The sequence below is a fragment of the Hemiscyllium ocellatum genome, chromosome 39 (assembly GCF_020745735.1).
Source record: "Hemiscyllium ocellatum isolate sHemOce1 chromosome 39, sHemOce1.pat.X.cur, whole genome shotgun sequence".
Lineage (NCBI taxonomy): Eukaryota > Metazoa > Chordata > Chondrichthyes > Orectolobiformes > Hemiscylliidae > Hemiscyllium > Hemiscyllium ocellatum.
Genome location: NC_083439.1, coordinates 21,979,993 through 22,085,986, shown reverse-complemented (window position 1 = coordinate 22,085,986; position 105,994 = coordinate 21,979,993). Strand labels below are relative to the sequence as shown.

The 105,994-nt window shown below is 41.9% G+C and overlaps 2 protein-coding genes across 2 annotated transcripts; both read left to right on the top strand.

Annotated features, from left to right (window-relative positions):
* Nucleotides 1-12,898: 12,898 nt before the first annotated feature.
* Nucleotides 12,899-82,239, top strand: myzap (myocardial zonula adherens protein). Its single transcript, XM_060852835.1, has 14 exons — nucleotides 12,899-13,233; nucleotides 13,387-13,479; nucleotides 35,744-35,827; nucleotides 36,701-36,847; nucleotides 37,816-37,908; nucleotides 41,664-41,777; nucleotides 49,100-49,252; nucleotides 60,640-60,765; nucleotides 63,749-63,877; nucleotides 71,475-71,569; nucleotides 74,540-74,645; nucleotides 75,642-75,725; nucleotides 76,733-76,833; nucleotides 77,249-82,239. The coding sequence occupies exons 1-14, from the start codon at nucleotides 13,171-13,173 to the stop codon at nucleotides 77,331-77,333; spliced, it is 1,473 nt and encodes a 490-aa protein (XP_060708818.1). The 5' UTR covers nucleotides 12,899-13,170; the 3' UTR covers nucleotides 77,334-82,239.
* Nucleotides 82,240-95,379: 13,140 nt separating this feature from the next.
* polr2m (RNA polymerase II subunit M) lies at nucleotides 95,380-103,963 on the top strand. Its single transcript, XM_060852836.1, has 4 exons — nucleotides 95,380-95,554; nucleotides 98,979-99,716; nucleotides 100,971-101,181; nucleotides 101,523-103,963. The coding sequence occupies exons 1-4, from the start codon at nucleotides 95,445-95,447 to the stop codon at nucleotides 101,667-101,669; spliced, it is 1,206 nt and encodes a 401-aa protein (XP_060708819.1). The 5' UTR covers nucleotides 95,380-95,444; the 3' UTR covers nucleotides 101,670-103,963.
* The last annotated feature ends 2,031 nt before the right edge of the window (nucleotides 103,964-105,994 follow it).

Sequence of the window (105,994 nt, the reverse complement as noted above, 5' to 3'; positions counted from 1 at the left end):
CACATGACAGTTCATCCTCCCAACCAACTTGGTATCAACTGCAAACCTTGAGATATTACATTTTGTTCCCTCATGTAAATCATTCATATATGTTGTGAATGGCTGGGTTCCTGGCACCAATTCCTGTGGTACTCTACTAGTCACTGCCGGCCAATTTGAAAAGGACCCATTAATTCCTACTCTTTGTTTCCTCTTTGCCAACCAGTTTTCTATCCACCTTAATGCACTTCCTCCAATCCCATACACTTTAATCTTGCACGATAATCTGAAAGTCCAAATATACCACATTGACTGGCTCCCCCTTGTCAACTCAACTAGTTACATCTTCATAGAATTCCAAGAAATTTGTCAAGCATGATTTTCCCCTCATAAATCCACGCTGACTCTGTCTGATTCTGCCACTGCTTTCTAAATGCTGTGCTATAAAAAGTCCTTGATGGATTTGAGAATTTTCCCCACTACTGATATTAGGCTTATTGGTCTATAATTCCCTGGTTTCTCTCAATCTTCCTTTATGAATATTGGAATGACATTAGTTACCCTCCACTCTACAGGGACTCTTCCAGAATCTACAGAATCCTGGAAGATGACCACCAATGCATCCACTGTTTCTAGAGCCACTGCCTTAAGTATAGTACTCTGAGATGTAGATTATCAGACCCTGGGGGTTTATCTGCCTTCAATCCCCTCAATTTTCCCAGAATCATTTCTCTATTAATATTGATCTCCCTCAGTTCTTCCCTCTCTCCAAATCTTCAATATTTCTGGTATCTGCCTTCACTAATCTCTTTCTCTTCACATACCTGTAAAAACTCTTAGTGTCAGTCTTTATATTCACTGCAAGCTTACTTTCGTACCTTTGTTTTCCCTTCTTAAGCAATTCCTTTGTCGTTCTTTGAATTCCCAAACTGCTCCCAATCCTCAGACCTGTTATTTTACTTGGCCAATTTGTATGCTTCTTCCTTGGATCAGATACTATCTCTAATTTTCTTTGCAATCCATGACTAGTCCTCTTACCCATTTTGCTTTTGTGCCAGACGGGAATAAAAAGTTGTTGCAGTTCCCCCAAGCGTTCCTTGAGTGTCTATCATTGCCATCCTTTAAGTAACTCTCCCCAATCTATTGAGGCCAACGCATGCCTCATATCTTCATGGTTTCCTTTATTATGATCCAGCTCGCTAGTCTCTGAATCAACTATCTCACTCTCCATCTTTACCTTTACCACGAACAATTTTGGAAACTAACTGATTCTACACTGCCTTTCCTGGAAAGTATCCGTCAATCAAGTTGGTTTCCACATAGAGGTTTTGTTTTTACAAAATGAAATGTCTGTCGTAGAATTAAAACACACTGTATGGGGAAAGCCGCCCTTGCAGGCTCCAGTCTATAACTGCATTCCAACCACCAAAACCCCCACCTCCCACAACACAGCCACCACCAGCTCCACTGAATAGTGGGACCCGTCTGCTCCAGCCTGTATGCGGATCACTTGGGCAATCCAGCAGCTGAAGGGAGGCCAAGCCTGCTAGATGGAATAGGTAAGTGCTTTTCCTGCATTGTTTGTGGGTTGCAATGCAGTTGCCCACTCATGGCTCACCAAGTTGACCTTCCATTCTTTGTTATTCTAAACAACCACCACCACACCCGACTTCGTTGTGTGATCCCTGACTGTGTCATGTCCATAAACATACCCTTCAGTCTACTTTCAATGTACCTTATTGTGAAAAACCCGAAACAAAGTCTGGTGGTTAAGTTCAGAAGATCTACAAGAAATCCATATTTCTGGATTTCTCAGCCATTAGATGTGCCCAGCCACCTGTCCTCCCCCTCTCCATTATAATTGGAGCCTTACCAAATGGATTCACACATGAAGAATGACCAGAAGGAGCCTGTATTATGGGACAGTGTGCCAGCACGTTCTTTGCTTTCAGGAGTTCTGTATCTTAAGGATTGTACACTTGCCATTCAAAAATTAGAAGGAAGTTACAGACATTTTTAACAGTGGTTGTACCAGCACAGGGTCTATGAATTATGTGTCTATTTTTACAACAGTAGATCTGCCATTGATATTTCTTACTTTTGATATAACCTAAATATATTGGAATATCTGAAGTGTCAATGTTTGAATATTTTTAAAATGTGACCTGGAGCTTATGCTCTGTTTTAAGTCTTGACTTCATTATGCATGTTACTCAAAAATAGTTGTATTCCTGTGTTTGTTTTCAGTATGTTTGTTATCTATGAATACGTTGATGTTTGCCATCTAACTCTGGATAACAGTGATTTTGTATCTAAAAACTGTATAAAAATATTTTGCTAATCTGATTTTTATTATTTCAGTATTGCACAATGGAATTTAAAATAAATGCACACTGTTGAGTGACAATCAATAAAGTGCAATACATCTGCAAACATTTAGTGTGATTTATTCTGCCCAGAAGATATGGAGGGGTGAATGGTCATATTTGGATGTCGTAAAGTACATCACTGCTGAACGTTTAACTCGACAAATGTATTTGTTAGTTTCTGTTCAGGATGTTAGAATTATACAATATTTAACTGTTTTTAAGTATTGAAGCTACCTCCATGCTTACAAAAGTGTAAGGCGCCAATTACTACAAATAAAAGTTTTTAAACCACATTTGTTCATTGTTATGATATTCATTGTGAAGATAAAGCTCAGATCTTGTATGATGAGCATTGAATATTATCTCACTTGAAAGCAGTTTACTGTCTAATGGGGCAACTTCTAAAACGTTTTGCTTAAGTTACATCTAAAATCAGTTTCCATCTTTTGTTGTATAATGTCGTATTTGGTTTCATATTAACATTCAGCAACATAATTTTGTCGTCCCGAAATGAAGTGTTGGTAGGTATGGATGGTGATTCTTTCAATGTACACCTTTGACTTTAAACCTTTTGCATAGTTGAAATTATTTTGTTCTGATGTCAGAGTTAAAAATTCTTCACAAAAGATATTTTTCTTTGAAGAAATATTTTAAGTAAATTGATCACCACCATTCGTCAACTTGAGGCCCTTCCAGGTTTGGATAAAATGAGGAACAAGCACTGAGAATGCTGGAAAAACTCAGCAGGTCTGGCAGCACCTGTGAAGAGAGAAAGAGTTAACATTTCAAGAAAAGTATAACTTCTTCAGAAAATGAGACCCATTCCAAATATTAAGATATTCCATAATCAGACATGATGAATGCTTATTATTTATCACAAATGCATAATTCAAATATACATTTATTGATGATCTCAGTTGCACTATCAAAATTTGACTGTATCTTGAGGGCTTTAGGAAATATGGATTTATAAGATAACTTCCAAGTTGGAATTCACAAGTACTATTAATTCTGTTGACTAATTACTGGTGTCGAACTTTAACAAGTTCTATTCTGTACCATTACTTTTATCCAGCACGAAGTATGCAGCTGTGATTGTATTCCTTTGCAATTTTGAAAAGATGTTTATATTCTGACACGAGACCATAACATCTTGTAACTGCTTCGCAATGTCCTATCTGCAGGAGGATTTGTCGTCACACTGGTTTGTTTCTATAAGTACATGTTTTCAAGAGAAAACTGATGAGAGCCATGGTTTGGCCTGATTAGAGAAATATTAAATGTTTTTCTTGTAAAGAGAATGATAGTGACTTTGACTTGTGCTAATAAAGGGCTTTAATGGTCCAGTGAAATAATCAGTGCACTGGTTGCTTTTTCCATCTTCATCATAAGCTTATAATTTGACTGTGCATGTTTGAAAAAGTGACTGTGTTTTCTGAACAAAATGTGCAATATTATCTTGGTTTTTGTCTTTTCTATGCAAACTAGCTTCTGCCACCTCCACTGCTGCTCCAGTAGAGGGCAGCAGAGTAAAGGTTTGGTGCATTAAAATAGCTTGTCTTAATGAATGGTCAGTTTTGAAAATCAAACATATTGTTGCATTCTGTATTCTTGCTTCTCCATGGTCCACCTCAGGACCGCTGTACTATTATTACGCCATCCATAACTGTATCAACATTTCATTACATCTCCAGTCATGGTATCCCAACTTTGCTGCTCCAAATTTACATGCTATCTCCTCTTGTCATCATTAATAAGCACTGGGTCAATTTTTGTAAGTACACAATTGTTCTCAACAGTCAGTCTGGTAGCATTTCTGACTCCTCAAATACATAGTGTTCTCTTCTGCCTTGTCAGCCCCATATCTTAATCCAACAAGAAAATCTACACCACTTGCTTAACAATCAATTTTTCAATGTATAATTTCAGTTACATAACACTGCGAATTTTTACTATAAATTCTGTGTTACGATCGACCCCTCCACAATCACTTGATGAAGGAGCATCGCTCCGAAAGCTAGTGTGCTTCCAATTAAACCTGTTGGACTATAACCTGGTGTTGTATGATTTTTAACTTTGTACACCCCAGTCCAACAATGGCATCTCCGAATCATTCATTCCTTCATAATGTTAGTGTATTCCGCTTGGTTGTTTGATTTTATCAGGGTCACTCCACGTCTTTGATCTGTTGACTCGAATCTTACGTGTATTATTCATAAACAGTCATTTGAGGGAAGAGAATTCCAGAGTTATTTTTCCATCTTCTTGCATGAAAAAGCGCTTCATAATTTACCTCCTGAATTGCATTGCTGTTATTTTTAAGTTGCTTCCCATTTGTGTCTGTAGTAATTATAATGAGGTCAGTCAGATAGATTTCATAGAATGTGAGCTCTAGTCCAATAGGGAGCCCTGGCTGACAGATAAGAACAGGAGTGTCAGACGTCCTGTTCACACTGAGAGCTGGCTCTGAGGGAGCTGGAGCAGTGACAAGGATACTCCGCCTGTAAATAAAGGGTGATTTGGTGACAGGATACTGGCCTTTGTGGAGTTATTTCAGTGGCAATGAGAGATAAGCATGCTCCTGAAGGAATTATCTTGGAACATTTGTCCTTGTGTTGGCATAAGCATTTCTGGCATTTTTTGGGAAGCAAGAGTTCAGTAAGTGAGACAGAAAGTTGACTTCAGGAGATGACGTTTGGTGTCGAGGGAATGGCACTGCATGGTCGAAGCGAGGTCAGGTCCAGTGATGTATCAAGTTCAGGTTGTTGAGATGGTCTGGAACAAGTACATGGACTATATGAAAACTGCAAAGTCTCAAACGGTGTGGGAGCAAAACGTGCTTGGCTCCTCGATAACCTTTCTGACTGTACCGGAACCCATGGGTTCTCCCTCTTGGTCAAGCGTTGAAGATATCTCCAAATCTGAGATGGACATGGTGGATGTCACTACCTCCACTCCTTAACCACCTGAAGTAGAGAATGAATTTCTCCCGAGACACTTTGGGCACAAGAGCTGAGCTGCTCTGTGTTACACACCGCATGTAGCACAGACAGAGTTAGAGGAACCTGAGCCAGTGCTAAAATGCTTCATGAGGAGCTACAAAATAAAGACCTAGCTTAGGTTCCTGGACTCTGAGGGGGTGGAATGTTGTGATTGCAACAAGGGCAGCCAGATGGATCTCTCAGAATGAGCTCTCTGATTGGATCAGGTTAACAGCTCCAATCAGAGAGTCCCAGCTGATAGATATAGACAGGAGTGTCTCCCCTTCACTGTTTGATCACACAGCATTGCCCTCTTGGATATGAGGGGCACTGCTTGTCACTGGCCACTCGGGTGTTTTCCTATTTTTCCTGGTGGTGGAAATTGAATAAAGATTTGTACACTTTGTGTCTCTCACTGTGTCTCACACCTGCACACACACACACTATGGGTGCTGGGGGGAAAAAAATAAGCACTACCGCAATTAGGTGGTAGTGTGGGGGAAGAAAAAAAAAGAAAAAAAAATATAGACAGGAGTGTCTCCCCTTCACTGTTTGATCACATAGCATTGCCCTTTGATGTGAAGGGCATGGCTTGTCACAGGCTACTCGGGTGTTTTCCTATCTTCCTGGTGGTGGAAATTGAATAAAGATTTGTGCGCTTTGTGTCTCTCACTGTGTCTCACACCTGCACACATATACCATGGTGGGTTCTGGGGAAAAATAAGCACTACCGCAGTTAGGCAGTAGTGTGGGGGTTAATAAAAAAAATTAAATAAACAGGAGTGTACAACATGGGTGCTGGGGAAAAAATAAGCACTACCAGAAAGAAAAAAAATAGACAGGAGTGTCACTGGCCACTCAGGTGTTTTCCTATCTTCCTGGTAGTGGAAATTGAATAAAGATTCGTACACCTTGTGTCTCTCACTGTGTCTCACACCTGCATACACACAACATGGGTGCTAGGGAAAAAACGAGGGAGAAAAATAAACAGAAGTGTCAGACATCCTGAAAAAAACATAGACAGGAGTGTAGCATTGCCCTTTGATGTGAAGGACACTGCTTGTCACTGGCCATTTGAATGTTTCCTTTCTTCCTGGTGGTGGAAACTGAATAAAGATTCATGCACTTTGTGTCTTTCACTGTGTCTCACACCTAAATAAAATAGACAGGAGTGTCAGGGGTTCTGTTCACTCTGAGAGCTGGCTCTGACGAAGTTGGACTAGTGTCAAGTACTCTCCCTGTGTTAATAAAGGGGGACTTGGTCACAGGATACTGACCTTTGTGGAATTATTTCAGTGCTCCTTCTCACCTTTTTTGATTCAATAGACAAAAGACAATAGGTGCAGGAGTAGGCCATTCAGCCCTTCGAGCCTGCACCACCATTCAATATGATATGGCTGATCATTCCTAATCAGTATTCTCTTCCTGCCTTATCTCCATAACCCTTGATTCCACTACCTTTGAGATTCGTTGGATAATTTTGTAGAAGGTACTGGTTTTGAAACTGTTCATTATGAAACTACATTAAGCTCCACCTAATCAGATGATGTCATCTACTCTTTTGGATTGAGCAGAAACAGTCTGGTACAAAGTCTTGATGGAATCAGATGTGTCATCTCTCCCTTTGATAATCTTCATAATTATTCTGAACTAGGCAATGCAACTTGGACCTATTACTATTGTTCAATAAATTGCATGTTGTTGTTAATCATAGAATTATGATGAACAAGTCATTCCACATCTACAGTGTGAAAATACGGCCTTTGGCCCAATAAATCTGCAACGACCCTCCAAAGAGTAACCCACCCAGACACACTCCTCCACCCCATTATCCTATATTTACCCCTGGTGAATGCACCTAACCTACACATCCCTGGATGCTATGGGCAATTTAGCATGGCCAATTCACCTTTGGATTGTGAGAGGAAACCAGAGCACCCAGAGGAAACCCACGCTGACACAGGAAGAACGTGTACACTTCACACAGACAGTTACCTGAGGCTGGAATCAAACCTGGGACCCTGGTGCTGTGAGGCTGCAGTGCTAAGCACTGAGCTGCTGTGCCATCCCTGTTAAGAGTCAACTGTGGTTCATCCTGAACCAGTGCTAATTAGATAAGCCTTAGACTTGTACAGCAAGGAAAATTGATGACAGTGAGCTACCATAACCACAAGCCACCAGTTCTTGGTACTGTAATAGACACTACAATATTTCAAAGAGGAGGAGGAAGTCCTTCCAATATAAAAACAATCAGTTGATTTCTCATCTCATTATTGTTATGAGATCTTGCTCGTTACTACATTTGTCCTGCCTAGCAACATGGATTACAATTTCCAAGTCATTCATACGAAGTACATTTCTGAGAGACCTAAGGGGTGTAAAAGTCTGTCTTCAAATTGTATGCAATCAGTCCAGATGCAGAGTTTGTAATAACAACAATTTGGAAAGGAGTGGGATAAAACAACTTTAAATAGACAACTCTAGATTAAAGTGCAAAGGTTATTGAGTGAAGATTTTAATAATCAAGCAGTTTACTTTTTACCAAGTTATTTTGGACTTGGAGGAAATTCAAGTCCAGATCCTCATTACTAACTTTTTACTAACTCATTACTAACTTATGGTTTGGAATGGATGGATGGTAGCCTGTTTTAATGATCATCTTTTAAGTTAAGTGAACCTAAGAAGAACCTGTTTCTTTCTTGTTTTCTGAATAATTTCTCATTTTGAATGAAAAGAACAACACAGCTGTACACACTCCCCCTCTGAGCGCCAGAACATAGGCTAGTCCTTTATTTTTGTAGTTCCACCTGGGATGTTTTAACATCCAGGCAAGTTCCTGCTGTGGAAGGCATGTAATACACAGTAGCTCACCTCCTCCACCCAGAGCATCTGGGAAGAAATTCATTCTCCTGTTAAAGCAGCAAGGGTGTCAAGGAGGTGACAATTCACAGAGTTATCACCCAGCACCGATGAATCCTTTCTTTGAACTTTGATCTTGACTAGGAGAGTGAATAAGTGTATCCTACAACCCAAATTTTCATTGGATAAAGTTCCACTGCTCCCCAATTACAAAATGGACTTCCCATTGAGAAAGGCGCAGCAGGTCAGGCAGCATCCAATGAGCAGGAGGATCGACGTTTCGGGCATGAGCCCTTCTTCAGGAATGATTCATCAAGAAGGGCTCATGCCCGAAACATCGATTCTCCTGTTCCTTGGATGCTGCCTGACCTGCTGCGCTTTTCCAGCAACACATTTTCAGCTCTGATCTCCAGCATCTGCAGTCCTCACTTCCCTCCCATTAAGAAACACAACCTTTCAGCTTCCACCCTGCCAAGAATTTTACATGTTTAATTGAGGTGGGTTTTTATACTTCTAAACTCAATAATTAACATAGGACCATTCTACTCAATTTCTCCTTATGGAGAAACCACTTCCTCCTAGGAATCAATCAAGTGAAGACCAGTTACATCTCCAAAGCAACTCTATCCTCATTTCGATAAGGGACCCTAAACTGCACACAGTCCTTCTGGTATGGTCAGGTCTGGTATGGAGAATTGCAGCAAAACTTCTTTACTTGGACATTCCAACTCTGCCAACCATACCCTTTGCGCTCCTCTTTATGTAGAAGGATACACAAATGTCTATTAGTTTTCTACCTCTCTGTTTCTTCTTTTCCTATCAAAGTGAATAACTCCACATTATATTTCCACTTGTCACCTTGTTCACTCACTTGACTTATCCAATATCTCTTGCAATCACTTTGGATCCACCTCACAGTTACGCTTGCATCATCAGCAAATTTGTAAATCTTAAATTGGTTACTTATCCAAGTCATTGGTGTTATGTCACAGGTAAACCCTCCTGCTTAATTTAAACCAGCAGCACAGAAAAGATTTAGTCTGTGCAGTAATCTTGAAACCTGGAGAGGCAAAGAACTATTTAAAATAAAAATTAACAACTTTAGTTCTTAAAGTTTAACAGAGAATAATTAACTAACAACTACTTACAACGCCTTTCTCTAACCTTTCTATACTACTAGTCCAATAAAACCCCTGATTAAGATTTACCAAAACTTCAAATTTTCAAAACCAGCCAGATATCGAATGTTCTCTTTTTTTCTTCTTCCTAGGGATTTCTGTTTCACAGGTTACTGATCGATAAAGCTACCTTTAAGAGAGCTATTTTTTTCCAGGCAGTCTGCAGATGCTGGTGGCTTGGCAGTTCTCCTCCCAACTGGTCAATTTTCCCTGGTCTTAACAACACCCCCCCTCCCAAAGCATCGGATTATGTCATTGGCTTTTAAGATTGTCAATATATTAAATTCAAACTTGATTGGAGTTTGGTATTTTTCGGGGTATAATTTAAACTGATTAGCCTAATTCGAATTTGTTTTGTCATCTCCAGGCAACCAGCTAATTGAGTTGTTCAACCAAATATTACATTATATCTTGTTCAGAATACTTGGTGCTGTGTCAGGTAGTTCTTCTAGCTTTTAACTCTCTTAAAAGTACAGTGCACCCACATCTTCATAACAGTTGTGTTAAGTTGTAATAGATGCCACAGCATTGATCCTTGCAGCACCTAATTAGCTATAACTTGCCAATCCAAAAATGACCATTTATTTTTACTGTTTCCTGTATATTAACCAATCCTCAACCAATGACCTCCAATCCCATGCGCCCTTATCTTGTGTACCAACATGCAGGTCTCAAGGGAACCCAGGGTTGGATAATAAATCTTGGCCCAGCCAGTAATGGCCACATAACACGAAGAAAAAAAACTGTGCACCACCTCATCAAATGAGGTTTGAAGTTCAAAATGTACTGCATCCTCTGCTTATCTGTCTGCATAGTTACACACTAAACATTAAGAAACTGGTCAAATGCAATTTCTCCTTCATAAAACCAAATTGATACTAAGTGCCCAGTTAGCTCAGCCTGCATAATTGTGATGATACAGTGGCTTTAAGAGATGTATTTTGTCCTGTTTATTTATGAAGAAAAGTTGAGACCGAGGTGCAGAGCAGTCTGCTCAAAGCCAAAAGAGGCCTTGAGTTGTTTTTTGGAACAATAGAAGCAGCTTGAAAGGATAGGGTCAAGCTCCCACAGAACCGGGATTTTTAGTTTAGTTTTCAGTAGCAGTTGCTGGGTTTGGAAGCTCTTTTTCCTCTCTCTTTTACAGATAAAAGCTAAGGTTCTCTTCCTGCTGCTAGAATTGCATGTGAGACAATCTGTTTGACTGCCTCTACCTTTGCCAAGGGTGTGCTTATGGGATGTTACTATATTGGAACAGTTAGTGAGTGGTCTATTGTTTTGATAAAGTTACAGTTAAGCCAATTCTTTTATTTTTATTTTGTCTGTATTTTAACCAAAATGTATGAATAAACGTGTTTTGCTCCAAGCCTTGTCATTTGACCAATCAAATTGCACCCAGCATGCAATGCAATGCCTGGCACGTGCCTTTAAAATAATAAAAAGTTAGGGTCTAGGCTATCTTCTTGGCTTGTTTTGCAGTAGGGTGGGGGGTTGGTCTGGTCCATGACATAATTGTTCTTTATGAAGGTTCATCACAACTCTTGGAGTTTTTTTTTCACAAAGGCTACCTGAACTGCTGAGTATTTGCAACATTTTCTGTCGCTATGTTCCCCTTTTGTCAGTAACTGTCTGCGGTGCAAACATTGAAGCAGCAGAGCATCATGTCAGACTTGAACAGGAGTTTTGGGTATCCTGCTTGTGGTTTGGTTTTGGTCACCTCACCTACCAAAAATCCTGCCAATTGGCCAAACCAGTGAAGTCACGTCTGCCTGATGGGTCGGGAGATTACTTGGGAGATTTGCCTTTTGGAGGAGAGCTCCACTCTTGATTATATCATTTCCTGAGAGGCCCAGGGATTGGTATAAACAGCAAAGATGAAGATAAGAGCCTAACTGAGTTATCTTTCTTGATAATGATCAGTCATTATGTTTTGCAGCTGTCCAGCAAGAGAACAGTGCTCTTGTGGCACAGTAGTTGTGTCCCTGCCTCTGAGCCAGAAGGCTTGAATTAGATTAGATTAGATTACGTACAGTGTGGAAACAGGCCCTTTGGCCCAACAAGTCCACACCGACCCGCCGAAGCGAAACCCACCCATACCCCTACATTTGCCCCTTACCTAACACTATGGACAAATTTAGCATGGCCAATTCACCTGACCCGCACATCTTTGGATTGTGGGAGGAAACCGGAGCACCCGGAGGAAACCCACGCAGACACGGGGAGAACATGCAAACTCCATACAGTCAGTCGCCTGAGGCTGGAGTTGAACCCGGGTCTCTGGCGCTGTGAAACAGCAGTGGTAACCACTGTGCCGCCCACAAATTATTACACACCTGCTCCAGAGGTGTATAATAACCTGCCTGAAAGTTTGGTTAAGAATATCTACAACAAGAGAACAGACATTCATCATGAACCAGCATCTTGTCCCAATGAGTCAGACTGATGATACTTCATGGGATGCTGTTTTCTCTATTGATGCATTGAGTTCTGCATCGTGAGACAAATCTTCTCCAAATACAATTAGGATTTATTTTAATGTTTCAATAATTATTGATTCATAAATTTCGACAGCACAAAACAAGGTCCTCCAGCTCGTTGAGTCTGTGCTGGTCAAAAACAAGCACCCAACTATTCTGTCCACATACAGAAATCAATAAATAATTGGGTTAGATAGATCTATTTACCTGATACCAGTCTTGCGTGTGATTTTAGGAGAGGTGACTAAACATTTATCTTAAGATAGACTTTGATGAGGTTTATGAAATGGGGAGATCTTTGGACTGGGATTATGCAGGTGAGGTGACTGAAGATTTATCCACTGTTTGATGAACTGTGAGTGCTAGACAAAAGGCCAGTGTTGGTGGACTGAGAGATATTCAGAGGGATATGTAGACGGAGGAACTTATAAGGGCTTTGCAGAATGTGACCTTAAATTTGACAAATTGGGAAACGGAGTCAGTGAGGGCCACCGTATTGGGTTTTGGATTGTGGCACTTGAATCAGAAAAAGAGAATATTACAAACCTGGATAGGAGATATCGAGGGGAGCGTGTGCTTTGTTCAGTCACAACATGTTCCAATTTTTAAAATCATCTCTCCAATCTTTTATGCAAAACCTGACTCCAGTTCACAAAGGGTTAGTGAATATCCAACCCTCACAGGTACTGTGACATATCACAGTTGACATCAGTTAACTAAACAAACAGTCGTGCCCTTGACTCTGGTCATGTTTAAGTAATCTATCCTGGGTGATTTTTCTGAGGTAAAAAATATGAAAAAAATAAGTAGGAAGTAGTCTCCGTTACAGAAGAAACAAAGGATTACTATGCCCCGGCTTGTAAAAAAAACACCTCGGTTATACTGAGTCAGTTTTGATAAAGTTGGAATGGGACAACACCCATTTAAACTATTCTAATGAGGAAGGGCAGCTATAGGTAAAATGCTGTTTGACAAGTTGGGTGAGGACGTCGTCCCAGATGTGTCATAATAGATGTGTTGCTAAGTAACAAAAGAATTCACCATCTTTCCTGAGCCGGCTGAAAGCAGGTGGATGTTTGAGAGCACACTTGTTTATGCTGCGGTGGCGGGGCTCGGTGACAGTGTCCCTGTGGAACTCGGTCAGTTTTATGACAAGCTTTCAGCATTGTCAAAACTCTTTTCAAAGGTCACGCAGGTAGAGCTGCAAAACTAAACCGAGACTGGGAGAGAAACTGAACTATAGATACATCTTCCAAGGAGAGTTTCTGATACTTTTATTTTGGGGAGTCGCTGGTAAAAGTCCAAGTCCTGGGCGTCACTCACAGGGACAATGTTACATTTCAGAACAGCCGCAACGTGCACCATCGCTGAATCACCGGAGCCTGTTCGAAGGGTAAGTCATTATCTTATTATTGCTCCGTGTTTGTGAGAGTGTCTAATATTCCAGTTTGAGCGGAGGGCCGTGTGTTTGCTGAGAAATGACCTTTCGTCTTGCTCGAGTTTCAATAATGCAAGAGGACTAACAGCTGGTTGTTCTGTTGTTTAGAGTAACATTCGAAGGGTCCGGCTGACTCTGCACAGTGATGGCAACTCGGCCTCCACAAGAGATGAAACCAAAAGGAGGGGGAAAGCAGAAACGGTCAGTACCGCCCGTAGAGTCATCGTCTCTGGAGCCTAGAAAGTCCAACCCCACCGGTTGTCCTGAGGCAATTATAGATTAATCTTTTGCTGCAAGAACCCCTAGGGAGAACACCCTGATAGTAAGGGTTATTCTGGCACACTGGTAATATCCCTGCCTCTGACCCAGAGGATCTGGGTACAAGTCCCACCTCCTCCAGAGGTTTTGATTAAAATATGTAAAATCACTGATGGGATCGTGTTCTATATTCAAATGAATACTTTGTTTTAGTTATGAAAATATCAGAGAAAGGTTTGATGAAAGAAAACTGATTAGATGCATCAGTCAACTGGGAAATAAAATGTGTGTCCCCTTACAGAGTGGCAATGGCTCAGTGAGGGTGGAGTCAGGATAAGCAGTTGCTCTTGGCCTGAAGTTTTTGGTATCTCGCAGCCCTAAATACTAATAATTATTGTATCGTCAATGCTCAGTTATAAACTGAAAAGTTTCCATTTCTAATTCTCATACAGCTAATGCATCAATATCAATGGTTTCACCAAATGTTATTTTTGTGTTTAATCGCCATTAACTCATAATATATTCCTAAGTCTTCTTTGTAAATGCGTAAGACATTCTGTTTAAAATGCAAAGCCGATTTTTAAGTATGGGATGTCTGGTCAGCATGGATGGATTGGTTCAAAGGGGCTGTTTCCTTGCTGTATGACTCGATCTGCAATTTGTTGCTCATTCATTATCTCAGAGTTAACAACAAATTTCCTTGAATAAGAATATACCTGCAACTAGCTGGATTTCTATTTCAAGGCACTGCTTTACCCATGATCTCCACCCCCACACACACCCCCATGATTATGTGGTAAAAAGCCTCACTTTGTCGGACCAGCATGCCTCATATTACCCATCAGAAGGATGCAATTTTACAGCAGTAGTTTTATGCAGTTTGTTTGCTGAGGGTTGCCCACCTTCAGTGTGTGCTGATGGACAGAAACTCTCTATGACAAAAAAACTGACACAAATACGCACTGCTATCTCCCCCGATGCAAACAATTAAATCATTTACAAGTGCATAACGTGTGGACCACCCATTAGCTTTTGGAGTAGGTTATTGGAAGCTCTGTGCATTTCTGGGGAAGCATACCTGGCATGACTGAGACAGTGTACCTGAAAGTCTGACATTGCCACATGTGTCAAACTGATCAGATACACACTTATTATGGTCATTATGTGAATGCAAAATAAAAAGTACCTTCACTGTTTGATAAAATACTGGCTGTAGCTCCCAACAAATCAGTGAACGCATTAATGCAAGTTTTAGAAGTGTTATTACACTGCTGCTTCATTGATTTGTATTGAAGCTTGGTGAGAAACCTTTCTGAGAGCAGAGTGTACAATAGGTCCCTCTCATCTCCAGTTTGGTTTGAGCTGTAAGTATATATTTTGATTAGGAATTCAGTGTTATGATGGTAAAATGTTTACTATAAATAGTTTCTCATTACAGGTTAGTGGCCTGCAGCAATGTTTACTTCATTACCCTAACCTAAGGCATGCTACCTCTGGGGGAGAGGTGGCTGAGCTGCACAATGTTGGAGTTGAGCTCCGTAATAGTTTTGCATTCACTCAGTCACTGATTATATCTGCCCAAGGAGTAACTAAGGAGAAAGAGTCTAGAGACTGTGGGAGTTCCTCAGGGATTTTGTTTGTAACCTTTGTTGGCTCAACAGTTCTGACAATAATAATTAAATTACTCAAACCTTGCTTTAGTGTTGGATAAATCCATGTTTAGAATATGACCTGAACTTTGGACACTTCATTCCTGACTAGGCATGAATGCACTAGCAAATGTTTAAAGAAAAGTTAAGTAAAGGTCCAGAATTTAGAAATTCAAGTTGTGAAATACCTCTGAGAACTGGATTTGTTTTCCTTTTTAAAAAACGGCTCAGAGGAGACGTGAACCGGATCATTTAAAATTCTAAATGTAATAGATCCAAGACAGACAGACACATTGCCCAGGAGCAGGTGTGGGTCATTCTGTGGCTTTTGATCCTGTGCTGCCATTGAACAAGATAATGGCTGATCTGATTTTAGCCTCAGTTCCACTTTCCCAATACTCCTAATCCTCTTTGACTCTCTCACTTAATGAGGAATCTTTCTCCCTTTGCCTTAAAATGATTCATGACATTGTCTCTCCTGCTGTCTGACGCAGAAACTTTCAAACGATTTTGGACCCTTTGAGAGAGGGAGAAAGATTCTCCCACTCTCTGTCTTAATTAGACAGCTCTTTATTTTCTAATATTGTTTAATCAGCCTGTTCAGAAATGTTATTTACACACCTCTGGAGCAGGCCTCTTGGTTCAGTGCTAGGGACATTATCACTGCATTCTAGCCCTCATATTAGACAGTGGATGATCAATGTGCAATGAAGTATCCCAGACTGTGGCTTCAGGTACTGGCATTTTTATTCATTCATGTCATAAGGGCATTGCTGGCTATGCCATCTTTAGACGGCCATCTGTAATTGTCTTTGAGATAGTGGTGAGCTGCTTCCTGCTAACTCAACCATGGAGCGATAAGGTTAACGACAGACCAGCTATTGTCGAATGAGCAGGGTTTTAAGGTGCTATCTAATATTTACATACAAATAGAGAATTCTTCTTGGACATGTTTGTAATTGAATAGAAACTCCATTGAATTACCAGAGGGATTTGTCAATAGTTTGCCTTTTGCATTTTTCTCTAGTCCTGTCTAGCAGGTGCAGTGAGATGGACTTTAATAAATTTGAATGTCATCCAGAAAACCTGCCGTTCTGAATACCATCTCATGTCCTTGCGTAATCAGTGGATTATATATCTTTTCCTTTTCTCTTGAATTTTTTGAAGACATCCTTGGATTATATACAGCTAATGTCCACCTGCTAGACCAGCTTCCTCCTTGGGCACAAAAAGCACATTAGGAATCAGATTTGAGTAGTGCTTTATTCTCTCAGATTTTGCTCACTCATTTACATATTGTCCAAGGCAGACTTGCCAGAAGCAAGCATAATCAAGCAATGTTTGAGAGTGTTGTTTTTAAAAACTGTTTGCTTTAAAGATATGTCTCATTTATGAGCAGCAAGTTGCTCCTGTTTGAGTAATATAATTGAGAATGTGTTTATCACAGAATATAAGCACTGTTAATTCATGACTATCACCGCTGACTGAACCAATTTAAATAAATTCAAATGACTTGAATAAAAATTGTTTGCTAGTTATATTAATGTACTGAGGTTAGTGTTAAAAAAATAAATTCAGAAGTTTGCATTCAGTCAAGTTTTAAATCTGATTTTGTACTTGAAGATTAATTTTTGTAGCTGCCTTAGAAGTCTAAGATTTGAGCAGAATCTTGTCACGGTGGGTAGGGCCTGTTGATAACGTAACCTTTAAAACAAAAAGCCAGGGTAAAAGATTGCAGAAACTTGGGTTGAGCTTAAAATTCTTTGATATTCTGAGCTTCTTTCACCAATTTCAAATGAAATTAACTGGGATGGTGGGGAACTGAAAACACATCAACAGAAACTCCAGACCATCACCTTCAGTAGAGGAAGTCCTCAAACATACTTGTGAAAATATTTCTGCCCTGTAGTAAATTTTGCTGATATTGACAGTATCACTCTCTCTGACTATTTAAGCATCTGTGAGGAGTGATTGCAAAATAGTTACATTCACTTTATGGACAAGCAACCATTCTGAGATCAGAAATATCTCATTGTTGAACTGATCAAGAGGGCGGGTGAATTCCTGATGAAGGGCTTATGCTCGAAACGTCGAATTCTCTATTCCTGAGATGCTGCCTGGCCTGCTGTGCTTTGACCAGCAACACATTTGCAGGGGTGAATAGTTTAGTTTATCTCCCTTAATGTGCCTATTAGTCTAAGACCTATCCAGTCCTGCTTTAGAGAATTCTGAGTGTGAATGATTTAAGAGTGTGTTCTGGAAATTCAACATCACTGTACAGGAAGCTGAATTAGGGAATCTTGCTGGCACCAATTTACTGAGATTGGATTATCAAAGATTTTGCTCAAAGATTTTTTTCACCTGAACTCCTATTGAGCGAGAAAAATAAATGAGAGACACGACCATGAAGAATTAATTGACAGGAGTTTTGTTTAACTTCTGTGCATTGGCTAATAAATCTGATAATCTACACAAGGTGCATGAACTACAGACAGTAGTCAATGCATTAGAATCAAATGCATCTCAAAGATCCTATGTATCCACATATCCCTCCTTTCTCCATATGCCTTTTCTGCGAACTCAAAGGAATTGCAGCTACTTTATAACATTGATACTGACTGGAGTAATACAATTTACTTTCCTTTCCTAAGAGCCTTGGTGATCGTAGATTTTATATCTGATGCTTCCTCCTCTGGCGTTCTCTCAGTTTACCTCTTAAATGGGAGAAGTAATTGAATGTCAGTCTGCTGCCCTTCACTCTGGCTGCTTGGGAATTGTTGTGAGCGCATTTCCTCTTTATTTTTGTAAGTCCGTGAGATGAGCCAGCCATTGGTGCCAGCAATCCTGACCCTTGGGCTGACTGGTCGAGGATTGCCAGCTGGCAGGCTGACTGAGGTGGGCATATCTCTCTCTGGGAGGGAGCAGACAGTGCAAGTTTAACTCTAAACCCTGCAGAGTGCCTGTGGTAAAGGAGGGTTGTTCTTGGTGACATGTTGCCTTCATGAGTTTGGATGTTCTCCTGCAAACTTCATCAAAGGGTCAGTTTATGCCCATTTTCACTTGCTGATATTTGGCTGATGAAATAATGCAGCATTAAATAAGAGCTGGAGTCATTTTAGACCTGCTGCTCTCTGCACTCTCCCACCCTCTGTCTCTCATTGTATTTCACCCACCCCAGAGAAGTGAGCAGAAAATGAGCTTCAGATTTGTTCTTGTTGAGGTCAGTTGCCCTTTTAAGAAATATTGAGCATTGAATGAGCTTATAAAATCATAAGACCATAAGACATAGGAGTGGAAGTAAGGCCATTCGGCCCATCGAGTCCACTCCACCATTCAATCATGGCTGATGGGCATTTCAACTCCACTTACCAGCGTTCTCCCCATAGCCCTTAATTCCTCGAGACAACAAGAATCTATCAATCTCTGCCTTGAAGACATTTAGCATCCCGGCCTCCACTGCACTCTGCGGCAATGAATTCCACAGGCCCACCACCCTCTGGCTGAAGAAATGTCTCCGCATTTCTGTTCTGAATTGACCCCCTCTAATTCTAAGGCTGCGTCCACAATTTTAGACACACAATTTTAGCCTGAACAGCACCATTGCACCTTGTTATAGAATCCCAGCTCCATTATAACAGAGAATCTCTCCCAACCTTCTTGTAAATGTTGAAAATAAATCCTCCAAGCCAGTTTGAAAGAGAACTCTCATGCTTATTGTTATCTGCTTACCAGCTGCTGTGACAGTTGGGGAAAACAATACCTTAGGACAATATCATCCAATAAGAATTGCTAACCAGCCACTGGCTGTGCAGTGGCAACACTGTTGTAAGCACAGGCTGGAGTACTGTGTGTGGATGTTTAATTAATAGACATGCATCACCACTCGCTGCAACACTGTCTTCCTCTTTACCTGAGTTTGGAAGCATGGCAAGAATTTCCCAGATGCAGCACCTCTTTGTGTTTGTTTCCACCTGTTTGTCCAGTGGTTGGGGACAGTACTTTGTCAGAGAGATTGCTGAGGAAGCTGACTTACTATGTAATATTTTATAAATTTCTAGTTTGAAAATAAAACTAGTCAGGCTCAAGGTTGGGATACAGATAGACTCTAGCCTCACACCTTTTTAATGCATTGTCTGAGCTGAAATGTCACCTTGTTTCATAAAACCTTAAGTTATCTCAAGAATGTGACTTGAGAGAAGTTTTGGGATTTACATGTTACTGAACCAAAACCTGCAACCCATTCTAAAGGATGAAAGACTTAACAGCAATCAATATATTGTTTCAGTGCATGACACTGTCTGATTTTTATGGTCCTGCTCCACAGCTATCTGATGAAGGAGCAGCGCTCCAAAAGCTAGTGCTTCCAAATATACCTGTTAGACTATAACCTGATGTTGTGTGATTTTTAACTTTGTCCACCCCAGTCCAATACCAGTTCCTTCACATCATGGTTAACCCTAGGCTATGGTGTCTGCCTGGGGTAGTTACTCCTCATTGGCTTTCCTCTGCTGGCCTGGAATGTCACCTCGATTGCCTGGCTGGATCAGAATGCCAGCTTCCTTCTCTGTGTTTCCATGATGCTGTATCTAGGCTGTTATCCACCTTTTTTCCAAATTCAAATCCCCTCTTCCCATCCCGTCCCATTGCCCACGTCCCCCTTTTTGCTTCCCCCTCACGTTTCTTCATGAATAGATCAATTCCGTTGTTAAGTTCACCATCACCTGTGATTGAGAAGCCCCTCTTACAATACTGACAGTCACTGATTCTGCAGTTGTTTAAGCACCAAACCTTTTTGTCTGGTAAACTAAATATGCCACTTGCACTGTGCATCCCAGATAGTTTCACTTTGTAGGAAATAGTCTCTTTTCTTCTGATAGGGTTAAAGTCAGTCACAAATTAACAGCAGTGGTGTAATTCCCCACTACTGTATCACTGAGGACACAGAGCAGGCTTGCAGATTTGTGTTCCAAAATGCAGGAAGACCTCGTAGATGCCAGCTCAAGTCACTTGGTTAATTCCGCCTCAGGCCTAACCTGCTGTGTTATGAGAGGCACTACCCTTCAGATGACACATTATTTCAATACAATGTCTGCCCAGCCGAATTGATGTTAAATATCCCACTGGATTATTTGAAAAGCAGTGGCTCTCTGAATATTGTGACCAATATTCCACATCACCAAGAACCAGTTACCTGGGCATTCACTTCATTGCTGTTTGCAAAATCCAGCATTCAGGTCACTGTATTTACCCTGCAACAGCTTTAAGAATGAATTTCTGAACTCCACACGTTTCATTACATTACCCTACATTCTGTATTTCTTCCAGGCTTTATTGTATATTTTATCAATTTTTTTTTCTATCCCAAGTGTGCTGTGCTTTCCCTGCCTCTCTTCCTTGATCTCTCCAACAATTTGGCCGGTATAGGCACCAGGAAACATCTCAGGGCACTGAAACTGACCAAGTGCGGCTGAGATTCGAGTTGGAGTCCCCCAGTGAATAGGCGAAAGTGAGGACTGCAGATGCTGGAGATTAGAGTCAAGAGTGGGGTGCTGGAAAAGCACAGCAGGTCAGGCAGCATCTGAGGAACAGGAAAATCGACATTTCGGACAAATGCTCTTCATCAAGAATCTGATGAAGGGCTTTTGCCCGAGACGTCGATTCTTCTGCTCCTCAGATGCTGCCTGACCTGCTGTGCTTTTCCAGCACCACACTCTTGACTCTCCGAGTGAATAGTTGACCTACTTGAATGAACATTTGGAGAGGCTGTTTAGGTTCCCACTTGGTTGATCTCCGTGACTTGCCCATTGCCTGTGACCTGATATCTTCATCAGGGTACTTCCTGAAACAGGAAAAAAAATAGGAAATAATTGGACATGACAATTGAAGAACAACAGTCATCATCCTTTCTGTGTGAACAGCTAGGCCCATGTACATAGTTGTGGCAATAAAGGGCAAAGGTACCAGAGTAATCCTTCATGTCTTATTCCTGGCATTTTATAACTGCAAGGCTATTGTCAGCATGGCACATAATATACATAACTATATAGAAACAATATATTTTTGTACTTGGTCTAAAGAAGTAACATTTTTCTTTAGTAAATTACTGGTTGAATACTCTCTTTTCTGTTCAATTAATGTTAAAAATGTAAAAACAAAAGAACTTTTGAACTGTCCCGTGAAAAGCACCTTCTCTGGAAACTGCAAAGCAAATTCTCAGCAATGTCTTGCAAAGGCAGGAGAATCCTAATAAAGAGCCAACAGACCCCAAACTGAATGAACAGAAAACTCTTTGCCTTGAATCCGAGCTTATGGATTTCCTCCGGGTGCTCTGGTTTCCTCTCACAGTGCAAAGGTGTGCAAGTGAGGTGACCTGGCCATGGGAAATTGCCCCATAGTTTCAAAGGATGTGCAGGCAAGGTGGATTAACTGTGGGAAATGCAGGGATAGGGTGGGTCTGGGTGGGATGCTGTCTGAAGGGTTGGTGTGGACTCAGTGGGCTGAATAGCCTGCTTCCACACTGTACAGATTCTATGAATGGCCCAAAATGCTATATTATTATGGTGGTCTCTTTAGTCTATTAAACTTTGTTCACACAAGCTTGGAACCTTGCCATAGTATCTTGTAAAACAGAGTAATGGCACCTATTTTGTGTGGGGGAGATAGATTTCCGCTACATGAGGGAGATTATTGGTGAGTGACATTGAGCTGGCTGAGAACTTAGACTCCCAGACGGTGGGTCAATATTCCCTTCTCCATTGAAGAGGTTGTGGTGTAGTGGTCTATAACAGCACATGCGAGACAAACAATAAATTATGTTGCATAATTAGAATATTTATCAGTTACCAGACTGAGAGGATCATCCAATGCATGGGTGCACTGTGCATGGTAGGTAAGTATGTTAAAGAGCTGAGAGACACTGGCAAAATCCAGTTCCATTCGATGTCAAATCTTCTTGCTGTCTTAGAGTCACAGAGATATACAGCATGGAAACAGACCTTCGGTCCAACCCGTCCATGCCGACCAGATATCCTAAACTAATCGAGTCCCATTTGCCAGCACCCGGCCTATATCCCTCTAAACCTTTCCTATTCATATACCCATCTAGATGCCTTTAAAATGCTGTAATTGTACCAGCGTCCACCACTTCCTCTGGCAGTTCATTCCATACATGCACCACCCTCTGTGTGAACAAAGTTCTATAGACTAAAGAGACCACCATAATAATATAGCATTTTGGGCCATTCATAGAATCTGTACAGTGTGGAAGCAGGCTATTCAGCCCACTGAGTCCACACCAAGCCTTCAGACAGCGTCCCACCCAGACCCACCCTATCCCTGCATTTCCCACAGTTAATCCACCTTGCCTGCACATCCTTTGAAACTATGGGGCAATTTCCCATGGCCAGGTCACCTCACTTGCACACCTTTGCACTGTGAGAGGAAACCAGAGCACCCGGAGGAAATCCACACAGACACAGGCCAAATGCACAAACTCCATGCAGACAGTTGCCCAAGGCTGGAAGCAAACCATGGTCCCAGTGCTGTGAGGCAGCAGTGCTAACTACTGAGCCACCGTGTTGTTATTTGGTCTGAACTGTTGATTTTAAATTAAGAGACAGAAAATAGTAAAATGCAACAATTAAACTGATAGACTGTGGATTGTAAATGGAATTCTTTTTGTTTGGTGTTAGGCAAGGGCATTAGGACCCTAGAACAGCCTTGCAACGGTGTGACGGAGCTGCACATCACTGGGTCCAAATGAGACAGAGAGAGTGGAGTTAGTGTTCTCTGGAAGTTCTCTCCCAGTTCTCTGCAATACACACTGAGAGCATATGGATAGGAACACACAGAGGATAGTCTTTACCTACTGTAACCACAAATCAGAGCCTGGTATATCAAAGATTTCCATGTACCACAGTCTCTACTATTAATTTGTAATAAATACTGCTACTTTAAAGTCAAAGTCTGAAGGCAGCCCTTGACCGGTCTGTAAAGAACCAAACTCAGTGTGCACTCAAAACTTATGATAAATGAGTTTTTAAAATATGTATATTTAGAGAATTGCAGTTTCATCAGAAATGAATGTTGATTTGTACAATGTGCCTGACGGAAACTGAAGCTTCACAAAATATTGATCTCTAAGTGAAAAATATGGGAATATTGATAAAACCACATTTTGCTTAAAAGGTTTAAAAACAGCACATGACTGAAGTACAAGATTTCAATATCATGAGGTTTCTTTATGACCAAATCAAACAAGCAGTGGAGTAGAGGAGTTGAAAAGTAAATATAATTTAAAAACGATGGCTGTTTCCACAGGATGAATGGAAAAGATTATTCTGTTTGGGTGAGGGTGGGGGGTGGTGGTCAATGATCAGGGATAATCAACTGAAAACCGTATCTAAATGGGGGAGGACAGAGGTTAGAGAAAGTTCCTTCTCACGCAGGCTGTTGGAACTGGCTGTTTACATGGGCAACACAGCCAGTCAGGCAGCAGGAGAGACGACGTTTCGAGCATAAGCTCTTCATCAGGAATGTGGGTGGGAGGGGGTGGCAACTATGCTGACAGATAAATGGGAAGGGGATGGGGCTGGGGGGGTGGGGGCAAGGTAAATGGGAATGCAATAGGTGGATGATGATGGGTGTGAAGATGATAGCTCACAGGGGAGGGTGGAGTAGATAGATGGGAAGGAAGATGGACAGGTGGGACAGTTCAAGAGGGCAGTGTCGAGTTGGAATGTTGGATCTGGGATAAGATGGGGAAGGGTAGATGAGGAAACTGGTAAAATCGACATTGATTCTTGAACTGTCCTACCTGTTCATCCTCCTTCCCACCTATCCACTCCACCCTCTATCTGACTTATCACTTTCACTCCCTACCTGCATCTACTTTTCGTATTCCTAGCTAATTTCCCCCATCCTCACCCCCTCCCATTTATCTCTCAGCCCCCTTGGGTGACCCCCACATTTCTGGTAAAGAGCTTCTGACTCTCCTGCTCCTTGGATGCTGCCTGACTGGCTGTGCTTTTCCAGCACCACACTTTTTAACTCTGATCTCCAGCATCTGCAGTCCTCACGTTCTCCTCCCTGTCACATGGTGTAGCCACAGTAGAGATTAATTATATATGAAGTGATTAATTATTTTTAAAGTAGAGGATGATCCACTCTAGTGGATGGAACAGGAGAGTGTGATTAATTTCAGGTTATTCCACCATTGAATGAACACCAATGTGATAGGCTGAATGGGGTTCAGGAAGTGACTGATAGTGAGATCAAAGTGCAAAATATAAGAAATATGGTTAATGAAAGATTGCACCTTCGAAGACTGTAGGTGTTTGAGTTTATAGTGCTATAGGCATCAGTTGTGATTCTGACCTGTGAAATAATTGTTAGCAAGTCATATACAGAAAGTGATTGTTCCATTTCTGCCAATGCTTTTTCCTCTTTGTGAGAGGGGAAAAATTTAAAAGGGACCTAAGGGGCAACTTGTTCACACAGAGGGTGGTGCGTGGAATGAGCTGCCAGAGGAAGTGGTGGAGGCTGGGACAGTTACAACATTTAAAAGGCATCTGTATGGATACATGAATAGGAAGGGTTTAGAGGGATATGGGCCAAGTGCTGGCAAATGGGACTAGATTAGTTTAGGATATCTGGTTGGCATGGGTGAGTTGGATCTAAGAGTCTGTTCCAGTCCTGTACATCTCTATGACTGAGAAATGCTCAGGTCTCTTTCTTTCCATCCATGAAAATGTGGTTTAAGTTACAGCATTGCAGCCGAACATCCTGAAGTGTTGGCACTGAGCCTGAACCTGGAGGAAAGGCAATGCTGGTGGAGGCCTGTTAGTGAAACCAGAGACTCCTTAATCCTCTTGGGTCCTTCCCACATGGGGTAAACAGTGGGAATGCCAGCAGAGGAGCACCTCAAGACAATCCTCTGAAGACCGAAGAGCCTGCAAGCTACCCAGAAGAAAGGCTGGACCACAGGACTCAGAATGTCTTTTAAAGAAATCCTTCAGAATTATCTTTAGGCTCCAAGTGATGCTTTCCGACTTTTATGCCAAGCCTGTTGTTTCTGTTCCCGATCCCAGCCCATAATTGAGCAAATACCTTCCATCACACCCTGAGGTGTTTCAGATGACTCAGAACCAGTCCAAAGTGCAATGACTGTCAAAATGTAGGCAAACATGACAAACTTACTTTCTTTCAGACTCGATCTCCGTTGTTAATTGATGATTTGTACCTTGTTCAGAACGTCAGCAGTTTTCTGTCTCATCAAACAACACCACAAGATCTAGTCACTGCATCTCAAAAGTAAATCCCTTTGGGTTGTGAATCAACTTGGAATGTGCAGGGGAATATTCAGGTGCTAAAACAGTTCAAGTTCTTCCTGTACCCTCTCATGATAGTCACGATTACAGTTCAAATCTCAGTCACACAGAGAAATGGCCTCTATGATGAATAAAATCATCATCAGAGAGTGCCCTATTGAATAAGTTCATCTCTTGTACATGCAGTTTTTCTAAAAGGAGCAAGCACATGAGTAAGTTTAAACAGAACAACAGTGATTCTTGTAATGTGCAGGAGTGAATTGAAACAGCAGACTGAAACTCTTCCAGAGCATAAAAGATGTAGATTAGATGCTGGAAGAAACCAGCTGAGCATGCCTCCTTCCATACAGGAAACCAAGATGGAAATTTAAGGGCATTTACATTGTCACCATTCGACTTTTTTATCAGAGCAGAACTAAAATGAGGCATAAGAGGGACAAAAAAATCTTGCAGGACCAGATAGTTTACCTTGTAAAACTGGATCCTACGTTTCTGGAATGCTTTTGTTACTTATTGACTGACTCCACCTAAATGTGGATTCTGCGACCTCAAACACATAAATGATTAAAAACCCAGTTGCCTTCACACAGATATGACATGAAACCTCTCCTTATGAGGAGCATGTACAGGGAAATCGAGTGAGAAGAATCTACAAACTTTGCATAACTTCAGTGTCAAGAGTAGAATTACTGCCAAACAGTTACATACAAACAAGGAACGAAAGTATGCCACGCAGCCCCATAAAGCCTGCTCCTCCATTCAGTAAAATCAAGGCTAATCTCAACTCCACATTCTTGCATATCCCCAATTATCTTTCACCCCTTGGCCATCAAGAAACCACCTTCCTCTGCCTTAAAATTACTTCAAGATTCAGCACCCACTGTCTTTTGAGGAAGAAAATTTCAAAGATTCCCAACCTTCCGAGAGAAAACTGTTTCCTTGTCTCAGTTTTAACAATCAGTCTGTCTGAGCTGTAAACTAGTAAAAGTCTTTGAAGAGAAATTGTGCATTTGGGAATGTGCCTGCAGTAAGTTTGCCCTGTCTGTGGAAATTCTGTTGTGAAGCAGGCAGCTGCTTCCTGAAGAAGGGCTTGTGCCTGAAACGTTGACTCTCCTGTTCCTTGGATGCTGCCTGACCTGCTGTGTTTTTCCAGCACTACACCTTTTTTCAGCTCGTCTCAGGTTACCTTGTTTCCTTGCAGGCTGTGCTACTACAGTATTATGGCATCCTAGCACATGAAGTTTCTTTCCATTTTTCAATTTAGCTTCCAATCTCACCCTCCATGTACTTGCTGTTGCTGCAGTTGGTTCATTTGCAAATATGAGTGGGACTCAGTTATAGTTTAACTTCATTGGCAACATTTTCTTTACAGTGTGGGTTGCAGTCATGAATTTCACTCACATTATGTCTTTGCATGTTAAATAATGGAGTTGCATTTGATCAGTAAAAAATGAGTTACTGAGCATAAAAATACCATGGAATCCTGATAGTAGGGACAGATCATTCAGCCCACTGACCTTAGGCCTGTAACCCCACATTTATCATGGATAACCAGCCAAGCCTGCACACTGCAGACAGTCTACCTGCACATCTTTGGACTGTGACAAACCCAAGCAGAATGTGAAAATTGCACTCAGACAGTCACCCGAGGGTAGATTCGAACCCAGGTGCCGTGAGGCAGCAGTGCGAACCACTGAGCCACCCAGCAACCTGGTTTTACAATTCTCAGACCGTTTTCACAAATCCCTCATGTTTGCTCTGGTTAACATGGAGAGAGGAAGGTAGAGGTCGGGTTTTTCAATTTTCCCCATTTGACCCCTCCAGACCTCCTCCCACCTGCCCTGACTGAGGGGAGGCCGGAGGAGTTTAAAATCCCTTCCTTTTCTATTGCTGAATTCTCTGACCCCAGGAAAATGCTCCATAATCTCAAGGAGATGCACGTATCCATTCCTGTACCTACATCATCACCAACACATTGAGGGAAATACACTTTGCCTTGACATTCACAAGATCGTCAGGTGTAGGAGCAGACGTTGGCCATTCACTCCATCAGGTCTGGTCTGTCATTCAAGGAGATTGTGGCTGATCTGATAATTCTCAGCTCCTTTTCTTTGTCTTTTCCCTGTCGACTTTGATTTCCTGACTAATCAAAAATATGTCTGTCTCAGCCATGAATCTATCTGCTGACCCAATCTCTATAGCTCTGTGCAATACAAACTTCCACAGATTTACTATCCTCTGAGGGAAGAAATTCTACCTCATTGCTGTCTTAAATGGGTGACTCCTTAAGTCTGAGATGATGCCTCTGGTCTTAGTTTCTCCCACAATGGGAAATTATTTTTTCACATCTATTCTGCGAGACATCCTAATAATCTGACATGTTTCAATAAGGTTGCCCCTTCTGCTAAACCCCAATGAATACAGGACAAGCTGCACCAGCTCTTATGAGGAAATCACTCCAGTGAACATTCTTTGGACTGCCTCCAATACCTGTATATCTTTTCTTAGATAAGGGCACAAAAACTATTCACAGCATTCAAGGTGTATGAGTCTTAAGTAGTGTTAGTAAGACTTCCCTTTCTTTAATACTCCATTCTCCTTGAAATAAACACCAAGGTTCCATTTGCTTTCCCGAATACCGTATGAACTTCAATATTAGCTTTTAATGATTCATGCACAAGAGCTCCCAAATCCCTGCCTGAAGTATTTCTCCATTTAAATAATTTTCAGCTGCTCTGTTCCTCCTGCCAAGTCACATTTTCCCACAGTGTCTCATCTGCTAGTTTTTTTGTTCACTCACCTAACCTGTCTTCATCTGTCTGCAGACTCTTTGTGTTATCCTCACCAATTGCCTTACCACCTAAGTTTGCATCCTCCACAAATTTGGCTCGACTACATTCACTTTTCTCACCCAAGTCATTAAAATATATTTTTCACTGAGAGATCCATTTGCATTGTGTGATGTTCATAAATTATTGTTATCCTTTTCATTCACCCTAGTATTAAGAATTAGCAGTGCCTTTGCCTAACAACTTTATCATTGCTGTGGCTAGACTCCCATCATCTCCTGTGACTTAACATTTTTGTTTCCTCTCTGTTCTGCCTGTGAACAAAACCTGAATTATTTGTGTCAAGTTCACCATCTTCACCGAGACCTTTAATACTGTGTTAAAGTAACAAGTGGAGAAAAGGATTAGCTGTGTTAAAGTAGCAGGTGGAGAAAGGCCCACATACGTTTGAAAGAGTTTCCACAGCCACACAGCAGCTTAGCTTTAAGGTCATTGTGTGTTTAGACTGGAAATATTTCCACTTGTGATGTGGGCAAGCTAAAACCCAGCACCACTTCCCCTGCTGTGGGATTACCTTTGCAGGGAGAGCAATTTATGGAAATAGGAAATAAATATTTTTCAATGTACACAGAAATATGATTGAGGTGGAGTTGAGGAAACTGTTGACATAAGGGTTTAGGTTAATTACAGTATGTGGTTTGACTCTTCAAAAACAAATTTGGTGACAATTATGTTAAAAAAAATCTTTATTGATTATGATAGTTAATTCATGGTTTCAATATTTACGTTCTGTTTGAACTGAATTGGCTGCACAGGGTGAGTGATGGATTCATTTATAGCAGTTGTGGCCAACCTTTCACCAGGGAGCTCTAGATAAGAATTGTACTGCACTCGAAACGCTAACTCTGTTTCTCTCTACATAGATGCTGCCACACCTACTGAGTTTCTGTGCTTGTTTCCAATTTCCAGCATCTGTAGTGTTTTGATTTTATTTAAGTGAAATGAGGAAATGCTGCTTAAAAGAAGAATTCAATGCAAGTTAGAACAGTTATTAAAAAAGAATTTTACTCTCCCATTCTCCTCGAGGTGTTGACTCGTATTGGGGTCAGACAAATAATTGCTTGCACCCAAACTTTTAAAGAAGTTATTAATCAGGGATGTAGCACAACTGGCTAGACCAACAATTATATCCCACCCCTCGATGTCCAGACGGCAGTTAATAGTCAACCACATTGGTGTGGGTCCGGAGGTGGTGAGAGTGTGTCAGGATGGCAGATTTATTCCTCGAAGCCATGATGTGGAGGAGCCAGTGTTGGACTGGGGTGGACACAGTTAAAAATCACACAACACCAGGTTTATTTTGAAGTACTAGCTTTCGGAGTGCTGCTCCTTCATCAGGTAACTAGTCCAAATAAGCCTGTTAGAATATACCCTGATGGTTTGTGATTTTTAACTTCCATGAAGGACATTAGTGAACTAGATGAGTTTTTTACAACAATCGCTATTAAGCTAGTTTTATTTTTTTTATTCCAGATTTTGTATTTTACCATCTGCCATAGTGGGATTTGAGCTCACATTCCCAGCACATTAGCCTGGTTTTCTGGATCACTATGGCATCACTATGGGGTGGCATGGTGGCTCATGTGGGTTAGTACTGCTGCCTCACAGCGCTAGGGACCTGGGCTCGATTCCTGCCTTAGGCGACTGTCAGTGTGGAGTTTGCACATTCTCCCTGTGTCTGCATGGGTTTCCTCTGGGTGCTTTGGTTTCCTCCCACAATCCAAAGATGTGCAGGTTAGGTGAATTCACTGTGCAAAATTGCCCATAGTGTTTGATGCATTAGTCAGGGGTAAATATGGGGGAGGGGAATGGGCCTGGGTAGGTTGCTCTTCAGAGGGTCGGTGTGGATTTGTTGGGCCGAAGGGTCTTTTTCCATAGTGTAGGGGATCTAATCCAATATGTCACCATTTCTTCAAATGGACATTCTCCTTCTAGGAGTTTATCTTGTGACCATTGACAAGATATTTCTTTACAGAACAATGAAAGCAGAATGCAGTTGCTTTCTTACTTACCACACACACCATCCCACCGAGTGTTACTGGATAGCTTTGAGGATTGCTGAGCCTGATGTTAAACAGTTTTGGTGCAGTGGCCAGCCCTACAATCTCTGAGTCCTCTCTGATTCAGTACCATGTCTCACTTTGGATCAAAGTTCCTGCAACATTAACAACTCACCAAGTGGCAGTACCTGACCTCAGTAGTTACGTGGGAAGACCACTACCTGCTGGATCCCCTCCAAGCCACACACCGCCTTGACTTGGAAATTCATCACCATTCCTTCACAGTCCCTGGGTCAAACCACACAATGGTGGACCCGTCCACACAGACTGCAGTAGTTCAAGGAAGTGACTCAGCTTCTTGAGGGTGGCTAGAGTGAATAAATAAATGTCAGCCCAACCAGTGGCATTCGGGTCCCATGAATGATTTTAAAAATAGTTGGAAAATCCAAAGTGGAAGCTTTCACTAGGGTGGGGAACCATTGGGGTAGGAGAATCAAGTGGTGAATATGAGGGACTCATCATTACCCCATAACTGAGCAGGGTGTACCCGGCCTGTTAGTATGTCCCTGAGTTACACTGGCACCCAGAGAAACAGAGGGAGAGACTAAGACTGTTTCCCTCCACTGTACCTTTTGTAATTTTTGTAATAACACATTGATATCCAGGGCAGCAATCAATGCAGCCACCTGAATTTTGAATTTGGTGGCTGGAAGAGTACAATACAAATCAGAGAAAACTGTGATCAAACTGTGTCCAGTGGTCTGGTCAGAATTCACCTCAGACAATTCTAATTCCTGGAAGTTCTAGTGCTGAGAAAACACACAAGTTCATCTCTAGTATTTGAGACCCCAAATGTGAATGGAGATGAGGAAAATGTTTTTTTGTTAAATTGAAAGGATAACTCTAAAAGAGTAAATATGGTTGTAAATGATATACAGAAGATAATTCTGTAAAACTACACTGAAGTTAGGACCAGGAGTCACAAGTACAGACCACTTAAAGACAGAATAATGGAAGCAAGATCTCTGGAATGGTGGAGGATCCGATTGCTGGTCATTCCAATTGGGTGATGAGCACAGAGAGAGAGAGAGGCTGATTGGCCTCCTGCATCTTGTGAAAATGAGTTTAAAAAAATCCAAATTACTTCTAGCCATAGAGTCATAGAGATGTACAGCACAGAAACAGACCCTTCGGTCCAATCTGCCCATGCAGACCAGATATCCCAACCTAATCTAGTCCCATTTGCCAGCACTTGGCCCATATCTCTCCAAATCCTTCCTATTCATGTATCCATCCAGATGCCTTTTAAATGATATAATTGTATCAGTCTCCACCACTTCCCCTGGCAGCTCAATCCATACACGTACCACCCTCTGCGTGAAAATGTTGCCCCTTAGGTCTTTTTATATCTTTCCCCTCTCACCCTAAACCTATGCCCTCTAGCTCTGGACTCCCCAACTCCAGGGAAAAGACTTTGTCTATTTACCTTATCCATGCCCCTCATAATTTTGTAAACCTCTATAAGGTCACCCCTCAGCCTCCGACCCTCCAGGTCAAGCAGCCCCAGCCTGTTCTGCCTCTCCCTATAGCTCAAACCCTCCAACCCTGGCAACGTCTTTGTAAATCTTTTCTGATACCTTTCAAGTTTTACAACATCCTCCTGATAGGAAGGAGACGAGAGTTGCACACAGTATTCCAAAAGTGGCCTAACCAATGTCATGTAACATGACCTCCAAACTCCTATACTCAATACTCTGATTAATAAAGGAAAGCACCTTCTTCACGATCCTATCTATCTGCGACTCTACTTTCAAGGAACTGTGAACCTGCACTCCAAGGTCTCTTTGTTCAGCAACATTCTCTAGGACCTTACCGTTAAGTGTCTAAGTTCTGTTCTGATTTGCCATTCCAAAATGAAACACCTTACATTTATTTAAATTAAACTCTATCTGTCACTTCTCAGCCCATTGGCCAATCTGATTAAGATACCATTGTAATCTGAGGTAACCTTCTTCACTTCCACTAAATCTCCAATTTTGGTGTCGCCTGCAAACGTACTAATAAATCTCTATGTTCACATCCAAATCATTTATATAAATGATGAAAAGTCCCAACGCTGAATTTCTCAAACGTGTGGGGATGAGATTTTGAATTAGTTTTGCTGCCTTTGTTTAGTTTTGTGGCTTGTATTTATTTTCTTTGGAATTATATTTTTGCATTTTGCTTTCTCCTCCCTTGTTGTAATCAATCACCATTCAAAGGAATTTCAGTGTCTTCACCTACAGAATGGACATTCCTCTGGGAATACCGTTTATCCTCTGGAAGGGAGTGTTCCACAGGAGTGAGCAGACACAGATTGGAGACTGTCTGAGCTGGCTTGTACCCACAGAAGGTACACCCACTCTCAATGCCAGGATAATGTGGGCACTTCCCAGGGCATTGTCCATCAGTGAAGTGATCATAGACTTTTCCACCTCATGTAGGGTGGTATGCAAACTTCCCCTATGACTGGATTAACATGGCAGTGAGAGTTAGTCCCACACCGATGCAGACTGGTCCATCCAATCTCCAGTGAACTCCTGTGTACGTGAGCTCACTACCTTTTCTACTGGGGGCATTGACTTCCATCTCCAAATGCAAGTCCATTGGCAGCAAGGAGGGCCGTGCTGCTTCTCTTCTCTCTCATGGTGGCTGAGTTTCTAGCTAGCTAAAGGGCTTTTTCTAAAGCGTTGCCTGTCAACTTCACAAATTCCCATTTACTTCATTTGCCACATTTTTGCCTGCTCACTTCCCCTATCAATGTCAGTCTGCAAACTCCTTATGTCGGCTTTACAATGTACTTCCTTGAATTAGCTTTACTGTGAAATGTACTCACATGAGGACAGTGAAAAGTTTATAAGTCACCACTTACAGCGTCATCTTGGTACAAAGGTATCTTGGTACAGCTTCTTTAGTTACAGCTACAGATTAATTACAGTGTTTATATGCTTCAAGATTTATGGCTGTTTTGTGCCAGACAATAGACTGGCCATCGAACAATGCCAAAAGGTGTTCACTAATATTGATGCTACATCAATGTGCAAAGTTGTCTTACTCACAGTATTGCACATTTTACGTTCCAATCAGACTTGGCCATGATTAGTTCAAGTAGCCATTTAATTAATCATAGCAATCTGTTGAAATATAAAACATAACATACAAACTTGCAAACATTCAAATTGTTATTTTTCTCCCCTGAAATTTACCATCAGGAACCTATAATTATTTTAAAATACACTAATCAAAAGTAACTTCCTAACAAGCCCATAAATCCCATCATAATCTTCAAATAGCTAACACACTATGTGTAGTATTCTGAGGGAGTCCAAAAAGGAATGCAGTTGGTTTACAATATGTTGAAAAGGTCCTGCCAATTTACCTTTTACCAAAGTTTGAGGACATTGTGAACTTGTAAAGCGAGAGGTGTCTTACGTGGAGTTGGTGTTTGGGGAGTGGTAGGGACAGGTGCGTTAGTGAAGATCAAACTAAGGGGTTTGTTAGTTTAATTATTGAGGTACAGCTCACTTTACTCCACCTTCAGGACAACCTGACAACCAACAGACTTCCTTAAAGCATGCACCACTCAAACATAAGCGTGTCTCAGGCTTTTAAGTTTTATAGTTGAAAGTGTATTGCTGGGAAAGCACAGCAGGTCAGTTTATCATAAATGAGCTGAGTGTTTGTAAGTTCATGATGTTAACGCTTTCAACAGGAATATTTTGTAGTCATTACCCACAATAAAGTAAACGCAAGGGTCGTAGACATTTGATCAAATGTTTAATTTTATTTAATAATGTTTAATATTATTAATTTAATTAAATAATTTAAATATTTGATTACATGATGGCATGGTATGTGAATATAGAGCATATTCTCTGTACACTGATAAGCAACAATAAATGTGCAGTTTGTTTCACTTTGGAAATAAAGGTCAGCATTATTTTCGGCATGTAGTTTATAATCATTTGGCAGGACAGAACTTGAGTATTTGCTGAGAAAGATATACTTTGTCAAAGCTGTTCATCTTGCACTCTACAGGACAATTCACAAGAATTACCAAAGTAAAGGCAAAACAAGGTCTATGCTGTGTGAGAGGAGAGCACTGATTGATTGGGAAGTGGGCTCTGGTCAAGATGTTGCACCAGATGATTGACAGTTAACTGACAAGTTTTTTAAACAATCGGTTCCCACTCTCCATCCACCAAATTTGGTACGGTTTTCCTGACACTTGTAGTTTGATGAAGGTATTCCCCTCCAAATCTTCTTGCTCCATAACACTCACAACCTATTTATCGGGAATGTGCTACAGGGCTCCATTAAACTCCAGCCAATGTTTAACAGAGAAGATAGCACAGCAAGAATGTCAATAGGCCCATTATCCAAAGGCCAAAGCTAATGGTCTGGGGACATAGGTTCAAATCTTACCACAGCAGTAACTGAAAAATTAATTAATCTTGAATTGATAACAAGACTATGAAGCTATAATCACTAGAATCCCTTAAGTGTGGAAGAAGGCCATTTGACCCATCCAGTCCACATTAAGCCTCCAAAAAGCATTCCACCTAAACCCACCCCTCAATCCTATCCCTGCATTTAGTTTGGCCAATCCACCTAACCTGCATATCTTTGGACTGTGGGAGAAGACCAGAGCACCCCACCCCAATAAACCCAGGGAGAATGTGCAACCTCTTTGCAGATAATCACCCAAGGATGGGATCAGACCAGGGTCACTGGCACTGTCGGGCAGCAGTACTAACCATAGAGCCATCTTAGAGATGATGATAAAGCTTTCTGACCCTGATGTGATTTGAATATGCAACCTTCTGCTTTATAGTCAGACACACTACCATTGCACTACTGACCCAGCTTGTTGTAATTAGCCTACCTGCATCACTAATGTCCTTGTGTAGACTCCAGGCCCAGAGCAATGTGGTTGATTCTTTCTTGCCCTCTGAAAGGGTCTAACCAACTACTCATTTAAAGACAATTGAGAATGGACTCCAAATTTAGCCCGAAAGTGTGGTGCTGGAAAAGCACAGCGGGTCAGGCAGCATCCGAGGAGCAGGAGAATTGCCGTTTCAGGCAAGAGCCCTTCTCCAAATTCTGGCCTTGACAGAGAATGTCTGTGTCTGATGAAAGATTAAATAACAGCTCTGCGCCTTTCTCTAGAACAGAAACTGCAGTATTCTGTGTATTTTATAACTCTCCTCCTCTGATCATTTTATACTGGGCATTTTTCTTCTGTCTTATCTCCATTTTGGAAAGGGGCAAGTGTTGGTGAAAGTTAACCTTTGTGTTTTCTGATTCTGTAATACCATGATTAAACTACTTTTTTGTTCTAGGAAGACAAAACGAGTACAGGAAACAGTCAGAAAAACAATGCATTACTCCAAACTGAAAATGACAGCTCACAATCATTAAAACTGGTTAGTAACCATTCACTTGGAATTGAAGGATGTGTATATTTTATTTAAAGTATTAGCATGTCTTCCAGTCTGCCTTGCCTCTAGTCTGCACTGTGGAAAGCTCTCTTATTTCTCACCTTTGCGTGATGGTTATTAGGATTCTCTTCTTGTCACTCATTGATCATTGCAGGTCCTCCACAAACTGGAATTTCCACTCATCACCAAGCATGGAATGGCTCTTTGTTGCATCTGCTCTATCCTGACACTCAACTTTACGACATTTGAGGCTACTAGAGTAATTTATTGTGAAAGCTGATTAGAGAGCGATAGCGATCATGTGGAATAAGCAAATCAACAGCTCATTTGATTTCAATGGAAATATGAACAAAGACTTATCAATTTTTAAAAATTCATTTAAGGCCCATCCCTAATTGCCCACAGAGTAGTAACAAGTCAACCACATTGCTATGGGTCTGGGGTCACATGTAGGCTAGACCAGGTAAGGATGGCAGTTTCCTTCCCTAAAGGGCATTAGTGAACTAGATGTTTTTTCCCTGACAATGAATTCATGGTCATTATTAGAATTCCACCATCTGCCAGGAGCGGGGTTTAAACCCAGGTCCCCAGAACATTATCTGGATCAACAGCCCAGCAACAATAGTACATTGAGTACCAACTGCTACTCCCTTATTCTCAGAATCCTCTCAATCTCATCTGCCCATTCAAGCCATCAATCAGTCACAACACATGGAGAGATTTTCTCTGGGTCGGGAAAATGTTTTGAAAGAACATGTTTAGAATGTTATTGCACACAGAATAAATCTCTCCCGCCATGAAGTCACACGTGAAAATGGGATTTTGTTTTGTGTCTTTTCCCTCTGTTCCCTTTTGCAGCATCTTTCCAATGGCTTGGGTTCAGAGCCATCTCCTCACAGGCGGATGTACGGAGTGGTGAAGAGAGCAGATGCAAATAAGGCCGAGGTGGTTGTGTATGAATGGTCAGTTAACCAGCTTAAAGAGGAAATGAGCTACATTAAGGAGGTGAGATGGGAAGTGTTTGCCGTTCCTGTTCAGTTTGCTTGATCGGGCACATTTTCGCTCAGTTTGTTCAACCTGAGAAAGTCTCAAGTGGGACCTGAGTGAGATCACACTTTGCAGCCTCACCCCGAGTTGGGGATTTTGTTAATTCTGTTTAGCTGCTCCAACCATGAGGTCAGTTCCACTGGCTTATCACCGACCACAGCACTGACCACAATTACTGACCACAATTACTGACTACACAATTACTGACCACAATTACTGACTACTCAATTACTGACTACTCAATTACTGATTACACTTCAAAAACACTTCATCGCTCGTAAAGCCCTTTAGAAAGGCCTGTATTCCGGTGAAGAGCTAAATAAATGCAAGATCTTTTCTTCAATGACATTCTAGTTTATAGGGAAGAAATGAGTTAAACTCTGATGTTATACACAATAATCTTTGCAAAAGAAAGAGCTTGCATTTATGTAACATCTGATCAGTTCTCTCCAAAACTTTCACATTTAATGAATGACTTTAAATTGCAGTCATTTTGTTGATGAGCAACGACCACACAGCAGTGAGGAAAATGGTCAGTTTGTTTGTTCTCGGTGATGCTGATGTGGGATATTGAGGAGGTTACTGACCCCTTCCGATTGCGTTTCCTGAACTGGACTCAGTCAGCCTCTCAGAAGGAACCTGTCTGTGTACTTGGAAATGTGGAGTGTAGGACCAGTGCAACCTATCAACGAATTGGTGGGAAAACAACTGAATTTTGGGAAGATATAGGGCTGGTGCCACTCTCCGTGAGGGAGGTATACCGATTCTCTGACCCAGGTACTGCCTGAGCACAGAGCTATTCCTTGGATTTATTAGAGAAAATTAGAGAGATGATCATAGCTATAAAGCTGATGACTGGGAGAACTGGATGATTGGCTCTGAGCTTAAGTGGTACCCTTCTATATTTTGATTGTTTGTTTGTGCAGGTGAGGCATTCACTGGAGAAAGTCAGACAACAAATGTTTGGTGAGTTTAATGGAATGAAGAAGAAATTACAAGAACTCTCAAACGAAGTAAAGGTAGGTCAGATCGCCCATCAGCTGCTCAACTTTTTCACCATCTACATATATACGTTTGTATGTTGTATGGAGTATTATACGGTATAATCGCCTAAGGAAAGACACCAGATTGATTACTGACTGTGCGATCATGTGGAATGAACAAATCAACAGGTCATTTGATTTCAATGGAAATATGAACAAAGACATATCAATTTTTTTTTATTCATTTAAGGCCCATCCCTAATCGCCCACAGAGTAGTAACAAGTCAACCACATTGCTATGGGTCTGGGGTCACATGTAGGCTGGATCAACTAAGGATGGCAGTTTCCTTCCCTAAAGGACATTAGTGAACTAGATGTTTTTTCCCTGACAATGAATTCATGGTCATTATTAGAATTCCACCATCTGCCAGGAGCGGGGTTTAAACCCAGGTCCCCAGAACATTATCTGGATCAACAGCCCAGCAACAATAGCACTAGGCCATCACCTCCCGAGTTACACAACATCAGAATTTATAAATTCAGTTCCAAATCCAGAAAAATCCAATGTGAGTTTTTATGGTGATTTTATTATTTTTTCCATATACTTAAATACATTTCCTAGTTAAGGAGAAGTGGATTTATTTTAAAAAGATGTCAGGTAATTACATCAACAATTTTGCAATAATGAAATGATCTTCATTTAAAGCCTTGCAATTGTGCACTCTGGTCTGTTCAATGTTATAATGGCCTTTGATAAGATTCTGTTAATATTTTGAATATAAAATTGTCCACTCATCCAGATATTGTCCAGAAGAGACTGTAGTTTTATTTGATGAATACAAAAAAGGAATATTGAAACACCTTTGTCAAACTGAGGCCAGTGTAAAAGGTTTGCAGTTTATCTTCATCCACTTGGAATTTGTTGCTTCCAAGTTTGACTCTTCCACTGTTGCAAAGTTAAATTTGCAGCTGAGTTTGGGTAAATATGGGAGAGCTTTTAATTTTATAGTATTTATCTTCTTTATGTTTTTAAATCATTGTATTTGAAGCTGACTCCTGTACACGAAGTTCCTCAGCTGGTTTCCAATTACAATGTAAATAAATTGTACATTATCTAGGTGTGTCCTGGGTTAGTAGAGAGGAACCAGTCTGATGAGTGTAGTAACTGATGAGCCAGCCTCAAAGTTCTGGAGACAGATTGGTTATAATGTTAATGTTCATTTGGATTTTCGCCAGTAGCCAAAATTAAAGTGTATAAGGGAACTGATGTAGGGACCTCGCCAATACAACTGCTAATAATTGTGGTGAACCATGTGAGTGCTCCTCAATGCAATGGTATTCAGCTTTGTGGGATCTGAGCGCCACCTACTGACTTTGACTGCTGCTTCTGTTCCTAAAGCTTTTCAGACACTTATTAGAATGCTAGCATGGAAGCAGGCCATTCAGCCCATCAAGTCCACATTGATCCTTGAAGAACATCCAAACCAGACCCACCACCCCACACCTGTATTTCCCATGGTTAATCCATCTACCCTGCACATCTCTGGACACTATTGGCAATTTAGTATAGTCAAACCACCTAACCTGCACATCTTTGGACAGTGGGAGGAAACCCAGAGCATCTGGAGGAAACCCGCACAGGCACAGGGAGAATGTGCAAACTCCACACAGGCAGTCACCCGATGGTGGAATTGAACCCATGTCCCTGGCGCTATGAGGCAGCAGTGCTAACCACTGAGTCACCGTGCTGCCCTGTTTTGGAAATGAATGATGACTGGTTTTCTCCTGATGTTTTAGTGTAGGTTTACATACAGGGTGATTTTTAATTCCCACCCCAGAGACCCCTTTGCTGAAGTGATTAATCAACAGTAATATGAAGGAGAATCTCAGTCCACACTCCTGAAAGAGTTTCATAGTCTTAAAATCAACCTCTTCAGGCCGGGACAGGTAGGATTTGAACACAGACTTTCTCGGTCTGATGGGTAAGGACACTACATTGCAATGTTGTGTCATCTGTTATATGTATGATATGACACAGCTCTGAAGGTAGGTGGGGTTTGAACTGGATTTCCTTGTCCAGTGATAGGGACATTGCCACAGTGCCACTAAAGCTTTAATAGAAGTCCATAGGACTTAAGACAATAACCTCATCATCCTGAAACTCTGGGACTAATTGAGCAGCAAATTGAAATGAAAGGCAACCCACTGCAATCGTGCTGAATCAGAAGTGATTCATTGAGGAAATTTAATCTTAGCATTAGATTTAGATCATTTGAGGGAAATCAGCCAGCGTTTTGTCTGATGATCCTATATCTGTACAATCCCAAACTTGCAGTTTCTGTCATTTCTGTGGACAGAGACGACAGAGACACGGGAACATCATTGATTCTGTCTTGGAACTATATTACCGTGTCATTGCTGGGTCAAAATCCTGAATCTCTGCACTTAACAGCATCAACTACATCACATGGATATGTCACTTCACCCCTGCTTTCTCAAGAGCAATTAAAGTTGGGCAATAAATGTTGGTCCAGAATCCCCAGAATTGTTACGGTACTGAAAGAGATCATTCCGTCCACTGTGTCTGCATTAGCTCTCTGAGCTGTTTAACCTAATGTCAATCTCCTGCATTTTCCCCATAAACCGGCATGTTGTTTCTATTTAAATAATCATCCAATGTCCTTTTGTGTGTCTCAGTTGAAGCTGCCTCCACCACAAGGTAGTGTATTCTTAATGCAAAAGTTTTTTTTTCCTTATCTCACTTTGAATTCTTCAACCAAAGATTTTAAAGCACTTTAACCCTGGTTCTTGATCCATTTATGAATGGGACTGGTTTCTCCCAATCCCTTCTGGAAAGACCCCTCATAAATTTGGAACCTTCTTTCTAACCTCTGGTTAGCCTTCTGCTCTGCAAGGAAAATAGACCCAGTTTGTTCACTCCATCCTCGCAAGTTGAAATGTCTCATCCCTGGAACCATTCTTGTAAACTCTGCCTCACTTTCACAAAGCATTCAGATCCTTTGTGCAGTGTGGCACCAAGAACTGTACCCAAAACTCCAGCTATGGCCCAACCAGTATCTTATATCAGTTCATTGTAACCTCCCTTGTCCTGTACTCCATGCTCCTATTTATGAAGTCTAGAATACGGTGTACTTTATTAACAGTGCCCTCTCCCTACCCTTAATGACTTACTTACAGCCATGTCTCTCTGTTCCTGCATACCCTTTAGAATAACATCCTTTAAAATACTATAGAATAATGTAGTATTTACACTGTCTCTCTATGTTCTTTCTAACAAAGTGAATCACCACAGACTTCTTCACATTGAACTTTATCTGACATCTATCTGCCAACTCCACCAATGCGTCAGTGTCCATTTTTAAGCTGGTTTTGGTAGCATTGCACACATCCCATGGGTTAGCAATAAAATACTCAAAGGGCAGTAGAAAGAAGTTCTCTTTCCTAAGAGTATTGTGAATAAAAGATAAGGATGTCCAAGGAATCAATGACATTGAGGTATAGATCAGGCATGATCTAACCAAGTAGTGAGACAGGTTCAAAGATCTGAATGCCCACCTGGTCCCATCTAAGACTTGTTGCCCCATCCTGTGGTATATCTTTACAGTTTCCACATCTTCTTAAACCCATTGCAATTTCCATTGTTTAGTTCGCTTCCCTAAACAGCAGGATTTGAAATGTTGCTTTAGATTTTCAGGTGGGATCTGCAGAAGGTGAGCGGCTGCAACACATCTTGTCCAATCTGAAAGTAAGTGTCATCTATTCTGTTTTAGGCATCGGAGGCTCGGCAGGAAACACTGCAGAAGGAGGTCAGGAGCAATACTGCAGCCCTCGAGCAGTGTAGCCAGACGAATAACTCACTGACAGCTCTGACGGTCGACATGCAGGTAGCAATGAATTGCTCAGTTGAGTTGATTGCTGCAGCAAAGTGCCACATCTCAGTGTCGAGGATGTAGACGTGGTGTAACAGATATCCAGGGATGTAGTTGCTTGTGACATGTCGAAGGTATTCACAAAACATGAAGTTGATGCTATTTAATTTCATCAGTGCCATTAGGATCTTGAAAGGCTGCCCTATGCTTTAAATGTAAAGTTGAGGGGGATCCAAGATGGCGGCGACCCAGCGAGACTGAGTCCACAGTGCTCTACCCAAAACTTGGGAAAAGTGGGCTATCCACCCCCACCACACTCGCTAAACCATTTATAATAGTTGTTAACCTTAAATAGTTACCTATTAGTACATTTAAATAGTCTAATACTAGCTGGAAAATGAGTAAAGGGAAGGGAACAGGCGGCTCTAAGAAAGCAGGGACCCCTCCCCCACCCTCTCCCTCTTCAGCTGCAACAAAGGTGTCTTCAGCTACTTCAGGAGATTTACCAATGAAGATGAGCTTTGAGGAGATGTTTGCCAGGTGGGAGGCGAAGATTGATGCTTTTATCGATGAGTCTCGGCAGAGCAGAGAAGCACTATCAGCCGAGCTGCAGAAGCAGGGCAGAGACATTCAGGAATTGGGGTGCCGAGTCAGAGAGGTGGAGTCGAAGGCCGCAGCCTCAGAGACTGGGATAAAATCAACAGCCGACCACATCCGTTTTCTCGAGAATCAAGTCCAGAACCTAGAAAACCACATTGATGACCTCGAAAATCGATGTGCCCGAGCACGAAGAGGGAGGTCAGCTGACAGCATTCTTAGAGCATTGACTGCCACAACTTTTAAATCTGCATAATGGATCAGGCCAGGTAAGGGTGGAATGGGCCTACCGGGTCACAGTACGTGGGCCCGGCTCAACCCAGCGCCCACGCCCGGTCCTGTTCCAGCTGCAGAGCTATAGGGAGAGGCAGATGCTCCTGGAAGCCTCAAGAAATCTGGGAAAAGATCCCCAAGCTATGACCCACAAAGGATCCAGGATCATGCTGTTCCAGGACTTCTCCCCAGCTTTGGTCCGAAAGAGGAAGGCATTCGATGAGGCGAAGAAGCGTTTAAGGGACTTAAACTCCTTACGATATCCAGCGACGCTACGCCTTAGCCACGAAGGATCCATATATAACTTCGGATCACCAGAGAAGGCTAAGGAATTCTTGGACTCTCTTAAATAAACTGTAAGAGATTGTGGACGCTGGTCTGCCTTTCCCATTATTTTGGTTTACATCCCTTCATCTTTACTTATCTTTCCCCCTATGTGTGTATGTATATATATATGTTGGGGCGTTTGGTTAATGTTGATGGGGAGAGGTGGTTACCTTATTCTATTTTACTTCTGTTTTTAGGAGCGGGGTTGTTTTTCTTTCCCCTGTTATTTTGTGGTATTATATTTAATTATTACATGTTGAGATTGTAATCTTATAGTTATATATGGTATTAATATTCCCAAATATATTTAGATGTGGGTGTGGGTGGGGGTGGGGTGTTCACTGTTAACTCTAGCTTTATATTATATTTGAATTCTCCTCATTTTATTGGGGAACACCTGGGTCAAGGGTGGGGCACTGATTGGAAGAGGGTAAGATGGACTGTGGGAGAGGAAGTGACGCTCCCTGGGAACAAGGGAGAAAATCTCCAATTCGGAATGTTTTATATTTTTTATACTTAGAAAGAGTTTTTTGTTATATTGTTTTGAGTGTATCAGAGAGTCTTTACTTTTGTAAATCTTGTAAGCTCCATGCTCGGGATGTTCTAGATAGGGTTTCCCCTCCCGAGGGGTCTCGGATCTGTCCAGATGATTATGGCTGAACAGTCGGTTAAGTGGTGCACCTGGAATGTCAGGGGGAGTAATTCGCCAGTTAAAAGGAAGAAAATATTATCAAATCTTAAGAAGGAGAGAGTTGATATAGCTCTCCTACAGGAGACACACCTGTCGGATAAAGAACACTTAAAATTACGACAGGGCGGATTTGATCAGGCCTTTTTTTCCTCTTTTAATTCAAAAAGCAGGGGAGTCGTTATCCTTGTCCGGAAGAACTTCCCTTTGAAAATTCTAAATCAGATAAAAGACGAATCTGGACGATATATTTTGATTAAAGCCCTCATAAATGGAGAGGAATATGGGATCTTAAATGTGTACTGCCCCCCGGCACACCCCTTTAAATTCATAACGGAAGTTTTTTCAAAACTGATGGCCTTTGGTGCCCGTCATACAATTATAGGGGGAGACTTTAATTGTATTATGGATCCGGAAATAGACAGGATTCCCAAGAGTGCCGCTGGAGTATCTCCCAGATCTAGACAACTGGCGGACCTGAATAAAGAATTAGGATTGGTAGATGTATGGAGATGTCTCCATCCACAGGGTAGAGATTTTTCTTTCTACTCTAATCCACATAAATGTCACACAAGAATTGATATGTTTTTTGCCCCATCGATTTTTCTAAACTCTATAGCAACCTGTAAAATAGGTACTATAGCAATCTCTGACCATGCCGCTGTATACATGGAAACTAAGGTAAAGAACAATGGGACATCTGCTCGGCATTGGCGTATGGACCCCTTCCTGATAAAAGATAGCAAATTTTCAAAGTACTTCTCCCAAGAACTTAAAACTTTTTTAGAAATTAATACTGGTACGGCTAGCAATCCGTCAATGATGTGGGAGACCATCAAAGCTTATGCACGAGGTTTGATCATCTCCTATTCAGCGACCCAGAGGAAAATGAAGGGAGAGCAACAGCGTCTGCTCGAAGCTCGCCTAAAAGCAGCCGAAACAGCATACGCTGATAGACCTTCTATCACAAAATTGCAGAGGATTACAGCACTTAGGACAGCTTTAAACACCGCGCTTACTCAAACGGCTAAAAGGGAAATATTATTTGCGAAACAAAGATTATATGAATATGGCGACAAACCGGGTAGATACTTAGCATTTCTTGCAAAGAAAAAGAAAGCCCCTCAAACTATTCCAACCATCAAGGAAAGTACAGGTACCCTGACTCATGATCATAAAAAGATCAATGCGACCTTTAAAGAATTTTATTCTGAACTATATAGATCGCAGGATTGTGAAGATAGGATTAGGAGGATGCAGTCATTTTTTAAAAATTTGACCTTCCTGGGCCTGACTCCGGAACAGGTGTCGACCCTAAATACCCCTTTAACAGTCCAAGAAATACTTGAGGCAATTAGGCAACTTCAGAGCGGAAAAGCACCGGGCCCGGATGGTTTTCAAGCTGAATTCTATAAAGAATTTACAGGAATATTGGTTGACCCACTTATGGATATGTATAATTTTGCGCATAGTCAGGTCTGTCTCCCGCCCACGCTGAAAGAAGCAAATATTTCTCTTATCCTCAAAAAAGGAAAAGACCCAGAAGATTGTACATCTTACAGACCAATATCCTTACTAAATGTAGACTTTAAAATTCTCTCAAAAATGTTAGCACTAAGACTAGAAAGGGTACTGCCATATATTATAAAGGAGGACCAGACGGGATTTATTAAGGGCCGCAGATCATCCAATAATATCAGAAGGGTCTTGAATATGATCCAAGCCTGTCATCAGGGAAAGATACCAGGAGTAGTAATTTCATTGGATGCGGAAAAGGCATTTGATAGGGTTGAATGGTCATATTTATTTTACACATTGGAAAGGTTTGGCGTTGGACAGGTGTTTACCAAATGGGTTTCAACATTGTATAATGACCCCAAAGCAGCTGTTATTACTAATGGGTTAAGATCGGATGGCTTCAGTGTGGGTAGGGGCTGCCGTCAAGGATGTCCTCTCTCACCATTGTTGTTTACACTGATAATCGAACCATTAGCAGAAGCCATCCGGACTGATCCTAATATAACGGCCCCGAGGATTGGTACAGGTAAACACAAAATTACCCTCTATGCAGATGACGTTCTCTTATTCCTCAGTAATCCTTTAATGTCAGTGCCTCGTCTAATTCAAGTTATTAATACATTTAGTGCATTCTCAGGCTATAAAATTAATTTTTCAAAATCGGAAGCCATGCCAATGGGTGGTCTGGCTATGATACCCCACTTAATGGACGGATCCCCTTTTCCCTTCCGTTGGTCCCTGGAGGGCTTCTTATATTTAGGTATTTTTATCACGCCAGTATTTGATCAGCTGTATAGGGCTAATTTTGTACAATTAATGGAAAGGATAAGGCAGGACCTCCAGCGATGGAGAGACCTTCCGATTTCCTGGCTAGGGAGAATAGCATTAATTAAAATGAATGTTCTGCCCTGTCTCTTATATCCTATGAGAATGCTCCCGCTGATGCTGCCAAGGCTAGCCCTACGTAAATTATATGGCTGGTTGGGCTCCTTTATTTGGAACCATAGACGGCCCCTTATTAAGCTGAAGAAGCTACAGCTTCCACAGGCAAGGGGAGGACTGGACTTCCCAGACTTTAGGAAATATCAGTTAAGCTCCCTACTAAGTTACATAGCTGATTGGGTTTCATCTGATCCACAATCAATTTGGCTGGATATCGAAGCCTCCCAAGTAAAATACCCACTTATTAACCTTTTATTTTCAGATAAGAGGAAAATCATTACAGACCACTGTAAAAATCCCATAATATTAAACACAATTAAGGCCTGGAATATAATGCGGCAAAATGAGGGTAACTCACATAAAACATCCCCCCATGCAGCAATAGTAGGCGCATGGGGATTCCAACCGGGGATTACAGATGCCACCTTTAAACTCTGGAGATCCAGGGGCATCTCATGCTTAGGGGACCTATTTAAAGATGGGATCCTGATGTCCTTTGAGCAGCTGCGTCTGAAATTCGGAATACCTAATGGGGAACTCTTTCGATACTTCCAAGTTCGAGATTATATACAGAGGAAGACTACATTAATAGATAGTCTTTATAAATCAGACAGAGAACGTAATGTCTTACGACCAGCGGGGGCATCCTCCGTTAGTACTATATACCATTTGCTACATGATGGAGTCTCAGGAGACATGGATGACCTGCTTAAAACATGGGAGCAGGACTTGGGGCTAGAAATCTCTGAGGATATGTGGAATGACATTTGGGAAAATGCTAGAAGAATTGCTATCTGTAACAGAACCCAGGCTATCCAACTAAAGATACTTCATAGGGCCCATATAGCTCCGGCTCGACTGGCAAAATTTAAGGCAGGAGCATCTCCAATGTGTCCTAAATGCAAAATAGAGGTGGGTACTCTTGTACATTGTCTGTGGACTTGTCAGAAAATCCGCAGATACTGGACTAAAGTGGCAAATACCCTGACAGGAATTTTAGGAACGGAAATTAGGGTGGACCCTGTATCTCTCCTTTTGGGCTTTTCGAACCTCTCATCTCTGGATATGCATGGGAAGAGACTATTTTCTATTCTCTCTTTCTGTGCAAGGAAAAATATTTTGGTGAACTGGGTGGCTGAGGGCCCCCCTGGACTTTCAAATTGGCACAGATTAATTATGGAATATATCCCCCTTGACTTCCTCACAAATATGGTGCACCGAAAAACTGAATTATTTTATAAAATATGGCAGCCCTTTTTGAATTATATAAATGCAGATATTTCGGCTATCCTAACAAGGGCTTTTATTTAGTGAAGATTTCAGACCGGGCTGCTCCGAGGCCCCTTGGGAGAGGAATCCTGCACGAATACGGGTTTTATTATATTTGATGTTTATACATTCCGAGCATGTAAGAGACTTAGGTATACACTCTGGTTAGTTATAGGTTAGCTTAGTAGAAAGTTGAGTTTTTTTTCTTTCTTTTTTTCGTTTCTTTTTTTTCTTTTTTTTTGTTTTCTTTCTTTCTCTATTCTTTGTTAAATTATGACTATTGTATATATGATTTAATTGTACATCAATGTTTGTATTTGAGAGTTTTGTTTATTTTTGTAAATTTGCAAAAATGTTAAATTTCAATAAAAATATCTACAAAAAAAATGTAAAGTTGAAAGCATGTTCTTATGAATAAATTTGAGCCCACAGGGGGCAACAGGGGATAGAAATGCAGTGGGTACATTCTAACTTGTGCATTTATGTAAATGGACAGAAGTGGGTACTGCAGATGCTGGAGATTAGAGTCAAGATTAGAGTGGTGCTGGAAAAGCAGAGCAGGTCAGGCAGCATCTGAGGAGCAAGAAAATCGATGTTTCGACAAAGCCCTTCATCCAATTATGTAAATGGATCACTTGTGTCTCGCCCAGTTTTCCAGTGAGAATAAATGTTGGGAGAGATACAAAATAAGTTACTCCAATCCCAAAACCCAAATTGAATTATGATACTAAACATTAACATTTTTCTTAGTAATAACATATTCATAGAATACAGCAATATTTATCTCTGCTTCCTACCTACTAATCCAGTGACATAACAGTTTCTCTTTATAAGTGTATTAAATAGTTACTTAAACAATATTGTGTATCTTAATATAGGTAACGTCCTATTGACAAGACAAACTAAATAATTTTTATTATTACAGAAGGTCACAAGAAACAGAGAGGCTAAAGTTAGAAGGTCCTGTGGTAGGGTTGTGGTATTCCTACATCTAGGCCAGAGGTCAGGAGGTGATGCACAGAAAGGTGCATCATATCATGTCCAAATGGGTTGTTCAGTTTTGTTTTACACAGGCTCCAGTTAAAATTCCATTTCCCCACTTCAGAATGAGAGCAATGTTTGGTTTTAAAAGTGTAAACTTTTAATGAGATTTAATTTCCTTTCAGCAATTAGAGTGGATGATTGGGGGAATGTGTGGATTCTACAGTTCTGAGGTCCCGGAAGAGCAGAATCAAATGTCTACCAGGTTTTCCTACACCATTATCACCGTGTTAGTCAAAATCTGTGGTTTTAGCTTTTATTAGAATTCCGATAAGTCATCTAACTTTCACATTTTGGCCCAGTCAGATGCAGATCTTTTAATAAAATGAGATGTGGGTGTTGCTGGCTAGGCCAGCATTTATTACCCTGGAAAAGGTGCGAGAGAGCTACTTCACAGATACACTCACAAAAACAGGGAGGGAGTTCCAGGACATTGACCCAGCTGCATAGATATAACTATCACAGTGCGTTGTCTTGAGAAGTACAATCAACCAGTAATCTGAGTGTTGATATAGATTCCTGCATTTGTCATTCATGCTCATAAATATGTACATTAGTACTGAAAAAAACAAATGTTCCCATAAAGTGTCTTTGAATCACTGTCAAAATGATTGCCAGAGAACACCTGGGTAACAGGCGTTTTATGACCGAGGTTATGACCCATGTGCTTTGTTTTTGTCAGAGATCTCTCCTCGATTCGACAGTGACTGCCAACAAGAGGAGGGAGGAAATGGAAACACTCCGTAGGAACTATCACAAATCACTGGAGGAAATGAAAGAGAAGGATCAGCAGATTGAGAATGCACAAGCTGAAAATCAGATTCTCAAACTCAAGGTAAACAATGTACTGAGGCATGACTACACATTAAACATAACCATATAGTCTATCAATAGACTGGATGCAGCACCTATCTTTTTTATTGATTAATGAATGTTGGACTAGATATTCCATTGAATTGATATTGAATGCTGAAGAACCGTACACAATATTCGGTAATTAGTATAACATGTTGGAGAAGTATCATTACAGTTTGACATTAATGGATTGAAACTTTCGGAAATGTGCCTGTTTGCTGTTCCTTTGTTGGTGAGGGTTCACACACTGTATCCCACATTGGTATAATTTACCCTTTACTCTTACAGATGTTTCTGGTTCACACAAGAAACTGAGTTTGATGACCTTCTAACTCTTGCTTTTTCTGAGCTTCCCATCCCTGAGACCTTTATTTTACATCACTACCAGTCATAGCAACAGATCATCAGTAATGGTGATTATTATTAATACACCATTATGGGTCAATCCCCATAACCCCACATTTCCCAAGGCTAATCAACCTAGCACACCCCTGAATACTCTGGGTAATTTCGCATGGCCAATCCATCTAATCTGCACATCTCTGGACTGTGGGGAGAAACCACAGAAAGTGCAAACACTACATAGACAGTTTCTGAAGGTGGAATTGAACCTGGGTCTCTGGCAGCGTGAGGCAGCAGTGCTAGCCTCTAAGCCCCATGCCACAATTAGTCCTATATAAAATATTGTATGTGCATCTGATTTCAATTTCATCAAATATAAAAATAATTATTTAAAAATCATATCCTACTATTTGTTTTTTCGTCAATCCACCCTCCCTTATGGATAGGAGCTGTTGGTTGACAGAAGAGATATCCTTGAGTGGAAACATTCCATAATATTTGACTTAAATTTACCTCAGGGTGTTTGAATATGGATCACTTCCCTACATAGGACATAGAACATTACAGCGCAGTACAGGCCCTTCGGCCCTCAGTGTTGCGCAACCTGTGAAACCAATCTGAAGCTCATTTATCCTACGCTATTCCATTTCCATCCATATATTTATCCAATGACCATTTAAATGCCTTAAAGTTGGTGAGTCTACTACAGTTGCAGACAGTAGGTTCCACGACCCTACTACTCTCTGAGTAAAGAACCCACATCTGACATCTGTCCTATACAGAACATAGAAAAGTACAGCATTCACAACTCTCTGTGAAAAGAACCTACCTCTGACGTCTCCTTTATATCTTCCTCCTAATATCTTCAAACTATGACTTCTAACACCAGTCAATCCTGCCCTGGGGAAAGTCTCTGGCTATTGACTCTATCTATTCCTCTCATTATTTATCACCCCACAATTTAAAGCTATGCCCCCTTGTGCTAGCCATCACCATCCAAGGAAAAAAATTCTCACTATCTACCCTATCTAACCCTCTGATTATCTGATATGTCTCAATTAAGTCACTCCTCAACCTTCTTCCCCCTAATGAAAACAGCCTCAAGTCACTCAGCCTTTCTTCATAAGACCTTCCCTCCATACCAGGTAACATCCCATTAAATCTCCTCTGAACCCTTTCCAAAGCTTCCATATCCTTCCTATAATCGGTGACCAGAACTATACACAATACTCCAAATGCAGCCACATCAGAGTTTTGTAAAGCTGCAGCATGACCTTTTGGCTCTGAAACTCAATCCCTCTCCCAAAAAAAACTAACATACCGTATGCCTTCTTAATAACCCTTTCGACCTGAGTGGGAACTTTCAGGGATCTATGTACATGGACACCGAGATCTGTCTGTTCATCGACACTACCAAGATTCTTACCATTTGTCCAGTACTCTTTATTCGTGTTGCTCTTTCCAAAGTGAATCACCTCACACTTTTTCGCATTAAACTCCATTTGCCACCTCTCAGCCCAACTCTGCAGCTTATCTATGTCCCTCTGTAACCTGCAACATCCTTCAGCACTATCCACAACTCCACCGACCTTCGTGTCATCCGCAAATTTACTAATCCATCCTTCTAGATCTTCATCTACGTCATTTATAAAAATGACAACCAGACCCAAAACAGATCCTTGTGGTACACCACTAGTAACTGAACTCTAGGACGAACATTTCCCATCAACCACCACCCTCTGTCTTCTTTCAGCTAGCTATTTTCTGATCCAAACCGCTAAATCACCCTCAATCCCATGCCTCCGTATTTTGTACAGTAGCCTACCATGGGGAACCTTATCAAACGCCTTACTGAAATCCATATACATCACATCAACCACTTTACCCTCTCCACCTGTTTTGTCACCATCCCAAAGAACTCAATCAGGTTTGTGAGGCATGACCTACCCTTCACAAAACTGTGTTGACTATCCCTAATCAACTTATTCATCTCTAGATAATTATAAATCCTTTCCAACACTTTACCCACAACCGAAGTAAGGCTCACTTGGTCTATAATTACCAGGGTTGTCTCTACTCCCGTTCTGGAACATGGGACAACATTTGCTCTCCTCCAGTCTTCTGGAACTATTCCTGTAGACACTGACGACATAAAGATTAAAGCCAAAGGCTCTGCAATCTCTTCCCTGGCTTCCCAGAGAATCCTTGGATAAATCCCATCCGGCCTGGGAACCTATCTATTTTCACACTTTCCAGAATTGCTAACACCTCCTCCTTGTGAACCTCAATCCCATCTGGTCTAGTAGCCTGTACCTCAGTATTCTCCTCGATAACATTGTATTTTTCCAGTGTGAATACTGACAAAAAATATTCATTTAGTGCTTCCCCTATCTCCTTGGACTACACGCACAACTTCCCACTACTATCCTTGATTGGCCCTAATCTTTCTCTAATCATTCTTTTATTCCTGATATACCTACAGAAAGCTTTAGAGTTTTCCTTGAGCCTACCTGCCAAAGAATCCTCATGTCCCCTCCTGGCTCCTCTTAGCTCTGTCTTTAGGTCTTTCCTGGCTAATTTGTAACTTGCAAACGTCCTAACTGAGCCTCCATGTCTCATCCTAATATAAGCCTTCCTCTTTCTCTTGACAAGAGATGCAACTTCTTTAGTAAACCACAGCTCCCTCGCTCGACCATTTCCTCCCTGCCTGACAGGTACATACTTATCAAGGACACGCAGTAGCTGTTCCTTGAACAAGCTCTACATTTCAGTTGTGCCCATCCCCTGCAGTTTCCTTCCCCATCCTATGCATCCTAAGTCTTGCCTAATTGCATCATAATTGCCTTTCCCCCAGCAATAACTCCTGCCCTGCATTGTATACTTATCCCTTTCCATCGCCAAAGTAAACATAACTGAATTGTGGTCACTATCACCTAAGTGCTCACCTACCTCCGAATCTAATGCCTGGCGGGTTCATTACCCAGTACCAAATGCGATGTGGCCTCGCCCCTTGTTGGCTTGTCTACATACTGTGTCAAGAAACCCTCCTGCACACATTGGATAAAAACTGACTCATCTAAAGTACTCAAATTATACTATTTCCAGTCAATATTTGGAAAGTTAAGGTCCCCCATAACAACTACCCTGTACTTTCGCTCCTATCCAGAATCATCTTTGCTATCCTTTTCTCTACTTCTCTGGAACTACTTGCAGGCCTATAGAAAACTGCCAACAGGGTGACCTCTCTTTTCCTGTTTCTAACCTCAGCCCATACTACCTCAGTGAATGTGTCCTCAAATGTTCTTTCTGCCACCTAATACTGTCCTTGACTAACAATGCCACACCTCCCCCTCTTTTACTATCTTCTCTGTTCTTACTGAAACATCTAAATCCTGGAACTGGCAATAGCCATTTCTGTCCCTGCTCTATTCATATCTCCAAAATGGCCACAAAATCAAAGTCCCAGGTACCAACCCCTGCCTGCAAGTTCACCCACTTTATTCCGGATGCTCCTGGCGTTGAAGTCGACACACTTCAAAGCACCTGCTTGCTAGAGAACTCTTGCGACCTTGAAACCATACTTCTGACCTCACTACTCTCAACTTCCTGGACAATGGAACTATAATTTAGATTCCCATCCCCCTGCTGAATTAATTTAAACCCTCCCATAGAGCATTAGCAAAATTCCCCCCCCCCCACCCAAGGATATGGGTAGCCCTCTGGCTCAAGTGTAGACCATCCTGTCTGTAGAGGTCCCACCTCCCCCAGAAAGAGCCCCAATTATCCAGGAATCTGAAACCCTCCCGGCCTTCACCATCCCTGTAGCCATGTGTTCAACTCCTCTCTCTCCCTATTCCTCACCTCGCACGTGGCACCGGCAACAAACCAGAGATACCACCTATGTGGATCACGACTTGGGGCTGCTCCCCCTCCCCCTCAAGGATCCCGAAAACACGATCTGAGACATCATGAACCCTGACACCTGGGAGGTAACACACCAACCATGAGTCTCTCTTGTTCCCACAGAACCTCTTATCTGTCCCCCAAACAATGGTGTCTCCAATGACTAATGCTCTGCTCATCTTCCCCCCTTCCTTTCTGAACAACAGGGACAGACTCTCTGCCAGAGACCTATTCCCCATGACTTACCCCTGGTAAATCGGTTTGCCACCAGTATCCAAAATGGTATACTTGTTGTTGAGGGGAACGGCCACAGGGGATCCTTGATTGCTTGCCAGTTCACTTTCCGTCCCCTGACAGTAACCCATCTGCCTCTTTCTTGCACCTGAAGTGTGACTACTTCCCTGTAACTCCTCTCAATAACCCCTTTGTCTCCCGAATGATCTCGTTCATCCAGCTCCAATTCCCTAACGCGGATTTCAAGAAGCTGGAGTTGGGGGCACTTCCTGCAGAGGAAGTCAGCAGGGACACTAATGGTGACCCTTACCTCCCACATTCTACAGGAGGAACATTCAACCGCCCTAACTGCCATTCCCACTGTTCTAAATTCCCAATGAGACTTCCCAGCAGGCCCCTGGTTCTTGCTGTCTCTCCTCCCACTGCTGCTACTACTGGACAAATGGAGTGACCTTAAAGAGACAGTCCTCACAAAATACACAGTACCTTAATAAGTAGAAATCACAACCACGCTCCAGATTATCTGGAAGGAATGATGATCTGGGCAATCAGCTGATGAATTATAAAAATGGAGGTGAAGCATATTTACATATTATCAATGACAGGAAGTGATGCAAGTGAACTCTAATGACGCACAGAAAATTAAGTTTACTGAAGTGTTCGTCATCTGGAGCAGACTTTGCAAAATTATTTGTCATATTTACTGACAAAACCTTTTCGTAGCATTGTGGCAATTTGTCAGTTAATGTTGAATTGTCCTTCGTGTGTTTTGCACTGTGATAGATTGCAATAAGTAAACCTGAAAGAAATTTACATTTCCATCAAAAGCTAAAGCTCAGGTTTTCGGAATTCACAGTAAAAAGTGGTCAGATTGTGATGGAAATGTACTGAAAGGGAGTAAAAAATGAGGTCTGCAGATGCTGGAGATCACAGCTGCAAATGTGTTGCTGGTCAAAGCACAGCAGGCCAGGCAGCATCTCAGGAATAGAGAATTCGACGTTTCGAGCATAAGCCCTTCATCAGGAATAAGAGAGAGAGAGAGAGCCAAGCAGGCTAAGATAAAGGGTAGGGAGGAGGGACTAGGGGGAGGGGCGATGGAGGTGGGATAGGTGGAAGGAGGTCAAGGTGAGGGTGATAGGCCGGAGTGGGGTGGGGGCGGAGAGGTCAGGAAGAGGATTGCAGGTTAGGAGGGCGGTGCTGCGTTGAGGGAACCGACTGAGACAAGGTGGGGGGAGGGGAAATGAGGAAACTGGAGAAATCTGAATTCATACCTTGTGGTTGGAGGGTTCCCAGGCGGAAGATGAGGCGCTCCTCCTCCAGCCGTCGTGTTGTTGTGCTCTGCCGGTGGAGGAGTCCAAGGACCTGCATGTCCTCGGTGGAGTGGGAGGGAGAGTTAAAGTGTTGAGCCACAGGGTGATTGGGTTGGTTGGTTCCGGCGGCCCGGAGGTGTTCTCTGAAGCGTTCCGCAAGTAAGCGGCCTGTTTCACCAATATAGAGGAGGCCACATCGGGTGCAGCGGATGCAATAGATGATGTGTGTGGAGGTACAGGTGAACTTGTGGCGGATATGGAAGGATCCCTTGGGGCCTTGGAGGGAAGTGAGTGTGGAGGTGTGGGCGCAAGTTTTACATTTCCTGCGGTTGCAGGGGAAGGTGCCGGGGGTGGAGGTTGGGTTGGTGGGGGGTGTGGATCTGACGAGGGAGTCACGAAGGGAGTGGTCCTTGCGGAACGCTGATAGGGGAGGGGAGGGAAATATATCCTTGGTGGTGGGGTCCGTTTGGAGGTGGCGGAAATGGCGGCGGATGATACGTTGTATGCGGAGGTTGGTGGGGTGGTAGGTGAGAACCAGTGGGGTACAGAACCCCACTGGTTCTCACCTACCACCCCACCAACCTCCGCAACAGAACCCCACTGGTTCTCACCTACCACCCCACCAACCTCCGCATACAACGTATCATCCGCCGCCATTTCCGCCACCTCCAAACGGACCCCACCACCAAGGATATATTTCCCTCCCCTCCCCTAACAGCGTTCCGCAAGGACCACTCCCTTCGTGACTCCCTCGTCAGATCCACACCCCCCACCAACCCAACCTCCACCCCCGGCACCTTCCCCTGCAACCGCAGGAAATGTAAAACTTGCGCCCACACCTCCACACTCACTTCCCTCCAAGGCCCCAAGGGATCCTTCCATATCCGCCACAAGTTCACCTGTACCTCCACACACATCATCTATTGCATCCGCTGCACCCGATGTGGCCTCCTCTATATTGGTGAAACAGGCCGCTTACTTGCGGAACGCTTCAGAGAACACCTCCGGGCCGCCGGAACCAACCAACCCAATCACCCCGTGGCTCAACACTTTAACTCTCCCTCCCACTCCACCGAGGACATGCAGGTCCTTGGACTCCTCCACCGGCAGAGCACAACAACACGACGGCTGGAGGAGGAGCGCCTCATCTTCCGCCTGGGAACCCTCCAACCACAAGGTATGAATTCAGATTTCTCCAGTTTCCTCATTTCCCCTCCCCCCACCTTGTCTCAGTCGGTTCCCTCAACTCAGCACCGCCCTCCTAACCTGCAATCCTCTTCCTGACCTCTCCGCCCCCACCCCACTCCGGCCTATCACCCTCACCTTGACCTCCTTCCACCTATCCCACCTCCATCGCCCCTCCCCCTAGTCCCTCCTCCCTACTCTTTATCTTAGCCTGCTTGGCTCTCTCTCTCTCTCTCTTATTCCTGATGAAGGGCTTATGCTCGAAACGTCGAATTCTCTATTCCTGAGATGCTGCCTGGCCTGCTGTGCTTTGACCAGCAACACATTTGCAGTACTGAAAGGGAACCAGCCTGAAGGGTCTTTAAGCAATAACACCACAAGGTGGAAACTCAAAGCCAAGTTCTTGAGCTTTGGAGAAAGTTGGATTTCTGAACTCCAGCATCGTGTGTTTTGTATTAGTCTGCGCAGGAGTCAGTCAGTCAGTCTTATCAGGGAATGAAAAAAGGAAATCCCAGTGTGGTAACTTGTTGAAACTTTTATTACTAACAATGCACTTGTAGCTGCAATATTCTGAATAAACATTGCTTAGGCTAATGTTAATACACTTTGTATCATATAATGTAGCTGTAGAGCACACAAAGCAACACTACTGGATCTCAGTGTATGGGTCAACAATAAATTAAATCAAATCAAATATAATTATCATTTTCTGATTTAATGCAATCTGCAGCTGGCTGACTGAGAATTCAGGGTTCAATGTTTGAATTTTAGGAGTGTGAGTATCACTTGTTCTGAGTTAAATAAAAATGTTCAGCATTTATCAAGTTTCCAGGCAGCACAATAAATGAGGGTGATTTCCCTTGTGAGTCTCTGGTCAGATTACTCCCTTCACTCTGAGTCTTTGCTTCCCACATTCAGGACAAGCCTGAGAGCAGTGTTACAACCAGAACTTCCTGGCACCTTGTGTCTGAATCTGATCAGAAATTAAACAAAGAGCATTTGTATCAGACTTTTTTTTTATTTATAAAGAGTTTATCTGTCACAACAGCTTTTAAAACATGTAATATTTGGAAAATTTGATAATTTAAATCAGCATTACCAATAAATAATCTGTCCACTTCATTTCCTTTTGTGATAAGTTAGGAATTGGAAAGAATTAGTTCATGTGGAAATACCCTAAAAGTATCAAACAGAGATCCATACAGGGTTATCTTCATGGATTCCTTTGGCACATAACCGATGTTGACCAGATTCTGACCTTTTAGGTCACTTTATAAAGTCTTTCCTAGTAAAGGATGTTGGCTCCTACATATCTCTTCAAACAGCGATATTTTGTTTCTGATAGGATTTTTCGTGTGAAATTTACATTAGGCCATACGTTGTCTGGATGATAGGTATACCTCAGCATAGTTGCTAGTTGAACCATGAACATCAATGCAGCCATCTTCAAAACACAGAGGCATAAGGCTATCTTACTTCACTTTATTAAGATTAAAATTAAACTAAAATAGGAGCACTAAAAATTCCAGTAGCTGAAATTAATATTTGCTTCATAACCAAACTGATAACTCATCCGTGCAATGTTGTGATTTTAAATGAAGTCCATTCTCAAATTATTCTAAAAGAATGGTTGGGATTTAGATTCCAAATTAAACTCCAGAGGAAGACTCTTTTTTTTTTGCTGGGGAATAATTGGTAAAGGGGACAATCACTAAATAGAACGCAAACTAACAAGATTTTTTGGATGATGAAAATTAATATTTAATATTCCACTATCCGATGCTTGGCAGGATATATATTTTCAACATATGCTGGGAAAGTGCTTGTAGCATGGTAGTAGTGACCCTTCCTCTGAGTCAGGAGGCCTGGGTTCTAATCCCATCTGTTTCAGAGGTACGTAGTGACATCTCTGAGCAGGTTGATTAGGAAAATGTCTCAACACGTGTTGGTCTGTGGTTCCTGGGACTTGCTTTCTTGAATCTGGCTTACATCAAGATTTTCACCAGTCAAATTAACTTTAACATACATTAAAAACTCCCTTTCAACTTTAAGATGAACTCTAGTTTCCTTGTCTACTTTATTGTAGGTGACCATTTCACAGCCACTTGCTTCCCTCTCATATTCCTATTCCTACTTCACACAATTGATGAGTACCATTTCCTAAAAGAAGTTCCTGCTTACTTTCTCTTAAGGTGATTGCATTTAGACCTATTCCTAATTCTAATACAGGATGACCTCATTTAAAGTTGTAGTTGTCTTTCTAAAAATCACAACATTAAATGAAGCGTGGAATCCTGTAGGAATCAATGTTGAAGTCAGAGTTAGATTTCTGGGTATAATTCTTGCCTTTAAATAGCCAATATAAAAGTTGAAATACCTGCCGTGTTTGTGTATTTCTCATTGGAATAATTGCAAAGCATAACAAGGAAATTGTCAGTGAATAAAGCAGGCTTCTTTCTTGCAGAGAAATCTCAATACATTTATAGTACAGAACAAGGTGCAGTACAGGTTCCTCAACGATTGTACCTTTGCAGACAAAATGCAATAGAGTAGAGTACAGAGAATTATATTTTCTAAAAACTAAATCCATAGCAATTCTTCTAATAGTATAGGTACAAATAGCAAAGAAACGTAAAGGAGAATGATGAAAAAGGAGGTTTACTTCATTATCAGAACAGAGACCTGTTGATAAAATGACGATATTTGACTGCAGGCTGCAGACACATTGGCACCAACTCTAGCAGCACAATCAGTTGGCCTCACTGATGATGTGATGACTGCGAGAGGTGAACTGAGGTGAGAATGTATTTGATACAAGACATGACCAGGGATTAAGGGACGCTAACATTGGGAAAGATATTTTTAAATGAGGATAAAGACCATTTAAAAAATATAAACAACTTTAAAGTGAAAAGGCTTTCAAAGGGGAGACTTAAAATGAGGACTTCTTATAACTATCTGGATTTCTTGCATGAAACTCCCAAACCAGCAACAATTACTTCTGTCACTTTTAGGTTCTTCTAGCAACCTCCACCCTACCCATCAATGGCGATGTCCCACTTCCTAGCAACTGCTCTACCACTAACTCCTCCTAACTTGCCCAACAAGAGTCTCCTTAGAAAATATTCTGTGGTAAAATGTTATCTCCTAACTAATACAAAGACTTATGGACAAGTGCTACATTTTAATAGTTTTTTTGCAGGCAACTTTTGCAATATTCAGCCCATATATGAGCATCTGTGTCAACATGTCAAATACATTCTACCCAAATATTTGCAATTGTTGGCCTTACGTAATTCTTCTAGCTGATCAGTATCTCAGATTTGGCTTCTGTTTACTTGCTAGACTCAATGGAAATCCAAATGCAAAGTTGTCCCAACTTCAGTTCACTACCATGTTTTGTTTTTCTTCTTCAAGCTGCATTGCATTATTTAATGTCAAAGTTCCAATTTCCAGTCTTCCAAACAATCCAAGGGTATATTGAAACTAAAGCCTTTCACCACTAAACTGGCGTACAATTTGATAATATAAGTTTTAGTAGTACACAAATGTGTCAATGAGGCCAAATCCAACACTGCCAAGCTAATAGAAAGTGCTAAACAAAAAGGTGAAGTCAGAAAATCTCATTTGCTCAAAAAAGTCATACCACATTTCTGTAAAGAGTCACAGTAATTCAGAAATATTCTGCAGCACTGGCTTTAGCAATTGAGTGAAGTGAAACTCCAGGTCCGATCTGAATTATTAGCATGGATTTAATATTTTAGTATGATTGAAATTAGATTATGGACCTGATGTTGTGGTCTTAAAATATGCGTTAAAATACATTAAGGATACCTGTCTGTAAGGGAGCAGAAATGAGTGATTTAGGCATTCAGTCCACTTGGACCAAGAAACCTTTGCTTGACAACAAATAGGATTGAGTGTGGCTCTTTTCCTGCTTCCGAACAGGCACATGCTTGGCATTGCTACTTTGCTGCTGATGCCTGAACTGTGCTTGACAGCAATGTAAATATTCCACAATATTTGGAATAAACAACTAACTCTGGTAAAAGCATACCTCCCTGTACAAAATGCACTGTTTAGATTGGAAGTTCAGGAGCTGGTAGATAGATGACATTCCATCCAATTTATACAGGAATTTACTCTAGTGGACTGTATTGGGAGGAGTTCGGGCATTGTCCTTCCCACATGCATTCTGTGGTGTGTCCATACAGTGTTCCCTTGTGTTCAATTCATGTTTGCTTAAGTCAGAGGGACTGAATCTGTTGAACATCAGACAACTGTGTCTCGCCAGTGATACCAACATACATATTAGAATAAATAAAATCTAGCAGTAATTTGTACTGAGTTAAATGCTTTATTTCACAATTAATTTCTTGTCACCGTATTACAGATAGAATCTTCTCAGGAAGCCAATGCCAGTGCAATGCGGGATATGACCAGGAAGCTCTTTGATCAATATGAAGCAAAACTGAAAGATGCCAAACAACAGCACCAAGCTGAAATGGAGGCCATTCAGGTGTGTAAGGCTGAATGAGTACAATTGCAGTTCTTTTGTTTCCTGTATATGTATGGGAGAAGACCACAGTCTCCTGAAAAGATGTCTTTGTTCAAACCATAGATTTCGCATTCACCAATTTTCATTTTGCAAATAGGTTATCGATGTTCACCTCGCCTCTTCAGATGACATGTGCTGATCTGTGACTCAGTTTGTCCTGCATTTTCATTTCAATGAGACAATGGGTTGCTTAAATTCTGGAGCAACCAATCGCATTGAAGTATTCCCACAATCGGCAAGCCAGGAGCTGAATTCCTTCACTTCTAATTTAAAATTTTAAAAATAGCGAAATAAATTATTAGGACATGCCTAAAGTATGTGGAAGCTAAAATATTACCAACTTTACATTTTATATTTTTAAAAATCATAGTGGTGGATTATGGCTGAGGGAGGTACAGGACTGGCAGCTCAATGTTCCAGGGTACAAGTGCTGAAGGAAGGATAGAAGGGGAGGTGAGAGAGGATGGGGAGTGATGTTTTTGATTAAGGATAACATTACAGTAGTACTTAGAAAGGGTATTCCTAGGGGATCATCCCGTGAAGTCATGTGAGTTGAACTGAGAAATAAGAAGGAGTGATTGCTTTGATGGGATTGTATTACAAGCCCCACAATAGTCAGCAGCAAATTGAGGAGTAAATGTGTGGGAAGATTGCTGATAACTGTAAGCATAATAGGGTTATAATAATAGGGGATTTTAACTTTCCAAGCATGGACTGGGACTGCCATAGTGTTAAGGGTTTTGATAGGAGCAACTTGTCAAGTGTGTTCAAGAAAACTTTCTCAATCAATATGTTGATGGGCCTAGTAGAGCAGGGGCAAAGCTCGATCTTCTCTTGGGAAATAAGGCAGGGCAAGTGACTGAGGTGTTAGTCAGGGAGCATTTTGGAAACACTGAGCGTAATTCTATTAGTTTTAGAGTACTTACGGAAAAGGGTAGGCCTGGTCCACAAGTTAAAGTTCTAAATTGTGGCAAGGTCAATTTTGATGGTATTACATAAGAACTTTCAAAAGTGGTTTGGGGAGGCTGTTTGCACATAAAGGGATGTCTGGTAAGTGGGAGGAAATGGTAGAGGCAGGTACAAGTCACAACATTTAAAAGACATTCGGACAGGTACATGAATAGGAAAGGTTTAGAGAGGTATGGGTCAAAATCAGGCAAATGGAAATCTGGTCAGCATGGATGAGTTGGGCCAAAGGGTCTGTTTCCATAATTGTGATATTTAACAACTCCTTCTGCACCAATGAAGCTGTTTAATTATGAATTTCAGTGTTGGAAAACCCAGCTACATCTCAGGCTACAAGATGTATCTTTTTCATGGGTTTTAACAGTGAGACTGATAGCATAATAATGGAATTTCTCATCTATTCAGCTTTTATAATTGATTGCTAGGACACCTCAACTGTGCAACTTCTGAAATATAGAATGACTGGCAGCTCCGTCTGGATTCCTGCAGTCAGCTGTGTATGTGCTGATTCAGTGTAATTGCTGTCAGTTTCAGAGGAGCATTGACAGTAAACATGGACACTTTAGCCATCGTTACTGTTGCAAAATCTGGACCATAATATTGGTTAAAACTTTCTGGTTGGGTGTGTCTACATTTTCCTGTGAAACTTAGAAACAACCTGAGGCAGAAAGGATTAGACCAATTCCCTACGGTGTGGAAACAGGTCCATCAGCCCAACAAGTCCACACCAACCCTCCGAAAAGTAACCCACCTCCCTCTGACTAATGCACCTAACACTATAGCATGGCCAATGGGAGGAAACTGGAGCACCCAAAGGAAACCCACACAGACACAGGGAGAAGATGTAAACTCCCCACAGCCAGTCACCAAGGCTGGAATCAAACCTGGGACCCTGGTGCTGTGAGGCAACAATGCTAACCATTGAGCCACTGTGCCACCCTTGTCATTTTCTGTTTATGTTTCAGATTTCTAGCAGGCATGTAAGACCATAAGGTGTAGGAGCAGAAGTAGGGCCCACTGTGAGATCATTGATCTGATAATCCTCAACTCTACTTTTCTGCCTTGTCCACATAACCCTTAATTACCTCACTGTTTAAAATCTTCAACGATGCTTAACAAAAATATTACCTGTTGCTTATTAATTACCCTGATGTTACAGAAATGTAAAGCTCCTCCAACAAAGCCACTGCAAAGCAAAATACTGTAGCTTCTTAAAAGTACATTCATTCAACAGACTATAGCTCAGAAAATCAGAGCAATAAAAACTAGAAATGCTGAAACCAGAGGGTGATGGAGATTCTCAGCAGGTCTGTCAGCATCTGCAGAGAGAGAAAGAGAGCGAGAGAAGACAAGTCTACATTCCTATAAAAGGTGTAATGTTCTCCTAGAACTCCCACACTAATAAATCCTGTTGAAAGGTCAATGACCTAAAATGTTTACTCTGTTCCATTGGCTGTGGATGCTGCCAGACCTGCTGAGTATCTCTGTCATTTTCTGTTTATGTTTCAGATTTCTAGCAGGCACGTAAGACCATAAGATGTAGGAGCAGAATAGGCCATTCAACCCATTTTGCCATTCAGTGAGACCATTGATCTCAACTGGTCTGCCTGGTCCCAATATCCCTGAATTCCCTCACTGATTAAAACTCTGTCTAGCTCAGCCTTGAATATACTTAATAACCCAGTGATGAAGAATTCCACAGCTTCACTATACTCAGCAAAGAAATTCCTCCTTATCTCTCTGTTAAATGTATAGCCTTTTGTACAGCAGGAGTGGAATTTGAGAAAAGTGCACTAAATGTCAATGTGATGACATCACTGACAAAAGGACTCCTAAATGTGGAGAACAGAACCTGCGGAAGGCTTTGGAAGCTGAGCTGACTGCTTCGGCTTTGTCTCTCCCTGTGGCTCTGTGCAGGGAATCAGAAATGATGGGAATACCAAGTGATAATGTTCTGGTTGTTTTGTTTTGAATGAAGGCCCGAATACACCAGGCTGTCCAAGAACTGGAAGAAGCCAATAAGAAGGCTGCAGCAGCAGAACAGCAAATAGCAGAAAGGGACCAGAGGATTCAAGAGCTGGACCAATTCATTTCTCGAATGGAGAAGGTAGTACGAACTACATTAAATTTCTGTTAACCTTTTCTGCTCACAGTGAGGAATGTTGGTGCTGATAAATGGAATGCCTTTCTGACAGCAGCTAATAGCTGCTCAGGCGCAGTATGAGCAGATACAAAGTGGACTCCCAGTGCAGTGCCTTAAACCCCAATATCATCTTCCTTCAGTCTGACATTTTACATTTCCTGTGACACGCCTTGGTTCTTAGGAATGAAATATTAACCAAAAACATTGTTCAGAGGCCTAGGCAGGATCTGTGGAGAAAGAAGCACAGCTAACTTTATAGTTTGGTAATCCCTTCATCAGGACCAACCCGTCTGCTGAGGATTTCCAGCATTTCCTATTTTTATTTCCGATTCCTAGCAGCCTGGGTATTCCGCTTTTGTAACATTTGTGAGATTGCCAAATTAGTGATTGCAAATGGCACTCCTCCTCAGTAGGATGCATGTAGAAAAGGTGAATACTCAGAGATGAATTAGTTTCATTTATGTGGCATAAGGTGAGAGCGTGCACAAGTGTTAACGCTGTGCGTGTGACCAGATGTGCAAAGCCCTAACTGGACTTCTCTTCACCGAACCGTTTGATTGTCTGTGGGCGCAGATCCTCTGCAAATTTAAACAAATTCAAGGAAGATTTGCAAATATTGACGCATTCTTGTTTCTGAGGGGTGCAAATTGCAAAAGGGAAGAACAGAGCATGTAAGAAGCTGCAGCCGGTGGACGTTTCATTAAACAGTAATAGTTGTAGGCCAGGCCTGTAAATCAACAAATACAGAATCTGATCGCTGAAGGACTGAACTGGTGATAACCCAGAGGGGATTCTCTAGAATCTCTCAAGGTTCTCTTCAAACCTGAGGGGCAGCAGTTTGAAGCTAAATGGGAGAATTTGTTTGACAAAATTCCCTCATAGCAGTTGGTACCAGGAAGTGGATTCCTGGTAACAGTGACAGTGACACAGAATTAATAGGAACTACATGAGGCCACTCAGCCCTAGGAACCCATTCTTAGTTTGAGACAAAAAATTGCAGATGCACATTTTAATTCCCTTTGCGTTCCCTTTCCAACGTGACCATCTTTGAGTTCCTCCATTGCCACAGCGAATAAGACTGCACACTGGAGGAACAACACCTCACCTCCCACCTGGGCAGCCTACAGCCTGGAGGACTCAACATTAAGTTCTTCAATTTCAAATAACTCCCCCTTCCCATCCCCTGACTCATCTCCCAGCCCCTCCCCCTCCCTTTCAATCCTCTGATTGACCCTTCCAGCAACCAACCAGATTCATTCTTCCCATTGACCAACCAGGTCATACCTTCTACCTGTGCTCACCTATCCCTACCTCACCACTCCACCCCTCTCTCCTTCCAAAACTCTCCCCCACCACTTTATCTGCAGCTCTCCTTCCACACACCTCCAGTCCTGAAGAAGAGCTACTACACAAACTTTGACTTCTCCACCTCCTGGTGCTGCCTGGCTTGCTGTGTTATTCCAGCCTCTTGCTTGTCTACTTTGAACCTATTCCACCATTCAATGAGATCATGGCCATCACGTGAACTAATTCCATAGACTTGCCTCCGTTCCGTATCCCTTAAGGACTTAAGATAATGAAAATCTGTCAACTTTAGGTTGAAAATTTACAATTGATCTTGGATCTGTTTCAGTTCAGTGGCTGTTTAGAGCTCTCTCTCACAATCTGAGCATGGAATTGTACTCTCTGCCTCTCTCTCGCAGAGGATTTGAGGGCAGGAAGGGTGTTTTATTAGGTAGTGCCTGAACTGTCATTGTGCTCCCACCAGATTAAATTGTGGCAGGAAGTCCCATGGTTGGACTTGCAGTCCCACCACCAATTGAGACCTTCAAATGGTTAATTAATGATCATGTGAGGATCACATTCTGTTGCCACTGGAATTAACCGAGTGGCAAATGGACCCTTGACATGTGGCACGTGGTAAAGCTGTGCAGCTTGTTAGTGGTCCCTCAGAGGGAATCCCTCAGACCAAAGCGCAAGATTCCTGATCAAGGGATATGACATGAGGAAGGGGTAGGGAGTCGGGCCTGTGCTCCTGTTGCCGGATTCCTATACCCCAAGCCTGCAAAAGCCCTCCCACCATGACCTGTGTCACTACATGATCCTGGACCTCCAGTAGGAGCTATCCCGGCAGCAGCCACTACCTTAGTTAGAGACAAAAAAACTGCAGATGCTGGAATCCAAAGTAGAGCCAGGAGGCTGGAAGAAAGTGAGGACTGCAAATGCTGGAGATCAGCGTCAAGGGTGTGGTGCTGGAAAAGCACTGCCAGACAGACAACATCCGAGGAGCAGGACAATCAATGTTTTGAGCAAGAGCCCTTCATCAGGAATGAGGCTTGTGAGTCAAGGTGGTGGATAGATAAATTGGGGCAGGTGGTGGGGTTAGGGGAAAGTAGCTGAGATTTCAATAGGTGGATGGAGGTGGGGGTAATGGTGATAGCTCGGAGAGGAGGATGGAGCAGATAGGTGGGAAGGAAGAAGGATAGGTAGGACAGGTCATGAGGGCTGTTTCGATTTGGAATGTTGGAACTGGGATAAGGTGGGGCGAGGGGAAATGAGGAAACTGGTGAAGTCCATGTTGTTGCCCGTGTGGTTGGAGGGTCCCAAGGCGGAAGATGAGACACTTCTTCCTCCAGGCATCGGGTGGTTAGGGTTTGGCGATGGAGGAGGCCCAAGACTTGCATGTCCTTGGTGGAGTGGGAGGGGGAATTGAAGTATTTGGTTATGTGGTGGTGGGTTGATGGTGCGGGTGTCCCAGAGATGTTCTCTGAAGTGGCCTGCAAGTAGGAAGCTGGAAGAACACAGCAAATCAGGCAGCGTCAGGAGGTGGAGAAGTCAACATGTCAGGTGTAACCCATTTTCAGGATTGGGTGTGGGTTGAGGGGGAATTGGAGATAAAGGGGGTGGCAGGGGCAGGGTGGTGAAGTAGAGATAGGTGAAGACAGGTAGAGGGGACCAGATTCATTCCTCCCATTGACCAAACAGATTGTACCCTCTACCTGTCTTCACCTCTCCCCACTTCACCACCCTGCCCTCACCACCCCCTTTATCTGCAGCTGCCTCCACACCTGCCCCCAGTCCTGAAGAAAGGTTATACCCGAAACTTCGACTTCTCCACCTCCTGATGCTGCCTGGCTTGTTGTGTTCTTGCAGCCACTACCTACCCAGTGAGCTGCTGTTCACAAAAACTGCCAGCCTCGAACTAACCAGTAGCTCACACTGGGCATAACGTCTGCCCCTGGGGTCCTTGGTCCAGGACAAGACCCCTTGGTGACCACTTAATCCTGAAAGGCATTTCATACCATAGCCCATCCAGGAGGAGGCAGCAGCACGCTCTCATTGGCTATCCAGTCAGGGCCCAACCCTCTTAACAAGGATGTTGCCAGGGTTGGAGTATTTGAGCTATAGGGAGAGGCTGATCAGGCTGAGGATGTTTTCCCTGGAGCGTCAGAGGCTGAGGGGTGACTTTATGGAAGTTTCTAAAATCATGAGGGGCATGGACAAGATAAATAGACAAAGTCTCTTCCCTGGGATGGGGGGATCCAGAACGAGAGGGCATAGGTTTAGGGTGAGAGGGGAAAGATATAAAAGAGACCTAAGGGGCAACATTTTCACACAGAGGGTGGTACGTGTATGGAATGAGCTGCCAGGGGAAGTGTTGGAGGCTGGTTCAATTGCAATATTTCAAAGGCATTTAGAGAGGTATATGAATAGGAAAGGTTTGGAGGGATGTGGGGAGGTGGGACTAGATTGGGTTGGGACAACTGGTCGGCATGGACTGGTTGGACCGAAGTGTCGTTTTCCGTGCTGTACATCTCTAAGACTCTATATCTCTATGTGTGTAGAAGAGTTCCCTCATTTTAATTCTGAAAGGCCCAGCTTTTACTTGTGAGATTGTACCTGATAGACCTGGTCAAAATAGTTTATCTTTCGTGCCTACAGCTCTTACTAATTCAAATGTCCTTCAAATTACCCCTTAACATTCTAAGTCTCAAGGAATACTAGCCTTTGTTTGTGAATCCCATTGTAGTTTAGCCCTTGGATTCCAGGGCTTACTAAAAAAGCTTGCATGCATCAAATACTAGAAAGTATAGTTAACAGAAAAATACTTCTCTAAAATGCAATGGTTTAGGGTCCAACAAATATGTTATTGAAGATACAGACTGCTTAGGCATATGTATAAGTGGAAGAAACTAAAAATAAATCTTTTCAGTGCACCTAGTGTCATCTAAGAATGCAACAAAATATGGGATGAAAAAAACTAATTAGTTCTTGAGCCCACATTTTCATATACCGTTCAACTGTCCTGTAATAAAGTATGCCAGAAACACATAGTCAGTGTGTCAATCAGTCAGTACGTTCGGATGTTGGAGGATTGATACTGATCTGCTGTATGGAACATTCTCCTTCTTCTGTTAGATCGAGGGGAAGCACTTCAAAATTTCTCTCAAAATTTGAGGAGTAATAGATCTAAACTCCCGAATGTCTGTTGGACCTTGTGATATCCACTTTCTTACCATTGTCAGTTTATCATAAAACATTTTTAAGGTGCCAGTATCCTAGAATAACATGCCCTCAGACCCATTCATATCTGCTGCATACTGAGATTTATTCTTCTATAAAGATGTTATAACATTAAATCCTTTAACTGGAAATCTGTTCTACTTTTCCTAATCACTACTCCAGGGAAAACTGTACAGTATGATGATCATTATTCTGAAAGAATAATATAACAAACTGCAAAGCTGCTATGTTATAGGAAGGCTCCATCTGTTAACAATCCCATGGCAATGTTTTGATAAATAGCAGGAAGTTCTCTTGGTGATATTTATCCTTTAAGCAAAATACCACAATAAAATGATCTGCTCATGCATTGCTACTTGAAGGATGTTAATATGCACCAATTGGCTGCCATGTCTCCTGCATTAGTACTGTCTGTACATCATTAGCTTGAAATAACTTTGAAACACATTGAGCCTGTGGAAGGTTATATATGAATGCAAGTATTTCTTTTGTTCTTTTAAAATGCTAGTAAATGCATTTCCAGATGATTAATGATTTTTCCAACTAGATCTGGAGCTTCTTTAAATATAACTTGTTCTTTAATTTTATATAACATGAATCATTAGGCATTTGTGTCAATGCAATAGGCATTCAGCAGAAACATGGAAACTAACAAGTCATAGATTATACAACACAGAACAAATTAAGAAAAAACAAATAAAAGTATAAAATCTTTTGCGCCTTTTCTTTCAATAACAGATAATTTGCTCGGTAAATACAAGCCTTTTTGCTCCATGAGACGTTAGAGGTTCTAAAGTAACCATTATTCAAACCAAAGGGACTGGATTGTTCTTTCAACATTTTTTCCCCTTTTTTTTCAATTGAACTGCAGTTGTTTTATTTGGTAAACAAGAGGAAAGATAAATTTTAAAATAATGCCAACAATGATCATTTCACCATCAATACCACAAGCAAATTAATCTAAGTGGAGTCATAAGCAGTTGAAGGTAAACAGGGTCAGAAATAGGTTATTTAGCTCCTTGAGTATATTGCACAGATCTGGGACTTAGCTCTAAGTCGACCTTCGCCCCACATCACTTTATTACATGAAGGGCTTATGCCCGAAACGTCGAATCTCCTATTCCTTGGATGCTGCCTGACCTGCTGTGCTTTAACCAGCAACACATTTTCAGCAAAAATCTATCAATAACAGATTTAAAATTAACAATTGGTCCAGCATTGATTACCATTTGTGGAACAGAGTTTCAAATCTGTTCCTTCCTCTAATGACAGCATTTTGATAAGTACATCATTGTTTTTGTTGAACAAGAAGCTGTTTGAGGGCTTTAGTTATTAAAGTGTGTTGATCTGTGTGGAATAGAGCCATCCTGATCAGTCATGTTGCTAACCTGATTCCTGCTTTCAGCTGACATGGCCTTGCAGCAATGGATATCAGCATCCTGGGTGGAGGGGGAGTAGTCAGACCTAATTCCCACTCCTGATCCCTAATCTGTGACGCTGTTGAAAAGAATGAAGGCCATCGTAGTACAACGGGAGCAGGGTTTCATGTAATTAATATAGATTCTATACCTCATTCTCACCTATTTCCATCTTAACTGGACACATTTTGTAGGCAATGAATCATTCACCTAACTTGGTGTGTAAGGTTTTTTTTTTGCAGGCTCATTGTGATTTAAACTGTAGGAATTGTCTGTGTTTTAATCCCATGTATTTTGGAGTTTAGATTTGTGATAGTGGCATGTGGGCTTTTGTCTGTGTAAGAGAAAGGGTTTAGCAATTAAATTGTAAGAATTCCTATAACCATGATGATTTCTTTTTTAAAAAACGTAATGACCATTCTTGGATACCAATGGGCACTTATTTCCATTGAGAGAGTTTTTATGTACAAACAGAGCAAATAGTTCAGTCAGCCTTCAGTTTAAAAGGTCAGACTTTTATTTTGCTTAGGAGAAACACCTATGCTTGGAAAAAAACATTTGGGATCACTTTGGCAAGTTTGTAGAAGTCTTGGCGGAAGCTGGAAGTTCAAAGCAAGTGGCTCTTAAGGAAGGAAAATAGTTTTGGACTGTTAGGCCATAAGTTATCTCAGTGCAAGGTGTTTAGTTTTAAAATTCCAGGCCAGAAGTGTTTGGTTAAAACCTAAAGGGATTATTTGAAGCTGAGAAAGTCCATGCCCAAGGCAAAGGTGATCAGATTCTCAAAACCAGGAATTGAAGTCACAGCTAAGTCAGACCTTTGTGTGATAGAGAAGATAATTGGTTCTTGTTTAGGTATTATAAAGAAGTAACTAAAATATGATATATAAACACAGATTTCAGTTTAGCATCTAACTTGTCCAGTAATAACTATAGATGTAGGGAACCAATAATGTCAATCTTTAAATATAAATGAGTGAAGGAAAGATATTGTGAAACTTGAAAGGGTTCAAAAAAGAGTTACAATGATGTTGCCAGGGTTGGAGGATTTGAACTATGGGGAGAGGCTGAACAGGCTGGGCTGTTTTCCCAGGAGCATTGGAGGCTGAGGGGTGACCTTATAGAGGTTTACAAAATTATGAGGGGCATGGATAGGATAAATAGGCAAAGTCTTTTCCCTGAGGTTGGGGAGTCCAGAACTAGAGGGCATAGGTTTAGGGTGAGAGGGAAAAGATATAAAAGAGACCTAAGGGGCAACTTTTTCACACAGAGGGTGGTACATGTATGGAATGAGCTGCCAGAGGATGTGGTGGAGGCTGGTACAATTGCAACATTTAAGAGGCATTTGGATGGGTATATGAATAGGAAGGGTTTGGAGGGAAATGGGCCGAGTGCTGGCAGATGGGACTAGATTGGGTTGGGATATCTGGTCGGCATGGACGGGTTGGACCGAAGGGTCTGTTTCCATGCTGTACATCTCTATGACTCTATGACTCTATAACTATTCGGCAGCTCAGTTACATTCGATTTTATTATGATATGGCTACATGTGTTGCGGTACTGTTGTTTGCCTTCTGTTTAATTGCCTATAATGGGAGTAACTGAACTAAAGTCTTTTGCAGGAGCGTCACCTCTTACAGCAGAGGCTACAACAACAAGAGAGGCAGCTCTGGCAGCTTCAACAGAGGGATGAAATAGATTCAGGAAACCTCAGAAGGTACCTTTAAATGATATTTAGTACTATATACTGTTCATGGATGTGCAGTATATTCTCACAACATAATTATATCTAGTTTTTACATTAAAAAGCAGACCACTTATTTACACATTTCATTGTCTAAATAAGTTGTGAAATCCTAATCCATTACTATTGATATACTGCCAGTCCAGACACAAGTCCCACTGAAGAGCACCTTTTCATACATTGTGCTTACTCTCTTATTGCTATGTGGGCATCACTGTCAAGGCTGTTTGGGGGCGGCACGGTGGCATAGTGGTTAGCACTGCTGCCTCACAGCGCCAGGGACCTGGGTTCAATTCCCGCCTCAGGCGACTGACTGTGTGGAGTTTGCACGTTCTCCCCGTGTCTGCGTGGGTTTCCTCCGGGTGCTCCAGTTTCCTCCCAACAGTCCAAAGATGTGCGGGTCAGGTGAATTGGCCATGTTAAATTGCCCGTAGTGTTAGGTAAGGTGTATATGTATGGGTGGGTTGCGCTTCGGCGGGTCGGTGTGGACTTGTTGGGCCGAAGGGCCTGTTTCCACACTGTAAGTAATCTAATCTAATCTAAATTGTGTTGCTGGTTAAAGCACAGCAGGTTAGGCAGCATCCAAGGAACAGGAAATTCAACGTTTCAGGCATAAGCCCTTCATCAGGAATGAAGGGCTTATGCCTGAAACGTCGTATTTCCTATTCCTTGGATGCTGCCTAACCTGCTGTGCTTTAACCAGCAATACATTTTCAGCTGTGATCTCCAGCATCTGCAGACCTCATTTTTTACCCTGTCACTAAATTGCCCTTGAATTGATTGGTTTTATGGGCCATTTTTTGAGAGCATTGAAGATTCATCCACGTTGCTGCAGATCTAGAGTCTTGTGTAGATCTGACCAGGTAAGGAAGACAAATTTTCTTTCCAAAACTCAATTATAGTCACCATTGCTAAGTCAAGCCTTATGTTCCAGAATTAATTTAACTTCCACCAAATGTTACGTTGGGATTTGAACCTGTGTTGCACAACATGGGTCTGGGCTTCTAGATTATTAGTCCAGTGATTATTGTTCCAGCATACTGTTATTCTACACTGATAAAATGTTGAAGAATGAAGTAAATGTGATATATTGAGTAAGTATAGAACAGAAGGGGCTTTGTTTCTGGTGTGGAAGGCATAGGAACATCGAAAACAAGAGCAGGAGTAGGCCATTTGGCCCTTCAAATGTGCTCTGCCATTCAGTGAGATCATGGTTGGTCATCCAACTGCTTTCTCCCCACACCCTTTGATCCCCTTAGACTTAAGAACTATATCAATCTGAGAACTATAACTACTTTCAATAGCAGAGAATTCTACAGGCTCACCACTCTCTGGGTGAAGAAATTTCTCCTCACTTCAGTCCTAAATGTAGTATCTTGTGTCTTTAAACTATGTTTCCTACCTGTGATTATTGGATTTGAATTTACCTTACTATCAACAGGAGTTCTAGAGAAAGTGAATTTTGTTTTAAAGGAGCATATTGCATCTTTAAGACTTTCCAAAGTGCTTCACAACCTTTTCCAACTTTTGGAAAAGCAGTCACTGTTGTTATGTTCATAAAGGAGGCAGCCAAAATGCCCACAAACATGTCATCCACAACCAGTTATTTGCTAGTGTTGGAGTTTACTGGGGAGAATATTGGATGAGACTCTGATGATTAATTTCTTTTCTCTGGATAGCACAATCCAAGTATTTACTGCTTGCTAAGCAAGCAGGTTGGGGTGGGTTGTGCAGAAGGGAAGAGGCTATTGCCATTGACATGGTATCTCAACCCAGTTCTCAGTGAACACTGGGTTTTGGCTGAGTTTTGGCACTAGTTAGCAGACAAAATGACAGACACCATGAAATGGAAAGATAAATTGACTGGAAATGTTCCCTTCTAATGTTGAAGTGGACGTTAATAGAGCAGAGTAACAAAGAACCTAATTGGACATCTTCTAAGACGGGGTGGTGCTGGCTGATAAAATGGGGATATGCAGCATTTTCTGGTACCTGGATGGATACAAAATATTTAAAAAAAGGTATCAGCATGTTGACACTATGTGTTTGGAGTTCCTAAAATGATAAAAAAATTTCTAACTGTATTAGAGATTAAGATAGTTATGTCACTTCCAGGGATCCTAATCAATTCCAAGGAATAGAAATATTCCCGAGGGAATAAATACAATTCCAAGGAAAAACGGTTTATCTTGCAGGAGCACTGTATCCCTCAGCGAAACATAGTCTCTCTTTCTCTCTTCAATTTGCTCCCCCTCTCTCGGACAACCTCTCGCTCACTTTCTCAAGAGAACAAAATATCTCTGTTGAGGGAACGCAGGCCCTCTCTCAGAAAGATAATCTCTCTCCCTCTCTCTCTCTCTCTCAAATTCAAACGCAATCTCTCTATCCATTTCTATATGGGTGTACAATCTCTCTCTGTCTCTTTTAGAAACACGGTTTATGTCTTTCTCTCTCTTGAGTGATCACAATCTCACTCTCGAGGAAAACAATCTTTCATCTCCCGGGGGAATTGTCTTTCTTTTTCTTGAGGAAGCACAGCCATATTGAGGGAACAAAGGTTTCCCTCCCCTCTCTAGAAGGAACTGTTTCTCTTTCTCTCTAAAGTGCAGTAACTCTCCCTCTCTCTTTCCCTCCATCCGGGGAGGGTTGGCAAGCTCCCTCTCACCAATGATCCCCCTGACAATACAAAGCCTTCGAATGAATACAGCCCTGTCCTCTGAGAACGCACTCCCTCTAAGGCTCTTGCACCTTGCTCCAATTATTTAATTGGCCTTTTGCCTATTGAGGTTTGCTATTGGCAATCAATCATCTTGCACTCACTCGTGTAACAGCGAGGAATGTGGGGGCAGAGCAGGGCTCGAGCCTCACCAGTGGACAGATTTATGGGCTTTTGGAATCGTTTGCATCGTTTGACACGGCTCTGTTAATCCCTGCCTGGGTCAGGTCCCAGAAACTGGAGGAGGAAGCTGCCAGTCTGAGGGAAAGAATTCAGCACCTGGACAACATGGTACACTGTCAACAGAGAAAAGTCAAGCAAATGATTGAAGAGGTGAGAAAAGGACAACTGTTTATCAGTTTGAATAATTGCTGCATCACTGCTTTCTTTAAACGCTCACTTACATTATATATCCATAATATGTATTAACTCAACCTATAAAAATAAACTGTATAAACAATTTAATGATAGAGTGAATTGTTTGTTAATGTTTCCATCATAACATTATTTGCAAAACATTTTACATTTTAACTGTAAAAGTTCTAGGACAGTCTGAATTATACAGAATGGAAGCCTCATTATTTTTATCACAGATCATTAAGTAACTGAGGGGAGAGCTTATATATTAAACAAACTGGAGCCTGTGGTCTCAAACATGTCAAATTAAAAGGATTGACTTCTGTGTTACTTTTTTCACAACAAATAATTTATTTCTGAGGAAATCTTGATCACAATGCAATCGCCAAAACAATGAATTATTTGAACTAATTATGAAATTGCAGCTCTACTCAGCACCATGTTTTGTTTTACAAGTAAATCGGGGAAAAAATGGAATCCTTAGTTAGCCTGAGACTATTGCTTTTGCCAACTAGCTGTAAGGAAGAGTCATGTTTCTGTGTCTTTAATGTTCCTGCTTCTTTATTGGGTCGATAAAGCCTGGCTATGCTTATTGCATTTACATCATCCCATAAGTATTCAGTGGGTTCTGGCACTGCTCCAACTCAGTTCTGGCATTCAATCTAAGAGCAAGCACAATTATTTTAATGAATAAAGCATTTTTGCACTTGTGCTCATGAATAGCTCTTGAGCATTCCTAGCTGGGGTATGATACGAATCAATTGGAATGTTTGGCTTTCTCTGACAGCTCTCGGAGCTGCGCCCTCTACTGATTTAAATGTCTTTTCCTGAGACAGTTAAAAAATAGGCAGGACTCATTAGAATCCCAAATCATGCAAAGGGAATTAATTGGTAATTACATTCTCAGTGATAACACTATGTTAAGGTTCATATTTTTGTTATAAATTTTTTTCTTCTTCCTGTATCCTACAGATAGAAATCCTGAAGAGTAAAATTGAACAGAAAGATGTGACAATTGAGGACTTAATGGAAAGGATTTCATTTTTGGAAGCTGAGGTGCGGATTATATTTTAAAACACATTTCAATGATAAAAAACTCATCTCGGCCTTACTAGGGGCTTGCCACCTTGCCATATCATTTGGAAAACAAAATCTCTTCGTTAGGGGGTGGCACAGTGGTTAGCACTGCTGCCTCACAGCGCCAGGGACCTGGGTTCAATTCCAGCCTCTGGCAATTGTCTGTGTGGAGTTTGCACATTCTCCCCGTGTCTGCGTGGGTTTCCTCCCCCAGTCCGAAGGTGTGCAGGTTAGGTGAATTGACCATGCTAAATTGTCCGTAGTGCTAGGTGCAGGGAAATGGGTCTGGGTGGGTTGCCCTTTGGAGGGTCGGTGTGGGCTGTAGGAAATCTAATCAACTGATTGGATGATCTTTGCTTAAATGGCTTTTTATCTACCTCAGGTCTTCTGTATAATTAATAACTAAAGTCTTCAAAGTACTTTTTAAAATACATTTTTATTGCTCCTTTGATGTTCCTCCTGGGTTGCTTGCTACCATATCCCAGAGATAAATACTTAACGCCTGAAACCCCAAGAACAATCCTGGAGGATTGGGCACCTTGCCTTTGTGTCTATTGAATCATAGAATCATTATAGAATCCCTACAGTGTATCAAGTCTACACCAAACCGCTGAAGAGCATCACACCTAGACCCATCCCCTACCCTATAACCCTCCATTTCTCATGGCCAATCCACCTAACCTGCACATCTTTGGACTGTGGGAGGAAACTTGACCACCTGGAAAAAACCCACACAGACATATGGAGAAAGTGCAAACTCCAAAAACAGACAGTCACCCAAGGATGGAATCTATCTCAACATAATTCAAATCAAGTCAAATTCACAAATAGGTGAACCATCATATAGGCTTATAAACTCACTATTGCAAAATCTTGTTTTAATAGATTTCGAAAGTGGGTTAAGTTTTTGTTGAGTTTTAATGTAAAATGTCCACACAAAATAAATGTTCATTTCCTGATATGTTGGTGGTGCATTTAATCTGTAGAATAAAGAACTACAGGACAAATTGGACTATATGATGTCTCTGGGTCAACACAAAACAGTGGAAACCAGTGATCAAGCAGTCTCATGTGATATTCCCCTCAGGTAAATATAGATTTTCCTATTATATTTTGTCATTATTTTAGAACCTCGTTTCACTGAGGAAACATTTTGTCTGGAAGAGAACACTGGTCTTTTCATGTGAGCAGTGGGAACATGCTGTGACTCTGCAAAACTTGACAAAAAGTATGTTGAGGTCATTTGCATTGTTTTAAGTATAAAACAAGTACAACCCTAAGTTAAAAGTGGTGTTTCTTGGAAGTACTTCCTCCTCCTATGCAAATATCGAAAAGCTAAATATTTAGATGTGCATTTGCAATGTAAAGACATACAAGGCAATGGGCCAAGTGCTGGATTAGAATAATGCGGTGGCTGACTGGTCCCGACTCAATGGGTTAAAGAACTCTATGATTCTCTGACTCTGACTGACTTGTTCATCTCATTTTTTGCTGGTCCACAGGATTATTCCGGTAAAAGGCAAGCAACATGTGACCACTCCATATTTGAGGTTGATGGAATTAAGTGAACAGAGACAGACACACTGAATGTGTTGCCTTTTTACATTATCCATGTGAGTGGAGCTGCCCGACAGACACGCCTTTGGGCACTGAGGAGCTGGTGCTACTTTGAGCTGGTTCAACGTGAATATGATTTCTTTATCAAAAAAAGTGCAATACCATTTAAATCAAAGGCTAAAAGGCCTCTGTACAAATCAATTAACTTCAGGCAGTCTCTATTTTACAAGTGAGTTAAGTAAAAGAAAAACTATTTATTATTGATGTATATATTTTGTAATATAATGTGTTATGCTTATTTAGGAACTGTGTTAATCTTATAAATATGTATAGAGAGAGCATGATATTTAATGAGAAAAAAACATAAAATGATCTTACAAAATTAATCTCCAGATATTGATGTCCTATAAATATGTACAGATAAATAAAGGAAGTTAATGCCATGTAAGCTACTGCACATTGTCCAATACTACAATTGAATGTGACTATCACAGCTTTGCCAGAGGACACTCTCCTCGTTCCTATTATAACTGAATATTATATAATATATAAGCTTACATTCTTCATAGGACCATGATATGTATGACTTATTGTACTGAATTGTAATTTCTACTGAAATCTTTATTAATGGAATAGAAATGAATTAGGTCAATTTTGGGCCGTCTTGAAAACTGGTTAATTTGAAATTTCATCATTTGCATTCTGTCCAACAGCAGGGTAAGCAGAGAGGAGGAACCTAGAAAGGAGCAAGAATGACGTTTTGATGGTCCAAAGTATTTCAAAATGCAGCTTTTGTGTAAATAGTTGAGCGACTGAGCCCTGAAATTCTTCCCTTCTCGGCTAGCAGCTCAATTTGCTGAAGCAGGGGGTTTGGGGTTTGGGGAAGGGAATACACTGAGTGTCAAGCCTTTTTCTGCTTGTACCATATTCCACTGGATATAGGAAGAGACTGTTAACTGTAACGGAGGTTGGACCCATGACCAGCTGCCACTAACAGTAAATAGGTTACATTGATACACCAAACTGGCATGTTACAGTTAAAATAGACATTTCTCAACTCAGATTATAACAGGCTGGCAGTTTTCTTCAGAAAGGATCATGTAAAACAACACAGTTGTATCAGTTTGGGAAGAAACCAAATCCTGTGCATGTTATTCCAGTTTGTGTGCTGATGTCACACTGCGTGCTTCATTGGTCTGATAGCAAATTCTACAGCTGTAGAGCAGTTAGTGAAAATAAGGAAATCTTTCCACCCTTCATGTTGTTATATTTTCCAAAAAACAGGTGGACTAGCTGTTAATGAAGGCTGGAAAACTCAACACATTTACATGTTGTGTAGGCATCCATTTCATTGATGAACACATGCAGAAACTTCCCACCAAATTCCTGATGAATCATTACTAATTAGGCAGCAAGAACAGGTGCACATTAAAATTTCCCACAAGCCGCTAATAAATCTGCATTAATTAACTGATAGGAGTGAGGATAGATTCATTCCGAGCAGTGGCAGGAGTTGGACAGAGTTTTCTCATGAGATTTTTGATAACTTGGGGCCATCGAGTTGAGCCAATTTGCAAAACTACAGTACAAACTTTCAAATGGTGCTCAGGATTTCAGATGCCGGTTGGGACCTTGGAATCGCGAGGCTTTCTGGTCCCTGACTCCAGTCTGATGGCAATATGTATATGCAAGGCTAGTTCCGGACACAAGTGTTAGGACTGGGCAAGAGTTGTGTAGGTGAGGAAAAGAGAAGCAATCTGGGAGCAAGTCCCATTTAAGGGCAAGGAGCAAAGCTGGCTGTAGGTGCTGTTTGTTAAGGTCATAGAGGATGAGGCCACAGCTGTGGTAAAGAAGGGCATCCACCTCACCACCTCACCCCCAGGTTTGATTAAACCTTCAGGTCATGCTGGGGGGTTTAACCACTCGCAGGAGCATTTCCAGTTCCTGCCATTTTTGGAGCACGATCTTCCAACTTTGTCTTGATCCGCACTGTGTCTTTCTTGTCCAGTGATCCTCTGTAATTTGCTGCTGCTGCTCATTCCTCTTTCCTCCTGCAGGCACCGAGGATTGTCTCACCTTCTGTCTTTCTTGCTGGGGGCAGCTGTAAGCCTCTGGGCTGATGCTGACTATAGCCCCTACACTGGAGCCACCTCTTCCTTCATGTGGGTTACCAATGTCACATCAATCCTGAACCCCCATCCAGTCAAATATCAGACAGTGCCTCTGGAGAGAGCTAGTAATAGCTCAATCAGAGCCCTTCTAACATATGAGACAAGTTCCCTCTTCTACATCCCCTGGGTAAGATTAATTTATAGGGGAAATTGAGGACTGCAGATGCTGGAGATTGGAGTTGAAGAGTGTGGTGCTGGAAAAGCACAGCAGGTCAGGCAGCATCCGAGGAGCAGGAGAGTCGACGTTTTGGGCATAAGCCCTTCATCAGGAATCAAAGTTAATTTATAACCTAATCTAAAGGAGCAGCTAAGTGATAGGATCCCAATATATGGGAGATTCACATTCAGTTTGAAGGGAGGATGATCTCATGGCATTGTGGCACTGTCCCTAATTCTGAGCCAGAAGGTCCAGATTCAAGTCCCACCATACTGAACAGGTTGATTAGAAGATACATTCAGTTTGAAGAGAGAAGTGTGGGATTAAGATGAGTCGATTAAATCTAACTAAAAGTAGCTATAAGGGTATGAAGGCAGAGGTGGACAAAGTAAACAGTGAAACTAAATTGAATGGTAGGGTGGTAGAGCTGCAGTATAAAATACCTTAGAAAACCCAAACAAAGCTTCATTGCTGTGAGAAAGAAAGACTCTTTAAAAAGAATGCATTGATTGTGGCTAAATATGCAAGTATCGATTTGGGGGGAGAAAAAAATTACAAATCTGCAAAGTTTAGTGTTGGGTCAGATTTTAAGAACCAGCAAAGAATGACTAAAACAAAATTAATGGGTGTAAGTAGAGGATAAGAGAAAGCTAGCTTGTAATATAGAAATAGTTGGAAGAGTTTAGAAAGGAAAGGAATGACTAAAACTAGTTTTGGTCATCTAGAGAGAGGCTGAAGAATTAATAATGGGAAACAAAGAAATGGCAAAAGTGTTGAGTAGATATTTTGTAATTTTTCCAACATAGAAGATTTAGAAATGTTTAGATAATACTTAAAATTCAAGGTGAAATGGTAAGACACAACAACCACTAACACCAGGGAATAGGCTGGAGAAGCCATTAAACAGCATGTAAGAGCTGATAGTTTGAAAGTAACATATTAGCACAGATAAAGGTTAGGTTAACAAACGGGAAGCAGTGAGTATTGATAAAGGATTTTTTGTTGGATTGGCGACCTGAATCCAATGGATTACCACAGGGACCAGTTCTCTGCCCTCAACTATTTTCATTCTGTATCAATGATTTGAATGAAGAGACCAAATATATGGTGGCTAATTTTAGTGGTGTGCCTGGAAAGAGATATAGACAGATTAAATAAATGTGAAGAAAGTGAGGACTGCAGATACTGGGGATCAGATCTCCAGCAATTCCCAGCAACACACTCTCGAGATTAAGTAAATGTGCAAGTTTTGGCAGATGGGCTATAATACAGGAAAATGTGTGTATTTTCCTTTTTGTCAGGAGGAATGGAAAAGCAGTATATAATTGAAATGGAGGGAGATAGCATTACCCAATGGTATAGAGAACTCTAGGTGTACTCTTTAAGTGAATCACAAGAAGTTGGTTATGCAGGTACAATAAGTTACTGTACAACTGGGAAGGCAAGTGGAATGTTGGTATTTGTTCTAAGGGGAATGAAAGATAATAAGAATGAGGAACTTCCTTGCAGGGAGACCACACCAAAAGTACTGTGTACAGTTGTGGTCTGCTTATTTGAAAAACAATTGGTTTGAATGAGGATAGGTTCAAAGAAAACTCATTCTAGTTATTATGGGATTGAATAGATTGAGGCTAAACTTGTTATGGTTTAGAAGAATGAGATTTTATTGAAACATTGCATATTTTAGTATAGTGGATGTCAGAAAAATGTTTCCTCTTGTAAGAAAGATAAGAAATAGAGACACAGCTTAAGAATAAGAGGTCTCCCTTTTAACATTGAGATGAAGGGAAATCTTTTCTAGGGGTCACCAGACTGTGGAATTCTTTTTCCAGAAAACAATGATAGCTAGGTCATTGCATTTATTCAAGACAGAGTGAGGTAGATTTTTGATGGAGAAGGGAAGTTAAGGTTTATTAGTGCAGTCTGGAAAATGGAGTTGAGACCACAATCAAATCAACCATGACCATCTTAAATAGTGGAGCAGGCTTGAAAGACTTACTCCTGCTTCCAGGTCCAATATTCATAAGCTCCAATGCTCTTATGTGCTGGTCTTGCATTAGAAAATTGGAACATTGACCCAGCAAGCAGATCTCCACAGCTAATCATCCCCAATCCCAGCCTCATCATTGTGCCTTTTTGCTATTCTATAATAGACTGATTATTGTTTTGTTAGTGAAGGAAATTACATCACTTCAAACATCTAGATCAAATATGGTGGGTTCAATATAAAGTGTTCAAAGAAAGGAATTTGGTCCTCCTTTTTTTGAAGAAGGAAAATAGAAATTCCATGGATCTTTGAAAATAGAGTCAGGACTATCCCAGACCTAAAAATATTGCTCCCAATTTCAACCAATCCCCCTTTCATCACCAGAATGGGCATGCCAGGGTAACAATTTCACCATTTGGGACACTTCTCATTGATATGAGAAGGGTGCAGAGAGACAGAAAATTTCATAACTTGAGAATGAAAATGCAGCCCTTTGTACCTATATTTTGTTCAATGTTTTGTAATGTTTGTAAATGTTTGTATCAAAAGCTAGTAACAGTTTTCATAAAGTATACAAACCAAAGATACAACTATGTAATAAAAAGCTGTTGGAATTTGAAAGCTATCTTCTCTAATATTTTAGTTTTCACATTTTGATAATGCCTCGTGTCAAAGTGTTGCTTTAATGTACTCTTATCCTAAATATAAGCACAATCTAATATCTTCTCATATAGTTGTCATTTTTGTTAGCACATATATGTTCACAAACAACAGGAATGTTCAATCAAAAAGCACAGGAACCTTTTTTTTGTTTCATTGACTTGACATTTAGTTTTTATGAGCAACTCATGTTCAAAATGAAATGCAAATTCTCTCATTTTCAGCTTTAGCATTCATCATAACCTGTCAATGGTTATGCATTCCAGAGGAGTTTTAATCTTCACTAATTAAGTTACGCTCACAATTCCATTTTGTATCTCACCAAAATTAACACAAAGATAAACCAAAAAAAACTTTAAACTTGGCCAAACATCTGCTGAATCTTAAACCTAATTCATATGGACAGTACATTTACTGGAAATTCCACAGTTTGCTGATGCAAGTAACAACTGCCATCATTGTAGTACTATCCATTCTGATTTGTTATATTTTACCTGATCTCTTTGAATAAGTTATTCACAATGTTGTTGTAAGATGTGGAACTTGCCTGTATTTTCTTGAAAGCTGGGCTGAGAGCTTCAGCTGAACTTATTCATTATTTAGAATTACAGCATTCACGTGTTATCTATGTGACAAACCTGGATGCAGTCTAAAGAAATGGTTTTAAATCCAAACCAACAGTCCTATAATAGCTTATTTTTAATAGGGGGATAGTACGTGCTTCCTTAATGTTAGATTAGGTCTCAGTTTCTAATTCAGCTGATTATAGAATGTTAGCAATTATTGAAAGACCTTGCTGTTCCCATTAAAAGCAGAATAGTTACACAATGTCAATAGAGAAGATTTGAATAGTTTATAGGATCAAAGACTCCCTTGTTGAATTTTAGATCTGTGAAGATATTCTCTCAGTGACATTGTAAGAAAATGCATCATGTGGTTTGATCCTGATTATTAGGACAATTTCCGTGGTCACACCACTTTATTCATTTGAAGGGGAGGAGAGCTAGCCTATACCATTTTTTTTTGTTTCTTTGTATAAGCTCAAGGCTTACAAGCTTCTCTTATACCAGAAACATTCAGATATCTGAACAATGCCAGTGTTTTTAGAATAAAATGGAACACAACGTTTTGAGGAACTGTTATGACGCTGGTGCTGAAGTGAGAGAATGTGAAACCGACAATACTGCTGGCTGGGCACACTACAGATTGTACTGTTCTTCAATGTGCTTTTACTTGTTAGAATGACCATGAAGTTAAATTGAGCCTGAATCCTTGAAATTTATGCCAGTGTAATTTATTTGGTTTTCCATATCTGCAATACCCCAGCGAGAACAAAGCCTGTCAATTCCATCAGCAAACTATGACTTGCAGGTGCTGGTGTTGGACTGAGGTGGACAAAGTTTAAAAATCACACAACACCAGGTTATAATCCAACAGTTTTATTTGGAAGCACCAGCTTTTGGAGCACCGCTCCTTCAACAACCATCTGTGGGAGTGAGTTCCCTGGATCTGTGGGAGTGAGTTCCCCAGGCCTGTGGGAGTGAGGTACCAGAGTCTGTGGTGGCAACGGCACTGAAACCTGAATCTTTGGGAAGGAAGGCTCACTTAACTCATGGAGCTAAAACTTTTAGATGTGGATGCTTCACTTTTTATCCTTGGCTTGTTTTTTGGTGTTACTGCTTTTGTTTTTGTTTTAAATTCTGGTTTTTGTGTCTTTGATGGTTTTTTTAAAATTCGGGTTATTCCACCTAAGGATGGTGCTGGAGAATGGCAGCTTTGTACACTTTTCCCTGTACTCCTGTATCTGAGTACACATCACAATAAAATCAAATTCTTAAAAAAAAGGCTACAGCACCGTCAATCCCAAACTATTCTACTAAAAATCTGTCAGATCAGTAACATATAAAAAGATAATAAAACTTGCCTCAGGTATATTTTAAACATCTTTTTCCCCAGAGCTGGCTCCACTTTGTTCAGTGATATTGATATTGTGCCTTAAATATACAGGTCAGACATTGCATTTGGCCTCAGTGCCTCTGATACAGCCATTAAGGACCTGAATTGCCTCCTTCTGAATAGTCTATGAGTTAACCGTTCTATGGAGCAGGATAGAAAATAGCAGCTTACCCACTGCTGATCATTACTCTGTGGGACATTGACTGAGATTAAAAATATGCCCACTTATGATGCTCATCGTGGTTGAATAGTTCAGCACTTTTCAAATTGTTTTGCATATAGACTTAGCTACTTAATATTGATTGCAAACAATTACACATGATCAGAATTTTTGATTGACGCATTCAGTTATTGAACAAAACCTTTGTTCTGTAAATCCAGTGTACAAAAAATGTGAATTACCGTGAAATATAAATGCTGAAATAATAACAAGAAATCTGGTAACTTCAGGAACCCCTGGAACTTTAAGTGTTCAAGCTCAGCCTGCTGATAAAATCAGATTGGTCACCATTATGAAGAGATGCTGGAGAGATCTAGACATTTTCACTGAGGCCCTGGGAACTGACTCCCACAGACCCTGGGAACTCAGTCCCACAGACCCGGGGAACTCACTCCAGTAGGCCCTCGGAACTCACTCCCACAGACCCTGGGAACTCAGTCCCACAGACCCGGGGAACTCACTCCAGTAGGCCCTCGGAACTCACTCCCACAGACCCTGGGAACTCAGTCCCACAGACCCGGGGAACTCACTCCCGTAGGCCCTAGGAACTCACTCCTGCAGACCCTGGGAACTCACTCCCACAGACCTGGGGAACTCACTCCCGCAGACCCTGGGAACTCACCCCTGCAGGCCCTGAGAACTCAATCCCACAGACCCGGAGAACTCACTCCCAGAGACCCTGGTACCTCATTCCCACAGATCCTGGTACCTCACTTCCGCAGACCCAGGGAACTCACTCCCACAGACTCTGGTACCCCAATCCCACAGACCCTGGGAACTCACTCCCACAGACCCTGGGAACTCACTCCCACAGACCCAGGTACCTCAATCCCACAAACCCTGGGAACTCACTCCCACAGACCCAGGTACCTCACTCCCACAGACCCGGATACCTCAATCCCACAGACCCCGGGAACTCACTCCCACAGACCCTGGTACCTCAATCCCACAGACCCTGGGAACTCACTCCCACAGACCCTGGTACCTCAATCTCACAGACCCTGGGAACTCACTCCCACAGACCCAGGTACCTCAATCCCACAGACCCTGGGAACTCACTCCCACAGACCCAGGTACCTCACTCCCACAGACCCAGGTATCTCACTCCCACAGACCTAGGGAACTTACTCCTACAGACCCTGGGAACTCACTCCCACAGACTCTGGGAACTCACTCCTACAGACCCTGGGAACTCACTCCCACAGACCCTGGGAAGGGACTCCCACAGACGCTGAGAACGCATTCCCACAGGACCCCAGGAATGCACGCCCACAGACCCTGGGAACTTCCTCCTGCAGGCCCAGGGAACACACTCCCACAGGCCCTGGGAACTCACTCCCACAGACTCTGGAAGCTCACTCCCACAGACCCTGGGAACACTCCCACAGACTCTGGGAGATCACTCCCTGCAGGCCTAGGGAGATCACTCCCACAGACCCTGGTACCTCAATCTCACAGACCCTGGGAACTCACTCCCACAGACCCTGGTACCTCAATCCCACAGACCCTGGGAACTCACTCCCGCAGACTCTGGTACCTCAATCCCACAGACCCTGGGAACTCACTCCCACAGACCCAGGTACCTCACTCCCACAGACCCAGGTATCTCACTCCCACAGACCTAGGGAACTCACTCCCACAGACCCTGGGAACTCACTCCCACAGACCCTGGGAACTCACTCCCACAGACCCTAGGAAGGGACTCCCACAGACGCTGAGAACGCATTCCCACAGGACCCCAGGAATGCACATCCACAGACCCTGGGAACTTCCTCCTGCAGGCCCAGGGAACTCACTCCCACAGGCCCTGGGAACTCACTCCCACAGGCCCTGGGAATTAACTCCTGCAGACTATGGTACCTCACTCCTGCAGGCCCAGGGAACACACTCCCGCAGGCCTAGGGAGATCACTCCCACAGACTCTGGAAGCTCACTCCCACAGGCCTTGGGAACACTCCCACGGACTCTGGGAGCTCACTCCCTGCAGGCCTAGGGAGATCACTCCCACAGACTCTGGAAGCTCACTCCCACAGACCCCGGGAACTCACTCCCACAGACCCTGGGAACTCACTCCCACAGACTCTGGAAGCTCACTCCCATAGACCCTGGGAACACTCCCACAGACTCAGGGTGCTCACTCCTGCAGACTCTGGTACCTCACTCCCACAGGCCCGGGGAACTCACTCCCACAGACCCTGGTACGTCACTCCCACAGGCCCAGGGAACTCACTCCTGCAGGCCCTGGGCACTCACTCCTGAAGGTGCTAGGAATTCTCTCATGCAGAAATTGGTACCTCACTCCCACAGGCCCAGGGATCTCACTCCTGTAGGCCCTGGGAGATCACTCCCACAGACTCTGTTACCTCACTCCCACAGGCCCGGGGAACTCACTCCCACAGACCCTGGGAACTCACTCCCACAGGCCCTGGGAACTCACTCCCACAGACTCTGGGAGCTCACTCCCGCAGGCCCGGGGAACTCACTCCCGCAGGCCCGGGGAACTCACTCCCACAGACCCTGGGAACTCACTCCCACAGGCCCTGGGAACTCACTCCCACGGGCTCTGGGAGCTCACTCCCGCAGGCCCGGGGAACTCACTCCAGCAGGCCCGGGGAACTCACTCCCACAGGCCCTGGGAACTCACTCCCACAGACTCTGGGAGCTCACTCCCGCAGGCCCGGGGAACTCACTCCCGCAGGCCCGGGGAACTCACTCCCACAGACCCTGGGAACTCACTCCCACAGGCCCTGGGAACTCACTCCCACGGGCTCTGGGAGCTCACTCCCGCAGGCCCGGGGAACTCACTCCAGCAGGCCCGGGGAACTCACTCCCACAGACACTGGGAACTCACTCCCACAGACTCTGGAAGCTCACTCCCACAGACCCTGGGAATACTCCCACAGACTCTGGGAGATCACTCCTGCAGGCCCTCGGGGATCACTCCCACAGACTCTGGTACCTCACTCCCACAGGCCTGGGGAACTCACTCCCACACACTGTGGCACCTCACTCACACAGACTCTGGTATCTCACTCCCACAGACCCCGGGAACTCACTCTCAATGGCCCTGGGAGCTCACTCCCACAGACCCTAGTACCTCACTCCACCTGGCCCAGGGACTCACTCCCACTGACCCTCACTTCCCCTGGCCTGGGGAATTCGATCTCACTGCCACCACAGGACCTCAGAACTCAATGGTTTCTCTCAAATGTCCATGTTCAATGCAGCACCAGTTAGAGTCTGAACAGTGAATTCATGTGTAATCTTTCTGAGGAATGTTGTCACCACATTAAACTTTAAATAAATGCTATTGACATTAAACAACACCCAACAATGCCTTGTCGGACGAGCTCATATTTAATGCTTTTCAGGCAGTTTCATGGGGATTTGCTCTGGAATGAATATCTTCTTTGCAATTGAGCCTTTGCATCTGTCAACCATCAAGAAAGAATTACAAAAATTTGAATGAAGATATAAAACATATTGAAGGCATAATGATCATCCTAGTAGCTAGATATAATTACTATATATGACAAATATAATGATGACAAACACCAGGGCACCTTTACTAATTCAAAACAGTGTTGCAAATTATAAGTCAAAAAGCTGCAATTATAATTTATTAATTATAATTCAATATTGGGTACCAGCCTCTAAAATTACTTTATTTAAGAGCGTTATTGTACAAAATATGTTGCTTCATGCCATTCACTTTTGTAAAGACAAAGAAGAGACTTACCATTCCGACAAAATATACTTCAAATTAGGAAATCACAGAAATTCCCAAAACATCAGAACATGAGCAGAATGTGTTGAGGAGCTAAAAGAGACAATTTCCAAATCATGATTAATAGAAGCCTGAATATTTTGATGGAGGCAAGATCATGCTTGCATTATTTATATTATGTGCAGCCTTGTGTTTGTGCTGGGGATGCATATTTGTATGAAGCATAAACAGCAGCAGAATGGTTGGGTCAGGTGACCTGTTTGTGTGCTGTGTCAATGTTCTCGGGTTGGAGTTTTTAGCCTGTTTCTGATTGAGTGCAATGTTTTGGGTCTGGAGGAGGTTCTGTAATTTTCTCTGGATATGCTTTTGGTCGAAACATTGTTCTGCAATCAACAATCTTTCAGCGAAATTTGTTGAAAATAATGAGTAAAAAGTAAGCTCATCATAATCCCACTGTCTCATCAGAGGGAGATGACTGGTGGTGGGTTTAATTAGGCGAGGGTCGAGGTTGAGAAGATGGAGCCTTCGCAATAACCTCAGCTGAACCCCAGGAATTTAACCCATATTGTTAGAAGCACTCTGCACTATAGACCAGTTGTCCAGCCGATTGGGTGACTGTAGCCCCAACAAAACTCAAGGAGCTTGACACCATCCAAGTAAAAACAATGACTGCAGATGCTAGAAACCAGATTCTGGATCAGTGGTGCTGGAAGAGCACAGCAGTTCAGGCAGCATCCAACAAGCAGCAAAATCGACGTTTCGGGCAAAAGCCCTTCATCAGGAATAAAGGCAGTGAGCTGGAAGCATGGAGAGATAAGCTAGAGGAGGGTGGGGTGGGGAGAGAGTAGCATAGAGTAAGAGCTTCAGGGCAGAGGAAATGACCTGGGAGTTGCAGTGGGAGAGGGACTCCCTGAGATTCTTGTAGAGAGAGGACAAACCAGCCAGCTGATTGACACCACATTCACAAACATTCATTCCCTCCACCACTGACGCTCAGTAGCCGGAATGTGTCTCGTCTGCAGGATGCACTGCAGAAATGCAACAAGGCTCCTTCAACAACATGTTTCAAAGCCACAACCACCATCGCGTGTTAGGACAAAAGCTGCAGATAATGGGGACACCATCAGCTGCAAGCTTCACCAAACAACTGACCAGGAAATATATCGACATTCCTTCACTGTTAACAGATCAAAATCCTGGAACTTCCTCCCTCATTTTATTATTGGAATTGCCTACACCGAATTGGCTGCAGTTGTTCACGAACAAAGCTCACCACCACTTTCTCAAGAGCAATTAGAGATGAGCGATAAATGTTTACCCAGCCAGCTAAGTCCACATCGCCTGAATAATGAAAAAAAGCCCTAATGTATTTTCCTTTCAATTAACACAGAGAAACAGAGAAATCAGGAACAGTAGGCCCTTCGAAGCTGCTCGTCAAACTGAATACCCTGTTCCCACTCCCTCACCATACCTTTTGATCCCTTGGAGAACTATATCTAACTCCTTCTTCAAATATTCGATATTTTGGCCCCGACTGTTTTCTGTGGCAGAGAATTCCACACACGTACCACTCTCTGTGTGAAGAAATTTCCCTTCATCTCGGTCCTAAATGGCCTGTATTCTTAGACTGGGTCCAGACTCTCTAGGCATCAGGAACGTCATTCCTGCATTTACTATGTTTAGTCCTGTTAGAATTTTATCCGTTTCAGTGAGATCTCCGCTCATTCTTCTCACTCCAGTGAATATGTGGTAACTGATCCAGGCTCTTATTATGTGTCAATCCTGCCATCCCAGGAATCATAGAACATAGAACATAGAAAAGTACAGCACAGAACAGGCCCTTTGGCCCACAATGTTGTGCCAAGGTTTAATCCTAATGTGAAATATAATAACTTAACCTACGCACCCTTCAACTCACTGCTATCCATGTCCCTAATGACTCTGCTTCCACCACCACCACTGGCAACGCATTCCATGCATTCACAACTCTCTGCGTAAAGAACCTACCTCTGATGTCTCCTCTATACCTTTCTCCCAATATCTTAAAACCCCTCGTACCAGTCAATCCTGCCCTGGGGAAAGATCTCTGGCTATTGACTATCTATTTCTTTCATTATCTTGTACACCTTGATCAGGTCTCCTCTGTTCCTTCTCTCCAGAGAGAAAAGTCCGAACTCATTCAACCTCTCTTCATAAGGCAAGCCCTCCAGTCCAGGCAGCATCCTGGTAAACCTTCTTTGCACCCTCTCAAAAGCCTCCGTATCTTTCCTATAGTAGAGCGACCAGAACTGGACACAATATTCCAAAGTGTGGTCTCACCAGGGACTTGTTGAGCTGCAGCAAAATTTTGCGGCTCTTAAACTCAATCCCCCTGTTAATGAAAGTCAAAACACCATATGCTTTCTTAACAACCCTATCCACTTGGGTGGCAACTTTGAGGGATCTATGTACTTGCACACCCAGATCCCTCAGTTCCTCCACACTGCCAAGAATCCGGTCTTTAATCCTATATACAGCATTCACTTTGCACTTATCCAGGTTAAACTCCATCTGCCAATTCTCAGGCCAGCTCTGCATCCTGTCTATGTTGCGCTGCAGCCTGCAGTAGCCCTCGATACCATCGACAGCACCTCCAACCTTTGTGACATCTGCAAATTTACTAACCCATCCCTCAACCTCCTCATCCAAGTCATTTATAAAAACTACAAAGAGCAGAAGCCCAAGAACAGAGCCCTGCAAAACCCCACTCAACACTGACCTCCAGGCAGAATACTTTCCATCTACAACCAATCTCTGCCTTCTGTCAGCCAACCAATTCTGAATCCAAATAGCCAAATCTCCCTGTGTCCCATACTTCCTGACTTTATGAATGAGCCTATCATGGGGAACCCTATCAAATGCCTTGCTGAAGTCCATATACACCACATCCACTGCTCGAAATTCATCAGCCTGTCTTGTCACCTCCTCAAAGAACTCAATAAGATGTGTGAGGCATGACCTGCCCCTCACAACGCCATGCTGACTGCTAATTAATCACACTATGCTTTGCCAAATAGTCATAAATCCTATCCCTCAGAATTCTTTCCAAAATTTTGCTGACCACAGACGTAAGACTAACTGATCTGTAATTGCCAGCGATTTCCCTATTACCCTTCTTGAAATGAAGAACAACATTTGCCTCCTTCCAATTCTCCAATATGACTCTCGTGGAGAGTGAGGAGGCAAAGATCCTCGTCAGCAGCTTAGCAACCTCCTTTCTCACTTCCCGGAGCAGCCTGGGATAAATCTGGTCTGGCCCTGGGGTCTTATCAATCTTAATATTTTCCAAAATTTCCAGCACATCAACTTCATCAACCTTGATCTGGTCCAGCCTATATCCCAGCTTCTCTTCACAACAAGATCCCTTACCTTAGTGAAAACCAAAGCCAAAAACTCATTTAAGGCTTCCTCTATCTGCTCAGACTCCATGCACAAGTTCCCTCCGTTATCCCTGATCGGCCCTACCTTTTCCCTGATCATTCTCTTATTCCTCACGTATAAGTAAAATGCCTTTGGGTTCTCTCTAATCCTTCTTGCCAAGCCTTCCTTGTGCCCTCTCCTGGCTCTCCTCAGTCCATTGCTGAGCTCCTTTCTAGCAAGCCTGTAATCCTAAAGCTGTGCTAGATCCTTGCTTCTTTCACCTTACGTAAGCTGCATTCTTCCTTTTGACAAGAAGCTCTTCTGTTCTTGTCATCCAAGGTTCCTTAATCTTACCCCTTCTTACCTGTCTCAGCGGAACAAATTTATGCATCACTTGCAACAACTGCTCCTTAAAGAGTCTCCACGTCTGCTGTGCCCTTTCTGTGGAACAATTGCTCCCAGTCTGTACATCCCAACTCTTGTCTGATAGTGTCATAATTTCCTTTTCCCCAATTAAATATCTTCCCTCAGTAACTGCTCCTTTCCCTCTCCAAGGCTATGGTAAATGTGAGGCAGTTGTGATCACTGTCATCAAAGTGTTCTCCCACCGTGAGATCTGACACCTGTCCTAGCTAAGTTCCGAGCACCAAATTCAAAATGGCCCCTCCCCTCATTGGTCTGTCTACATACTTAGTAAGGAAACCCTCCTGAACACACCAAACAAAAACGGCTCCATCCAAAATATCTGCACTTAGGAGGTTCCAATCGATATTGGGAAAGTTGAAATCAGCCATACCAACATAACCCATTATAACTGCATTTTTCTAGAATCTTCAATATCTCTGCTGCTAGCACAGGGCAGCATGGCGGCGCAGTGGTTGGCACTGCTGTCTCACGGCACCAGGGACCCGGATTCAATTCCCGCCTCAGGCAACTGTCTGTGTGGAGTTTGCACGTTCTCCCCGTGTCTGCGTGGGTTTCCTCCCGGTTCTCCGGTTTCCTCCCAGTCCAAAGATGTGCAGGTTAGGTGAATTGGCCACGCTAAATTACCCGTAGTGTTAGGTGAACGGGTAAATGTAGGGGAATGGGTCTGGGTAGGTTGTTCTTCGGAGGGTCGGTGTGGACTTGTTGGGCCGAAGGGCCTGTTTCCACACTGTAAGTAATCTATTTTAATCTAATGTATTAGGTGACCTGTAGAAAACCCCCAGTATGGTGGCTGTTCCCTTGCTGTTCCCAACTTCCACCCATACTGACTCAGTAGACAAACTTTTCTCAATAACCTTCATTTCTGTAGCTGTGATGCACTCTCTGATTAGCAATGCTACACCACCTCTGCTTTTTCCACCCTTCCTGTTCTTTTTCAACGTTCTAAACCTGGGAACATCAAGCAACCATTCCTGCCTCTGTGAAACCCACGTCTCCGTTACAGACACAACATTGTAGCCCGAAGTACTGATCCAAGCTCTAAGTTCGACATTCTTATTTCTGACACTCCTTGCATTAAAGCAGACACATTTTAACCGATCCATGTATTTAATTGCATGAGAAACCTTCCCGATAGATTCACTGCATCCTGTCACTACCCCATCTGCAACTGTCCCCCTCTCAGATATGTGGCTCTGATTCCCACCCCCCTGCCAAACTAGTTTAAACCCTCTCGAATCACACGAGCAAATCTCCCATCCAGGACATTTGTGCCCCTCCAGTTCAGGTGCATCCTTCATGTACAGGTCCCACCTTCCCCAGAAGGTATCCCAATGGTCTAGGTATCTGAAGCCCTGCCTCCTGCACCACCCTCACAGCCACATGTTAAGCTGCATTCGCTGACTGTTCCTCACCTCACTATCTCATGGCACCGGTAGCAAACCTAAGATCACAACTTTACTCGTCCTGATCTTCAGCTTCCAACCTAACTCTCTGCAGTCCCTTTTCAGATCCTCAATCCCTTTCCTGGTTACCAGAATCAGTCTGATAAGTCTTCATTACACTTCCTCCATTGTCAGAAATTTTTCCTCAGGTAAGGATATGGTAAACTGCATACAGTACTCCAGGTACAGTCTCACCAAGGCCCTTTGCAACAGCAGCAAGACGTCCCTGCTCCTGTACTCAAATTCTCTCATTATGTATGCCAACAAAGTATTTGCCTTCTCCACTGCCGAGTGCTTCTCATGCTTACTTTCAGCGATTAGTGTACAAGAACACCCAGGTCTCATTACACCTCTCCCTTTCCCAATCTATCGCCTTTCAGAAAATAATTTGCTTTCTTGTCTTTGCTACCAAAGTGGATAAACTCACATTTATCCACATTATACTTCTACCTGCCATTGCAACAGGCAAAGCCACGTTAGAAAATCATTGCAGCTTTGAGTTGACAAGATGTGCAATTGTTAATGCTTACTTTGAATCAGAAATATTTTGCTTGAATTGACTTCTGATGGTTTCAAATGAAAGCTGTTGTGATGTCACGGTGCAAGTGTGCATGCAGAGGTGGATCATGGTAGCCATAACATAGGTGTCTATCCCCTTCGCTGGGAACACACATCTATCTGTAAAGCACAACTTCACAATGTCCTTTTTAATGATAGCACAGGCCTAACATTTTAACTAAGCCAGATGTTAAGATGTTGAAATATTCATTACAATCCTTTTGTTTTTTAAAAGCGGTATATTCGCTTCTCTCCAATTCTTTAGCAAACTTCCACTTCTAATGAATTCCTTCAAATTCTTGCCAGACTACATTCAATGTCTGCAGCCATTTCCTGAAGTATCCTTACATGCAGGCTTATTGGTCTCAGGTCCTCTACGTCTTTCAGTGTGTTCAATTTTTTTTCACTTTATTATTGCAAAGTACTATTGGTCTTAAAATTTACTCCTTAATTCTAGAAACTTAACTTTAACTTCCTGGAGACAATAACAAACTCATGTGTCACTGATGAAATAAAATTAATTCCAATTTCTACCACCTCCATTGCATTAAAAGACTTAATCTTTGTATGTTTTTGATCTCTCTGGATGCAGTAATTGAAACCTATTTATCTGTTATGATCCTTGGGATTTCATTGAAACATATAGAATGCTTCAATAGAAACATATAGACAGGGTACACCTAGTTTGACTTTGTCCCCTGACTACAGAGTCTGTAAATAGAGGATGTAATCTCAGCTGAGTCAACTATTTAGAGTCTGGATTAGTGGTGCTGGAAGAGCACAGCAGTTCAGGCAGCATCCAACAAGCAGCGAAATCGACGTTTTGGGCAAAAGCCCTTCATCAGGACTATTTAGAGACACTTTCTTCACAGAAGGTTGAGTCTTTCAAATTCTGTATCTCTCAGCAATGTTCTTCCAAACCCATGACCTCTATTGACTATAAGAACAAGAATAGTTGGTGCATGGGGACAACCAATGGCAAATTTCCCTTTAAATCAAACACCACTGTATTAGCACTATGTACAAATCCTTTATTATTCTGGGTCAAATTCTGGTACCACCTCCTCCACTCCCAACAACAGCAGATAGTCCATCAGGAGATGGGAAGACAGTGGATTTGAGCCAGATCAGGTTTGCAGCCTCCTGCTTGATTCCAGTTTCACAATGAATAAGACTTTGTCATTAATCTCCTCTGTTTCTCAGTAATATTGTAGTACAAGGCGGACAGCTGACTGCTGTGGGTATAAAAAGGTGGATGGTTGTTGCTTGGGCCTTGACTGGGTGCTCTCCATCATTGAGGATGTCTCTGACACTGGGAACAATAAAGTTGTTGCGAATTGAAGGCAGCGGTTTCCGGTTTTGGGGGAGGTGGTTTCCGGTGTCATGGCCGCCGCCTGCTGTCGGTGGCGGTTTTGGTTTTAACTCGGCTCCGGTCACGATGTCAGCGGCGCTGACGGAGCGACAGGGAGTGGTGGGGGACCTGCAGCAGAAGCCCAAGGCCGAGCTGCTGGAGCTGCTGAGGCGGCAGAGAAAGCTTCAGGCCAATCGGTCAGTGAAGCGGGCGGGAGGGAGGAATGGGGCTGGTGGGGGGGGAAGCTCGGAAGGTGGAATGGGCCAGGGGATGGGGGATGGGGGGAGGGAGTGGTGGGGGGGGATGGGGGGGAGGGAGGGAGAGGATGGGCAGGGGGATGGAGGGGAAGCTCGGGAGGTGGAATGGGCCGGGGGATGGAGAGGGGTAGCTCGGGAGGGAGGAGGAATGGGCTGGGGGCGGGGGGGGAAGGGGAGTGGAATGGGCCAGAGGATGGGGGAGAGATCGGGCTGGGGGATTGCGGGGGGGGGGGGGGGGGAGAAACGCGGGGGGCGTAGGGCGTAGGGTGAAATGGGCCGAGGGATGGAGGGGAAGCGAGGTCACAATCGGGAGAACGGGGCTCAAGGTGGTTGTGTGGAACCATTCACCCTGCTGCAGAAGGTAGCGATTTGTATTCTGGTTTTTCCAATTTGGCGAGAAAGGGAAATAGAGTCAAAAAGGTCATAACAGTTAAGCACTGCGGATGTTGGAGATCTGAAACAGAATCAGAAGTTTCTCCAACATGGAATTATGTTCTTTGTAGGAGTGTCAGGATGTTTGACTTTATGGAGACAGAACATTGCAATCCTATGATCTGATTTCATATATAATTGGCCACGTTCTGGTGTTGGGATTGTTTATCATGCAGTAGTGTTGATAAAGTTAGAAGTGCCATTTGTAGGAGCCTCTGAACTTCAAAGAAATTTGCCAGGTGACTCATCACCAGAATTTTCAAATCAGCATCAAGTAGTGGCTGGTGGAGAGAAGAGTCCTGTCCATTAGATTCTTCCTGTGTGCCTGGCATTTCAGGTCTTCTGTCTGTTGCCCTTGGGACAGCTGTCGTAGGCATGGAACCAGAAACCATTGCCCATCTCCCTCTGGGAGGTGACTTTGCAAAGTAGGTGTGGAAAGAGTTGCAGTAGATTAGATTAGATTACTTAGTGTGGAAACAGGCCCTTTGGCCCAACAAGTCCACACCGACCCGTCGAAGCACAACCCATCCATACCCCTACACTTCGGGCAATTTAGCATGGCCAATTCACCTGACCCGCACATCTTTGGACTGTGGGAGGAAACCGGAGCACCCGGAGGAAACCCACGCAGAACGTGCAAACTCCACACAGTCAGTCGCCTGAGGTGGGAATTGAACCCGGGTCTCTGGCACTGTGAGGCAGCAGTGCTAACCACTGTGCCACCGTGCCACCCATGACTTTTATCGATGTTTATCCCAAACAACTCTAACACAGATTTGGAGACGCTGGTGTTGGGCTGGGGTGTACACAGTTAAAAATCACACAACACCAGGTTATAGTCCAACAGACCTCCTTCAGCAGCGTCCAAAAGCTAGTGCTTCAAATTAAACCTGTTGAACTATAACCTGGTGTTGTGAGATCTTTAACTCTGTAGCACAGACAGAAGTCTTCTGGCTGCTCCCAGAGATGCACACTTTGATAAACATCATCTGGAGGGCCATCAAGTTGGGAAAAGACATTCTGCTCTTTGTCGTGCCCTAAATCTTTTGGCCTTCCAGTACAGGAAGCTGTCCATCATCAACCGATGCAGATTGGCCCATTCCCAATTTGTTCCATTTGAAATGTTCTGTAATGTACCCTTAAAAATATATAAATATAAGTGTAGAAAATGAAAACCAGTCGTAAGAATGTAAAGCAAAATGCCAATACACGTGTTTGTAGCTGTCTCCTAATGTGTCACCGCTTTCTGGATTTATGAGTAGATTGCCTTGTGAGGAATTTCAATGTTGGATCTTGGGTAAAAGAACATATTTTATGTTATTTCAGTCCCAGTTTTAGGATAATTGAGGGCAGAGAGGCGGAATGGTTTTGTTTTGGAGTATATTCAGGAGAATTTTCTTGATCAGTATATTTCTGGTCCAACAAGGAAGGAGCGTCTTGATGATGTGCCACATAAAAGGCTTGCAAACAAAGTTGAAGCCCTGAATGAAAGGGATAAGGACATTGTGTACAAAGTTAGCTGAGAAACAGAGCGGTGGTGAATGTTTGTTTGTTTTTCAATCAGGATATATGATAGCGTGTACAACTGGGTTTCCCAGGGGTTAGTACTAGGACGTAGACATGAATGTGCCGGACATGTTTTCAAAGATTTGCATGTGTTGTGAGGAAGATTGTGCAAAACTTAGAGGATTTGGGACTGATGGAATTGGTAGACCTTGTGGCATATGAAATTTAATGCAGGGGATGGTGAATTGAATCATTTTGGTGGAAAGGACAAGGAGAGGCAATTTTTAAAATAAAAATCTTTCTAAGGGAGATGGAAAAGAGATGTGTATATGTCACATTATTGAAGATGATAGGAAAGGAAAAGACAGTTGTTACAAAGGTATAATTGAATGTGTGCTTTATAAATCAGTATGGCGTATAAGCAGAAGCCAGTTATGACAAATTTCTGTAAAACTGATTGACCTTCAATGAGAGAATTGCGTCCAATTCCGGTCATTAAATTTTAGGAAGTACATGGAGAGGGGGTAAGGAAAACTTGCCAGAATGATTTGAAGAATTAGGAATTATTGATAGACCGAATCTAGCATTGTTTTCAAGAGGAGAGAAGCTTGAGCGATTTGGTAGAGGTATTCCAAATTATGATTGGTGTGGACAGAATAAATAGAAACAAACCACTTCAGTTGGCCGAAATGCCAGAACTCTCAAAATGCAGTGTGATGTGAGGCAAAACTTTTTAATGCAGTGAATAGTTAGGATCTGCAATGTTGGAGGCAGATTCAGTATTTTCTATTCATTCACGGATGTGGGCATCGCTGGCTAGACTAGCATTTATTACCCATCCTTAATTGCCTAAAGGGCAGTTAAAAGTCAACCGCAGTGCTATAGGTCTGAAGTCACGTGTAAGTCAGTACAGGTGAGAATATTTTCCTTCCCTAAAGGGCATTAGTGAACTGGATGGATTTTTCCTGATAATTGGCAACAGATTCTTCCAGATTTTTATAAGCTTCCGATTCCACCATCTGCCATGGCAATATTCAAACCTGGGTCCCCAGAACGTTAATAAGGTTGCTTGATGAATAGACCAGCAATAATATCAGTAGGCCATCACCTCCATGTTATGGCTTTCAAAAAACAATTGGACAAGCATTTGATGAGTGCAAACTTGCAGAGCTGCAGGGAAAAGATGGATATGGGATAAACTAAATTATTTTTGCTGAGAACTGGCATTAGCACAATGGGTCAAATGTTCTTTTCTAGTGCAGTGACTTTTATAAATTACTGTGTTTTCATGGTGAAAATGTGGGGTGGAAAATAAAATCAGAAGTTGTGCACATATATCAGAGTCTAGATTCAATGGTCTTGCCTCTTGTTAAATGTCTGTTTCATTATGAGCAACTTCTCAATGTAATTGTCTTTGTTTGTTCAGGAAGTTTATCCAGAACCTGCCAGACAAGGGTAAACGGATTGCTGAGTTTATAGAAAAACTAGAAGCAGCAATTTCTCAGCATGAAGAAGTGGAGCGAGCAACAGAAATGCTTTCAGCTTTTAAACTGGAGTTTCAAAACCAACAGAAGGTGATAACGTCTGACAAGGAGGAAATCCTCCATCTCAAGAGCACATTGCCAACTCGAACACCAGGACAAGAAGTTGGAAACAAATTGAAGGATTGTAATGAAGCTGAGAAAAGTGGATATGTTTTGTCACAAGATGATGGTGAAGCAACTATAAACAGGGACAAATTAAATCAGGAGAGACCTGCAGTATTTGAAAAAGAGCATGCACCTTCTGGATGCTACACAGCTAAGGGTAAGGGTACAACAAGAAATGAGAACTCTCTGGACAACACAGAATCCAATCAGGGAACCAAGTATGTAGAACAGGAAAGGAGCAGTCACAGCCATTTCCATGACATTGCAAATGACCTGGAAGCAGATCTTGTCAACAGAGCTGATTTGCTTAGTGATAGGCTTGACAAAGTCAGTCTGACTGATAATGGAAAAGTATCTTGTAAAATCGATGATCCACCTTTAAACAATAATGTCAAATTAAAGGCCAATCCATTTCAGACTTTGCACCAAGAAAATAAAAGACCTCATTACATTGACATACTGGAGCACAGGGCCAAGAATCCAGTGATGAAAAGATCACAATTTAAAACTAACCGGTAAGTTTCACCTCCGGTTTGAGGTAGAGTACATATAGCTGTATTTGGGTTTCTATTAACATAAATTTCTGTGCATTGTTAATCTACATTTCATCAAAATTGCAGTTCAAATTTTTGGATTTATTTAGAGCCGTCAACATTTTATTTTTAAATATTTACTGCATTACAACTTGCTTGGTTGCAATTTATCTCAAGATTACAACATTAAAAATCTGCAGTAACCTGAGAGCTTATATTTCAGATCTTCAGGGCAAATACTTGACTGATTTCTGTCTGTCTTTGTATCTCTGTGTGGGGATAATTGAAGTCTTTGGCTTTTTCATGGCAAAGTGCACAGTTTAAAAATAAAGATGTTCGTCTTGATGTTATTTAGTAATAGGGAGTAAATGCTGACCTTGTCATTGTGTAAACAAATTAAACACAACGTTGACAGTGTCATTTAATGATTGGTAGTATTGGCAGTAATATAAAATTAGTTACTTTCTACTTTGTTTAAAAAGCATTACAAGTGTGTTTGCTAGATTCTGTAGCTAATATTCACAATTTTATTACTTTCATGTTCTGTGAAACAAAGTACAGGTATTCTCTCTTCCACTATAATTCTGAATTTTTGTGGGTGTTTTGTTCAATAATTAGGACAATAATTTGAGCCAACAAGTCCACACTGACCCTCTGGAGTATCCCATTCAGACCCATTCCACTACCCTATTACTCTACATTTCCCATGACTAATGCACCAAGCCTACATATCCCTGAACACTACGGGCAATTTAGCATGGGCAATTCACCTGACCTGCACATCTTTGGAATGTGGGAGGAAACTGGAGCACCCGAAGGAAACCCACGCCCACACAGGGAGAATGTGCAAACTTCACATACAGTCACCCGAGGCTGGAATTGAACCCACGTTCCTGGCACAGTGAGGCAGCAGTGCCAACCACTGTTTTTAAGTTATTTTAGTTTCACTGCCTGTTGAGGTAAGTAGGGATGCACAGTGTCTTGTTCATTAAATGTAAACATTGACTTTAGATTGTACTGTTAATTCAAAGATGAAAAGTTGTTTATAAAATCTATGTTCCTCGATCTTCTGTGAGTTGCACTACGTGAAGATCTAGAGCTCTTGTGAATCACTCTTTAACATTATGCAATCCCAAGCTATTAAACATTGCCTTTCTAAGGCTATGTGAGCGTCTTTTGTTACTGGTGGGAAGCACAGTATCTTTTGGTCTGAGCACTTGTTTCCTTTTGCATCAGCCCAATATTGGAATCACCCAGTTCATCTCCAGACCAATCACCCGGCAGATCTGAATTAAAACTGTCTCCAGCAGAACGAAGGTTAAGGGACCGGAAACACCTGGATGATATCACAGCTGCTAGATTGCCTCCACTTTACCATTCTCCTGCTCAACTACTGTCTGTGGAAGAGTCCAGAGAACTACAAATATCACAGAAGCAAAAGTATGAGGTATGAACAATGAAGAGAACACATGGAATATGCAGTTGTTTGACGGCATTTAGATCTATCAAAACACTGGTTGTATGAAATTATCTAATCGGAATTTAGAGTGTTTTTGCTTCCTTCCTGTTATTACCACAGAATTTAAAATCTTAATTCTATCTTGTTTGCTGCCTTCAAACAATTTAATTTTGTTATAACCTGCTTATAAAGAGCAAGGTTATTGAGAGACTGTGTGAAAATGCAATTTTATATACAAGTAGTTTACTTTTGGGACAGATCTAAGTACTAAAGGGAAACTTTGCTTTTTGTCTTGACATTCAAATTAAAAGAAACATTATCTTTTACAGTCCACACAGGCCAAGTTAGCTGCGGCGAAACTAACACAAAGATTGAATATTAAAATGATGAACTTTGACCCGGAAGGTACAACTGCGACAGCTTTTCGAGAATATAGGGATCACGGAGGCAGTTCTTCAGAAGAAGACTTAAGCTGACGGCCCTCCTTCCAAACACGAAAGATCAATAGTTGTGCCTTAGTGGTGACAATTGAGCGACTGAAAACCAGGCATCCTATCTATGCAAACATTCTTATTGCAGCATGTAACATTATTTTCATACGTTTACAGAGGCTAATGCTGGTCTCTTTATTCTTGACGTTATAATTAAATTATACCAGTATGTATATTAATGAGAAGTCTTGTGCAGCGTGGAAGGTGAGTGACTGTTCCCTTTGCATCAATGTGGTCAGTTTCACTTTTTTATACTATTGCTGTACTGTACACTTTATTAATTCAAGAAGTAAACTATTTTCATAGTATAAAAGGTATAATTAAAGTTGAAAATGTTGATTACTTAAAAGTGAATAGCTGTTTTAATTTGTGGTGTAAAATGTTTATGGAGGAAGATGATGTTGATGTCAGTTATTTCTGTCACTGCCTATTGGTAATGCATTGTGTCACTAAAGCAATATTGTTTTAAAAAAGTGGGGATAAGTTGCAACATTCAATAGTTTATTTTCATAGGCATGTTTTACTAGGTGTTTAATGGCCTGACCTGTTACATTGAACTGACTCCTTTTTAGTGCAATTTAGCTAGTTATTATAATTAGCACAAAATATCTCAGAATTTTAAGTGCAATTTGTGTTCAACACAATTCTAGATTCTGTGATCAGTTGCACCAGTTTTAAAAACCTCCTAGTGCAAGTAGGTCGAACTACAGTGAATCAATAACCAATTTGTGTTTCTTCTCTTTGTGTGTAGTCTTTAGATAAACGTTTTGAAGTTAAACATTTAGTTGAACTTCAGTTTTGGTGCAAGACATCTCCCTTAACACCTAACAGATTATTCATCCCTCACTTGAATAAACTCCATGATTAAACATTCACTGACCAAAGATTCAGAAAAAACCATTATCAAGTGAAGACATTTTTTAAAAACTTTTTTTTGTCGGAAGTGGGCAATCCTTTACTCTAAAACAATGGTCCATAGTTCTCATTTCCCTGGAAAATATTTTCCAAGAATTATTGATTCCCCTTAAGAGTTGTGTTTCTGTGAGACCACCTCTCTCTTTCTCCCCCCCCCCCCCCCCAGTTAACTTATTTATTTGCATATTTAAAATGTTGTATAGTAATAGATATGCAAATTTGCTTGAGCAGGAACTCGAGGGAAACATTTTCAAAATGGGTGCAGAATTGTGCTGGAAACAGTAATTGTGCCCAAAGTGCAAACTGTGCCTGTGTATCTTGCCATCCCATATAATTGTATGGCATGAAAGAATTAGAGATTTGGAACAACTCTTATGTATAACATTCTTTACAATCCTCTATTTAAAACTCTTTGGCAACAAGCTGAAACCTTCCTTCATTATATGATGTAAATTCCATCTATAAGCTTGGAAGCAAATTTATTTTGACATTATCTTTGTTCCATCTGTGTTGTTATTTGTGGTCTTAAAAAAAATCTACTTAAACTAATCATGTCCATACCTTAGCTTGGACGGATTGAGCCAGTCTGTTAGCAGAAGCAGCCTGTTTTAATAAAATGAAGAAGTGTCCAGCTGATATTTGGAATCAAATCCCAGAAAGAGAATTGGTACCTTCAGAAAGAGCAGAGGAAAGGTTATCTATTACTAAATAGTTTCCTTAAAAGTAACTAGGAGAGTAGTAATTCCTTTAGATGATGACTGCATTCAAATTGAAATATTTTAATGATTAAGTCACACAGCACAGAAACAGACCATTAGGTTCAATTTGTCCATGCTGACAAAGGTTCCCAAACTAAACTAGTCCCACTTTCCTGTACTTGACCCATATCCCTCCTAAACCTGTCCTATTCATGTACCTGTCGAAATGTCTTTGAAATGTTATAATTGTACCTGCCTTTACCACTTTGCCTGGCAGCTCATTCCACGTATGAACCACGCTCAGGTCCCTTCAAATTTCTTTTCTCATCTCTCCTTAAAAATATGGCCCCTAGTTTTGAACACTCTTCCCATTCGAAAGCACCTTGTGGTATTCACTTTATCTAGGTCCTTCATGTCCATCTCTATGGTCACCCCTCAACTTCCTGCACTCCAGTGAATAGAAGTCCCAGCCTTTCCTTATAAACTCAACTTTCCTGTCCGGCAATATCCTTGTAAATAATTTCTGAATCTGCTCAATTTAATAATAATCTTCCAATAGCTATGCAACAAGAAGTATTCCAGAAATGGCCTCACCAATGTTTTTGCATTGTTGCTAACACACCATTCATGTCAGGAGATGATATTGTGATTTTTTTTTAATATATATGCAAGAGGAGTTTTACCTGTATTTTCTTCCCTTTTCTACCCAAATTTGAACATTTGTCTTGTTTTTGATTTTAATTATTAAAAATTGTTTCTGCCAGAGAAGGTGGTCTAAATTTACTTCTAAATTTGTCAAATTCTACTTTGCAGGGCAGTGATAGAATTCTACTTTTGCTCTGGTTATGTTGTCTCACAGACTAATATCCTTTCTCTGCCAATATTTCTATGGGTAGTACTAGCTAAACCAGGCATGACCTGCTGAAACGGTAGTGCTGATACGTATTACTTACAAATGGAAATAATCTAAAAATGGGTTTTGAAGATTTCAAATGACGTGGCTGGGATTGTTTCCTTTGACAGATTGGTCCAATCAAAGTTGTTGATGCATGTATTGGAAACAAATAGTCTCTGGTTTGTGAATAGCAATCTTGAATTCTGTTATTGTAAGAAGTACTTTTTTCGTCAGTCTCAATCAATTCCATATTTTATAGAACATGGTCAGTTTGTTTTTCTCTTTGCAGTAGGGACTCCCACTGCAAATCTTTGATTATGGACATGATATTGGCATATTTCCCATATTTATTTGGTGCTGATTCACTGAGCATGTCAGAGTTCAACTTGTCTACATCGACCAAATATCCTAAATAAATCTAGTTCCATTTGCTATCATTTGGCCTATATCCCCATATACCCTCCCTATTCCCATACCCATCCAGATACCTTCTAAATGTGTAATTTTACCAGCGTCCCCACTTCTTCTGGCAGTTCACTCCATACATGCACCACCCTCTGCATGAAAAAGTTTCCCCTTAGTTCTCTTCTAAATCTTTCTACTCTCACTTTAAATGTATATCCTCTAGTTTTGGACTTGCCTACCCTGGGAAAAAACCTTAGCTATTCACCATATCCATGCCCCTCAAGTTTATAAACCCCCATATGGTCACCTCTCAACCTCCAATGCTCCCGGGAGAATAGCTGCAGCCTCAAGTTTCTCCCTGCAGCTCAATCCCTCCAACCTTGGCAACATTCAATCTTTTCTGAACTCTTTCGAGTTTCACGACATCTTTCTTAAAGCAGGGAGACCATGTCTTTGAATTGTTTCAATCATTTTTAAATCTTTCAACATATAATCCAATGGACAGCTTGCATTGTCATAGGATCGGACAGACAATTACCTGTAATTTGGATCTTGCAGCAAAAATATCAACGATCCCTTTTCGCAAGTCCAAGAACCAGATGTTATTTGCTCAATGTGAAATCCTCATGATTGCTTTTAAGTTGAACTCTCAGTACGGTTATGTCTCTCCATGTTAGGTAATTGGATTACAGAATTATCTTGGTGGATCACTTTGTTAATACAAACCACATGGCATTTTTGGCCCCTCCCATTAGTCCTCACACCTTTTGTATTTCCAGAAGATCATCCTGTAGCGAATTGATCTATGTCATTAGTATTTCCTGCTGTGTAACCCACATGGTCATCTGCAAATGATTGTGCCTTTTTTTAAACGTAATGGAAAGATGGTTAAGAGTAAAGGTCCCAATGCAGTTTCCTGGGGTACTTGAGAAAGGATCTCTCTCTGAGAGGTTGCTTCCCCATTGCACCCTACTCTCTTCTGCTGGTAAGGCTTAGGGGTCCACTTCACTATCCCCCTGACTTGATAATGGTGAAGTTTGAACAGGACCTGTTCATGAGGATCTTTGTCAAAGGATTGACGTGAAATCCAGTATTGCCACGTGAATGACAGTTAGTAAAAACTGTGATTTTTTTGAAAATCATCTTAACTGTTAAGTATGTTGTCTGCTGGGATATTGTGTACTTAAGTGCCTTGTGACATGAGAATGAAGCATATGCTCAAACAATTTGTGTCCAGAGTTTAGCTTGTCTCCAAAGGCCTGGAAAATAGCTGATGTTGATTGACCAAATCTATTTCAAGAGCCAATATTGGAACCAGTTCATCAGCTGCTAATTTCAAATACTAGGGTGGAAATTTAGGGACAGAATTACTACAACACACAATTAAGCCCATTGTG

What these genes read in the sequence shown, in the direction of transcription:
- polr2m (XM_060852836.1), top strand. Translation starts at nt 95,445, where the DNA reads ATGTCAGCGGCGCTGACGGAGCGACAGGGAGTGGTGGGGGACCTGCAG. An exon ending in AGAAAGCTTCAGGCCAATCG is followed by an intron (nt 95,555 to 98,978) that starts GTCAGTGAAGCG and finishes TTGTTTGTTCAG; the next exon opens with GAAGTTTATCCAGAACCTGC. An exon ending in TCACAATTTAAAACTAACCG is followed by an intron (nt 99,717 to 100,970) that starts GTAAGTTTCACC and finishes CTTTTGCATCAG; the next exon opens with CCCAATATTGGAATCACCCA.
- myzap (XM_060852835.1), top strand. Translation starts at nt 13,171, where the DNA reads ATGTTACATTTCAGAACAGCCGCAACGTGCACCATCGCTGAATCACCG. An exon ending in ATCAGATTCTCAAACTCAAG is followed by an intron (nt 49,253 to 60,639) that starts GTAAACAATGTA and finishes ACCGTATTACAG; the next exon opens with ATAGAATCTTCTCAGGAAGC. An exon ending in CTGAAATGGAGGCCATTCAG is followed by an intron (nt 60,766 to 63,748) that starts GTGTGTAAGGCT and finishes TTTTGAATGAAG; the next exon opens with GCCCGAATACACCAGGCTGT.